The sequence below is a fragment of the Oncorhynchus keta genome, chromosome 4 (genome assembly GCF_023373465.1).
Source record: "Oncorhynchus keta strain PuntledgeMale-10-30-2019 chromosome 4, Oket_V2, whole genome shotgun sequence".
Lineage (NCBI taxonomy): Eukaryota > Metazoa > Chordata > Actinopteri > Salmoniformes > Salmonidae > Oncorhynchus > Oncorhynchus keta.
In genome coordinates this window covers 33,532,841-33,644,243 of record NC_068424.1, presented here as the reverse complement: position 1 = coordinate 33,644,243, position 111,403 = coordinate 33,532,841, and the positions used below count along the sequence as shown (strand labels likewise).

The 111,403-nt window shown below is 43.0% G+C and overlaps 3 protein-coding genes across 8 annotated transcripts; 1 reads left to right on the top strand and 2 right to left on the bottom strand.

The window, feature by feature from the left end:
• Positions 1 to 2,083: 2,083 nt before the first annotated feature.
• nom1 (nucleolar protein with MIF4G domain 1) lies at positions 2,084 to 9,815 on the bottom strand. The gene is made up of 11 exons (XM_035760477.2): positions 8,543 to 9,815; positions 8,207 to 8,319; positions 7,402 to 7,597; positions 6,452 to 6,775; positions 6,170 to 6,280; positions 5,638 to 5,808; positions 5,215 to 5,336; positions 4,976 to 5,108; positions 3,945 to 4,076; positions 3,592 to 3,701; positions 2,084 to 3,281 (listed from the first exon to the last, which is right to left on the bottom strand). Exons 1-11 carry the CDS (start codon positions 9,485 to 9,487, stop codon positions 3,104 to 3,106), a joined length of 2,535 nt encoding a protein of 844 aa, XP_035616370.1. The 5' UTR covers positions 9,488 to 9,815; the 3' UTR covers positions 2,084 to 3,103.
• Positions 9,816 to 9,916: 101 nt separating this feature from the next.
• On the top strand, positions 9,917 to 65,268 carry lmbr1 (limb development membrane protein 1). 5 transcript variants are annotated; one of them, XM_052506392.1, is made up of 17 exons: positions 9,920 to 10,127; positions 19,568 to 19,640; positions 20,715 to 20,754; positions 22,134 to 22,273; positions 23,295 to 23,398; positions 35,056 to 35,182; positions 35,377 to 35,445; positions 35,726 to 35,790; positions 36,181 to 36,253; positions 40,354 to 40,443; positions 44,017 to 44,093; positions 44,672 to 44,749; positions 48,645 to 48,718; positions 49,111 to 49,201; positions 49,838 to 49,904; positions 59,069 to 59,230; positions 60,562 to 61,896. In XM_052506392.1, exons 1-17 carry the CDS (start codon positions 10,065 to 10,067, stop codon positions 60,681 to 60,683), a joined length of 1,515 nt encoding a protein of 504 aa, XP_052362352.1. In that variant the 5' UTR covers positions 9,920 to 10,064; the 3' UTR covers positions 60,684 to 61,896. The 5 variants fall into 5 exon arrangements, with proteins under 5 accessions (XP_052362364.1, XP_052362352.1, XP_052362372.1 ...); XM_035760487.2 differs by lacking the exon at positions 60,562 to 61,896 and adding an exon at positions 62,362 to 65,268 and having other exon boundaries at positions 9,921 to 10,127; XM_052506412.1 differs by lacking the exons at positions 59,069 to 59,230; positions 60,562 to 61,896 and adding an exon at positions 52,329 to 52,775.
• A 2,085-nt stretch (positions 65,269 to 67,353) lies between these two features.
• On the bottom strand, positions 67,354 to 77,971 carry rnf32 (ring finger protein 32). Of its 2 annotated transcripts, XM_035760458.2 has the most exons (7): positions 77,722 to 77,971; positions 76,933 to 77,185; positions 76,623 to 76,765; positions 73,776 to 73,933; positions 73,423 to 73,531; positions 69,284 to 69,451; positions 67,354 to 68,153 (listed from the first exon to the last, which is right to left on the bottom strand). In XM_035760458.2, exons 1-7 carry the CDS (start codon positions 77,728 to 77,730, stop codon positions 67,917 to 67,919), a joined length of 1,077 nt encoding a protein of 358 aa, XP_035616351.1. In that variant the 5' UTR covers positions 77,731 to 77,971; the 3' UTR covers positions 67,354 to 67,916. The 2 variants fall into 2 exon arrangements, with proteins under 2 accessions (XP_035616351.1, XP_035616359.1); XM_035760466.2 differs by lacking the exon at positions 69,284 to 69,451 and having other exon boundaries at positions 77,722 to 77,956.
• Between the last annotated feature and the right edge of the window lie 33,432 nt (positions 77,972 to 111,403).

The window sequence follows — 111,403 nt, the reverse complement described above, 5'->3', positions numbered from 1 at the left end:
AAAAGAGAAGAATGTATCGGTTTAGCAATGTTACTGGGTCGTCAATAGTTAATAAAGCAAGAGAGGAATTTGTCGGTCAAGCATGTCACTGGGTCATCACTAGTTAATAAAGCAAAAGAGGAATTTGTCTGTCAAGCGATGTTTCTGAGTCGTCACTAGTTACTACAGCCACAAAGTCATAAACTCCACCTATTTCTACAATGTCTCTAATTAAAGTCTGTTTCTAAACCTAACCACACTGCTAACTTCTATCCACAAGAAGGTTATCATTAGTAACGCTAGCTGGTTACATACGGAGTAATAGACAAAAGTGTGAAACAGACAGACAGGTAATTTTGCTGGAAATTAATTGGCATATAATAACTTCACAGATATTTCCCATGCTTGTTCAATGAACCATAAACAATTAATGAACATACACCTATGGAACGGTCGTTAAGACACTAACAGCTTACAGACGGTAGGCAATTCATGAAAACTTAGGACACTAAAGAGGCATTTCTACTGACTCTGAAAAACACCAAAAGAAAGATGCCCAGGGTCCCTGCTCATCTCCGTGAACGTGCCTTAGGCATGCTGCAAGGAGGAATGAGGACTCCAGGGCAATAAATTGCAATGTCCGTACTGCGAGACGTCTAAGACAGCGCTACAGGGAGACAGGAAGGACAGCTGATTGTCCTCTCAGTAGCAGACCACGTGGAAAAACACCTGCACAGGATCAGTACATCCGAACATCACACCTGTGGGACAGGTAAAGGATGGCAACAACTGCGCCAGTTACACCAGGAACGCACAATCCCTCCATCAGTGCTCAGACTGGCTCAGACAGGCTGAGAGAGGCTCGAGTGAGGGCTTGTAGGCCTGTTGTAAGGCAGGTCCTCACCAGACATCACCGGCAACAACGTCGCCCATGGGCACAAACCCACTGTCGCTGGACCAGACAGGACTGGCAAAAAGTACTCTTCACTGACGAGTCGCAGTTTTGTCTCACTATGGGTGATGGTCGGATTCACATTTATAGTCGAGGGAATGAGTGTTACAGAGGCCTGTACTCTGGAGCGGGATCGATTTGGAGGTGGAGGTTCCGTCATGGTCTGGGGAGGTGTGTCACAGCATCATTGGACTGAGCTTGTTGTCATTGCAGGCAATCTCAACACTGTGCATTACAGGGAAGACATCCTCTTCCCTCGTGTGGTACCCTTCCTGCAGGCTCATCCTGACATGACCCTCCAGCATGACAATTCCACCAGCCACACTGCTCGTTTTGTGCGTGATTTCCTGCAAGACAGGAAAGTCAGTGTTCTGCCATGGCCAGCGAAGAGCCCGGATCTCAATCCCATTAAGCACGTCTGGGACCTGTTGGATCGGAGGGTGAGGGCTAGGGCCATTCCCCCAGAAATGTCCGGGAACTTGCAGGTGCCTTGGTGGAAGAGTGGGGTAACCTCTCACAGCAAGAACTGGCAAACCTGGTGCAGTCCATAAGGAGATGCACTGCAGTACTTAATGCAGCTGGTGCCCTACCAGATACCGACTGTTACTTTTGACCCTCCCTTTGTTCAGGGACACATTATTCCATTTCTGTTAGTCACATGTCTGAGGAACTTGTTCAGTTTATGTCTCAGTTGTTGAATCGTGTTATGTTCATACAAATATTTACACATGATAAGTTTGATGAAAATAAACGCAGTTGACAGTGAGAGGACGTTTCTTTTTTTGCTGAGTTTATATTACATTGGGCTTTTTAACCCCAATAGTTGCTAACTAGGAGTGGGATAATGTCAGGCTTTGATTGGATAGTAGACGGGAACTTTATGTTTCTCAAAGTTTGAGATGGGACACGTGGGGATAAAATGCATTTACTTTCAGAAATGCTTGGTAGCTCGCTATCCACCTGTTGGAGAGCTCTTCACTAGACACTAAATTGAAGAATACACACCGTAACTGGGAAGAACTGCCTGAAGTTGTCAAATAAGAAACCCTCGTTTTCATTTTCCATAGCAAAATATTTTACGGCAAATAAAGTTAATTAATGTACTGCCATGAAAAAAACTAATGCATTGAGACCCAGTTAACCAGATTAATCAACATGAAAAAAAAGGCTTATTATTGCCTCATGCACCGACATCAAATGTTTATAAACAGTTTGGAAACATTTTACTGGGTTAATCCTGTATTAATCTGTAAAATACATTTTAGTACACTACATACCATTGATGTATCTTAAAAACTGAAAACCATGAAATTTGTACAAAGGGGGCAGCAGGTAACTTAGCGGTTAGAGGCGAGCCAGCAACTGTTGGGTTGCCAGTTAGAATCCTGGGTCAGACTGGAAAAATCGGTTGGGAACTGCTCACAACTGGAGGGTTGTTGGTATCAAATCCTCAATGCCGTTACCTGCCTTTGTGCCCTTGAGCAAGGCACTTAAACAGCCCCCCCCCCCAAAAAAAAACGCTCTGTATGTGTAGGGATTGGGTTAAGAGCAGAAGGCAACTTTCGATTGGGCCTTGAGTGCAACTGACCAATAAAGTGATCCTAATCTTAAAATATACAGACAAAGGAAATATCCACCGTGAGTGACAGTGACTTCAATACATTAGAGTAACTGCACTCTGGAAATATTTTCCACTGACATGTTCATTAGCAGTGCCACTTGATGAAGCCCCTACTTCATTTGGATATTCAATGTCATCAGAAGTCATCTCTGTTGTTTACGAAACGGAGATCATTCAAATGAGGTCTGTCCTTATTTGGGGCAATCCTCACACAAACACAAAATGGTGAAATCTTTAAAGGAATAGTGCTACTTAGCCAGAGTCAGATGAACTCGTGGGTTACCATTTTTGTGTCTCCGTGCACAGTATGAAGGATGTTAGAGGTAGTTTCTCGAACCAATGCTAACGAGCGTTAGCGTAATGACTGGAAGTCTACAGGTACGCTAGCATGCCACATTGGCTCGCAAAACTACCTCTTAACCACCTTCATACTGCACGCAGAGACAAACATCTCTTGGGTGTGTTATCTGTAAAAAAAACAAGCATGTTCCCCCAACAGGGCTCTTTTGTTCTCCTGGTGTTCTCCCAGGGTATCAGTGTGTGTTTGTGTTTTACAGTTTGAGTTTAGTCTCTTTGGCCTCCATGGCCTTGGTGGCAACCTCGGCTCGCTCTAACAGAAGGTCTGCTTGCTCAGCTGGTCCCTGCGACTGGGCATTCTTCAGTAGGAAGTGACTGATGAACAGCTTCAAGCCCTCCCGCAGCATTCCTAGCTTGGGAATTCCCGAAATCCTGAGGAGACCGAACACAATGAAAGACATTGATACCAGACGTTTCACATAGTCAAACGTCAGCGGTGCGGTTTTACAGGATGTAAAAGTACAAGGAGGAGAGGTTTTCATGACTGGGAGAGAAGAGCAATCTGGCCCTGATAGAATTTCTTCTCAACAAATTATAGAATGATTCAGAAAATGTATATGTGATGAAAACACATGTTTATCATTGATATACCCTGGCCCGTATGCAAAATGTCATTAACGGAAACTGAGAAACTCAGTCTAAACTCAGTTTGGACTGGAATGTGATGTATTACGTCACTCACCTTCCAAATATGTTTGTAAGATCCTCCATCTCTGTGTCTTTTAACAGCTTAGTCAATACCTGACGCAGGAACTTGACTTTAGGCTTGTCCAACTCACCAAACTCTATCACCTACAAAGAGACAGAGCGAAAGTGGCACCAAAAGTTAATTCGAAGGTAAGTTAGCGAGCTGACATTTGTAGTGGCAGTTCAAAGAAACCAGAACCACGGATTTGTTTCTCCTGGCCCATAGACTACTTTCAAGGTCAGAAGAAAACCTAACATTAGGTTGTAAAATACTGAACTTCCCCTTTAACATTCATCAAATCACTTCCCTATGACCAGATTTCATCTCTATAACATGGTGTGTCAGACCTTGAGTATGGAGAGGGAGAGGCACTTTCTCCGGAGGAAGCGTGTGACCAGCTGGACCAGGTTGCTGAAGGTGCTGGTGGATAGGCTGGACAGGTCCTTGAATTTGTCCCACAGACTGAACTGAAATGTCATCTGGGGAAACATACAACAAGAGGATCTGTGGGACTACTGGGGGTTTGGAGGATATGGAAGAACTCCAGCAGCCCATCCTATTTCCCCTAATCAATTCAAAAGCCTGGGGCCGTCTCAGAGTACCAGTGCATGTGTAATCATGTTCATTAAAATGCAAGAGAGAAAAAAAAGGAACAGATCCCAGTTCAGCATACCTACTCTGAGACGCTTTATGAATACGGGCCCAGTATTACAATCCATGACCCAATTCCAACCACAGGAGGTTTCTGAAGGGAGAGCTACTCATAATAATGGCCGGAACATAGTGACTGGAATGGCATAAAACACCTGGAAACCATGCGTTTGATATATTTGATACCATTCCATGAACTCCGTTCTGGTCCTTACCACGTTCTCCCCAGTTAAAGGTGCCACCAACCTCCTGTGATTCCAACCCATTAAATACAGCAAGCAAACGCATAATCCTGTTCTAATCCGCTTGTGAACACCAAACATTTGCACCGCTTCAGATGAAAGCTCTTTAATGGGACAATGGTTATCACTATCATAGATGGGGTAGTAACCTAAAGGGAAGCTTAAGGGGAAGTGAGGGGTTATGACCATTGTCTACTTTCACAGCATGAAACGAAACATCAGAAAGGTGCGAGAGGGAGTAGAGACACTCCCTTGTTTTCCCCACACCCTTGAGGTGAACTGAGGGTCATAGTTGGGTGGCTATAGAGTGAATGTCCCAATCACAACGCTATGGAGCAATTAAGAACCATCAGAATGCCTGAGCAATCATTAAGCTCAGAGTAGGAGCCTGTCCATGTTATCTTACTCAGTATGATCTAAAAGGCTAAACTGATTGTGGATCAGCACTCTGAGAGGCTTTCTAATTACGGGCACTGTTCTCTTACCTGGAACCGCCTGTCGTGCTCACAGAACTTCTCTCCCAGTACAGCATAGAAGGCATTGAAGCTCTTCTCCTGGAGGCAGCAGTCCATCAGCACATGGACGATCTCCCTCTCCTGCTGGTCCTTCAGCCCCAGCCTGCGCACAGAAAATAACGTAGTGCCACATATTAAAACATGTGGCAGTGGCTAGCTTGGTATGCAAGCATTTCAATGTTGCAAAAGGGTAGGGAAACAAAACACACCGTATCAGCTTCTCAAAGGCATCGAGGTAATCCTCGCTGGTCATGATCACGCAGAATATATTTCTCCTGATGTCCGTGTTCATTCGCTGTTTCCGGGCCAGGTCTAAGACCTTGGCGCTGAACTGAGGAGACGGATGAAGGGAAATTGCCATTATGATCAGTAAAACACATTGAAAATGCTGTCCAGTTCAGAATGGCCACTCAAATGTTAATATGAAAGAGCTGCAGTAACGATTTAGTGGAGCAACAGGGGCCATATGTATAAAACAGCTCAGAGTGGTCGTGCTGATGTAGGATCAGGTCTGCCCCTGTCAATATAATCTTACTCATTTTGATCTAAAAGACTAAAATGATCCTAAACCAGCACGCCTACTCTGAGACACTTGATGCATACGGCCCCAGATCTTTTAGTTTTTTTTGTACCTTTCCTTCTGCAGTAGTCTGTTTTGAGGTCTTGTTGCCCTGGTCACCCATCATGGGGTGTCCGGACCACGATGAGCCCACGATCCACCAGCGGCCCACCTGCTCTGCAGCCAGGAGGTTTTCCAGGGAGACTCTCAGCTTCACATCACTGCCCCCCGAACTCTGGTGGATCTGAACTCAACAGTTACAACTCATTCACGTAACGCTCTGGGGTGAAGTTTTCCCTAAATAGAGCTCTAGAATCAATTTATCCTTACCCAATCTTCAATGTTAGTGGGGGAAATGCAAAACTGACCCAAAAATTAGTGTCTAGTGGCAACCCCACCTTACTTCTTCATGCTCCCCTAATCTGGGTGCTCAAACCTATCACATAAACTGCTAAGTGAGATTATAGCGCCCCCTGGCGGTGTAGCTAAAATATACCAGGGGAAACGTCAACAATGGAAGAATATTTCATGGCTGAGCAAAGAATGGTTTTGAGGATATGGTATGACAGTTGTAAAGGTGTAGGTCAAACAGATACGTAACCCACCAGAGTTCTCTGCAGCTTTCTGAGTCTCTCAACAGGCTCTGGGTCGTAGCCAGGGATCTTCCTCATATCGTTGTTCTTCAGAGCCAACATGGTCTCCAGCATGAAGCGCACCTAAAGATTGAGAAGATATTCAGAAGAGAGTTGGCTTGCTAATACATTTGACTTGCAAGTTGCTCTGGACAGGAGTCTCTGTCAAATGACCAAAATCAAAATGTAAAATGACCCTGTGCTTATAGACAGAGCGGGTGATGTTGAGAGTGGTGTTGCTGTGACAAACCGTACCCTATTTTCATCCTGGAACTTGGTGCCCACACCACTGGCCTTGCTCTGGGCCTCAGAGATGAGTTCTTTCAGCGCAAGGGCATCATCCTTCCGCAAGGCGAATCCTACGTTCTTCAGCACGAACAGGACCAGCTCAATGTCCTTCTCGGCGAAGGCCCCCAACAGCATTTTCAGGATGTCAAAGATGAGGAGGGCGTGCACCACCTGGAAGTTGTAGAGATGTGCCACCATGGCCACCAGGTTGTCACACTCCTTGCCTTCGCCGGGGCTCTTGTACAACTCAGCGAACATCCGCACCACCGTCTCCAAGAAATTAGCCCCCACCTGCAAAATGGTACAACATGTCAAAGGTCAGAAAATAGAGCAAAGAAGTCAATGGAACCCAGAATGCTGGTGGGCATGTGAATATGTGGCTATTTACTGATGGGTGGGGAGTAAACAAGACTGAAAGAGATAATGCTAATAGGAAGGTGTGAATTGCTACTTCCACATTCATCAAAAGGGGAGGAATTAGGTTATAAAGGAACTGGAGACAAGTCACACTGAGGACGTAAATCAAACAAACCACAAGCTAACGATATTTCACAGGTTAAATGGTTACTCCTTTTCTCACACCGACTGTTACAAAATACTATTTTCTTCTTTCCGTGCTCTTATCAGAAGAGCACACAGGGGTGAACTAAAGGTGAACTAAAGGTCACCAAGAGAGAACAGAGGTCTAGACATTTTTACCTGCTACCAATCCATTAGGATTCAACTGTCATTTATAGCTGATTGTGACTAACCCCCTCACTTATAAATTATGCCTATGTCCCAAAGAGCAACATATTCCCTATAGAGTGCTACTTTTGACCAGAGGCCTGCACTATATAGGGAATAGGGTGCCATTTGGGACACAGCTGTGTGTGTGCTGAATGACAGGTAATTGTGTTGATGTGGTTCGGACCTACCTCAAGCCCCACTGTGTGATGCAGGATGCTGACAAGCAGGACGTGTTCCATGAGCAGTCTGTCAGGCATCAGGGCTGGGGTGACACAGGCTGCCAGGAGGATCTCTGTCAGGGTGTCGTTCATGTCCTTCCGGCTGGAGCTCATGTACAGCTCTTCCAGCTGGCCACTGATGGACGCCATGTTGGCCTCACTGAGCCTACGGAGGAGAATGCAGCACAGGACAACAATGTTTGAACCAAGATGGACACCAGAACACAAGACTCGGGGTTGTATGTTTACATTTGACATTTTAGTCATTTAGCGGACGCTCTTACTCAGAGCGACTTACAGTAGCAACTGCATACATTTTCGTACTGGTCCCCTGTGGGAACCGAACCCTGGCATTGCAAGCTCCATGCTCTACCAACTGAGCTACACAGGCATCTCAGAGTAGGAGTGCTGATTTAGGATGAGTTTAGCCTTTTTGGTCGATTACACGGACAGGGGGGACCTGGAACCGTATCCACAAAGCAGCCCAGAGAAAGTGTGCTGATATAGGATCTGTCCATATAATAGTATTCATTATGATCTAAAAGCTCAATCTGATCTTAGATCAGCATTCCTACTCTAAGATGCTTTGTGGATACAGGTCCAGATCCTAGATCAGCACTCCTACTCTGAGACGCTTGATACATATGGACCTTGAGCACCCCTTGCACCAAAATATGAATTGAGACAAATCCAGTGTGACATCAGATAAAACAGTGCCACGGTACATTGATTAAGATGAAAGAGCATATAGTAGTCAAGATCATCACACCATTACCTGTTCACAAGTCCTTTGACTTGTCTCTTCAGTCTCTCCAACTCAGCTCTGCGCTTATCATCCCCGGTGTCCCGTAGGTGAGGGGGCACGTATTTTCCTGCTGACGGGACAGCCTATACATACAGAGTAGTGTTTCATTCTCAGTCTATACATCTAGGTCCGGTTTCCCAGACACAGATTAAATCTAATGCTGGACTAAAAAGTGTTTTCAGCAGAGATTCTCCACTGAGCTTGATTATTTTTTTTGTCCAGGACAAGGCTTAATCAATGTCTTGGGAAACAGGTCCTTAAATTTAGCTGAAATTCATAAATTAGATTCGAAATTGGGCAACTTACAGTGTCAGCTTTCGGCCCTGCAAGCGTTGAGTCTCCACTCTCAACTCCCTCATCCTTTACATTCTCTTCTTCCGAAGCTATTCCACCACTCTCATCCATCTCACTTTCGCCATCCTCATCCATTCCATCTTCTTCCTCCTCATCTATCTCATCTTCCTCGATGGTATCCAGGTCTCCATCTCTGCCTAGTTCACTGCCCTCCTCTTCTGAGTCATCTCCTTGTTCTTCCTCCTCTTCGCCGGACATTTCAGATTCACTGTCTTCCAATTTCCTTAATTTCTCTTTGGCAATGTCCATGTCATCATCACTGTCATGCATTATCCCCGAAGCTGCCGATCCAGCATCCAGCACCCCCAAAATGTAATCCAGTCCATCATCAGCGAATGACTGGGGAAGTTTTTGTTTGTTTTTCCTTTTGTTATACCCAAGAGATCTCTCCAACCTCTTAATTTCTCTGTCCTCAGCAATATTTGCTTCCAAAAGGGCTTTTTTTCTTGATTCCTCAAGTTTGTTTCTTTTCTTTTCTTTCTTAGAAGGTTTCTTAGGTCCTTTTTTCTCAGCCTTCTCTCCTGCGGCAGTCTCAACAGGAGTTGACTTGGGTTGTTGAGATACTGGCTCGTCTTTCTTTACTTTTCCATTAACCTTATTTGTTTGTTGTTTATCAGATAGGGTTGCAACTTCCTCACTGTCACCAGTGGATGCTTTGAGAGCCTTGTAGCCTTCATAGTGATTCTTAATTTTTGCCTTTTTCATCTTTCTTTGCTCCTTACGCATTTCTTTTCTATTTTTCTTCTTAACAAATCTCAAGCCACTGCCATCTTCCGTTTCTTCAGTTTCATCACAGCCTACCTTACTTTTTACAAAGTCGTTAACTGTCATCATATACTTTTGCAATTTACCAGTGTCTTTCTTTCCTTTCCTCTTTGCTTTCCCCTTGCCTTTCATCTCTGCAACAGATATAACTAACTATCGATAACTACCTAGCTATGCTATTATTATTACTTGGCGAAAGACACTGACTTTTATAGTTAAATTCCTTTCTGTGTCTCACCGACTTTAAAGCGTGGCAAGAAGCAAACAAGCTCGTTTATGACTATGAAGCAAGAAAAGCTTATTAATGAAGCAAAGAGGTACCAAAAAGGTTCAAATAAATAAAAATATAAAAACTACCAGTCGTTAGCTTGGAACACATGAAATAGATAAACAAAACTATCTTAAAACGTCAAATTATAGACACGTGTATATTCATGACCGCAGCCATTGTTGTTGACAATCGACCCAGGAAACACACCTACCGGGGGAAAAACAGCTTCCGGGTCATTATTTTTCGTCGAGGAATGATGATGTATTTATTTTGGGGCGTTTTTTGGGCGGTGGAAAATGAGCGGACTTCGGAACGGCAACAGTGAGCTTTGGTTGTTACCTGAGCTGTTTTTCTTTTGACCATAGACAGGTTTTTATGGACGTTAGTTGTACGACTAGTGTGTAGTGAGGCAATTTACTTGCATTTGCAATATGAAGAATGGAAGAAGACGATGTTACTATCAGAGAACAGAATTTCCACAGCCAAGTTCGAGAATACATTGTAAGTTCGCCTCGCTAGCTTGCTAACGTTTGATATGTGGCGATGCTGCTTACAGCTGACCGGTCAAAACTAGCTAAGCTAACTTTGGCTTGTTAGATAGCAAGTTCCACGTAACTAGCTAGCAGTGCCAATAGTCTAAGGTTACCCACAATGTAAACGGTTGACTATGCGTTCAAAATGTATAGTAGTAGTTAACTAGTTAGCTGGTTAGCTCGCTTTTTATTTTAGCTCCGCAACGATGGTTAGCCACGTTAAATCTCCAAGTTTTTAATTTTTTTATTTCACCTTTATTTAGCAAGGTAGGCTAGTTGAGAACAAGTTCTCATTTATAACTGCGACTTGGCCAAGATAAAGCAAAGCAGTGCGACACAAACAACAACACAGAGTTACAAATGGAACAGACAATACATACAGTCAATAACACAATAGATAAAAAAAGCCTATAGACTGTGCAAATGAAGTAGGATAAGGGAGGTAAGGAAATAAAATAGGTCACAGTGGCAAAATAATTACAATTTAGCAGTTAAACACTGGCGTGATAGATGTGCAGAAGATGAATGTGCAAGTTGAGATACTGGGGTGCATAGGAGCAAAACAATAATAATAATAACAGTATGGAGATGAGGTAGTTGGATGGGCTATTTACAGATGGGCTATTTACAGGTGCAGTGAGCTGCTCTAACAACTGGTGCTTAAAGTTAGTGAGGGAGATATTAGTCTCCAGCTTCATTGATTTTTGCACTAAGTTCCAGTCATTGGCAGCAGAGAACTGGAAGGAAAGGCGGCCAAAGGAGGAGTTGGCTTTGGGGGAGACCAGTGAAATATACCTGTTGGAGCGTGTGCTACGGGTGGGTGCTGCTATGGTGACCAGTGAGCTGAGATAAGGCGGGGCTTTACCTAGCAAAGACTTATAGATGGCCTGGAGCCATCTATAAGTCTGGCGACGAATATGAAGCGAGGGCCAGCCAACGAGACCATGCAGGTCACAGTGGTGGGTAGTATATGGGGCTTTGGTGACAAAATGGATGGCACTGTGATAGACTGCATCCAATTTGCTGAGTAGAGTGTTGGAGGCTATTTTGTAAATTACATGGCCGAAGTCAAGGATCAGTAGGATAGTCAGTTTTACGAGGGTGTGTTTGGCAGCATGAGTGAAGGATGCTTTGCTGTGAAATAGGAAGCCAATTCTATATTACATTTTGGATTGGAGATACTTAATGTGAGTCTGGAAAGAGAGTTTATACTCTAACCAGACACTTAAGTATTTGTAGATGTCCACATATTCTAAGTCAGGGCAGGTGCTGGTAGTGATCGGTTGAAGAGCATGCATTTAGTTTGACTTGCAGTTGGAGGCCATGGAAGGAGAGTTGTATGGCATTGAAGCTCATCTGGAGGTTAGTTAACACAGTGTCTAAAGAAGGGCCAGAAGTATACAGAATGGTATCGTCTGCGTAGAGGTGGATCAGAGAATCACCAGCAGCAAGAGCGACATCATTGATGTATACAGAGAAAAGAGTCGGCCCGAAAATTGAACCCTGTGGCACCCCCATAGAGACTGCCAGAGGTCCGGACAACAAGCCTTCCGATTTGACACACTGAACTCTGTCTGAGAAGTAGTTGGTGAACCAGGCGAGGCAGTCATTTGAGAAACCAAGGCTGTTGAGTCTGCCGATAAGAATGTGGTGATTGACAGAGTCGAAAGCCAGGTCGATGAATGGCCAGGTCGATGAATAGAGCTGCACAGTATTGTCTCTTATCGATGGAGGTTAAGTAAGTTAGCTAGTTAATTAACTTGTCATTGTTCAATATGATGGTAGCGGCTACCCAATTAGCTTTCCACATTGCTTGCCGTAATCCATTAGGATTATTATCTTGCTAGCTAAGAGCAGTAACAGTTAAACACACTAAACTGGTTCTGATAGAGCTGCCTCTTACATGTTGCTCTCTTGGGCGTAACATTGTTGTTCAACTCAAGCTCTCATCTGTCTCATATTCTAACTACATCTAGGATGTGTTAATACTTGGTTACCCAAACTCGGCCCTGCGGACCCCAGGAGATGCTAAATATTTGTTGTTGCCCTAGCACTACGCTTCTGATGCAAGTAATCAACTAATCATCAAGCATTGGTTATGTGAATCAGCTGTGAGTGTTAGGGCAAAAACTAAACGGGAACCCATTGGGGTCCCCAGGACCGAGTTTCGTAACAGCTGTCCTAATTATAACTTGTTTAGCCTACTTATGTCACTGGCGTCACACGTTTGACTTTCACGTGTATATGACTATAAAGTGTATTTGCAGCTAAACCAGGGTGTATAGGGTTTCTTGCACCAGACAGGCCAGAGCGTGTTATTGATATGTGTGAAGTAATAATGACATGAACTGCAGGATGGCACTTCAATGCCCCCTTACCTTCAGAGTCATTCCATGTCATTTCAGCAAGCCATGACACCCACTGTCTCAGATGGTTCTGAAATCAATTCTGCAGTTAGAAACAGATTAGTATTCCTGCAAAATTATCTTGTTAAAATTGTATTTGATCTCTGTAGAAATTAAGCTAATTGATTGTACCCAAATAGTCCCTTTACATTTTTAGGATAAATTTAAATAAATATAGTTCCCAACATCTGATTTGAACCAAACTTCTTTTTACTGTTGAGTAAAACGTGAAGAATCCAATAAAATTGTCAAAGCCACTCACAGAACCCATATACCCCACGCCAATCCCACCCTAACAACCAGTATACAGTAAACTGTAAGTTCTCTGTCTGACAAGTACTATCAAATCAAATGTTATTAGTCACATATACATGGTTAGCAGATGTTAACAGGAATTTTGCTAAATGCTTGAGCTTCTAGTTCTGACAGTGCAGTAATATCTAACAAGTAATGTAACAGTTTCACAACAACAACCTTATACACACAATTGTATAAGGGATGAATAAGAATATGTACAAATTAATATATGGAGGCGTGATGGCCGTGCAGCATAGGCAAGATGCAGTAGATGTGTATATAGTGTACTCTATACCATGAGATGAGTAATGTAGGGTATGTAATCATTATATAAAGTGGAATTTTTTTAAGTGACTAGTGATACATTTATTACATCCAATTATTAAAGTGGCTAGAGATTTGAGTCAGTATGTTGGCAGCAGCCACTCAATGTTAGTGATGGCTGTTTAACAGTCTGATAGCCTTGAGACAGAAGCTGTTTTTCAGTCTCTCGGTCCCAGTTTTGATGCACCTGTACTGACCTCGCCTTCTGGAAGGTAGTAGGGTGAACAGGCAGTGGCTCGGGTGGTTGTTGTCCTTGATCTTTTTGGCCTCCCTGTGACATCGGGTGATGTAGGTGTCCTGGAGGGCAGCTAGTTAGTCCCCGGTGATGTGTTGTGCAGACCTCAATACCCTCTGGAGAGCCTTACGTTTGTTGGCGGAGCAGTTGCCGTACCAGTTGGTGATACAGCCCCACAGGAGGCTCTCGATTGTGTATCTGTAAAAGTTTGACTTTTTTCGGTGAAAGCCACATTTCTTTAGCCTCTTGAGGTTGAAGAGGTGCTATTGCGCCTTCTTCACCACGCTGTTTGTGTGGGTGGACCATTTCAGTTTGTCCGTGATGTGTACGCCAAGGAACTTAAAACTTTCCACCTTCTCCACTACTGTCCTATCGATGTGGATAGGGGGGTGCTCCGTCTGCTGTTTCCTGAAAGCCACGATTATCTCCTTTGTTTTGTTGACGTTGAGTGTGAGGTTATTTAAATTCTTGATGCCACCCATCCCTTTAGCTGAATAATTGTCATCAACAACCACTGAATTACAGAGCGCCACATTCAAATAATATTACAAAAAATATTTATATTCATGAAATCACAAATGCAATATAGCAAAACACAGTTTAGCCTTTTGTTAATCCACCTGTCGTGTCAGATTTTTAAAATACGCTTTGCAGCAAAAGCAATCCAAGCGTTTGTAAGTTTATCGATCACTAGACAAAACATTATGAACACCTAGCACCAAAGTAGCTTGGTCACAAATCAGAAAAGCAATGAAATGAATCGCTTATGGATGTTTTCACTCACGAGACTCCCAGTTACACAATAAATGTTCATTTTGTTCCATAAAGATTATTTTTATATCCAAAATACCTCTGTTTGTTTGGCGCGTTATGTTCAGAAATCCACAGGCTCGAGCGGTCACGACAACGCAGACAGAAATTCCAAATAGTATCCGTAATGTCCACAGAAACATGTCAAATGCTTTTTATAATCAATCCTCAGGTTGTTTTTAAAATATTTAATCGATAATATATCAACCGGCACTGTCTCTTTTTCAGTAGGAGAGGGAGAGACGATGGCTGCCCAAGCTCTGTTGCACAAGCAAAACTCATGCGAACACCTGACGCAATGTTATCTTTCTCGCTCATTTTTCAAAATAACAGCCTGAAACTATGTCTAAAGACTGTTGACACCTTGAGGAAGCGATAGGGAAATGAATCTGGTTGATATCCCTTTAAATTGAGCGAAGGCAGGCTATGGAACACGGACATTTCAAAATAGAAGCCACATCCTGGTTTGATTTTCCTCAGGTTTTCACCTGCAATATCAGTTCTGTTATACTCACAGACGATAATTTTACAGTTTTGGAAACTTTAGTGTGTTCTATCCTAATCTGTCAATTATATGCATATTCTAGCATATGGGCCTGAGAAATAGGCCGTTTAATTTGGGAACGTTATTTTTCCAAAAATAAAAATAGTGCCCCCTAGCTGAAAGAGGTTAACTGACACCACACTCTGAGGGCACTCACCTCCTCCCTGTAGGCCATCTCATCGTTGTTGGTAATCAAGCTTGGTGGAGATGTTGTTTCCTACCTTCACCATCTGGGGTCGGCCCGTCAGGCAGTCCAGGACCCAGTTGCACAGGGCGGGGTCGAGACCCAGGAGGGTACTATGGTGTTAAATGCCGAGCTGAAGTCGATGAACAGCATTCTTACATAGGTATTCCACTTGTCCAGATGGGTTAGGGCAGTGTCATTGCGATTGCGTCGTCTGTGGGCCTATTGGGGTGGTAGGCAAATTGGAGTGGGTCTAGGTTATCAGGTAGGGTGGAGGTGATATGATCCTTCACTAGTTTCTCAAAGCACTTCATTGTGACTGAAATGAGTGCAACGAGGCGATAGTCGTTTAGCTCAGTTACCTTTGCTTTCTTGGAACAGGAACAATGGTGGCCCTCTTGAAGCATGTGGGCACAGCAGACTGGATAGGGATTGATTGTATATGTCCGTAAACACACCAGCCAGCTGGTCTGCGCATGCTCTGAGGATGCAGCTAGGGATACCATCTGGGCCAGCAGCCCTGCGAGGGTTAACACGTTTAAATGTTTTACTCATGTTGGCCACGGTGAAGGAGAGCCCACGGGTAGCACGGACCGTGTCAGTGGCACTGTATTGTCCTCAAAGCGAGCAAAAAGTTGTTTAATTTGTCTGGAAGCAAGATGTCGGTGTCTGAGATGGCGCTGGGTTTCTTTTTGTAATCTGTGATTGACTGTAGACCCTGCCACATACGTCTCGTGTTTTGAGCCTTTGCCTTGCGACTCTACTTCGTCTCTATAGTGACTCTTAGCTTGCTTGATTGTCTTGCGAAGGGAGTAGCTACACTGTTTGTATTCGGTCTTGTTTCCAGTCACCTTGCCATGATTAAAAGCGGTGGTTCGCGCTTTGTTTTGTACGCATGCTGCCATCTATGGAGCTGCGGCTTGGACTATACCATCTTCATCCTATGTAATGCTGTGAATCTGATTTTTTTTTTTTTGTTGAAGTTGAAGTTTCTTGCGTTATTTATATATTAAAGGGCTGTGAATGGTCAGGGACAAGGATTGTTAACCGTTAATCTGTAAACCGCCAGTTTTTTGTTTGAAAATTTACAGTTGAAGTCGGAAGTTTACATACACTTAGGTTGGAGTCATTAAAAATGGTTTTTCAACCCCTCCACACATTTCTTGTGAAACAACTATAGTTCTGGCAAGTCGTTTAGGACATCTACTTTGTGCATGACACAAGTCATTTTTCCAACAATTGTTTACAGACAGATTATTTCACTTATAATTCACTGTATCACAATTCCAGTGGGTCAGAAGTTTACATACACTAAGTTGACTGTGTCTTTAAACAGAAAACGATGTCATGGCTTTAGAAGCTTCTGATAGGCTAATTGACATCATTTGAGTCATTTGGTGGAGTACCTGTGGATATATTTCAAGGCCTACCTTCAAACTCAGTGCCTCTTTGCTTGACATCATGGGAAAATCAAAAGAAATCAAAGAAAACAGTTGTAGACCTCCAAAAGTCTGATTCATCCTTGGGAACAATTTCCAAACGCCTGAAGGTACCACGTTCATCTGTACAAACAATAGTACGCAAGTATGAACACCATGGGACCACGCAGCCGTCCTACCGCTCAGGAATAAGACGCGTTCTGTCTCCTTGAGATGAACATACTTTGTTGAGAAAAGTGCAAATCGATCCCAGAACAACAGCAAAGAACCTTGTGAAGATGCTGGAGGAAACAGGTACAAACGTATCTATATCCACAATAAAACGAGTCATATCGACATAACCTGAAAGGAATGCAAGGAAGAAGCCAGTGCTCCAAAACTGCCATAAAAAAAGCAAGACTACGGTTTGCAACTACACATGGGGACAAAGATTGTACTTTTTGGAGAAATGTCCTCTGGTCTGATGAAACAAAAAATAGAACTGTTTGGCCATAATGACCATCGTTATGTTTGGAGGAAAAGGGGGAGGCTTGCAAGCCGAAGAACACCATCCCAACCGTGAAGCACAGGGATGGCAGCATCGTTTTGTCGGAGTGCTTTGCTGCAGGAGGGACTAGTGCAATTCACAAAATAGATGGCATCATGAGGGAGGAAAAGTTTGGATGTATTGAAGCAACATCTCAAGTAGAGGTCGACCGATTATGATTTTTCAACGCCGATACCGATTATTGGAGGACCAAAAAAGCCGATACCGATTAATCAGACGATTTCAAAATAATAATAAAAAATGTAATAATGACAATTACAACAATGCTGAATGAACACTTATTTTAACTTAATATAATACATCAATAAAATAAATTTAGCCTCAAGTAAATAATGAAACATGTTCAATTTGGTTTAAATAATGCAAAAACAAAGTGTTGGAGAAGAAAGTAAAAGTGCAATATGTGCTATGTAAGCAAGCTAACGTTTCAGTTCCTTGCTCAGAACATGAGAACATATGAAAGCTGGTGGTTCCTTATAACACGAGTCTTCAATATTCCCAGGTAAGAAGTTTTAGGTTGTAGGAATTATAGGACTATTTCCCTCTATACCATTTGTATTTCATGAACCTTTGACTATTGGATGTTCTTATAGGCACTTTAGTATTGCCAGTGTAACAGTATAGCTTCCGCCCCTCTAGTTAGCACGCGCTAACTAGCTAGCCAGTTCACTTCGGTTGCACCAGCCTCATCTCGGGAGTTGATAGGCTTGAAGTCATAAACAGCGCAATGCTTGACGCACAACAAAGAGCTGCTGGCAAAACGCACGAAAGTGCTGTTTGAATGAATGTTTATGCGCCTGCTTCTACCTACCACCACTCAGTCAGATACTTTTATGCTCAGCCAGATTATATGCAACGCAGGACACGCTAGATAATATCTAGTAATATCATCAACCATGTGTAGTTAACTAGTGATTATGATTGATTGTTTTTTATAAGATAAGTTTAATGCTAGCTAGCAACTTACCTTGGCTTACTGCATTTGCGTAATAGGCAGTGGAGTGCCACGAGAGAGGCAGGTCGTTATTGCCCTGGACTAGTTAACTGTAAGGCTGCAAGATTAGATTCCCTGAGCTGACAAGGTGAAAATCTGTCGTTCTGCCCACCGTTCCTAGGCTGTCATTGAAAATAAGAATGTGTTCATAACTGACTTGCCTAGTTAAATAAAGGTATAAAAAATATATATTAAAATGCAAATCAATTTCTAACATTTTTGACATGCGTTTTTCTGGATTTTTTTTGTTCTTTTTCTGTCTCTCACTGTTCAAATAAACCTACCATTAAAATTATAGACTGGTCATTTCTTTGTCAGTGGGGAAACGTACAAATCAGCAGGGGATCAAATACTTTATTCCCTCACTGTATATGTATGCATGCATGTATGTGTGTGTATTATTATTACTATATTCTTTTGAGCTATTCTTTGTTTATGCATACTTTAGCCAGGTTGAATGTGTCTTGTCTGCCTGCACTCTTGCTGACTCTTGTCGTGTCGTGTAATGTGGAGACGGGAGATGGTGCTGATAGTGCTGCTGCTGCTGCAGAGGAGGATGATTCTAACGTTAGGCCTAGTTGCTGTCTGTCCCACTGTCCGAAGGGGAATGTGGGATATTTCTGTCAATGCTGGGTCTCTGAGGACCAGGGTTTGGGAATGGCACTCTGAAAATTTCATTCAGTCGTTGTTAGAACGCCTAATTCCAGATCATGCTGCATGTCGACTAATTAATGAATTAGCCTAGTTTGTGGCGTTCGTTCAAATTGGAAATGTTGGCCTATCTCTTGTCAAACTATGATGACTTATGGTTTAACCCAGTCTTAGGGCCTTTTTACATGAACAGTATATGTGAAGTAAGATCTGCCTTTGACATCAAATGCAACTATTCTGTTTACACAATTTGCTTTGGATGTGGTGTGGCCTGTAACCTGATTCATAAAGACTCTCAGACTAGGAGCGCTGACCTAGGATCAGTTTCAACTTTTGGATCATCATGAATAAGATCACAAGGGACCTGATCCGACATCGGCGCTCCTACTCTGAGACGTAGACTGGGCATGTATTCATTAAACAAGACAAGGTGCTGTTGAATAATGGTCAGCATCAGTGTCTGCACCCTCCCATCCAGCCTATTCGTTCCCTGTATGAGTGAATTACCTAGACTTGAGAGAGGCCTTTCCGGGGGGGGTGTCTTTCTGTAACCTGATCAAGGCTACATGCATGACTGGTATTCATCCAGGGAACGATCCCAACTTCCATCAATCATAGCTGTCCTAAGGAACTCACTCCATGTATACGGTACATGATGCCAATGATGCATATCCTAGCACACTAGCTGTCATAGACCACGTGTCGCCTGTTTATTATTTCCGTATAGTAAATGTAGTAGTACCATATCAGGTTCCCGAAATGGAGCCCCATGGGCCCTGGTCAAAAGTAGTGCACTCAGTAGGGAATAGGGAGCCATTTGGGATGGCGCCCATGTTTGTAGGGGAGGCTAATAAAGTGTGTCAAGTTGTGCTACGCGTTCACGTCAGCGCCATGCCGGACATTGTAAACCTTGATCATGTATGTACACTAGGGCAGTTTTCTAAGTGTTCATAATTGTTTTTTTGCTTGTCTTTTCAGATTTGTTTCCTACTGTTTGCGGTACTCTACATTGTGTCGTATTGCATCATCACCAGGTACAAGAGGAAAACAGGTTAGTAGTCATGTTCTGTTTTTATGGTGAATATTGTACTTAAAATAGCAAAATATGCGGTGGTAGCAACTTCACATCTATCAATAAAAAAAAATCTATGTAGTACTCGCACACTTAATACTTGCACACAAAGTCCCATTTGTTTCCACAGCAAATATTGCAAAGCTCTGTCTTTTTGTTCATGCTGTGTTTGCACAGACCCTCACATGTGTAAAGACTGTATATGACTATGTAACGTACATTAGACACCCCCTCATGGTAAATGAGTGACGAGGAGCTGACCTGTGTCTGACTGACAGAAAGACATATCCCCAACCCAAGCATATATTATACTATGAGACTTGTACCTGGTGAAAATGCATGTACATCTGATGCATTTCCCAGTAGTGGACAGCAAATGCAATCACCCTTTTGATATTCATTCGGAGGGAAGCAATTCTCTCATGATGAACGTATATGGCTTTCCATATTATGTTCCATACGATGCAAATAATGACCCCACACCCACATTGAAGTGTGTTGATATTATAGACAGATGGTCCATAATCATGCGTAAAAAGGGTCCTATAGCCAGCCTAACTGCAAATTGGGCAATATGTAGAATCAAAGAAGAATCACTCTAACGAGGCGTCGTGAAGCCTGTTCTACACTCGTTGTTCTTGGACAAATGTGGGATGCCTAGGTCGCCCTGGTTTCTCGAAGCTCCTTTTAAAAGTAGACCACGTCAAAGATCCTCTGGGGATTGTTGTGCCCACAAAAGTGAGGTTGTTCTTTTCTCTGCACCCAGTACAGTAGCTAAACTATCCAAAATGGCACCCTATTCCCTTACAGGCCCTGTGGACACGGGTCAAAAGTAGTGTACTATATAGAGAATATTAAGCCGTTTGGTACTGGTCCGTAGACTAGGACTGTAGGAAAAAGGGACTCCCTAAGTTTCACTGATGCATTAATTGTCGTACCATCTGGGATTTGAACCAGGCAACATGGGGTTTGTAGTCCCAAGATGCCCATTGGCTGTCTCTGTAAGGTTCACTTGCTGTACCTGCTGTGACTAAGTGGTTTCCCCTCCCTCAGATGACCAGGAGGATGAAGATGCTGTCGTCAACAGAATATCGTGAGTGGAACTACTTTCAATAAAGCGGTTGAGCAATAGCTTTACTTTTAGTATCTCAGTGTTTCCTGAACCGATCCTCGTGACCCTCATCCATTCCACATATTTGATTTCCAAGTAGCGCCTGATTCAACGAGCCAACCAATCAGCAAGTCCTGTTTTGATGAATCCGGTGTGCTAATGTTGGAATAGATCAGATATGTGGAACGGCTGAGGGTCAGGCAGTCAGGTTTTGGAGAAACAACAGCGTAGCCTGTCTCGGTTTGAATGGCTGATGTGACTTGTCACTCACGTTGCATCACCACTGCACGCAGGGCCTGACACAACTCTGGTAATAAAGCAATAACAATGGCCTTTACTTGGCCATACGTTTGCGGCCCCCTTTGTCATTTGTCCCCTCTGGTCCAGCTGACGGTGATATTGCAAGGGGAAACGGCTGAGCCAAGTAAATGGTTCAACATTTTAAATGAATTAGGTTCTCAAGCCATATATCAAAGCGGCGACCTTGCCCGCTTCCCGCGGAGAACCAGAGCAGATGGTGTGGTGTCGTCCTCTGGGCAGCAGAATCTGGCAACCTCCACGTGTAGGCTGCAGCCCAGGTCCCTGCTCGGCTGGGATGCCAGGTTGTCGGGGTGGAGAGGGTCATATTGACATTTAGCTCATAGATACTGAAGTGGCCATCCGCACCACTAGTATTTAACCTAAGTTGTCGACTGTGATGCGTCCCAAATGGATCCCTATTCCCTATGTAGTGCTGTGCACTACTTTTGACCAGGGTTTATAGGGCTCTGGTCAAAAGTAGTGCACTATATAGGGTATAGGGGGCCATTTGGGAGGCTACCTGGGACACTCAACAACTTCATTCCCTTATTGTTAATCCCTGTCACACTGTATACACCGGCAGAGTCGCTATTAATGCAACGTGTAATCTAATACTAATCCTTAAATGACAGTTGGCCTGCCTACAGTTATACTTGAGTAATACAATTTTGTCAAATGATTCATAGCCCGCTGCATGAATGTCGCCATTGTATGTATTTAAATACTACGATACATGTCATTTAACAATTCCTTAAACCTAGAATTCTTAATTACAAACAATTTAGTTATAGTTATAGTTTTAACCATGTTTTGAGGCTGTACAGTGTTTGTTTACAAACATTGGCGTAAAATTAACAACTCATTAGTTATATTCTTCAAGAATCAATGGGCATATATGAAAATTGCTAAAGCAAGTAAGGATTCTATTTTTAACAAAACTGATACCACAGCAAACTAGACTTTCTTACTAATTCCTCTCATTCACTCTGTGTGTGTGTGTGTGTGTGTGTGTGTGTGTGTGTGTGTGTGTGTGTGTGTGTGTGTGTGGCTCCTCCCCACAGACTGTACATGTGCACCTTCACCCTGGCCATGTCGGGTGGGGCTGTTCTCCTCCTGCCTTTCTCAATCATCAGCAATGAGATCCTGCTCTCCTTCCCCAGAAACTACTACATTCAGTGGCTCAATGGCTCCCTCATCCATGGTCAGTACTGTCATTCACATAGCATTCTACTATTTGTCTGCGTCCCAAATGGCACCCAATATAGTACACTACTTTTGACCCGGACCCATAGGGTTCTGGTCACAAATATTCCACTGTAGGGAATAGGGTGACATTTAGGACAGAGGTTCAATGTGGATTGACTTCCTTGTTTTGAGTGCTTTTTGCTCACTTAACCACATGTAACATAACAGAATCGCTCCTTTTATACATTGTGTAACAAAGATCTGTTTCCCACAGAAACTGGTGGGTGTGTGTCCTAAATGACACCCTATTCCCTGTTAAGTGCACTACTTTTGACCAGAGCCCTAGGGGCCCTCATCAAAAGAAGTGCACTTCAAAGGGAATAGGGTGCCATTTTGGACAGAACCTGGTGGTCTATCAGAGAAAATTACATTTGTCAAGACTTGATTTATATTTGTGCATGACTGCAAAGCTTGCCTAAAACATGACCCCCAACGGCAATAGTCACCAACCACAGTCCCGGTGGCCTGCAGGGTGCCACATTCTACACACCTGACTCAAGTCATTAACATATCATTAGCTGAAACAGGTGTGATTAGTTCTTTCCTAGAACAAAGGTCTGCACACCCATACATTTACAAGATCAGGGTAGTAAAAAAATCTTGCTTTCCAGCCACAAGGGGTCATCAGAGTCCACGGTTTAGCAGATGACTGCAGGAATGGATTGTGTCCAGTGGAGACGCAGCAGTGCTTTCTATCTATCCAAAGCAACTCTTTCTCATGACTCAAGAGATGTGTCCCAAATGGCGCCCTATTCCCTGTGTATTGCACTCCATAGAGCACAACTTTTGACCAGAGCTTTATTGGCCCTGGTCAAAAGTATTGCACTGTGGAGAATAGGGTGGCATTTAGTATGCAGCTGAGGTCTGAGGAGGAGGTGTTTTATTGTAAGTTGTGATTTCTGTCATGTTGTATTTGGCTTGGTGACATTCTTGAAAGACTGATTGATTGTTAAGTAGATAAAATGTTGCCCATACAGGCCTGTGGAATCTGGTGTCGCTCTTCTCCAATCTCTGCCTCTTTGTCCTGATGCCCTTTGCCTATTTCTTTCTGGAGTCCGAGGGATTTGCTGGATCAAAAAAGGTACAAAATGCACGGTTGCTAACAACCTGCTAAAAACCTGTGTATTTTGGTTTTAACATGCTCTTGTAGTATTGATGAACTCGTGATCTTTTGTGATTTGATTTCTCCGTTGTCACACAACTGTTTGAATTTTTCCGCTGTGCCTTATCAAAACAGTACCGTTTTCATCGGTCAATAATCCGTTTGATTATGACCAATGGCTGTTGAGTTGACTGGCTTAAGCAGAGCACGTTTCAGAGTAGATCGTTCTGTTTGCCTGCCTTTCATTGTTTAAGAATCTCTATCTATTCCTGTTTACATTCTGTCTGTCTCTGTCTGATTTGAGAGGATGTCTAGTGGCAGCAGCAGGTGCCTGGTCATTACTCTTTCTCTGACTCTCATCAGTTGACCGTAAAACTGCGGCCGCAAAAACCTCATTAACCATGAAACGGCGACAATCTGGTCTTCGGCGGCCGCCACATCCTGACAAGCCGTTCCAATAAGCCAGACGCTGCAAACAGTTCAACACCACGACATCGGCCCCCGTGATTTAGGGCCTGATTCGGCCTCCCTCCTCCGCCCTAAAATAAAACTTCAAAAGGACAGCCTAATAATCGAGTTGTAAGGCTCCGCGAACTTCCTCGTTTGAATTAATTATCCCGAAGAAAAAAAGTCAGAGGCCCGTGTTCTGTGAGTCCATAAAGACGGAACAACATGACAGCACAATAGAGCCCAAATAGAGGGGGTGGGGGGGGTTTAAATGCACCTCTATTCTATGTCACAGTATGAAACCCCTCTGGTTTATGTCCCTCCTGGCAAACTTACATAAAAATTTGTCTCTTACTGTAGTTTACGGCCCCGTTTGTTTGGGGCCCGGCTGCTAATTTGTTTCGGTTGGATTTCTTGTAATAAAGTCCACGATGGCTAGGAAGTGGAACACACCAGCCTCTGCCACTTAATGGTTTTGTACTCTTTCATTTTGAACTTCTATGACTGTTTCTTGCTACTGATCGTCCATACGTTTTCTGAGAGGAAGCACTGCTTAATGTTGGCTACACATCCAGGTGTGTGTGTGTGTGTGTGTGTGTGTGTGTGTGTGTGTGTGTGTGTGTGTGTGTGTGTGTGTGTGTGTGTGTGTGTGTGTGTGTGTGTGTGTGTGTGTGTGTGTGTGTGTGTGTGTGTGTGTGTGTGTGTGTGTGTGAACAGAGAAAAGGGCTGGTACCCAACTGCTCTCATTTGGCCAAATAAAGCACCCCGCTGAGTCACTCAACAAACCGACCACAGGATGACATGAAAGGCGTATTTCCGTTTTTATAATGTGATATTAGCCCTCTCTCGATAAGAGTATTAGAGACTGAGTATTACATCTCAGGGGTTTATGTGGCCATAATGGGACGCCACTGAAAAAGTCCCTTTGACTGCGGAAATGAAGTGAACGATGAATTGAACTGGTAACGGTTTAATTCAGGCTTTTCAAGTGGCTTTGTTTTAGTTTTGATGAGGGCATTAAAGTTCTCCGAGTTGAATCGAGATTGAAATCTCTGCTTTTTTATTTATTTTTATTAGCTCACTCTTCAAAGGTTCTGCTGCTCGGGTGATTTACCAGTCTTTCAAATTGTCTAAATTGTGGATGAATCGGATTGACTTACCGTCAAAATGTGGGTATGAAAAAACTTTATTCACCAACATGAAATACCCAATACTAACCATATTACCTCTCGTACTCTCTCGGACTGACTCTCAAATTTTACCTGCAATTATTAATTACTAATGGTTGCAAAATGCTTTTTAAATTCATTGCAGAGAAGTGGCAGATTTTTAAATGTCATCTTATAGTTGAGCGTTTTGGCTCAAGAAACCCATTTACGCTGCAGCCCGTGTGCCAACCCGGTATCACCTCACGCTTATAAAGAGATATTAGACCAGCTCTATTTTGTGATGAAGGGCCAGATCATTTAGACTTTAAATCAAACCGTCCCCTTCACATTTTGGCTATGATTCCCGCATATTAAGTAATTTTTTTGTTGTTGTTGAAGATATTAACAACATTATCTTTTGGTCAATGATCCCTTTGGCATGGAGGGAAAAGGGACTGTTGTGTATGTGCACCAGGGGTTGGAACCGACTGTCTTTTCCCCAATCGTTTCATCCGCCGGTGATTGTCAAGCAAATAACTGTCTCACGACCGTTAATGAACATGAACACATTTAACATTTACATTTAAGTCATTTAGCAGACGCTCTTATCCAGAGCGACTTACAAATTGTTGCATTCACCTTATGACATCCAGTGGAACAGCCACTTTACAATAGTGCATCTAAATCTTTTAAGGGGGGTGAGAAGGATTACTTTATCCTATCCTAGGTATTCCTTAAAGTGGTGGGGTTTCAGGTGTCTCCGGAAGGTGGTGATTGACTCCGCTGTCCTGGCGTCGTGGGGAGTTTGTTCCACCATTGGGGGCCAGAGCAGCGAACAGTTTTGACTGGGCTGAGCGGGAACTGTACTTCCTCAGTGGTAGGAAGGCGAGCAGGCCAGAGGTGGATGAACGCAGTGTCCTTGTTTGGGTGTAGGGCCTGACCAGAGCCTGGAGGTACTGAGGTGCCGTTCCCCTCACAGCTCCGTAGGCAAGCACCATGGTCTTGTAGCGGATGCGAGCTTCAACTGGAAGCCAGTGGAGAGAGCGGAGGAGCGGGGTGACGTGAGAGAACTTGGGAAGGTTGAACACCAGACGGGCTGCGGCGTTCTGGATGAGTTGTAGGGGTTTAATGGCACAGGCAGGGAGCCCAGCCAACAGCGAGTTGCAGTAATCCAGACGGGAGATGACAAGTGCCTGGATTAGGACCTGCGCCGCTTCCTGTGTGAGGCAGGGTCGTACTCTGCGGATGTTGTAGAGCATGAACCTACAGGAACGGGCCATCTCCTTGCTCCTACACCTACAAGCCACTGATGCAGACCTTTTGGAACATCTACATTTATAATTTTTTTTAAAGTCAAATAAATCCATGTTAATATAGCCTACACCTTCACAATAAATCTGTTTTTATTTTAGACTGGTCTAAAGAAGCATGAGATGAAGAAAATGTAGTCTATTTCAGAAGAACAGAATAGCATACTCTTGAGTTGTCCTGATCTGGCTATGCCATATGACTGTGGGTTACACTAGTTAATTTAGCAGACAAGATTTGCTTGGAATTCCGTGGCATTATTTTATAGTATGAAGAATACAATTGAACACAGCTGAATAAAATGTAAATATTTTCTCCAAACGATTTGAGGGAGTGCGCACATGAGGCTATTCTGTGTTGAGCGTGCTCCTAAGCGCCTCTCACTCACACGGTTCTCCCATCACGTGAGCAGGTCTTTCTCACAGGCTGCAAGTGAAGACAGACACATCGGGGACGCGACTGGATGCGTCCTTATCCAATTTCGAGGTGCATATTGAAGATATTGGAAGAACTGTCCACATTTACTTTTTGTCAGAACAGAACATTTTGCTTATAATGTTGATGATAAACCTTTAGTCCATTTCTTCACATTATAAGCGCAGCAATGTACACACAGCAGTAGGCTATAAGCGTAAATGTTCCATTAGCGGGAAAACACCATTTATCAAAAGTGACCGCAAATGTGATTATGCATGTAAATGCTTTTATTATGAAGGTGCATTTTTATGGTGAACATTTTCTTCCCCAAACTTGAAACTCTCACACTGTTTATGTATGCCAGTGGCTTAATGTGCTTCATTTAAAAAATATATTTGGCCACTTTAGTTATCTAATCAAAACATATAGGCCTATGGGCTAGGCTACATGTGTGCGGCTATGATTAGAAAAAATGCTGAGCCCATAGGCCTATATGTTTTTGATAAGGTTTGCATCACTACTAAATATATCATTTACAAGTGATAGGCTAATATTGTCACCCGTCGGACTATTCTTGATTGAATCTGGTCTTCACATATACTAAATAATATGTGTGAAATTTGTTTTGATTTAGAATGGACCATTTTCATGCACCTGTCTTGAAGCAGGAGAAACTGGGAAAAATACATGTCATCTATCGGCTTAAATAGCGAATGGAGGACGCTTTTCCCGTGGTTCATTTTCATGCCAGTCAGGTTGGCTATACTCCTGTTGTAAAGATAAAAATGTGCTTAAAATTAGGAAAGTTGAGAAATAAATATAGTAGGCCTAGCCTATAGAAAGCTGATGGGATCCTCCTTGTTTTTAGTAGAGGCCATCACTCTGTTTTCTCACGCGATTGCATAGCCTATAAGAAATGTTGTGCAACATGAGCTCATGGGCTCTCATTAAGTGTTTGATTAGTTTGCATTGGTGTCAGAGTGCTTAGAAGGACAATAAAGTGCTGAGTACCAAGTTTGGTTGGCTACTAATTACCATCAGCAGCATCAAAGCTTGGAGAAGCCTACTTACCGTGACTAAACGGTCACCTGGAATTTGACTGCCTTCATGACTAGTGACCTCCGGTGTGGCGGTAATACGGTCACCGCAACAGTCCTAAACAGAACCATTTTAATTTTTAAAAAAATGTTTTGTTACACTATTCCGCAAAATAAAGTCCTGAACCGATTCATAACCCAACAAAGTACAGGTTTATCGTTACTTTGTTCCTTGGAGGAGGTTTAGCTAGTAGCGCAGCGTTATCTGAATTAGGACCACAGAATTTTTCCTACATAGGAGAGGCTTATATGGTCATGTATAGAAGAAATTCAGCCTTTGTCAAGTTTATTTTTTGTTAACTCTAACCCTTTTCCTAACCTTAACAAAATTGAACTTATCTGCCAAGTTAATTCTCCTAACCTGTTGCCAAAGTTCTTCTGAACCTGCTACAAAAAGTAAATTCATTCAAATCGGTGATCCCTTTTAGCAATGACCGGCTTTGAATGTCTGAACTTCCGAGAGTCTGCTTAACGTTGGACCAGAGCTAGCTAGCTAACATGCTTGAGTGTGCGCAGTGGCACCAGAATTAAAAACGTCTTACCTTTTTGTACTTAATTAACCCAATGTGAAACGTGAGAACTATAGCATCCGAAAAATCTCTCCCTAAAAATGTCTAAATAACGCTTGTAATATCGGTCGGTTGCACGCTCACAAACACTGGCAAATGTTTTCAGCTGGCAGGCAGACACTGGAATACGTTTTTGAGTGACAGTGTGAGGGCTTTGCATAGGCGTATTGTAAAATAACGTTATTAACTGCTTCCCATGCTTTTAAAATAACGGTTCTGTTCTGGAACAGTGTAGATCACTTTCGTACCCGGTTCGGCTTCTGTTTCTCGAAAAACGTAATTGTTCGGTTCTGTTCCCTGAACCGGTTACAAGCCCTAGTCTGCACCACCAGTAGATAGCGTTGTTATGATGGTCGGTCAATATTTGTATGATGGACCACGCCGACTTAGGTTACGTTCAAAATTAGTGCACTATATAGTAGGGCTGTGACGATGCTGGTATATTCCCGGCCCAACTATATAGGGCATAGGGTTCCATTTGGGACAGAGACTTAGTCTGACTGAGAAATTGTTCCAGCTATAGGCCAGCAGTTTTCATCTGTTGCTTAAAGAAGCTCCTCATCAATCTACAGGCCTAGGCTAAAGCCTGTGATTTTTTTTTTTAAAAGTGTGTTTTATTGCGGAGGCAAACCGCCTTGTGCTAGTTACTAAGATACTCTTCTTTGTTTGTGCTCCACAATGGAGCCTGGATATTTATTTCAAATCTCCCTGCACATGTAGACATTTTTCCCAGGCCTTCGCTCCGGCAAAGTGATGTTTACGTACCTTCCATTTAAGGTCAGAATGTCTTGCGAAAAGCCCCTCCTTTACAATGTCCGTCGCCATGGCAACACCTTGGCTTGAGCAGAGCATTTGAAAAGTGCACTGTTCAGGATTTTCTTCTTCTCCTCTCTATCTTTCAAACAGAATGATCAGCTCCCAGAGAGGGACTGCGTTTGAATTGTTCGATGAAATTGTCTGTTTATTTTCTAGCTAGCTGATGGTAGTGTTTTGGGGTATTACACATATTTCTGTCTAAAATTATAGTGCTTGACATACAAGCCTGAGATTCACATCAAATGTTATTTGTTTACTTGGATCACAAGAAAAAGTCTTCATTGGTTTGATCCCGGGTTTTGTCAAGGGGGAAAAAAAAGTTGTGTTCACGATTTAAGGATGATTTTCAGTTAAGTTATTGAGGTTGCTTGTTGGCAGGCCTTCTCTATTGAGCCACTCTGTGCTCGTCGATATAACCGTCCTCTTGTCTTGACAAAACCCAGGTGACAGTCATTTATTCTTTGGAGACTTATCAGCCTGACACCTCTTGGTAATGACAACAAGATGGAGTCACTGTAGGGGGAAAACGAACGATGGAGCTACAACGGGAAGCAAACGGTTTCCCCATGCGCCTACTGCCGTGTCTTTAGAAGTTTTAGTTTGCGACGGCTTTACAGGGGGAGGCTCTCCAGTCCAGCGGCTCCCTCTCTGTTTTCTGTCTCTGACACGGCCAGAGCTGAAGGCCGGGGCTGAAGGGTACACTAATAAGGGCCCTTGGCATCTGGCGCGGCAGAGGTAGAGAAGTGGACTGGCTGGGAGTGGTGGGATGGGTTTGGGCTCCCTCCCTCCATCCCACACGGTCCTGTCAGGAAGAGGAGTGATGGGTAGTGGGATGATCTCTGCCGCTGTGCTGACCCGCTGCAGATTAATGGGTGGGCTGGAAGCTCCTCTCTTATCAGTATCTCTCTGTGGCTCTCCGCGTTTCCTATGCATCCTCTTCTTTATTCTATCCTTGTGAGATTTACTGTAGTCCCTCTCCTCTTTCCTTATTCTCCTGTCCCCCTCTCTCTGTCTCTCTGCAGCGTGGCCCCGCCCTTTCTTTTCTGTTTTCTCCCTCACTCTCCGTTTTATCCCTCTCTCTGTACCATCTCCTATCCCCTCTCTCTTTTCTCTCTCTCTCTTTCTCTCTCTCTCTCGCTCTCTGTCTGTCTGTATTTCGCTCTCTCTTCTCTCTGCCTTTCTCTGCCCTGGGGAAGTGGAGGGAATAGCACACCATGGCACAATGACATTCAGCTCCCAGAGAACTGGCTCTCTATTTGATGAAACACCGTGTGTCTGCATCCCGAATGGCACCCTGTTCCCTATATAGTGGATTGCTTTTGACCTGACCCCCAAAGTAGTGCACTCAATAGGGAAATAGGCTGCCATTTGGGACACAGGCACTGCCTAGCTATGCTTCTCCAAGGACATGTTACAGGGATGCATGTAGCCATTGTGTTGTACGTTGCAGTACCCAGATATGTCATTTCTGATCCTACGGAGTAAAAGGATGTTCCGTTTTGGTATTAAGGCATCCAGTGATTCTCTGTAGATGTCTTCACGGGTCCAAAAAGTTGGATCCAACCAGGACTGGACCCCTCGATTTCCTTCACAAACCCGAACGGACCCGATAACAACTTGATTTATTTGTTGTCAGCTAAGTTATTCAGGTTCATGTGTAGTTGGCTAGGCTTAATATAAGTCAACAACTTCCCCTTGTTAACCTAAAAGCAATAGGCTTTATGCAGAGCTGTCTGGTCCACTCCGGTATATCAGCTGTAGTTGCATAGATCCGAGGCCCCGTTTGCACTCGGACCTATTTCGGAGTTCGGGCCGGGTCTCAGGTTTTTTGAGTTGCGGTGGACCCGTGAAGACCTCTGATTCAGTATCCCCTGGGTTGCTGGTGGTTTGGGATGGGTCTGGGTGAGCATACACACACACAGTGCAGTGTCTCACACGCATTTCTTCGAAGTCTTTGATTCCCTGGTATTCCAGTGGAGCTGCACTAGGCAGAGCAGGCAGCTATCCCCATGCTCGGCGGTGTGAGGATCGAGGGGGATGCTGAATATTTCAGAGCTGCTATATATAGAGGTGGTGTACACAGTTTAGAATGGCAAGAATAGAAACTCTCGGCTCTGGATGGTGCTGGGCTCTGGGTGGCTCTAGATGGCGCAGATCCTTTTCCATGTTTCTCCCTTTTTCTTTTTCCCATATGTTAAGTGATTAATTCAAGGGCTTACAATTTTGACCCTCTGTTTCCAAACACTTCCAAACACTTTTTTCTGACACTCCACTTGGCCCTCCAATACACCTGAAACCACGAATAACATTTGGGGAAGTGACAGGCATTGCCTTTGCCCTAAATGATCTGAATGGGTAATGATTTTAGGCTTATAAATGATTGAGAGGCCCGGACTAGAGGAGATACACCTTCAGCATGGCATGGGCTGCTGGTTAAGGTGGACCGAGGCACCTGAGTGGAGCCGCCTCCTGCAGCAGGCCCGTGCACGGTCCTATCCGTCCCAAGGCCTCCTTAAGAGAGCGCGTGTGGGACGTGACAGAAGTCTCTGAAAGCATTCCTCTCTCACCTCTGGGGACGAGATGCTCGCAGACGTTCTTCTCTCTCTCCTCCTCCTCCCCCATCTATCTATATCTCTCCCTCCCCTTCTTTCTCTCTCATCTCCTCTTCTCCGACGTTGAGATCTCCTCACTGACCAGTTCAGGTCTGATGTGAGCTGCTAGACTGCAGTCAGCATCACAGTAGTTATGTAGCCTATGTCCAGTAGGAAGAACTGAGCACATGGGAGGGTAGGGGTTTCACTAGGGGTTTCACTAGGGGTTTCACTAGGGGTTTCACTAGGGGTTTCAGTGAGCAGGTCAGATGAAGGGCCTGTCATTATACCATTTTAGACCTTTCCATATCTTGAACATGAGACGCTAGTCTCGATAGGTTTTAATAACGGCTACCGGGGGAATTAAAATGGCACCCTATTCACTATGTAGTGTACTACTTTTTTTTTTAAATATTTTTTTTTAACCAGGGCCCGGGTGGTTAAATGGAGAATAGGGTGTAATTTGGGACACACATTAGAGACTCGGGGCGGCCTGCTGTACCTGCGGAGTTACGGCTGTATCAGACGTAGCCACACTGGGGCACTCTAGACTCGACACCCACGGCCGTGCTAGAAAATTCTACACTTGTCCCTTCCATCGAGCCTTCATGATGCTGTGAGGTAGAGAGAATGAGAAGTCTAGGGTGTGTCCCAAACGGCACCCTATTCCCTATATGGTGCACTGCATTTGACCAGGGCTTCGAAAGTAGTGCACTATATAGGGAACAGGGTGCCATTTGGGACGCGGATGTAGATTTTACAGCTGTGTAGATGAGACCCGTTGCCGAACGTGATTTGATTATCAGAATGGTTGGGAAGACAGTGGTACTAGTGGCGATGGTCATAGGTAACCTTAGAGTTCAGACAGGGGATCAACAACTGTTATGAAAGGACGCCTTCAAACAGAGGATCACTGCACTATGTATAGTACCTGATCATAAATACGCCACACATCAGTTAGCACATCATCAGCTACCTAGTTACAAATTGATTAGATGCCCAATTTGAGGCTATCTGCAAGCCATGTGTAAGTCATTCTTTGCAGCCCATTCCTGTAAGTGCCAGACGGTATCTCCTCTACAGTGTTGTAGGCAGAGAATGTGTCCCAAATGGCACCCTACCCCTTTACAGTACACTCGTTTTGACCAGAGCCATATGGGCCTTGGTCAAAAGTAGTGCGAAATACAGGAAAAAGGGGGCCATTTGGGACACAGACAGAGCCTGTCCACCTCCACCGGCGGGTGGGGGGGGTGGTCTCTGTTTGAACAGGTAGAGAGGACTTTATTAACCACTCAGCGGTCTGTGACCCGGAAAACCCAAATTACCCCAACTCCTGTCTGCGTTGGGCCGCCGGGCAATGGGCGCGTTAAGAGCCCCCCTAATCACCCCCAGATGTAACGGGAGGCCTGCTCTTAATCTGCAGACAGTAGTGAGGCTTCACTTCAGCTCGTTTTTATGCTTTAACCTCCAGTCTGCTCCGAGCCCCGGCTGGGAGTCTGGTTAGACCCTTTTTATAGGCCCAATATACTGTTAGAAAAGGTGCTTTAACGTGGACTTCACCGGGATCAGTTAAGTAAGTGTGGGGCTGCAATCTGGAACTTGGCTGCGTTGCAAAACAGCACCCTATTCCCTAAACGGTGCACTACTTTTGACCAGGCCCCTATGAGGTCTGGTTAAAAGTAGCGTACTACATAGGAAATAGGCTGCCATTTGGGACGCAGGATGAATGTAAAACGATGCCGTTTTTAATATGAGAGCGCGAGATTATTACGGGTGATTTTATAGAGAAGGTATAAATGCTTCATAGTGTATGTGATGTAAACAGAGAGGTCTACTTTCTTGGGGATCTGAATAGTGACTGGTTTTCATCAATCTGTCCACTCAAGAGGAAGCTTCTCACTGTAACCAGTGCCTGTAATCTGGTTCAGGGTATTAATCAACCTACCAGGGTGTTAACAAACATTACAGGAAATAGATCATCCACATGTATCGATCACATTTTTAATAATACTGTAGAACTTTGTTCTGAAGCTGTATCCATACCCATTGGATGCAGTGATCACAATATAGTGGATATGTCCAGGAAAGCCACAATACATTTAAAAAAAAAACGTGCCTAAAATAGTGTATAGGGGATCATACTAAAGATTTTGCTGTGACTCTTATGTGGATGATGCTAAAAATATTTTTTGGTCTGATTGTGATTAATAAGGAGCATCCAGACGCTGCACTATATGAATTTATGAAATTGCTCCTTCCAGTTATTGATAAACATGCACCTGTTTAGAAACGGACTGTTAGAATTGTTGAGCCTCCATGGTTTGATGAGATGAAAGAGATGGGGGGTGAGCAGTGAGTCACCGTACTCGTGCATAAAAAATAATTTAAAAAATGAAAGAAAATGGGAGAGGTGTTTAAAAAAAAGATTTATCGATCAATAATTACAAACAAATGACAAATGGTGTTTGACCAAATACAATGCAATTTCTCTATAAACAAATGAACAACGGCCTTTCGGCCTGCTTATAGAGAAGGGCACTCGACATGCACTGCACGGACACAAATGACTGGTGATTGAAAGAAATTGATAATGAGACGATTGTGGGAGCTGTACTGTTCGATTTCAGTCCAGCCGTTGATATTATTGACCATAGCCTCTCCCCCTACGTGACCACCGGGTGTGTGTGCTGACATGGATGTGTAACGGATCAATGTACATGCACACTGCACGTTCATGTTTTTAAATGTACGTCAATTGTCATTTTGTCTGTAAGGTCTTTTCCGTCATGTGTCGGCCGCCAGTAAGACAATCCGTCGCTAATGGGGATCCTAATAAATCCGGTCAAAACCCTATAGTACTATATAGAGGTGGGGTTGAGTCGAGTCCTACAACAAAATAATCAAAAAATTGGACCTGATGCCTCTGCTCGGTGCTTAGTGTTCAGGAGAAGGGTTCAGGGTAAATCCCTGCAATAGACTAGCGTCCTGTCCAGAAACAGTAGATGGGCTACTGCCCTGTGGGCCGTTCCGGCTCGGACGACACTTACCATAGGGCTGTGGTCCAAAGTAGTGCACTACGTAGGGAATAGGGCACAATTTGTTTTTCCGTCCCTTCCTTGCAAGGCGAATGGCCTCGGGAGAACTGGGGGGGGAAAAAATCCCAGCTTGTTATGACTAAAAACGGTGACGTGGCTCTTTCTGTCCCTCACGTCTCCCCCCCCCCCTGTCTGTGTTTCTTCGCAGGGCATTAAGTCACGGGTTCTAGAGACCTTTGTGATGCTCTTCCTCCTCGGACTGCTCATCCTAGGAATCGTCTGGGTGGCGTCCGCGCTCATCGACAATGACGCAGCCAGTATGGAGTCGCTCTATGGTAAGGCTATGGGGATTCTGGCGTGTTGTCTCAGATGGCACCCTATTCCCTCCCCAGTGCACTACTTTGGACCAAGACCTCTATGGGCCCAGGGAAAAGGGTGCCATTTGTGAACGCGGCCGGTCTGTATTTGTCTAGCTGTGGTTGAATGTGTTGGTTCAGGTCTGGATAATGTTTCCTCTCCTGTCCTTCAGATCTCTGGGAGTTCTATTTACCGTACCTCTACTCCTGTATCTCTCTGATGGGGGGACTGCTTCTCCTGAGTGAGTGTTGGTGTTGGGTCGTAAGAGCACATTCAATGGGATATGTGCACATTTTAAATGGAATATTATCTCAGTTGACGATCAATGTGCGGCAAGTTCATGTAACACGTTTTGAAGAGGTCCCCAAAGTGTACCAAGTTTCATGCTTTTAGGGAAAATTGTGTGGTGGTTGGTTGGGGATCACACATCGCTTGGACTAAAATACCATTTCTGTAATCATCCCTAAGTTCTAGAAGTGTTTTGATTGTGTCTCACCACTTGTAACTTGCTTCGTACCCAGTGTGTACTCCTGTGGGCCTGTCCAGGATGTTCACAGTCATGGGCCAGTTACTAGTCAAACCAACCGTGAGTAGTAATTTCCATTCACTATCTCTTAGAAATGCCTTAATCAGTTTGTTTTATAAGTGTCAGATGGCAGCTAAATAGCTGGCATACTTAACCCTCATGACTGGCTACTTAATTGACTTCAACAAGCTGGGTGGTAGCAGATTCACCCCCCTCCCCCAACTGCTTCATGTATTAATGTGTACTGTAATACAACATGAGTGACCGCTTATAAGTTTGACAGACATATTGGATGTCTAGCTTTCCTCTGTCAGACTCTGGAAAACGGGTACTTTTTTGAGTTGTTAACGCACTCGACTTGAGGACACGATGACTACAAATATGTAACCAACCGATTCACCCATCTGTTTCTCCCCGTCCCCACTCTGGGCCATATCCTCCCCTCCTCAGATCCTGGAGGACCTGGATGAGCAGATTTACTGCGTCACTTTGCAAGAAGAAGCCCTTCAAAGGAGATTGAACGGTAGGTTGTTCGTACGTCCACGTCCCAAATAACACCCTACGCCCTGTTTGGTGAGCGAAATGGTCAACTGAATTGACCGGAGCCGTATGGGGCCCTTGTCAAAGGTAGTGCACTATGTAGGGAGTGGAGTGGCATTTTGGGACGTAGGCCAGGAAATGTGATGGCTCATTACAGGGAGATGACTACCCCATTAGGTGTGATGGAGCACTGCCGCACTGAAATCGATTAGCATTGACAAATCTGTCGCTTTCTCTCGCATCCTCTCGCTTTCTCTCGCATCCTCTCGCTTTCTCTCGCATCCTCTCGCTTTCTCTCGCCCTCTCTCGTTCTCGTTCTCGCCCTCTCTCGTTCTCGCCCTCTCTCGTTCTCGCCCTCTCTCTCTCTCTCGTTCTCTCTCTCTCGCGTTTTCTCTCTCAAGGACATACTGCAGCTGCCATGGTCGGAGACCATAAATTGCGTTGGTGGAGAGTTTGAGTCAATTTAAGAAGTCTGAGCACACGCCACACTGTCACTACCGGCCAGGTGATTTCCTCATTTGATCTCAAGCCCCCAGACGGGTAATTACCGGCCCCTCATTAGGAGGGAATGTAAATCATCCTGGACAATGGTTGTGTCTCAAATGGCACACTGTGTAGGGAATATGGCACAGCGCTGTGTAGGGAATAGGGTGCCATTTGTGATTCTGATGGTGGTGTATTAGATGTTGATAAACTATAGCCTAGTTAGTTGTAGTCTTAAGTACGGTGGACTCTGATTCAACCTGGAAAGGCTCTGGTTTAGGGAAGTAGCTCAGTAAAATACACAATTTGTAAACCTGCCTGCATTGCCTTTTTTATCTACCGCCACTGTTCCCAGATTCCTTCCTTTAGTGTTGAGGAATCCCTCAAAGCAGGAAGTATTTGAGAGTACCGCCAAACTTACTTTAACATCAAGTGAAGCACGCAACCAAGTGTACAGATGCAAGTAAATAAAGAGGATGAGTGTCTTTACAAACCAGGGAGGTACGGGAGATGGCTTGGGCTGATAACGCTGTTTTCAAACGCTTCGCCGCTCCTCCTCTCAATAGGCCTTCTCTTTAGCTGCTTGGTGTCCTAGGGCTTACGCCAAGCGCTGGTGCTTTGAACACCTGATTAAATAAGTATAATCTGTTCCTTTATCGTCGGGCCGAGCAGGATGGGAAAAGAGCTCTCGCTCAGGCGTTGAGTAGCGAGATCCGTGTCGCCTTATCGGGAATCCCAGGATTTTTCGGGAGGGGGGTCGCCACACACACACTCAGGTGAAACTCGGAGGGTACGAGTCGAGGCTAAGGTTCCCTCTGATCTTTCCCGAGAAGGGGAGAAGAAGGAAGAGGTTCAGGGATAGTTCACAGGACACCCTCCACAAGCGCCCAATGTCCTCTCCTCGCTTGGCCTGTGTCCTCCGCATCTCTCGCCCGACGTCCCGTAGATTAGACCTCTCTCGTTAAACTTTGTTTATGCTTGCTGTTTGGGATTATTGAGTGGAGTCAATGGATTGTGTTGATGTATATTTACTCTTCGTGGGGGGGGTTGCTGCATCTCTTTGTGCAATTACATCCCAAATTACATTTAGGATTTGTTTGTTTGCTGTAGATGCAAAAGAGCGGTGGGTTATTCCGGCTGTGTGTGTGTTTACTCTGTGAGAGGTTTGATAGGACCATACGAACCGCCAGTAGACACGCAGTGGCACGCTCATTAAAATATCAGATCTGGCTACCTGGCCAGTCATGGGAAAGCAAGCTTGTCCTTTAAAGAAAAAATGTCTTGCGTAAGTACAATGTTGAACTGCCTGTCATTCATGTCAGGATCGTTTACGTATGCATAGTTTACACTGGCCTGACAAAATGGTGCAATCTAATTTGGTACAACCCCTCCACCAGGTGTCCCTGTTTGCTATGCTATAGCCTATTTTTATTGAGAGTCTAGCTACTTCCCAATTTATCTCTGCTTCCAAAGTATGCACTTGTTCACTTCCCTTTTACTGATTCGAAATGAGTATAAGAAATAAGGCGGAAACTCCCTCTATGCAATGATTTTTGATTTGTGGGAAGTAGTGAACGAGTTTACACTTCAGGAGAATGGAGATAAAATTTGGACGTATCTTTCGTTAAGTTATTGCAGTTTGGGGCATTGGGATTAATGAAGTGTGTTTGGTCATTTTGAGGAAATTGATTATGCACGTTAGGCTACAAATGATATGGATTAAGATATAAAATTCTCCCTTTTTCATAGCTTTACTTCCCGTACTTTGCTGTCAATGCTTAGGTCTATGTAGTTTTACGGCGAAACAAGGATGGGTTTCATTTTGTACCTCATGCCACATCTTCTGACGCAGTTCCCAATTAGGCGAGAGGGTGACGTAACAATAGTAGGCAGGCAGCCTAGCGGTGAAGAAGGGTTGTCGGCGGTTAACTGAAAGGTCACTGGTTCGAATCCCCGAGCCGACGAGGTGGGAAAAATCTGTCTGTGCCCTTGAGCAAGGCACTTAACCCTAATTGCTCCTGTAAGTCGCTCTGGAAAAGAGTGTCTGCTAAATGACTACAATGTGAAGTATGTGTCTGAGGCTCGCTAGCCGCTCTGGTTCACGCGGTGTGTTGCGAGGCAGCAGCCGTGTACTCTGGTCCAGATGCTATGCGGCACGACGACCTTGCCGGCGCCTCCGTCCGGCACCTCAGTGAAATTATTTTTCGAAACATGGGGGGTTCGCTGTCTACTCTGCTTACTTTTGCTTGAGCGATGTCTCTTCTTAAAATGCTATTATGCACTTTTCCTTTATCTCCTGCGTTAGATTTTTTTATCATGTAATGATGTTGTTCTTGGTTGGTGCTCAGATGAATTGATGTTCCTAATAATAGTCACGTCTAGTTGGAGCCTGAAATGAATTTGGAGTCAGTGTAATAAAAGGATTACTGTGGTAAGGTGAGGGTGCAGAGTTTGTTTGGATCCGTTCTCCCAGATAGATGAGCGATTTTAGATAAAGTATGTTGTGGCTGAACAGCCACGGCGCCCCTCAGGGCTCAATGTTGTGTCCGACTCAAATCACGTCCTGTTGAACTACTACTGTAATTTCCTGTTGCACCGTGACTGCATTTGGGTTGAGGGTTCAATGTTTCCAAATTGTGTTCCTGGGACAGGTATTAGACAGGGCACAGACAGGATCCACACCTTTTTTTTTTGTCCTCCATTTACTCTGTTGTTTTTTTTCTCTCTTCGGATCCTAAAGCCCATCCAGACAGGGTGTGTCATAATAGTTGGGGGTGGAAAAAAGATTTGATAGAAGTGATTGGTTCGTCACCCCTGTAACAAAGATGAAGGATCATATTTTATTGCACGCTAGTAACAGTGTAACATTGAACTAATTGGTCTTGATCTGCCAATCACCCCAGGGGATGCAAAATGGTTACTCTTTCCACTTGGCTTGGAGGCCTCCAAACTGTATGTCATGGCTGGAAGTAAAACCAAATAAATTAGCCTTAAATGAGCTGCCCTTGCGGTTTTCATGGAGAATCCCTGGCTGTCTTATCCCGAGTCCCGGGACTAGTTGGAGCATGCACCCGTTCGCTCGCTAGACAGCACTGACACACAAGATTATATATATATTTTTTTTAAAACTTTGTTTGAGAGATCACGTTGTTATGTACTAAGCAGGATTACCCTTTCAGATAAAATAAGTGAAATGCCATAAAGGCTGAGGTAGGAAAATAGATATGTGACGTTGACACGCTCTTAATTGTGGCATTTAGTGCAAACCCACTTCAACCTTTTCTGGAGAAATATCTGTACTTACGTGAGCAGTGACAAATGATTCATCTAACCGTTAAAGGGACACCACTTGCTCTCCGACTATGAGCAAGTCTTTGTTCAACTAGCTACACGTGATCAATGTCAGTCTGTTTAGCCTTCCTATTGCTATCAAATGAACAAACTTTGCCCGATACTTGGCAGTTTAATCACAATGACTTAAGTGGCGCCTGGGTGAGTGACGTGTAAAAGAATAACGATGGATGACGACCAGTCAAAAGCTTTGACAAAACGACGTCCCCGGGACCCTCGTTTTGACGTGGTTGTTTCCTTGTTCCGCAGGGTCAACATCATCTCACTCTCATTCCCACGGAAACGTTCACCGACTCAACAAAGAACTGGACATCGTCCGAGATCAGAGGAATAAACTGGGTGAGTTCCTCTGCCGCGTTTTTACGCTTCACTCGAATGATAGTATGTGTGGACAGATGCTGTCTTTCGGGACTTCCTGTTAAATTTCCCATTGAAACACGTGTAAAAAAGTAGGTTTTTCGGATATTGCTAAGAGCCGGCGACCCCTTTCTTCTCCCTCCTCGGTCTTGTTTCTTAATTTGGACAAGTTCCAAAGCATTTCTGCTCAATAATGATTATTTCCTGTGCTTTTTAGGATATTATAAATGAGGTACAGTGGGTGCACGCCGAGGCTTTTGGGGGGTTAGGAGGGGGAGAGGAGGCCACAAAGGCACTTACGATATTAGACAAGATGCAAACTTTTATCTTGTGCCCAGCCTTTTAGTGATGTCATTAATTTAGCAGAATGGTGCATATAGAGTGCGCCTTGGCAAACTTCACAGGCCGCCCAGGCTGGCACAGAGGGAGAAGAGGGAGAGAGAGAGAGAAAATAAACCCCCAAAATACAAAAAAAAAAAATGATTTTCCAGAGAAGATGCAGATCTCAGGGAATTAGACCAAAGTTCTCAATTGGTACAAAATATATAGAGTACTGCACACACTACAATTACTTAGGTTTAAAAAATAAGCTCTACTGGACACCCTTAATGATGCAGCGTTCCTTAAGATTCTCCTACATGTCCAGAGGAAAACTACAAAAAATGCATGCAGTGCAGAATTAGGCCAAGATCTACTAATATATTAAAACTCAATAAGCAATTAAGTTTTGGAAACATCTATAATATAGTGAGCCCCCCTCATATCATTACCACGCCCTGCAATTCCAAGAGCTGAGCAAAGAATTGAGTCCCCTCATCCAGCTGGTCCTGGGGCTGAGTTCACAAACCTGTTCTACCAACACACTGAAGCCTCAGGACCAGAACATCCAATCACAGTCAAAATAAAACTACAGTGCTTATTGAGAAACAGGCACAAAGCAAAATGCAGTGCTGTCTGGCCTTAAATCGACAGTACACTGTGGCTAACTATTTGACCATGTTTACTGGTCAAAAGCTTAGAAAAACATTGACGAAGTACAGGCTCAGTGAGCACAGCCTTGCCATTGAGAAGGGTAGACACAGGAAAACCTGGGGGGGAGGTGATGGGGAGGTGTGGAGGGAGGGAGGTGGGGGCAGGTGTGGGGGAGAGAGGTAGAGGGAGGGAGAGATGTCGGGAGGGAGAGAGTGAATGTGGTGGAGGGAGGAGAGAAAGAGGTGAAGGGAGAGGTGGTGAAGGGAGAGGTGGTGAAGGGAGAGGTGGAGTCAGGGAGGGAGAGGTGGAGTCAGGGAGGGAGAGGTGGAGTCAGGGAGGGAGAGGTGGAGTCAGGGAGGGAGAGGTGGAGTCAGGGAGGGAGAGGTGGAGTCAGGGAGGGAGAGGTGGAGTCAGGGAGGGAGAGAGGTGGAGTCAGGGAGGGAGAGAGGTGGAGTCAGGGAGGGAGAGTCAGGGAGGGAGAGAGGTGGAGTCAGGGAGGGAGAGGTGGAGTCAGGGAGGGAGAGGTGGAGTCAGGGAGGGAGAGAGGTGGAGGGAGAGAGGTGGAGGGAGAGAGGTGGGAGGGAGAGAGGTGGAGGGAGGGAGGTGGAGTCAGGTGGAGGAGAGAGGTGGAGTCAGGGAGGTGGAGTCAGGGAGGGAGGGGGAGGTGGAGTCAGGGAGGGAGGGGAGGTGGAGTCAGGGGGAGGTGGAGTCAGGGGAGGGGAGTCAGGGGGAGAGAGGTGGAGTCAGGGGAGGTGGAGTCAGGGGGAGGGAGAGTCAGGGAGGGAGAGAGGTGGAGTCAGGGAGGGAGGGGGAGGTGGAGTCAGGGGAGGTGGAGTCAGGGAGAGAGGGGGAGGTGGAGTCAGGGAGAGAGGGGGAGGTGGAGTCAGGGGAGGTGGAGTCAGGAGAGAGGGGGAGGTGGAGTCGGGGAGAGAGAGGGGGAGGTGGAGTCGGGGGAGAGAGGGGGAGGTGGAGTCGGGGAGAGAGGGGGAGGTGGAGTCGGGGGGAGAGAGAGGGGGAGGTGGAGTCGGGGGAGAGAGGGGGAGGTGGAGTCGGGGGGAGAGAGGGGGAGGTGGAGTCGGGAGAGAGGGGAGGTGGAGTCGGGGAGGTGGAGTCAGAGGGAGGGGGAGAGAGGGAGGTGGAGTCAGGGGGAGAGAGGGAGGTGGCGTCAGGGGGAGGTGGAGTCAGGGGAGAGAGGGAGGTGGAGTCAGGGAGAGAGAGGGAGGTGGAGTCAGGGAGAGAGAGGGAGGTGGAGTCAGGGAGAGAGAGGGAGGTGGAGTCAGGGAGAGAGAGGGAGGTGGAGTCAGGGAGAGAGAGGGAGGTAGAGTCAGGGAGAGAGAGGGAGGTGGAGTCAGGGAGAGAGAGGGAGGTGGAGTCAGGGAGAGAGAGGGAGGTGGAGTCAGAGGGAGAGAGAGAGAGGGAGGTGGAGTCAGGGGGAGAGAGGGAGGTGGAGTCAGGGAGAGAGAGGGAGGTGGAGTCAGGGAGAGAGAGGGAGGTGGAGTCAGGGAGAGAGAGGGAGGTGGAGTCAGGGAGAGAGAGGGAGGTGGAGTCAGAGGGAGAGGAGAGAGAGGGAGGTGGAGTCAGGGGAGAGAGGGAGGTGGAGTCAGGGGGAGAGGGGGAGAGTAGAGAAGAGAGAGGGAGGTGGAGTCAGGGGGAGAGAGGGAGGTGGAGTCAGGGGGAGAGAGAGGACCTGGACCACAGTGTTATAAAGTGATTTTAAACGGGTCATTACATCACAAGTCCTTTACTGTCCATGGCCCATCAGTCCGTCTTCAGAAGCCATCAATGCTGACGTGTTACTATGGTCAGGCAGGTTCTCAATGTGTAGAGTGATTTAAAACGATTGTGACCTCATCTCTGCAACCATCTGTTTATATCCGAACAAGAAGGCATATCAGCAGCAGCAACACGACCTCTCAGCACGACCTCTTGATTTTTAACAGGTAGACTTAAAAATCAAGTTGTTCATCAGAATCTCAGCTTTTGTTTGATCTGTTTCTATAATGAAGATTTGTCTGACTAATTAACGAGGAAGACTGATTTTTCTGGTTTGTTGTGAAGGCCATATTACTTTCAGCCCCTCTGGGCCCTGAGAGAAGAGATGGTGTTGGTACGCGTTCACCAGATGTTGAACCAAACCAACTAACTCTAAATAAACCCTGAGGCCATGAGGTGCCACTACTCACCTTTTAATATCTTTGATATATTAATGAGACAATTTAGGAAAACAGTCTAATAATATCGGAAGTGATTCACTCTTGATTTAACCTAATGTACCAGGCGTAGAAGAAACTCCTGAGCGGGTTGGCAAAAGAACCCCCAGAAGTGTCTGTTTTTGCTTCCGCCTCTCCTCTCCTTTCCCCCTGAAAACTGGATGCTTCCGGTTTCTACCCGACCGGCGCGGAGGGGTGTTCTTGATTGATTTGAGGCGTTGCTCGTATTTGCATATACGGTAGAAATTCTGCAAATGTGGTGGTTTTTCAACACTGACCTCTCTCTCTCGGCACGCTGTCTCTTCCTCTCTGTCTCTCTCTACCCCTCCTCATCCTCTTTCTCTCCCCTGCCTTTCCTTCTTCCTTCCCCTAGAGAGGAGGAAGAAAGCCTCTGCATGGGAGAAGAACCTGCTGTACCCCATTGTGATGTTAATACTGCTCACAGGGACGGTGAGTCTTCACATTGATACTACCTCAGCCAGTCAGTCCCACTAACCCCCCCCCCTGTTTATCCATGGCGTATATAAAGTAGAAAACCTCGGTGGCGGCTGGGGGTGTATTCCTGGGTCAACTCAGTCTACGTCCCAAATGGCACCATATTCCCAATATGGTTCGCTGCTGTGGACCAAATAGTGCACTGTATTGGGAACAGGGAGCCACCCGACCCCCGTCTGTAGCACTGAGCATGAAGCCCCAGGGTGTGGTCTCTTTTGTCGACCGTGTTTAAGGAAAGGCTCGGCTAAATAGTCACCGCTGCGACAGCTGGGCTTTCAATTGAACCACACACACACACACACACACATACAGAGTAATCTGCCCCTCTTAGCATGCTCAGTGTTGTACAGCGACGGTGCGTTTGCTGAGCCCAAGTTCCCGAGATTCTTCTGTAAGCAGTTCCACACTTAGCTTGAACACACGCATTCCAGGGGACGGACAAAACTACCACTTATTGATTTAGTTCTGTGTTGTCTTTGACCTAATCATGTTAAAACCCCTCTTGTTTCTCGGCTCCTTCCCTTCCTCCGTAGACCATCTCAGTCCTGCTGGTGGCGCTGAATATCCTTTATCTGCTGGTGGATGAGACGGCCATGCCAAAGGGATCAACGGTAGGCCTGGCTAGAGTTACTTCCTGGTCCCCCCTTTTAAACAGATGCACACCGGAGCCTGTTTTAACACACACAAAACACAGATAAACTCAGAGCCAGGCCACTACTAAACTAGACCGTTGCGAAGCTGCTCGGCAGTCGCCAGGGACATAAATCAAATTCCGGATATGCTCAGGTGCATGTTGGGAAGAAAGGAGAGCGAGCTCTGGGCCAGATGTTTATCGTAGCAGATCCCCTTTTTGTTGTGCTGCTCCTCATTGAAAGTCATTTCACAGTGGTATACAGATGAAACGTGTGATGTGTGTGTGTCCACGGCAGGTGAAATAAGCTGCATTTACCCTCTCCTCAGTGTGTGTGTGTGTGTTCAGTCAGTAGCTCTGTGGTACTGTGTGCACCAGGCAGGCCAGGTGAACTCCTTTCATGAGTCGGTCTGTCTGACTGGAGTGCTTAATGGCCCTCCAGATTGCATCTCCTCTTGCATGCAATGTACTTTCTTAATCCTTTTATCTCGTTTCATCTGGTACGACCGAGGTGTGCGTGTGCGCTAGTGTCGTGCGTGTGTGTGTGTGTGTTTTTTCCTTTCGTCTGACAAAGGCAACAAAATGTATCTTATTTCTGCCTCATTTCTCGGCTCATCTTGCGGGCGAATGGCTGCCCTCCTCGACATTCCAATTATTTTATCGAGGAGATATTTTCTTTGGCATGACGCATCGCTGAAAATCCCCCAAATTACGCTTGTCATGCAGCTTGAGTCCTCCCTCCCTCCCCCTGACAGCCACAGCACTGCTAAATGGTTTACGAGTTTGATGAGCTGGATGGATGCCACGCCTCTGATCTCACATCGCCACGGCGACAGGGGGTGGGGGGGGTTGCGTCCCAATGCCCTCATACGCCGCCTATGCGCTCAGAGAGAAGAGGGCGAGAGGGGAAGGAGGAGGGGGAAAAGGGGAAAGCGGAAGGACTGGGCCAGGTGGGATAAAGAGGGGACAGGGAGAAAGGAAGATGGAAGGGGGAGAGGGCCCATGACCTCCAGACTGTGGGAAAGTCAAATGAGCCATAGGGCCAGGAGCAGAGTACAGCAGCACAATGGAACGGCACTGCGGATGTTTGTCCGTACCCCTCCCTCCCCTCTCTCGCTCCCTCACAACACCGCGTGGCACTCGGCATACTGAGTACCACAGGCTGCTCCGACCTCCAGCATCCTCCACCTCTCTGACTCAGACAGCCTGGGAGGAGAGGAGAGGAGGCCGATCCAGTCAGGACAGGGCCCTTTACAGCTTGGCGAACGGGTGTTAAGAGGACAAATCATTATTCTTTCTTTTCTTGTGTGTTATTGCCGGATCATCCCCTGTGGAATTAGGGCCGTCACAGCATCGCACGGTTTTAGTAAAAAGTTGAGGGATGGGCCTGAAGAAATGTAACCACTCTAAAATTCATTAGAGCTATTGATGAAATGACTGACCAATCCAATATAAACTATGAATGTGTTTTAAACTTCTTTTTGTCTCCAAACATTGGAGTAAAACAGGCTCATATTTTGGGTTCTGATTGGGGTCTGACAGTTGAACTAAGCTCACGAGGCATTCTTAGGTTTCTTAGGTTCGACTCATTGAGTGTATTTCATTCATTTCTAAATTCCAAAAATGGATGTAGCAACTGTGGATTGTCCCATTTAAAAAAAATATAAAAAAAGCTGAAGCTGATCCTAGATCTGTACCTAGGGAAACCTTCCTCCAGAGCCCCACCTTCCCACCACCGCATACCTCTGAACGTTTGACTGATGACTCGGGTTGCAAAATTCCTGGAACTTTCAAGAAATTCCCTGGTTTTCAAGAAATCCCGGTTTGGAGGATTCGGGATTCCCTGCTTATTCCCTCCCTGTTCTGCAAAATCCTCCAACTGGGATTTTGAGAAAACCAGGGAATGTATTGAATGTTCCCAGAGTTTTGTAACCCTACTGATGACAGTCAGTTCCTTGTCAGTCTGCAGCTTTGCAACAACAACGGAAAAAAACATCTTAATCCACAGAATATATTTATTTTTCTTTCTGTTATTATCCATCATTAAAACTATGTGAAGTACATCAAAGTGTGGAGGAGGAGGACGGGACACACCTGAAGGGCCCAGTGTGTGTACACGCTCTGCACTCGGGCTCACGACCTCACCTGCACACAGGTGCTGCTCACCGCTAATCCCAGAAGCAACAAACACACCAAGGCGTGTCTGAATGAGCCAGCCGCGGCAGGCTGCGACCGACACCGACCTTACCCTCTGCCCCAGCCCGCCCCAACCCACCACTAGAATGCAAAGGAGACCAGGTTGGAGAGAGGGCGGAATGAGAACGCTGCCACGCACACACACACACACACACACACACACACACACACACACACACACACACACACACACACACACACACACCTGCCACTTTGACATGTTAATATCTTTACAAAATGGCAGAACGGTAACACTGAGGAGTTTACCTTTCCCATAGCGTTGACACACACAAGCATAACACACTCCCTCTCCCACACACACACAACCCCTCCCGCTCCACTATTAATAGATGACACCAGATGCTGTGTGCTAATTCTCTGAGGGGGCCTCTGCGGCACATCTCCACAGTAAGCTCCTTTAGATGCCACTTGCATAAAAATGCGTGAAACGACCTGTCAGGTTTCCCTTTTTTTCTCTCTGTGTGTGTGTGTGTGTGGTGTGTGTGTATTGCGTGCACCAGAGATCGCTTGTGTTAGAGCAAGTGTGCAGAGTGTATGAACAAGTGTTTTATTTATTTTTTAAGGTTTGAATGCTGTCGCGGCTAGCTCCTAGTCGTGACGCCGGTGAAGTGTTCAACTTGATAGAAATGCAGCACTCTGAACAATGACGTGTCCCTGTGCTGCTGTGCGCCACAGCATAGATCTCTCCAACGGACAGGCCAGCATCCCAAATGCCACCCTCTTCTGTAAACCGTGCACTACTTTTGAGACTAGCCCCACGGGCCCTGGTCCAAAGTAGTGCACCACAGCAGACAAAGACATTGGTTGTGTCCCAAATGGCGCCCTACTCGGTATATGCACTGCTTTTGAAAATGAGCCCCTTGGGCCGTGGTGAAGTGCCCCGTAAAGGGAATAGGGTGCCATTTGGGACTCGGGCGTTGTCTTCCTCTGCTGTGTCGCTCCAACACAGAGAAAGCGGCTCATTGAGCCTTGGATTGAAGTAAAAAAGTGGTTAACGTAAACAGTTAAGGTGCCAAGTCTGACAAAAGCAAATATCCCACAGATGCCGAGGCTAGTGGCGTGTGTATATATAGATGTATCTCTTTCCCGGCACAAACTTCAAACGGGCAGGGCAGAAAAGATCCGACACGTTTGCCAAAGTATTTGTTTTGTTGTTTTTTTGTTTTTTTTGAATGTTCCATGTTTTTTACCGTCAGCACTTGAATGCCTTTTTCGCTTGTTTGAACACCTGTTCACATGCTGTGTGATCGACAGTGATTTAAAAAGGGAGTATTTTTCTCTCTTTCATCGCTTTCCATCCATTACTAAGCCGGTTTTGATTCCGTCTGTCTGTGTTGAAGAGAGAACTTTGATTTGTACCAAGTCGGAACTTCTCCTTCTGTAATCACATGCCCACAGATTATAGAACCTCACGAAGTACTTCACTTTAACTTTGTCACGTACAATTATTTTACTCATGATTTATTTGTGTTCTTCCGACTACGCAACGACATGAGAGATCCTAATTTTGAATGGTGATTTGATTTATGGTCTAGCCTTGGGGTCACTACCACCTGCAGCATGGGATTTGAATCCAGCCCATTTGCTATTTCAGCACACTCTCTCCTTTCCTCATCTCTATCCTATCTAAAACACACTCTCCCTCTCTGTCGTTCCAGGATCGGGGACTTGGGAACACCTCACTGTCCACGTTCGGAGTCGTCCAGGCAGTGGTGGAGATTGTCCTCATGTTGTATCCTTTTAATGACCCCAGATCTGTATAAAGTGTATCCAGGTAAGGAGTACTGATCCAGGATCAGGTCCTCTCTGTCCATGTAATCGTGTTCATTGTGATCGTAAAGGCAAAACTGATCCTAGATCAGCAGTCCTACTCTTAAGACACTTGATACATATGGGCCCCTGCTCCGTGGTGACCCCAGTGACATTCCTAGGACTGGTGGTGTTGACTTAAGACGTAGCTTAGCCGGACACTTCCCGGGACATTCTGTCGTGTTTCGTCACCTCTTTTCACCTTTACCCTTGGTGAAAAGGTGCCAACTTACCACTTGAAATGTCACTAAATGTCCATGTTACGGCGTTTTGTCTCGAAAGCGTAAGGATGTCTTGTCCTTGATTCAGCAACAGCTATTTGATGGTGTCCTCTGTTGTCGGCTTCTACAGCTTGCGAGTGTTTGAAGGCCTCACTCCCAGGAAAGACGACACGACCATGACAACGGTAAACACACACACATGAAGAAGGTGATATATTTAGGCCTCCTTTTGTTTCTTCCTCTTCAGCCCTTGCACTCTCTCTCTCTCTCTCTCTCTCTCTCTTCCTTGCTTTCATTCTTTCTCTCTCTCTTCTCCTCTGGCATCTTCCTCAACAGTCCTCAACCTGAATGGTTCAGTTGACCTCTCACCCCAATATTTGTTTGTGTGTTGCGTAAACACGGACGCCGTGCAAGCTCTTATTTTCAGTGAGAGAGAATCGGGGGGGACTGTGTGTGTGTGTGTGTGTACTCTGTTTGGCCCACGGTGGCAGACATTCACTTGGTAATGAGCAGGGGGAACGGTGAGGCTTTGTAACTAGCCAGGACGACTCGGTGAAAGGACTCGAAAGCCACAAAGGAGCAGAACCTGGTAATGAGCATCTTCAGAGGTACTAATTGCACAATATGTGGAATCCATTTACTCTGAAGAGGTGTGTGTGTGTGTGTGTGTCTGTGTGTGTACACTCGCACACTGACTTGCAAAGCTATTCTCGCCCTCCCAGTTCTCACACTCAAACGTTTCATCGCGGCCTATCTATTTGTTAACCCGAGTTCACGAGTTAAAGTTCTATACTCTAACCCTGTCTGTCTCCCTCATGTAGATCATTGGTTGCTGTGTGTCCATCCTGGTGCTGAGTTCAGCCCTGCCAGTCATGTCCAGAACACTTGGTGAGTCTCTCCTGCCATTCATTCAACCTTTTTTTTTATATTTTGGGGTGGGGGGTCCCAGATGGCACCTCGTAGCTCACTAAAGCATAGTTGATGGAACCGATAGGTGAGCACAGATGTACGTGTTTAGTGGACTGCTTTAGATCAATTTCACGACGAACGTAGGAGGGCAGTGGTGGAGGTGAGGTGACCATCCCATTCCCGGTCTTAAGTAAATGACCACGAGGGCCGGTCAGAGAACTTCAGCTATCCCCTGCCGTCCCAGCCGCCCCCCCCGCCCCTCAAACCGTTATGGTTAACAAGTTAAATTCCTTCACAGTTTGCCATGGCGATTTGAGAAGAGAATGGAGCAAGAGAGGGAGAAATGACAGGTTTAGCAGCGCATTCACAATGGTACTAATAGACACGCAGCGAGCAGGCCACAGCTGTTTAAATAGCGTGGTCTGTGTGCGTGTTGGCGTACAGTGAGTCGTAGGGAGCGTTGCAAAATACCAACAGGTTCTGCTCTGTGACGCTGAATAGATGAGATGGATTAAACGTATGAAGGCTACCCTCATCCAAAGCCCTCCGGAGGAAGACATGGGGAGATGGAGTTTTGGATATGTGTGTTATGGGAAATCGAAACTCTACATTGTTACCGTTCTGCCATTTTGTGAAGATATTAACGTGTTTGTGAGAGAGAGAACCGGAGGGCATGGTCGATTTTAAGCAAAGTAAATCCGATGACTTGGGTTTCAACTGCTTGGGAAAATCCTTTCCTGGCTTAACAAACCAATAGGAAAGTCTCCAAATTGTAAATACTACCCATCTGGCACTCCAAGCAGACTCAAGCAAACTCAATGTATTTGAAAGACATTTTTCATGTATTTGAACCCAGGACTGACATGAACACAAACATCACTAAGAATTGAGGTGATGTGGGAGGAAAATGGGTCTGATGTCTTTGTGACAACCGCTGCTTGTAGAGAATTCCTGTCGGACGGACGCCATGTTTTATTTAAGCTTCTCTTGAAAGGGAGCCTTGGGACCTGTGACGCTGCTGAAATGGGAGTGCTCTGTACTGTTGTTCCCCCACCCCCCCCCCCCGGTGGCAGGGTTAGTCAGGGTACAGACAAGGGTAAAAGTCCCATAAACACATTTTATTTCAGGGAGGGGAAACGGACGGCTAAAAATGACAAGTTATGTAAGTGTGTGTGTTTGAAAGCATCAGAGTGATATAGCCTGCGCCCGAAATGGCACCCTATTCCCAGGCTCGAGTGCAAATATTTTACTTGCATATGTGCCACATATTTGCGGCGCGACCAGGAATTGTAATTTAGGAGCACCAGTGCGCCTATGGAGAAAGAAGAAAAAGATCGCCCTGATGATAATTGTTGCAATGATTACTTCACTGTACCGCAGCCCCTGAGTGCCATGGAGAGGACAATGAGCGCAGATTCATGACCGTCATGATTGCACCATTACTACAAAGACAACATCTTGTTACCTCAAATATTTTTCATTGTGCTCCTCCATTTCTTTGTGTGCTCCTCCATTTGTCAACTTGTGAAAAGGTCAGCGTCGAGCCCTATTACTACCGACATAGTGCACTACTTGAACCATGGGGAGTTGGGTGCCATTAAGGATGAAGGCATGCACTAGAAACCCCGCCCCCATTGAGAATGTACTTTTCTTCCCATGTATGTTTGTGTAACTTTTATCTGCAGTGTCCCCAAAAGCACAGTGAGAGACTGCAGCAAAGAGGACTCTAGTCACTCCTGTCAGCCTGGCTGCTGTTCCTGGGATATTACACTGTGGCTGGGCAAAAGTAGCGCACTATATAAGGAACAGGGTGCCATTTGGTGCGCACACTATCAAACGGAGTACAACCATCTCAGAAAATCACCATTTATTACATAGATGCTATTCTAGTTGTCCTTTTATCGTTTTTAATCTTGTCGATTGAATACATAAGCCACCTTTCTCCGCCGATTTTAGTGGATGTGTTATTAAAAATGAATCCGTTAATGTAATCGCCACGGCGTCGTCCATCTTACTTGGAATGGATGGTGAGACGAGATGGATTCCACTTGGCCCACATACACACACACAATGCTAAATTCTGCATAATGGTGCTGATGTGAAACGAGTGATCAGAGGAAGACCGGTTCTTCTAAGAGGGGTTACATCATCTCTAGACATATGCCATAATAGCCCTATGGTTCGTGGTCAAAAGTAGTGCACTATATAAGGAACAGGGTGCCATTTGGGACGTAAGTGTTGTCTCCTCTAATGCCAAGAACCCCTTTACTTCCCATCAGCTTTTCTCCTAATACCAAACCCGAGATCTAAACCTTTAGCATTAGAAATTAATTTAGCTTGACCGTACTGGCATGGTGTATTGACTGCGGTCTCTCTCCACCCCCTCTTCCTGTCTCTTTACAGGCAATTTGGTTAAAGGCCCTCGATGCTCGCCAACATCTTGCAGAGGCTGTAAATACATCTTTACAGACACTCAATCAATCTCCTAATCTAATTGTTGTGCAGCGGTTTCACAGGCATTACCGAATAAAAAATAAATAAAAAATTCACAAATATTACCTCAGTGAGCTATGACAGTTTTGGAATAGCTAAATGTGATGAATTGAATGGTTGGTTGATGTATGCTTGTCGTGTTTTAATAAAAAAAATGTATGCACACACAACTTGGGTGCATGCACTGTGAGTTAGTTCACACTCAGAACATTGAAAGAAAGCACAGGAATGAATGATAAGAGTTTAGCATATTTACCGCTGAAGAATTGTAATCCACCTCAGGGTAAATTATCCTCCTGTTTAGTGTCACTATTTTATTTTTACTTTTTAAAGAGCAATAAAACACTTGCGATTCTCCACATGAAGTCATGTGGTTTTTCCGTATGATTTCACAAGTACTGGAAACGATAGAACACTGAAATATCGGGGAAACCAGGCCTAGTATTCATAGCTGACTTTGAAAAGGCTTTTGATAAAGTACAACTGGAATTTATATATGAATGACTGGAATATTAACATTTTAGAGAATCTCATATACAATGGGTTAAAGTCATGTACAGTAACCCTAGGTGTAAAATAGTAAATAATGGCAATTTCTCAAAGAATTAAACTGTCGGAGTAAAACAAGGTTGTCCACTATCAGTATATCTATATCAAATCAAATGTATTTATATAGCCCTTCGTACATCAGCTGATATCTCAAAGTGCTGTACAGAAACCCAGCCTAAAACGCCAAACAGCAAGCAATGCAGGTGTAGAAGCACGGTGGCTAGGAAAAACTCCCTAGGAAGGCCAAAACCTAGGAAGAAACCTAGAGAGGAACCAGGCTATGTGGGGTGGCCAGTCCTCTTCTGGCTGTGCCGGGTGGAGATTATAACAGAACATGGCCAAGATGTTCAAATGTTCATAAATGACCAGCATGGTCGAATAATAATAAGGCAGAACAGTTGAAACAGGAGCAGCAGCACGGTCAGGTGGACTGGGGACAGCAAGGAGTCATCATGTCAGGTAGTCCTGGGGCATGGTCCTAGGGCTCAGGTCCTCCGAGAGAGAGAAAGAAAGAGAGAAGGAGAGAATTAGAGAACGCACACTTAGATTCACACAGGACACCGAATAGGACAGGAGAAGTACTCCAGATATAACAAACTAACCCTAGCCCCCCGACACATAAACTACTGCAGCATAAATACTGGAGGCTGAGACAGGAAGGGTCAGGAGACACTGTGGCCCCATCCGAGGACACCCCCGGACAGGGCCAAACAGGAAGGATATTATTATGGCCTTCGAAATGTTAGCTATAAAATTCAGCTCCAACAATAATATCAAGGGGCTAGAAATCCAGGGCTTAAAAACAAAGGTGTCATTGTACGCTGATGATTCATGTTTTCTTTTAAATCCACAATTTGGATCCCTCCACAGCCTCATAGAGGGGCGGCAGGTAGCCTAGTGGTTAGAGCGTTGTGCCAGTAAATGAAAGGTTGCTCGATTGAATCCCAGACTGGACAATGTAAAAAATCTGTTATTCTGCCCCTGAACAAGGCCTCTAGGTCTTGCCTAGTTAAATAAAGGTACAATTAAAAATAGAGGATCTTGATAATTTTTCTAACCTCTCTGGATTACAACCAAATTACTTATTGGATCACATAAAAATACAACTTTTACATTCACGTGTCGTTTACCAATAGAATTGTGTTTTTTTTTTTACCTTTATTTAACTAGGCAAGTCAGTTGAGAACAAATTCTTATTTACAATGACGGCCTACACCGGCCAAACCTGGACAACGTTGGGCCAATTGTGCGCCGCCCTATGGGACTCCCAATCACAGCCGGTTGTGATACAGCCTGAATTTGAACCAGGGTGTCTTTAGTGACGCCTCAAGCACTGAGATGCAGTGCCTTAGACTGCTGCGCCACTCGAGAGCAAAGGTGAAGTGGACATACTAGGTATTTATATTCCGAAAGAAAGAAATTATCAAAAGTAGATAAGATCTTGTTACCACGGAAAGGAAAATACCTGTCTATTTGTGGAAAAATCATCCTGATTTTAAATTTTTAGTCATATCCCAGTTGACCTATTTGTCTATGGCCCTGCCTACACCTAACGGCTTGTTTTTTTAAATTATATGAATAAAAAATATTGCATTTCATTTGGAATGGCAAGCCAGACAAAATTAAACAGGCCTATTTATTTAATGAATATGGATTTGGAGGTCAGAAACGATTAAATATTAAAGCATTAGATCTGTCACTAAAGGCTTCAGTCATACAAAACTATACTTAAATCAGAATTGGTTCGCTAGCAGATTAGTAAGAATGGCTCACCTGGTGTTCAAGAATGCACTTTTCCCCTTTATTCAGACTACGACATCTCACTTTTGGTTGTTTGAAAATGTTTCAGATTTATTTAATATATTTAATATTTCAGATTAATCCACCAGAAAAGACCGAACAAATATTACGGTTAAACTGAAATATACTAATTGATGAAAAAAAACCATTATTTTTAGGAGGGGAATTAAACTCGGTTTAATCTTTGTAAATATATCATAAATCGGACGGGTGGAGTTGTCTCACACATGCAGCTAACAAGAATACATGGAAATGTAGGCTCTATTCAAAATTACAACCAAATAATTGCATCATTACTGCAAAAATGGAAGAGACGAGGGGAGAAGGTAAGGAACTTGTTTGTCGTCCTTGCATTAAAGACAAATTGGTTATAGAAAAAAAGTTTTATACCAGTTTTATTTAAGGACCAAAAAAATGACAGCTGTGCTATACAAGTTGAAAAATAGCACATGGTTTATGAACTGATACACAAAATGAGCTTTCCAATTGAAATGATTTATATAAAATACTTCCAACCAACAGAATGTGCTATACGGGGGGGATAAATAAACAGACACTCGTTTTTTTCTCTGTCAGTGCTGAAGAGATAGATAAAGGAGAGAATCAACCTCACCATGCACTGGCACTGTCTGCAGCAGGTCTCACACATGAATTCCTCATCAGAATAACCCAGAGGTGTGCATAGCCACATAGAGGACAGGAGGAAGTGGCTACCTGGCCATATTATCTCAGGGATGAGCATTTTGGCCAGCAATAATATCATTGAAGTCTACAAGTCGTTTTTGTGAAGTTCTAATAAAGTTCAGGTGTTGTTCTGTTTATGATTCATACTAAGCATGCACTGAGACCAGTGGAGGCTGCTGAGGGGAGGACGGCTCATAATAATGTCTGGAATGGATTCAATGGAATGGTATCAAACACATCAAAGTTGTGGTTTCCATGTGGTTCATACCATTCCATTGACTCCATTCCAACCATTATTATTAGCCGTCCTCCCCTCAGCAGCCTCCACTGACTCAGATGAGCCATGGCGTGAATGTCTCTGAGTGGCCTGAATGGAGGATTCCCTCTCGGCAGGGGGTCAGACCCGCCCGCCATGAATTGCACAATCTGTCTTGGCTACAGCGGAAACCTACAAGATTCTGCTTGTTTACTGTTTGAATTAGATATGTGTACTTCAGAGCAGTTGACTCAGGTGTATGTGTGCAGGTGACGGTGGTCTCATTGATAACCATGATGCCTGGGGTGTTGCTCATTTCTTTCTTTTTTTCCCCCACTCGGTTTTTACACGCTAACAAATTGTCCAAGGTCCAACTAACAAAACCGTTTCCTGTGAAAGGAATAATATGTAATCCGTCACACAATGAAAATGACCTTTTCTCAGGAAGAGTGGCATTGGCTGCTAAATCCGTTACATAAAGGGTTTGTCTATCCTGGATCCGTCATAGCCTGAGTATCTTAATATGCAGTGTACATCAAATGGTTTTGGGGTATAAGCCCTTCTTTCAATTTGGCCTTTCTTGCCTGTTGAAAGAGTTGGCTTATTGAAGAGAGACACTTTCCAAAGTGCCTCAACTGCCGAAAGAACAGGCATTCTTAAATAGTTAATTCACTGAAACCCCATGCAGTTGTGGAAAGGGAAGGGTTTGTGCTTATAAACACAGTGATCGTCTTGCCAAAGGTGTTTGGGAAAAAAGAACATGTACAGTGGGGCAAGAAAGTATTTAGTCAGCCACCAATTGTGCAAGTTCTCCCACTTAAAAAGATGAGGCCTGTAATTTATCATAGGTACACTTCAACTATGATGGACAAAATGAGAAAAAAAATCCAGAAAATCACATTGTAGGATTTTTAATTAATTAATTTGCAAATTATGGTGGAAAATAACTATTTGGTCACCTACAAACAAGCAAGGTTTCTGGCTCTCACAGACCTGTAACTTCTTCTTTAGGAGGTTCCTCTGTCCTCCACTCGTTACCTGTATTAATGGCACCTGTTTGAACTTGTTATCAGTATAAAAGACACTCCAAACTCCACTATGGCCAAGACCAAAGAGCTGTCAAAGGACACCAGAAACAAATTGTAGACCTGCACCAGGCTGGGAAGACTGAATCTGCAATAGGTAAGCAGCTTGGTTTGAAGAAATCAACTGTGGGAGCAATTATTAGGAAATGGAAGGCTCCACGCAAGTTCTCACCCCGTGGGGTCAAAATGATCACAAGAACGGTGAGCAAAAATCCCAGAACCACACGGGGGGACCTAGTGAATGACCTGCAGAGAGCTGGGACCAAAGTAACAAAGCCTACCATCAGTAACACACTACGCCGCCAGGGACTCAAATCCTGCAGTGCCAGACGTGTCCCCCTGCTTAAGCCAGTACATGTCCAGGCCCGCCTGAAGTTTGCTAGAGAGCATTTGGATGATCCAGAAGAAGATTGGGAGAATGTCATATGGTCAAATGAAACCAAAATATAACTTTTTGGTAAAAACTAAACTCGTCGTGTTTGGCGGACAAAGAATGCTGAGTTGCATTCAAAGAACACCATACCTACTGTGAAGCATGGGGGTGGAAACATCATGCTTTGGGGCTGTTTTTCTGCAAAGGGACCAGGACGACTGATCTGTGTAAAGGAAAGAATGAATGGGGCCATGTATCGTGAGATTTTGAGTGAAAACCTCCTTCCATCAGCAAGGGCATTGAAGATTAAACGTGGCTGGGTCTTTCAGCATGACAATGATCCCAAACACACGAAGGAGTGGCTTCGTAAGAAGCATTGCAAGGTCCTGGAGTGGCCTAGCCAGTCTCCAGATCTCAACCCCATAGAAAATCTTTGGAGGGAGTTGAAGGTCTGTGTTGCCCAGCAACAGCCCCAAAACATCACTGCTCTAGAGGAGATCTGCATGGAGGAATGGGCCAAAATACCAGCAACAGTGTGTGAAAACCGTGTGAAGACTTACAGAAAATGTTTGACCTCTGTCATTGCCAACAAAGGGTATGTAACAAAGTATTGAGAAACTTTTGTTATTGACCAAATATTTATTTTCCACCATAATTTACAAATACATTCCTTAAAAATCCTACAATGTGATTTTCTGGGGGGGGTTTTTCTCATTTTGTCTGTCATAGTTGAAGTGTACCTATGATAAATTACAGGCCTCATCTTTTTAAGTGGGAGAACTTGCACAATTGGTGGCTGACTAAATACTTTTTTGCCCCACTGTATATTTAGTGCCGGTCTCTGGGAAAGAATCAAGCTATATTTTCCCCTCCAGATGTTTGCCCTGTGTTTGTATTGATTCCTCTTGGTTTTCAGTCCATCAATAAAGTCCAATCATGTAATGCTGCTCATCACTACATCTCAATGGGAATCCTAGAATATTGATAGGCCTACATTACACATTAGTTAGACAGATAACTCAACCAGGGGTAAGAGCTGGTGTCAGTAACCAGGTTTCCAAGGCTGGTGGAAATATTTTTGTCTGTAAAATGTATTATGCAAGAAATGGCAGTTGAAACACCTTTACGTGCAAATATTGATATAATAACCATCGTTACCTATAGGCCTACAACCACGATTATGGAAAAGCAGGACAAGTTTTTATAGGCAGATGAAACAAGTTATGATGCACTTCATATGGTTGTTAAGTGCACGGTGACCATGGACATTTCCAATAGGCTAAATATTGCGCTACGGCTGCTATTTGAATTCGGGTGACATGATGATCGGTGTTTGGCTTCCAATTATCAAATAAAATGATATTTCTCTTATGCGTATCTCATCGTATAATCTTATCTGTGTACTCTTGTCTAGAGAGCATGCGCCAACCAGATTGGTTAAGTTTGCTATTTGGTGTTTGATGAAACTGTCTGTAGAGATAAAATGAGATGGAAACCAATGTACAGAATTATAACTTTTGTATTTGTTATTCGGTACATTGGAATTGAATCGGGGGAGAAAAAAAATGTATGAGCACTACGTCATCATGCATGTAGTCTTTTATCCACAACAAGTCAGTTTGATGGAAACATCTCTGGTGGGAAAATGTGCATATTGTTTTATTTGTGCAGATTTGAGAATATTCACATGAAATATGTCGCTAATTTAGATGGAAACCTAGCAAATGATGTAGAATTATCAGTGTGCAAAATAATGTTACGTTTCATGAGAAACCCCTATGTTCCAGTATGTCAAAATCATCATGGTATAGTAGATTGTTTTGTGTTCATGAAATCCATCCACTCAAATGGAAGAACATTACATCTGGTGGTCTTTTATTTAATATCTTAACACTCTTCACAGGTATCACCAGGTTTGACCTTCTCGGAGACTTTGGGAGATTCAATTGGCTGGGAAACTTCTATATCGTCCTGTCATACAACTTGCTGTTTGCCGTGGTAACTACCCTCTGCCTAGTCCGGAAGTTCACCTCAGCGATCAGAGAGGAACTCTTGAAAGCATTAGGTAACATCTTTATATTCATATACTCATGTTCATGTCAAACAAAGCAGAAATTACAAAATGAGTGGTTCATTGAGTTACCGGTGTTCTTAAAGAATGCATTGCTTTTTACAATAATTAAGCCTAGTCAAAGATTAATACAGGCAATGAGAACAATCCGAGGACACTGTTTTCAACAATTGATTGCTTACAGGTTAATTTATGTGTTATTTAAGAACATATTGCTATCTATAATAAAGTTGTATGAAAAGAAAGGCAAGCCCATTTCTCAAAGATTATTACAGACATCTAGAAAAATCCAAGGATATTGTTTTCAGTTGTTAATTTCTTACTTTATCCAGCCACGGCGGCAGACTTGCTCAGCCAGGCTTCATCGTCTAAATGTGAGGAGTTTGCGTTATATTTCCTTGTAAAAATGGTTAACATAAGCTATGGCATTGCAGTGCAGTCCCTGTGCAATACTGAACCAGATTGTACCCTAACTCGGCCTCCCACCGTTGAGCTAGTTTTCCATAAATGAAAGAGCATTTGAAATCCTCCACCTGTACAGAGTCTTAGATTTAAATGCCATTTTTGATACTTTTGACCATAAGATATTGATAGAACTGGTAGTCTGGAGAAACGGTTTGGTCTTTCTGATACTGTGCTAAACTGGTTTGATCCCGATCTGCCTGGGGAAGTATGTATCAGGGAGAGCAGATATCACCTGTGGAGTCCCTCAAGGATCTATTCTTGGTCCTCTTTTGTTCTCACTATACATGTTACCCCTTCATAGCTATGCAGATGACATGCAGCTAGACATATGTGCAGCACCAGATGACCCTAATGCTATCAACTGATAGGTTAGTTGTTTTTGGGAGCCTTAATACATTTAATGTCCAACAACTTGGTACATTTGAAGGAAGACAAGAATGAGGATCTGGTGATTTGGCTTAAGAGTCCAGAGGGGACAGCGAACTTGGTCACCAGGCACTAGTAAAAAGGAGGTTAGGAACTTAGGGGTCATTCTCAACTCATGGTGTGTCTCATACTTAACCCTTAGCCTACAGTGGTCGCGCCCCGAGGAAATATAATTAACAACAAAAGAATCTCCATAACAATCTGTCTAAGCTGGAGACACGTTTTTTTGCGTGGGCTGTGTCTCAATCAACTCCATCCGCCGATACCTCCTACAGTGAAAGGTGGCAGAGCTACAGCGGTGTTTGTCAGACTATGAGACATCCCGAAAATCGGTTTTCTCACAAAATCGTATGTAGCGTCTGACCAGTTTGGCGTACAAACTCTATTGAAAGATGACTCTCACGAACACAGTGGTGTTCTCCGTTTTGCTCTAGGGTGCCAAAAAGCCTCACAAGACTCGTCTGAAGTCGGTACAGCCTCTTCTGTCAGGGTCTGTAGTATCCGAACGGATTGGTCTACACACCAATCGAGTCTCACAAATTATGAAAATGTCTAGGTCCGTCTGGCTGGCCGGCCAGCCGGACCTGGACTCATCTGAAGGTCCCCAGTACCAGTTTAAAATGTTTTTTTTATGGAAGTATATATGGAGATAGTTTAATAGCTAAAATAAGGGGATAAATACATGAAGAAAAAAATCCTGCTCTTCTATCAATGAGAGAACAAACTTCCTTTAGATTTTTGGGGGGACTTTTGTTTGGACTCTCTGTTCCATGTTGTGACTCTGTTACTCTGCGCATTTCTATTGGCTAATAGCAGTAACTCCAAATTCTATGTTTCATCCAATATATATTTGTTGATACCTTCAGGGGTCTTAAGTCAAAATCAAAGGGATAAATAATCCTTGGTATGACCTTTTTTTTTTTTTTTTTTTTTTACAATTCCATATGTTCGCTAAGAACCCTCCCCCGGCTTAGAATCCAGAGGTTGAAGGCCTGGTACAGATACAACAGCCGTCATAAGCAGAGATGAGAACCAGACAGTCGTATAATTTTTTTCTAAGCTTTCTAAAGATAAAAAAAATAAAAAGATGACCGGTTGACTGTTTCTACGGTAACGATGTCTCTGTACAATGACCTGATAAAACTTTTGAAACTAAGTTGTTTGGTCGTTTTGTATCAGTGTTTCAGCAGACAAGTATCATAGAATACATACGCCAGAAACAGGGCACACTTTGACCTGTCAGGAAAAATATCAGCAATTTAAGCTAGCTATTAACTACAGCAAATAGCTAGCTTGCTGTCTTCTTGGCTAAACACAGAGCGTCTTAGCATTTTTCTTTGATTGACTAAACTGACAAGTGTCGTTTCGCGTCTTTCGAAAAGATTTGACGGGTTTAATCTTGGAAACTTCAGCGGCCATCATGAGACGTTCTAAAACTAGACCGTTCAGATCAAGCGAACGTCGTTGTAAAGCCAAGTAACACCGTCATGTCTTGTCCTGGTAGTTGTATCTGTACCGGGCTTAAGACTCACCTTTTTTTTTAGCTTGCTTTGAATTAGTCTGGATATTTTAGATTTAGTTGACTTTTTTGTCTTATTTTAATATCCTATTAATATTCTCGTGTCCTATCCTGTTTGTACTTTTGTATTTGTATTTTTTGCAACTTTACTGGTTTGTCATTTCTTTCTCTATTTTGTATTATTTTATTATTTTACATTGAGTTGCTGCCTCTGTATGAATTGTGCCAAATGAATAAAGTTTTATTATTATACGGTTTGTGCTCGGATTGTCTGAACCAAATTAGTGCTGTATGATTGCATGCTCTGTCATTTTTACCATAGTTATTTGCACTGACGAGACGTTTAACCTTTTGGTTTTTGGTCATTTCAGTAATAATCAATCCAAATGACATCATATGTCATACATAACTCCTAACCTGTTCCAAGGCTGCCTGGGTCTGCATTCCCTGCAACCTAGGCAGCAATATGACTACTGTGGCTGTAGCCAGGTAGATAGATATCAAAATCCACTGTGCCTTTGGACTGATGTGAAGATGACGAGGCAAAGGGGCAAAGTCTCTAAAGCTTGTTGTGACAGGGCCAGGATGTCTGGGGTCGAAAATGTCAAATGACGGAGGCAGTGTTTAAAAATATATATATATATATATATACACATATTCATCGTCTGTGTGTGTCTTGTAATGACATTTCTGCCCCTTATCTCCTCCTGGCCAGGTCTGGATAAATTACAACTGTCAAACAGCCCCACAGACCCTGAGTCTGGGAAGATCGCGGCCAACGGGCATCAGAAGACTCTGTGAAAGAGACAACCGACACACACACACACCTCATGGCAGCCAAAGGGAGATTTTGACAGTACTGGGATTGAGTCTGTGTAAGAGACTTAGTATACACCGACAGTGTCTGACGGCACTGCGAGCTGAGGGGAAGAGTAATTTAGCTTTGTGACATTCCATCTTCTTCCTCCTGGATCGATGGATGCAGGACTTGGACAGGGACACATTTGAGCCCCCTGACAGACTGGCATCACAACAGTTGATGTTGACCTCAACAGTGACTCTGACCATGGGCCACTCAGCCGATGTCTGGGGGACTTTCTCTCAGCACTAATGTCCTTCTCCCCCCCTCAATCTTTTCATACATTCGAATTCTACCCTCTACCCATCTCATTCTAACCTCTTGCGTTCCGTGCTTCGCTGATCACTTTTTATCTGTTATCCCCCCCCGTAATTGCACTATGCCCTATTGGCTCGGAGGTGCAATGTAACCTTTCGATGCAGAGGCTGAAGAGATGCTCGCTGACTAGTAGCCATTTTTACACTTATGTCCTATTTCAATGTCTGTCGGTTTCCAACCTGTTCTATTTCCACCACAGTTACTGAGCCCATGCAGTGCATTTCACCAATTTTAAAACTCATTTTGGTTATAAAATGCACCTCAGTGTTATTTGGAGAGAGAGAGAGAGAGAGAAAAAAAAAAACAGCACCTTCTCACAAGTATAATGAGAAGAGAATTTTTTTTTTTGAGAATCAGGAAGTAAATGTGACGTGTATCAGTGGCCCATGGGGCATTCACAATAGAATATCTGTATTATATGCAAAGACTTGGTGGTCTCCCATAGTCACCTTAATCAGTATCTCGTATGTATAGCAGGGCTCGCCAACCCTGGTCACGAAGAGCTAACCTCCTGTAGGTTTTCGCTCCAACCCCAGTTGTAACCAACCTGATTCGGGCTTATCAAGCAGGTAATTATTAGAGTTGGAGACAAACCTACAGGACAGTAACTCTCCAGGAAAAGGGTTGGCAAGCCCTGGTGTATAGTATTTGGTATGGACGGCTTCTGGTTTGATAAGTGGACATTTTATTTTAATTTTTTTTATTTTAATATCCACACATTTTGAAAAGACGAGGGCATTCTTTGATAGACTTACTTGCTGTTGAACTCTCCTGCATTAAAAAAAAAATGAGTACTGATTTACTCTTCATTTTGCATGCCGTTTTACATGTCCTCACAGGCGTCTGTGTATCACCACATCTTCCCTCTTTGCAGAGCTTGCTGGTACATTTAGTACCTGTTCACCTAAGTGACCACACCAGAGATCAGTCAGTGTCTCCTCCATTGACACAGACTGAATGGGAAGGAACAAGCCCATCCTTCCATCTTTCTGGTCGTCTCAGGCCAGTTGTGAATGTGTCACAATGTGCTCATTTTATTTTGCGTCACCCACTCTGTACTGTGCGTTCATTATTTTGTCTCAATTTGAATGACTCTTGTTTAGTTGCTGTTGATTGCGATCACTCTCGAGATGGGAAAACTATAGTGTTCCACACGTCTTTTTTTTTGCTTTCAAAGTTTGGTCCTGTGGGTGGATGTTCTGAAAATGTTGTGTGTTGGTAAGCTTGATCTCCCCAAATGACTACTATGCTATTTTAACATCTTTTAAAAATGTATTTCACGGGGCACTAAGCTTTGTTGAACTTCTTTTTTATTGTACATTTTGTAAAGTTTTCATTATGAAGAATAATCTCAAAGTGCATAATATTTTTAAAAAAAATTGAAATACATATTTTAATGCAACTAGACCAGGTCACTGAGACAAAGATCCCAGCTGACACTACAAGCACAGCTGTCAACAGAAAGCCTTCCTAAAGAGAAAGGTCTTTAGGCCCGTTTTAAAGGAGCCCAGAGTCTGCGGTGCCTTCAGGTGGTCCGGGAGAGCGTTCCAGAGGCTGGGGGCAGTCGAACTGAATGTCACATTATAGTCAATAGCAAATTATCCCAAATGGTACCCTATCCCCAAAAGTAGTGCAATATGTAGGGAATAGAGTGCCATTTGGGACAAACATAACCAGATGGAATTATGCTGTCGCTGCATATTATTGGTCCAGGGAGCACACCATAAGCACAAGATTACAATCATACTTTTCCAATGAGTTTGAGGTGCACACGGTCTGGGCCTGTTCCAGCCCAAGGGGACAGTTTTGGTTGCCTTAGTTTTCCCTCACTTGCCGAGGGTTTGAAATGTTGAAGCGTGGCCTGTACTGTAGGTGGAGTAGCTAATCAGAAGTGTTATGCCCACAGGGGCATGTGCCCCCTCAGATTTGTCCTGTTTAGTTGTTTCTCTGTAATACTGCTAGACCTAGAAATGTCATGAAGTTTACTTTAGCTAGCCCAGGTAGGTTCCCAACCTCATAACTAGCCACCAAAAAGCCATTTTAAAGCTATCCGTCAAGTTCGAGTAGCTAGCTCGTCTATCTTTGCTGGTAAGCTGTAGAAAAGCAAGCAATAACTTAGTGTACTGAATGAGACTTGCATTCATTTAAAACTGAACCAGGAGGATACAGACCGCTCAACAGGTATGCTTAGATATAGAAATAAGCATGATTATGGCTCTAGAATGCAGTAAAAAACTGATTTGGATGTTTGAAAAATTCTAAATACTCCAACCTACACCCCCCCCAGCCATTCTCACGTACTTTGTGCCCCCTCACATTTTTGGATGTAGCTATAGTTTGTCTCTACATATAATTTCCTGCAAATTAACATGAATGTGTTTTTTTTACCATGTTCTTTGCTATTTGTGTTTGTTGGTTTGTTTGCAAATAAAACGATGAACTTTATTTATTTCACCTTTTATTTAACCAGGTAGGCAAGTTCTCATTTACAACTCATGTTTAAGTTGACTTTGCTTTTTCATCTGTAACTTCAACAGCATTTGTGGTGTACATCACAGGCTTCTTTCTGAGATATAAGAGCACCCTTGGCACAAGTTGGCTTGCTTTTACCATTGCAGTATGTCTATGAACTCCTGACAAGTCACTGTATTCTGGAGGACTGAGACTTGAGGAATAATTGCACTTTATTGGTATGGATGCCTGAAAGTGATAGTTTTGTGCATTTATCCTTCTGTTCATTAAAACACAGGAATAACTTACTGTTTTAATTCACCTTCTGTAATTTACAGCCTGCAAACCACATTACCTGCTGGTAATTGACAAATTGACAAATTTATATACGATTTCTAAAATGTTTAAATATAATTTGACTCGATACTCCGGCATTTTGGACCCGTTTTATGATACTACAGTACAGAATGTCACATTGAGGGTGTTTTCATACCTGTTTTACCGTTTAGAAATTGATGCACTATGTATCTAGTCCCTCCATTTTGAAGGTGTCATAAGTATTGACAAACTCAGTGTGTTAAATTGTCAAGTTTAGTATTTGGTCCCATATTCTAAATAAGAAGTGTGATTCTGAATACTTCTACATGTTACCATGATTACGGATAATCGTGAGTGAGAAAGGTAGATGCAGAAAGATCATGCCCCCAAAACATGCTAACGTTAAACCATTACAATAACGAGAGGTTAGCATTTTCTAGAGTATATCTACAGTGCCTTCCGAAAGAATTCAGATCCCTTGAAATTTTCCACATTTTGATACGTTACAGCCTTATTCTAAAATTGATATTGTTTTTCCCCCCATCAATCTACACAATGACAAAGCAAAAAGTTAGTTTACATTTAAACTAATTTATTTTAAAAAATGATCACAAGTATTAAGACCCTTTACTCAGTACTTTGTTGAAGCACCTTTGGCAGCGATTACAGCAGAGTCTTCTCTGCAGATCCTCTCAAGCTCTGTCAGGTTGGATGTGCAGCAACGCTCCCCGTCTATTTTCAGGTCTCTCCAGGGATGTTAGATTGGGTTAATGTTCGGTCTCTGGCTGGGCCACTCAGTGACATTCAGGGACTTGTCCCAAAGCAACTACTGTGTTGTCTTGGCTGTGTGCTTAGGATCGTTGTCCTGTTGGAAGGTGAACCTTCACCCCAGTCTGAGGTCCTGAGCACTCGGAAGCAGGTTTTCATCAAGGATCTCTTTGTACTTTGCCTCGTTCTTGACTAGTCTCCCAGTCCCTGATGCTGAAAAACATCCCCCACAGCATGATACTGCCACCACCATGCTTAACCCTAGGGATGGTGCCAGGTTCTCTATACGTGGCGCTTGGCATTCAGGCAAAAGAGTTCAGTCTTGGTTTCATCAGACCAGAGAATCTTGTTTCTCATGGTCTGAGTGTCTTTAGGTGCATTTGGCAAACTTCAAGGGGGCTGTCATGTGCCTTTTACTGAGGAGTGGCTTCCATCTGGCCACTCTACCATAAAGGCCTGATTGGTGGAGTGCTGCAGAGATGATTGTCCTTCTGGAAGGTTCTCCCATCCCCACAGAGGAGCTCTGTCAGAGTGACCATCGGGTCCTTGGTCACCTCCCTGACCAAGGCCCTTCTCCCTCGATTGCTCAGTTTGGCTGGGCGGCCAGCTCTAGGAAGAGTCTTGGTGGTTCCAAACTTCTTCCATTTAAAAATGGAGGCCACTGTGTTCTTGGGAACCATCAATGCTGCAGAAATGTTTTGCTACCCTTCCACAGAGCTGTCCCAATCGACACAATCCTGTCTCGGAGCCCTACGGACTATTCCTTTGACCTCATGGCTTGGTTTTTGCGGGACCTTAGACAGGTGTGTGTGTCTTTCCAAATAATGTCCAGTCAATTGATTTTTACCACAGGTGGACTCCAATAATGTTATAGAAACACTTCGAGGATGAACAATGGAAACCAAGATGCACCTGAGCTCAATTTATTCGCAAAGGGTCTGAATACTTATTTACATATGGTATTTGTTAATTTGCAGACTTTTTTTTTTACTTTTGTGTAGATTGCTGAGGATTATTTATTTAATCCATTTTAGAACAAGGCTGTAACCTAACAAAATGTTGAAAGTCAAGGAATCTGAATACTTTGAAGCCACTATATGCATCCAACTTCATTATTTACGATTAATTCGTAATCATGGTAGCATCCACATTAATGTAGAAGTGTTTAGAAACATTCTATTCTTATTTAAAAAGTGACTCAACATTACATAATCTAAAACAAGTTGGTAGAGTCACAAGCTTGATGTCATTGAGTTCTAGAAATGTGCAACCAAATACTAAAGGCTTGACATTTTAATGCACTAAGTGAATTTGTCCAAATAGTTGACACCTTCAAATGGGGGGGACTAGACACAAAGTACTTCAATTTCTAAACAGTGAAACATGTATATAATACACAAAAATAAGATATTTGATCTTATTCAAAATACTGGCTTATAGAGCCAAATTAAACGTTTTTGCTTCATTGTCCAAATACATACGTAGGGGAGTGTATATGTTTTACTTACATCCAACTATCTTTCATATTGTGAAGTTCTATATCAACTATTCTGAGGTCAGACCAGTATTTTGTGGTAGGGAGACCTGCACAGAGGACATGTAGGTCGGCCCTCCACACAGAAGGCTTCGAAGGCTTCCAGGCAGGGCTGGTGGAAGAGGTGTGAGCAGGACAGGAGCACAGTGCGTCTGTTGCTGTGGTGTTGGGCGAGTGTCCTCCCTGCCTCCGTCTCTAGTCTGGCGCTGCACAGAGCGGTGAGACAGATGGGACAGTCCTGTGTATCTCTCTGGATGACCTGTGATAGTGGAGACAGACAGGGCTGTAGGGATGGACCAGTATTCCAAAAAATAAAAGCAGTCTTCAATAAAATACCGCCACACTACCACGTCGGGGTCAATACCATTTCAATTCTGGAAGGAAACTGAAAATCCAATTTTCCTCAATGCCTCTAGGAGAAAAATGTTGAATAGAAATCAATCTACTTCCTGAATTTACCCCAACCCTGCTACCAGACATTTATAATGGCTTTCTTCTCTCACAATAGCTTCCATACACACCCCTTTATCTTAAGTTCAATGGACATTATCTGGTTTAGCGTGTCACACAAGCTTGATTGTTTGGCTGTGTGTCTCTGAGATACTGTTGTGGGGCAGGTATCTACTGCAGCTCCACCAATAATTAACTTACTTCCTTTATTCAGAAAACGGTCAACGCGCTCAAGGCTTAAACGCTTGATAATGAGCTTTTTGCGACATTTATGGTGTTTACCTTCACCAGGAAGGTGCTCGGTGTGCGATAAACACGCTGTAAGTTCACCGTTTGATTCTCTCTGTACGAGTCGAGGTTGAGCAACACCTGTTGCCCTGCGCACAACCTTTTAACACTAGATATATATATATATTTAAACACCCTTTTCAACCTGTGGGATTGTGGGAAACTCCATTGGCTGGCATTGAAAGGCCCTATATACTGTGCAACAGAGCCTATGGAACAGCAAATCTAGATCTCTTTTCAATTTGAACCACAGTACAGATGGCTCAGACGGGACGATGAAAGGGTTGGCGTGCATTATTAGACTGGCTCTGTTTTCTTGTAAACACAGAGGATTATTTCTTTCATTCATTTGGAAAAAAAGTGAATGATCATTTCTAGGAGATTTGACTTTGTGTAGCAGCTGCAGCACAGCCTCTCCTGGACAAGCATTAGCATGTTGAATGAATGGCATGGCTACAGGGAGAATTAGACCAGGATTAGGACTTCATGAGAGTCTTTTTGATAGTGCACCGTGGTACATGTATGGTGAGTTTTTTTTCCCCACAGTAGGGTTGCACAATTCCCAAAATGTTCAGGTTGTCCAGAAATCCTACGTGGAGATTTCCGGAAAGCCTGAGAATGTTACAGGAATTTTGCAACCCTACTCCAAACCTTTTCCTGTATTTTCTGCCAGTCGTCTTCCTGCGGCTCCGAGACGTGCTCTCTCTCAAACTGATGGAACACTCTTCTGCTTGATGACACCGACTGGTCGATATCGTTCAGGAAAGCTTCTACGTCCATATGACAGTATTGGACAAAGCTGTCATTCAACTCCTGCAACTAATTGGAAACAATTTAGTTACACAAAGGGGAATCATTCAATAGGACACCAAATAGAGTTCTGTTTCTTTATCAGATGTAATTGGTGTTATATTGTAATGCTTGAAGTCTGCTGACAAAGTCAAGTTGTTTAACAGGCCAGATCGATACCGATACGTCTCAGACTTACAAGGAAAATGTATGGAAACCAGTGAAAAGATAGCTGGTGCTGGGAAACGTGCACACAAACAAAGGCCATCCCTCAGGCTGCCCCACCGAGCTCGCTCATGTCACAGTGACATCCCAAGTACTTTATTGCTGGGCTTTTATCACTAATTAAACAACTGTTAGCCATTCAGATGAAGTTTTATGGGCTGACTTTTCCACAGTGAAGGCAAACAACACGGGCCCTGGTGAACTTTGCCTTGTCTCACTGCAGAGGACAAGGAAAAGGGACAGAGCAAGGGGAACAAAGGAATGGGGGAGGGAATGGCGTTGTCTCACCGCAATCCATCTTGATGTCAGCAGTTATCCTCCTTAATGTGTTGACTTAGGGTCGGACCTCAAAAAGCTAAAAATGGAAAGCTGGTCATCGGAATCACCTGATAAGACTGAAAACTAGAATATCTTAAAGGCTCTTCTGCCTGGGGGCAACTGCGGCTTTACCGTGAGGATGACAGACATGTTGACATTCCCAAAGTAGTGCAATACTTTTGACCAGGCCCCACAGGGCTCTGATCAAAAGTAGTGTACTACATAGAGAATAGGATGCCATTGGGACTCAACTTGTCTCTGTGTGATGGAGGAAGTCCTACTCTGTCTCAGATTCCTCGGAGCTGACAATCCCCATCCTTGACTTGGCCGTCACCAGGATGGGGCTAATGTTTTCCAACAAGAGTTAATTAGACCAATAAAATTGCTGCTCGTGTTTACGTGACATGCTAAAGCAGTGTTTATAGATGGATGAGAGAAGGGGATTGCGGGTAGGACATTGACCTCTCCGAGCACATTACAAGTTGGGCGTAATCAAGGTGTCACTCGTAATATCGGTCTCTCTGAACCCACTGAAGCACTCTGATTACAAAGAGCTCTAGATAGAGCGACATGAGTGGCATCTCTTTAATTAGCTATCAGAAAGGCTAGTGATGGAATGGACCCCCAACCAAGGATGAGTCCCAAATGGAACCCTATTCCCATACAGTGCACTACTTTTTACCAGAGCCCAATGCAAAAGCAGTGCACTATATAGGGAACCGGCTGCATTTGTTAGACATCCCAAATATAGCTCACACAAATATACCAGTAAAATCAGTATATGTGCTTCTCAAGCGCGTTTACTATTCAGCTGTGTCTCTGCAAATCACCACTACAGTCCGAGGTAAGTCAGCACCGTGGAGGGGGAGATTTCAGTCTCACTAGGTGGCAATCTATCCTTTTCCAGGGAGCCACAGACTAGAGAAGGCAGAGGCCTTAGTGTCGATAGGCCCCCATCCAGTTGCTGGAACCCACCAACAGCCAGCCAAAGCTGAAAGGACTAACCCCTTTATAATGTGTATTCTGTCCTCAGATCAAAGTCAAATCCTGTGGAATATTTTAGTTCTTAAGTGGGACAGTGAAGAAAGCCAGTGCAAATGACAACCAGGGAACCTGCCAAATATGCACCCTCCCTCAACCCCCTCTTTCCGAGGGGGGGTGCAAGCACACAGACAAACACACAGTGGGCCCTTGCTTTTGTGTTGACCCTGGAATGTCCAGACTGTTTGACCAAAACACACACTCTTCGTAATTAGTTTACAAACAGTGTATGATTCACATGGCATCAAAGGCCCTCTGAAGCTGCTTAGAGTTGGGTTCCCCTACCCTGCACCTCCACCGATGCCCGTGTCCACTCCACACTGACCTGGGATCAGATCTGCTGTCGATCCGTCAATCACGGCAACCTAAAGTCCACCACTGCTAAATAGGTGAGGAATGTCTGGCAGGGTGAGTTTCAGGAAGAATGGAGACTTGCATCCCAAATGGCACCCTATTACCTCTGGTCAAAAGCAGTGCACTATGGGGAAAAGGGTGCCATTTGGGACAAAAGCTTATAGGAGTGGGGAAAGCCTCTGCAATGTGACCTGGTAGTCACCAGTGGACCGACTCACCAGATAAGGGCACATGTTTTGACCCTACATGGCATTGTTCAGTATATAGTAAGTAGAAGAACTACAGTTAAAGTCAGAAGTTTACATACACTTATGTTGAAGTCATTAACTCGTTTTTCAACCATTCCACAAATTTCTTGTTAAACTAGTTTTGGCAAGTCTTAGGACAAGTCATTTTTCCAACAATTGTTTAGACAGATTATTTCCCTTAACTCACTGTATCACAATTCCAGTGGGTCAGAAGTTTACATACATTAAGTTGACTGTGCCTTTATACAGCTTGTAAAATTCAGAAAAATGATGTCATAGCTTTAGAAGCTTCTGATAGGCTAATCGACATCATTTGAGTCAATTGGAGGTGTACCTGTGGTTGTATTTCAAGGTCTACCTTCAAACTCGGTGCCTCTTTGCTTGACATCATAGGAAAATCTAAAGAAATCAGCCAAGGCCTCAGAGAAAAGAATTGTAGACCTCCACAAGTCTGGATCATCCTTGGGAGCAATTTCCAAACGCCTGAAGGTACCACGTTCATCTGTACAAACAATAGTATGTAAGTATAAACTCCATGGGACCCTGCAGCCATCCAACCGCTCAGGAAGGAGATGCATTCTGTCTCCTAGAGATTAACGTACTTTAACGTACTGGTGCGAAAAGTGCAAATAAATTCCAGAACAGCAAAAGAACTTGTGAAGATGCTGGACGAAACCGGTACAAAAGTATCTATATCCACAGTAAAACGAGTCCTATATCGACATAACCTGAAAGGCTGCTCCGCAAGGAAGAAGCCACTGTTCCAAAACCGCCATAACAAAGCCAGACTACGGTTTGCAACTACACATGGGGACAAAGATCGTACTTTTTGGAGAAATGTCCCCTGGTCTGATGAAACAAAAATATAACTGTTTGGCCATAATGACCATCGTTATGTCTGGAGGAAAAAGGGGGAGGCTTGTAAGTCGAAGAACACCATCCCAACCGTGAAGCACGGCGGTGTCTCCATCATGTTGTGGGGGTGCTTTGCTGCAGGAGGGACTGGTGAACTTCACAAAATAGATGGCATCATGAGGGAGGACAATTATGTGGATATTTTGAAGCAACATCTAAAGACATCAGTCAGGAAGTTAAAGCTTGGTTCCAAATGGAGAATGACCCCAACCAGACTTCCAAAGTTGTGGCAAAATTGCTTAAGGACAACAGAGTCAAGGTACTGGAGTGGCCATCACAAAGCCCTGACCTCAATCCTATAGAACATTTGTGGGCAGAACTGAAAAGTTGTGTGTGAGCAAGGAGGCCTACAAACCTGACTCCGTTACAAAATTCACCCAACTTATTGTGGGAAGCTTGTGGAAGGCTACCTGAAACGTTTGGTGCAAGTTAAACAATTTAAAGGCAACTCTACCAAATAGTAATTCAGTGTATGTAAACTTCTGACCCACTGGGAATGTGATGAAAGAAATAAAAGCTGAAAGAAATCATTCCCTCTACAATTATTCTGACATTTCACATTCTTAAAATAAAGTGGTGATCCTAACTCACCTAAGACAGGGGAAAAACTGAGTTTAAATGTACTTGACTAAGGTGTATGTAAACTTCAGACTTCAACTGTACATGATGTGGAACCTTCTCAGGGGTTTGATGTTTATATCTTTCATAATCAGTGTACATAATACACATATCAGTCCCTCCTCATCAGGGTTGGGTTGAATTGCTTTTCCATTCAGGAAATCAACTGAAATTCCCCCCAAAAATGTATCTCTGAGAATTTCAGTTTACTTCCTGAATTGACTGAATCGAAAAGGAATTGACCTCAACCCTACTCCTAATTGACACAGTTGCTAAAATTACCTTTGTCTCAAAGAATTTTCGTCGTAGCTGTTTGTCTTTTGGGGGAACTGTTTTCTTCATATGTCCGTACCACTTCCGAACAACATAGCCACGCCAACACGCTTGAATTCTATCATTGACCATATGAAAAACATTTAAGTAGGTAAAACAGCAAGGATACAGGCCTAACACAGGGTGAACATGGTAACTTTATCAATAAGGTATGGTTTTCCTGGATCTAGATTAGGCCTAAAATTAGTCTAGGATTAAAAATCATTCTCAGTGAGGAATCTCCATTGAGTATGCTTTTTAGTCCATGCCGAGGTTTAATCGGATTCCAGGAAACATGCAGTCCAATCTCTGGAGATGTTTACCTGATGGCACACCTCTCTTTGAAGAGGCGAGCTCCATCGTGAATCACTCTGGTCTCATACTGCTCCTTCCTGCACATAGGACAGCACTTCCTGCCTGAAAACCTCTCAAAGGCCTGCAGACAGGCTCTGTGAAACACATGGGAGCAGGAGAGCAAAACCTAGACACAATATGAATATCATTATTAGTGTTGATTGTTGAATATTATACAGTATACTTATGCATTATAATCACTTATATAAATAGTTAGATTTTAATTAAATCACCTTTGGCCTTAACTAGATTTTTCATTTTTGTTTTTAAATCGGTCCCTCTTATACGTCTGAAATTCCCTTGGCATTTCACTGAATGACTTGTCATTTTGAAATGATTGTGGCATGCAGAGCCTCCTGGGTATGCTGGTGTGTATGTATTGGTTTTCAACATCTCTTAAGTGTTTTTGGTGAGTCCTGTGAGAGGTGTGTGTGTGTGTGGGGGGGTCTTCTATTCAAAAGTCCCCACATCCCTATGAGGACAAAGCCTATTTTAAGCTTAGGGTTACAATTAGGGTAAAGGGTTTAGGGTTGAGGTTATGGTTAGGGAAAATAGGATTTTGAATAGAAATAAATGTGAGGTCCCCATGAGGACAGAAGAACATAACGTGTGTGTGTGTGTGTGTGTGTGTGTGTGTGTGTGTGTGTGTGTGTGTGTGTGTGTGTGTGTACTATTTGCTCAGGAGCCAGTGGGAGTCAGCGAGCCCATGCTGGGAGGGCTGGGACCTGGGGCTGCAGTCTCCTCTCCTCCACCTCCCACAGACTCTTTTGTCGTCTGCACTCACAAGGAGAGAGGAGACAGCAGCCCCAGCTATGGTGATTGGCACACACAAACCAGTGTACTCAAAGCTCTGCAGGGCAGGGGGAGCCATATTGATTTCCCATTGTTTTTGGCCCAACCAACATACTCCATCACCAGTGAAAGGCCCCCCTGCAGTGCACAATCTATATCTAGGAGCTCGACAAGCCATTAGACTGGAGTGAATTTTAGCTCTTGCAAGCAAAGTCTGCTTTACCCCACAGGCTACAAGCTTCACAGAGAGAGGCTGAATATGGAGGACTGGGAAACCGAGAGACCGTTTTTGAGCCACTTCTGAATGTTTTTACATGGTACTGTTTTTATAGATTTATTATTTCACCTTTATTTAACCAGTTCAGCCAGTTGAACAAGTTCTCATTTACAACTGTGACCTGGCCAAGATAAAGCAAAGCAGTGCGACAAAACAACAGAGTTACGCAAACAAATGTACAGTCAATAACACAATAGAAAAATCTATGTACAATGTGTGCAAATGTAGAGTAGGGAGGTAAGGCAATAAATAGGCCATAGAGGCGAGATAATTACAATTTAGCATTAACACTAGAATGACAGACGATGATGTGCAAGTAGAGAATAGAGATACCGCGGTGCAAAAGAGCAATAAATAAATAAATACAGTATGGGGATGAGGTAGTTGGATGGGATATTTACAGATGGGCTATGTACAGGTGCAGTGATCTGTGAGCTGCTCTGACAGATGGTGCTTAAAGTTAGTGAGGGAGATATAAGACTCCAGCTTCAGTGATTTTTGCAATTCGTTTCTAGTCATTGGCAGCAGAGAACTGGAAGGAAAGGCAGCCAAAGGAAGTGTTGGCTTTGGGGATGAGCAGTGAAATATACCTGCTGGAGTGCGTGCTACGGGTGGGTGTTGCTATGGCTTTACCTAGCAAAGACTTATACATGGCCTGGAGCCAGTGGGTTTGGTGACGAATATGTAGTGAGGACCAGCCAACGAAAGCATACAGGTCGCAGTGGTGGGTAGTATATGGGGCTTTGATGACAAAGCGGATGGCATTGTGATAGACTACATCAAGTTTGCTGAGTAGAGTGTTGGAGGCTATTTCATAAATGACATAGCTGAAGTCAAGGATTGGTAGGATAGTCAGTTTTACGAGGGTATGTTTGGCAGCATGAGTAAAGGAGGCTTTGTTGCAAAATAATAGGAATCCAATTCTAGATTTAATTTTGGATTGGAGAGGCTTAATGTGAGTCTGGAAGGAGAGTTTACTCCGAACCAGACACCTAGGTATTTGTAGTTGTCCACATATTCTATGTCAGAACCGTCCAGAGTAGTGATGCTAGTTGGGCGGGAGGGTGCGGGCAGCAATCGGTTGAAGAGCATGCGATTAGTTTTACTGGCATTTTAAAAGCAGTTAGAGGCCACGGAAGGATGGTCTGTGGTTGGTGTTAGTAAAGTGTTAAATAGCTGAAATCATAATCAGCCATAATTGATGTTGAAATGATTTAGGCCTGCAAAAATGGCTAAACCTCTTAAAATACCATTTCAAATCATTGCAGTTTCACTAATAGCAAACCCATTTAACATGTTTTTGTCAAACAGATCAACAAATCCACAAAGAGTCACATTTGTCCCTTTCCCTTGTTAGCAGGCTATAATTAAAAATTTTCCCTCAAATTAATATTTACACGTGCATCTATGGAAACTGTGCTTTGTAAGGCTGTCTATTCTACCCCGCATTCTTCAGGAGATTGGCATCTTAAAAGGGGATCAGAAAGGTGTAAAAGACTGAACGACCCTCACAGGAACACACTGATTGCTACATCATCGTGTCACAGTTGAGTTCCGAGGCAGTATGGGTAAATTTGTACAGTTGTCTACACAGATTAGAACACACAGGGACCTAAGGGAGGGGGAGAGAGTGTGTTTGGGAAGGGGAGTGGGCTGCCCTAGAGGGGTGAAAACTTTTTTTTTTTTTTTTAAATAGTCCTCTGACTGACTTGAGAATAAACACCAGGTATTGTGAACAGAGGAATACCTGAGTCTGTAAGCGAAACTCCTCCCTGCAGATCACACAGGGCTGCTTGGAGTCCCCTTCATGAATAGACCTCGACTTGACCTGACTCCATTCATCTACTGTCAGTTTTCTGGCTGGGGACTGCACCAAACCCAGTTTCTGGGCTGGAGACAGACAACAACCCAATATAAACAACAAATGAAAAAAGTCATGCATAATAGCTCAGGTCTCACAATGAGACCTCCTCGTTCCCAAAGTGTTGTTGAACTAGTTCCCAACTGCTGATGTAACAAGGCTTTGTAAAAATACATTTGATTGATTGCTAGCTTACCTAATGTCAGTGGTGGAGCTGCTGGGTCAAGCACATACTCTTTCTCCTCTCCATCGTGTTGCTGGGGCCCTTTCTGTTTCACAGTTCCATGGTTTCGTTTGCAGTGTGTTTCAGTGGCGGCTCTTCGGCACCATCTTGTCTTCACAGGGTCACACAGTGACAAATTCTGAAGCTGCAAGTTTCGTGCGATATGGTCTTGAAGAGCAACTGAGGTGATTGCTAACTTTCCACTGGTTGCTTTTGAGTTCAAGCCCTGTAAAATGAGAGGAAACTTTGACTTAGTAAATCTGACCTTCGATTGTGGAAATGTACACGTTGAAAAGGGTATTTAGCCAAATGGGACATGCATCTGTTCGGTTGCTTTATGGCAGACAAATGGGCTACGTGTTGGCCCCTTCGAAGACTCATAACCATATCAATTTCTATGGTTGGACCCAAAAATCTAAATCCATGCATTATCTGTTTATGACAAATGCACTTTCGTATTTTCAAACATTGTTTCTCAGATCACAAGCATTATGCACAACTTTTCTGAAGACGTTACGATAATGTCACTCACTCTGAAAGATGCCCACGTAACTTGTTAGTTAGCCATCTAGCGAGCTAACATTACATTGTTACATTTTGCTAAGCAACTGCTAACGTTACAAGTAAATTAACATTAACGACTTGCTAAATATGCATGCGTCTGAAAGAGTGTCGGGAAAGGACACTTGCTACAATTGTTGCAAAAACTATTAAATGAGCGAAATGATTCGGGGGAAAAATACCAACGAGTAAAATTCAAACCTTCCGCATTGTGATCTGTTGGAAGTAGTGTTTGTATGGTTACGTTACTTAGTAACCAAGGAGGCAGTCCTCCATCACCTCCTCTCCATCCCAACAAATTCCTTAATCAATTGAATCAGTGGATAGGTTTCCATCCAATTAGCGACAGTTTTTCATGCGAATTTTCTAGAATCGGCATAAAGAAACTATGCGCATTTTCCCACCAGCGGAGTGTTTCCACTAAACGGATTTGTGGATAAAAATCAGTGCGTGATGACGTAGTTAACACTAAATGTAGGTTAATTTTTCAGTTACATTTTTTCTGTTTCTCTACTGAAGACACATCTAAAGTTCAATGTGTTTCCATCGCATTTTCAACTCTACTGATAGTTTGGTCACAAAAAACGTTGGGAAAATAGCAAATGTGCATACTATGGTTTTGCCACGAGCACTCTAGCCAATTGCTCGCGGATACTGTGCTGGTAGGCTAGTCTACGTGATGAGATTATTATTATGGATAAGAGCGATAATATTTGTATTTGTCAAACGGAAATCAAGCTTCGGCCGCCATGTCACTAGAATAAGACCCTCGGGATTTATTTGAAAGGAGCATCAAGTTCACCGTGCACTTTCACCACTCTGTGAAGTTCAACATCATTTATTTCATCTGTAGCCTTTAACAGTGGTTCCCAAACTGTGGGGCACGAAGGATCGTCAGGGGAGGCACGAAGGTCCCCCTTCTCCCCCATTATTTTTTTTAATGAACTAATTCCGGCTTTAAACGTACTCTTGAAAGTTGTAATAGAAGAATGCACAAGGTGCAATTTCGAAATTGGGTAGTGCATCATTAGTTCCTCTTGTCATGTCACTCATTGCATACTTTAGAGAGCTATTTATAATTTGTCAGGGATGTTCCCCAATGCCCTTTAGTGAAAAAGTGTGGGAACCCCTGGCCCCTTAGTGAAAAAGTTTGGGAACCCCTGGCCCTTTAGTGAACAAGTTTGGGAACCCCTGGCCTAATAGGCTAAACTGCATGGTTTCTCGAGTCATAAAGGGTGGACCACACACCATACCATCGCGTAATTCCCAAGTTTACTTCGATATGATGGTTATTATATCAATATTTGGTGTAATATTCAATCGACATTTCTTGCATAATTAATTTTACTGGCACAAAAAGATCCCACCATGTAAAACGAACAATTTATATTGTCGGCATTAAACAAATTGTACCGAAACTTGCTGTTTCCATCACAGCTGTCATACTTTTTTTTATATACAGTATAAAAACTCTTGATGAAAACTTGGTTTGTTTCCATTAACTTGTCCAGAGATATTGTGTCAACATTTACAAAGTTCACATAGAAAACATATGTGACAAGTGCCTGCTAGGTTGCGTTTTCATTTGAATAGTTTATCTTCTGTCGACAAAAAAAAACAGCTGGACGAAATGACGTCACACACACACACACATCTCATTTTCTCTAAAAACCTACTAGTGTCTAATAAAAATACTACCCTAAACAGCCCTACCCTAAACTTAACCCTTACCCCAATCATTCTAAATGTCAACTTCAATGGGGTAGTGCTGTCCCAAGGATCCCGGATAGCATGGAATAATATAAATATAGTCTAGTGGTTGAAGTGTTTCGATTACCCATTTAGGCAAATTGCGCTTTAATACATTGGCGACAACCTGTATGTCCTCCCACCTATCTGTTTAATGTCTCAGGTAGCCTGAGAAAGCCAGCATTGATAGAATGCAATCATTGACTAATAGGCTATTTGCCATATTCTAATCATTTACATGCGCCAATTTATCACCATGTTTCGTGCCATGGTGAAACATGCACTCCTGTTCTGAAATAAATGGATGGTGAAGTTTTCCAGCCAACCAGATTAGCAAGGCGACAAGATTCAGGGAATCTTGAAAGTCAGGACAATCCTAGTTCTGCAAAGTAACATCATTTTTATACTTAAAAAATAGATTTAGCAAGCAGTAGAGATATATAATTAATTGTAGAGTGGAACGTTATGGTTACGTGATCAAGTGCCCCGCGTCCCTTCATCATTTATTCGAAAAACCCCGTTTCCATTTGTCGCGAAAAATAACGTTCTGCCGCATTCACATACTAGTCAGAACTAGGAAATTCTGAAATGTTCGTCTTGCTGATTCGTTAAACGCAGCACGTGTATAACTACAACCAGTTAACAAATAGTATATTTCAGAGTTTCCTACTTCCGAGTAGCACATGAACGTCGCATAAACAAAATTAAAAAATCCATCACTGTCGAATTGGTAAAAAACACAAAATACTTCATAATGACTAAGCGAAAACATTTAGACATTTTAGCTAATTTATTCCAAATAAAAACAGAAATACCTTATTTACATAAGTATTCAGACCCTTTGCTCTGAGACTAAATTTAGCTCAGGTGCATCCTGTTTCCATTGGTCATCCTTGAGATGTTTTTACAAGTTGATTGGAGTCCACCTGGGGTAAATTCATTTCATTGGACATTATCTGGAAAGGCACACACCTGTCTATATAAGGTCCCACAGTTGACAAGTGCATTTCAGAGCAAAAACCAAGCCATAAGGTCGAAGGAATTGTCCGTAAAGCTCTGAGACAGGATTCTGTCGAGGCACAGATCTGGGGAAGGGTAACAAAACATTTCTGCAGAATTGAAAGTCCCCAAGACAAAAGTGGCCTCCATAATTCTTAAATCGAAGAAGTTTGGAGCCACCAAGACTCTTCCTAGAGCTGCCCGCCCGAACAAACTGAGCAATCGAGGGAGAAGGGCCTTGGTGAGGGATGTGACCAAGAACCCGATGGTCACTCTGACAGAGCTTCAATGTTCCTCTGTGGAGATGGGGAAACCTTCCAGAAGGACAACCATCTCTGCAGCACTCCACCAATCAGGCCTTTATGGTAGAGTTTCCTGACAGAAGCCACTCTGAAGTAAAAGGCACATGACAGTCCACTTAGAGTTAGCCAAAAGGCACCAAAAGACTCTCAGACCATGAGAAACAAGATTCTCTGGTCTGATGAAAACAAGATTGAACACTTTGGCCTGAATGCCTAGCGTCACGTCTGGATGAAACCTGGCACCATCCCTATTGTGAAGCATGGGGGTGGCAGCATCATGCTGTGGGGATGTTTTTCAGTGGCAGGGACTGGGAGACTAGTCATGTGGGAGACTAGTCATGATCGACGGAAAGATGAACGGAGCAAAGTACAGAGATCCTTCAAAACCTGCCCCAGATTGCTCAGGACCTCCGACTGGGGTGAAGGTTCCACCTTCCAACAGGACAACAGCCAAGCCAACGCTGGAGTGGCTTCGGGGACAAGTCTCTGAATGTCCTTGAGTAGCCTAGCCAGAGCCCCAACTCTTCAGGATTCTGGAGAGACCGGAAAATAGCTGTGCAGCAACACTCACCATCCAAACGGACAGAGCTTGAGAGGATCTGCAGAGAAGAATGGGACACACTCCCCAAATACAGGTGTGCCAAGCTTGTAGCGTCATACCCAAGAAGACTCAAGGCTGTAGTCAGTGCCAAAGGTGCTTCAACAAAGTACTGAGTGAAGGGTCTGAATACTTATGTAAATGTGACATTTCAGTTGATTTATTTTTATACATTTGCAAAAACCTGTTTTTGCTTTGTCATTATGGTGTATTGTGTAGATTGTTGACGAAAACAACTATTTAATCGATTTTAGAATAAGGCTCTAACGTAACAAAATGTGGAAAAAGTCAAGGGGTTACATTATTGAAATTGTGATTTGTTACCAAGTAAGCGTTTCATTTTTTTTTTAAGTGTCTTAATCAATAATATAGCCTACATAAAACCTGGATGACTGACTGTTGTGCTGTATTGAAGCCACCGCGCAGCCATCTTGGTACTCCTCCATTGTAAAACAACAACAAAAAAACACAACAAAAAGATTTTGGAAACTATAAAAATGCATTTATTCGTGTCTACATTCGTTTTTGACACAATTACAGACACCTTAATGCATACTTTAAAATGATGTTAGCTCAACATACAAATAAAGAATCAATTTTTAAAAAATATATATATAAATATAAAAAGAGAGTACTGTTACTGTCCCCACTAGATACAAAAATACTTAAATACACATCATTTTGTCCTTGAAACATTGAATTAAAATATTATGGAATTCCATTCTTTCCGGTGGAGGAGAGCCAATATGGCCGTCCGGCGGCTTCAAAACCTCTCAATGACAAATACATAGCATCAGCAATCCAGGGTTTAAACACATCATTGGTCTGAACCAGGCTACTCAGATTTTACTGCCTAAAAGTTTAATGAAAAGAGACTGCTTTTTATAGGGCTGCTTTTATAAAATATGTTTGTATTCAGGGATCTAATAGCATGATAATAATAATAATAATAATAATAATAATGTTTGGATTATATTGTTGTTGAGCCCTGACTGTCTAGCTACCTTCAGGGGTTGAACCTGAATAGACAGGCCTACCACACCTATTTTCCAATCATCACATTCACACATCCTAAAATGCTGTTTATTCCACGATTCAATATTAATTGATGAATTGTATCAACAGCATCTAATATTTCTGTTATGATATTTAACGGGTTCACACCAGAGACTGTAAAAAGCACGGTTTCACACTGTAAGCTATAGATGCAGTTGGAACAGATGTGGTTCGGTGAACAACTCTCGCATGAGTAACCTTGTCTGAAACTCAAAGTCTTTGTATTAGCTCCCTGTAATGATTCCTAGGCTTTTGCTCACTGGGCTGCGATTTCTGTATTCACTACAGGTGATTCCTTCGATGTCAAGAGATGGCACTAAAAGGCTTAGACCACATGACCAAAAAAGACTGACCTATGTTGGGGTGAAATTACTCACAGAGCTGTTCTCAGAGCTGGAGCAGAACATAGCTAAGCTGCTCATACCTGTGCTATGAGCTAAGGGATCCATCTCAGGTCACCCAACATGGAAAACCATACACACAAACACGGGAGTTCCTAACAATCTTTTTCTGTGGGGTCGATGAAAGTTAGCCTTATTTCTCACATGCTGTATGGTTGGGTGTGTGTCGTTTAAAATGCTTTGCGGCTTTGATTGACTTTGATGCGCTGGGACAGAATCAGTGCAAACAGATGGCTGAGGAGAGGGCCCAACGATGAGGCCTGTCAATCTGGGGAGCCGTCTAAGAAAACAAAATGAGGAGCCCACTCTCAGAGAGGAGGGAAGCCCTGTGCTTCTCAAGAGGCTGGCACATTCTTGAGATTAGAGAAAGAAAAACGCAGACCACTGCCGTTAATGCCTCAGACAAAGGCGTGGAACAATTTATTAGTTAAGAATTCAAGCCTTAGAGCCCCAATCAAAGGACTGCCATCCACAATGCCAGACTAGGGCCTTCGTTTGTGTTTTTAAGTAAATAATCGTGGTTAAAAGATACGGCAAAAATGGAGCTCAAGTCCTTCATAAAGCCATGCATTCTTCCAACTGTCATCAGAATGGATTTCAGTATGCTTTTATTTTCAACAGGGACACTGTTTGTCTTTTTCTTTATAAATACCATTTTAAAGAGCTTTTTATTTAACTTTCTTCCCCCCCGAAACCTCTTTACATGCTCTATGGTATTTTGAAAAGAAAAAACTCACCTTCTTGTGCAAAGAGCTGACGACTTAAAGGAAATTTAAAATAAAAAAAAGTGGTCTGTAGTGGTAAAGCTTTGAAAGAGAACCCTTTGCAGAACCCCTTTGCAAACTTTGTAAGCGAGCAACAACTTGAAAGGGAAAAATAACTCCACAATTTTTCTATATTCTAAAACACATGCAGGTTAGGTGATTAGTGTAGAGACGCCAGGAACACAAAAATGATATTCTAATGGTTAATATGATATCGCATGTTTATTAAACCACTGATGTATTTTTTTTTTTTAAATACAACTATTAACTACAAGAATGACACATTTTATACAGTTATTCTCTCAGATACCACTGTAAATGATTCAGTTTTATACTATTTTTTTCACATCGTTGTTGTTTAAAGTAAGGTGACCCATGATTTTTAAATCATCTTTTCATTTCAGTCTTGTCAATCCTTGTATTGTCTCTCTTAAGAAAGCTTCTCCTTTTCTCAATTTTTGACCCTCCCTTATAGAAAAACCCCCACATGATTTCAGATGTGAAATTTCCACGTTTTGCACATGTAACATTTTATTTCACATGTGAAACCATGTGGTTTTGGAACACTTTACATGTGATGATATTTCACATGAAGTTTCAAATGTTGATTTTTCACGTGACTTTCCACATGTGGATTCAAATTTGCACATGTCAATATTTTTCACATGAGATTTCATAGGTTATGCCTGGCAACAAAAAAAACTCAGTCATTAGGTGGCCCCAGAACGTCACGCAGTGTTTTCAGTTTACATATTTGACATACATTGGGGCAAAAAAAGTATTTAGTCAGCCACCAATTGTGCAAGTTCTCCCACTTAAAAAGACGAGAGAGGCCTGTAATTTTCATCATAGGTACACTTCACCTATGACAGTCAAAATGAGAGAAGAAAAAAATCCAGAAAATCACATTGTAGGATTTTTAATGAATTTATTTGCAAATTATGGTGGAAAATAAGTATTTGGTCAATAACAAAAGTTTATCTCAATACTTTGTTATATACCCTTTGTTGGCAATGACAGGTCAAATGTTTTCTGTAAGTCTTCACAAGGTTTTCACACACTGTTGCTGGTATTTTGGCCCATTCCTCCATGCAGATCTAAAAATTAAAAATCCTACAATGTGATTTTCTGGATTTTTTTTTATCATTTTGTCTGTCATAGTTGAAGTGATGATGAAAATTACAGGCCTCTCTCATCTTTTTAAGTGGGAGAACTTGCAATATTGGTGGCTGACTAAATACCTTTTTGCCCCACTGTACATGATTACATTGAGTATGTTTGTTTATTTACAGTAATTTACAGTAATTACTTCACAGCATTCTGATCTTCCTGCTACACCACCATTTCTGTGTCAATAACTGATTTCACCTCTATTCCTACACTTTGGACTTCCTATACACTCAAGAAAAACTGTTATATTTATCATAGTGATTCAGGATTAACATTAAAACAGAATAATATGCCTCACCAACATTAGACAACTATACAGAAAACCCTCAAATTGCTGAAATAAGTTAATTAAATCAATTATGAGAGAATAGACAGAATAAGTCAAATATCTGTTTTCACATGTTGAGCTGAAATTTTCACTTGAAAACAAAAGACACACAGGTGAGGTCGGTTGTTCACATGTGGAGCCATATGTTCACATGCATTAAATGCATAGTTTACATGTTAACACCACATTTTCACATGTGAGGAAAATGACACATTTTTGAAATGTGAAATGTGCCTTTTCACATTTGAAAATTGAATTTGCACTTTCACATGTAAGAAACATTCACATGTGAAAATCTAACTCTCACATGTGGAATTGGATTTTCACATGTGAAACACTTTCACGTGAAAATTGAATTTACAATTTCATGTAGATTTTTACGTGTTAAACATTTTCCTAATTCTCACATGTAGAATATAATTTTCACATGTGAAAAACATTCCATGTGCAAATCAAATTGACAGTTTTACACGTAAAGAATACTTTCACATGTTGAAAGAAATTGCACGGTCATATGTGATAACAAACACGTGAAAATGTAAATTGCAGTTCCACATGTAAAAAACATTCACATGTGAAAATCTCATTTGCATTTTTACATTTTTACAAACATTAAAATGTTGTCACATGTAGTTTCATAGTACCACATGCTGAAATGTTGCATCCCTAGTTATTTCATATACCATTTTTTCACATGAGCTCAATTTATTTCACGTGTAGTTTTATGTTATCACATGTTGCTTTTACATGTTGTCACATGTTATCGCATTAACTTCACAGTAGATCACGTGAAATTCATGTGGTTCTTCCATAAGGGTTGGACTTGACCCAATCCGAAATTAAATCTCGAATCGGATTCCTATTTCGCAACAAAGCATAATAATAATAATATATGCCATTTAGCAGACGCTTTTATCCAAAGCGACTTACAGTCATGTGTGCATACATTCTACGTATGGGTGGTCCCGGGAATCGAACCCACTACCCTGGCGTTACAAGCGCCATGCCATCCTTCACTCATGCTGCCAAACATACCCTCGTAAAACTGACCATACTACCAATCCTCGATTTCGGCGATGTAATTTACAAAATAGCCTCCAACACTCTACTCAACAAAATGGATGCAGTCTATCACAGTGCCATCCATTTTGTCACCAAAGCCCCATATACTACCCACCACTGCGACCTGTACACTCTCGTTGGCTGGCCCTCGATTCATACTTGTCGCCAAACCCACTGGCTCCAGGTCATCTACAAGTCTTTGCTAGGTAAAGCCCCGCCTTATCTCAGCTCACTGGTCACCATAGCAGCACCCACCCGTAGCAACGCACACCAGCAGGTATATTTCACTGGTCACCCCCAAAGCCAATTCCTACTTTGGCCGCCTTTCCTTACAGTTCTCTGCTGCCAATGACTGGAACGAACTGCAAAAATCACTGAAGCTGGAGACTCATATCTCCCTCACTAACTTTAAGCACCAGTTGTCAGAGCAGCTCACAGATCACTGCACCTGTACATAGCCCATCTGTAAATATCCCATCCAACTACCTAATCCCCATACTGTATTTATTTATTTATCTTGATCCTTTAGACCCCAATATCTCTACTTGCACATTCATCTTCTGCACATCTATCACTCCAGTGTTTAATTGCTATATTTTAAATACGTATCCACAAAGTCACACAGCCTGTTTCCAACATCCATTTTTCTCTCTATGAACTGGGTCTGCCTTATGTTTACTTGGATGGACAAGGCATTGAACAGTGCATCAAAGCTGGGACCTAGAGACTGAAAAACAGCTTCTGTCTCAAGGCCATCAGACTGTTAAACAGCCATCACTAACATTGAGTGGCTGCTGCCAACATACTGACTCAATCCACTTTTCCACAATCCACTTTCTCTATCCACTTTAATAATTAATAATTGGATGTAATAAATGTATCACTAGTCACTTTAAACAATGTCACTTTATATAATGTTTACATACCCTACATTACTCCTCTCATATGTATATACTGTACTCTATACCATCTACTGCATCTTGCCTATGCTGCACGGCCATCGATCCATATATTTCTATTTATATATTCTTATTCATTCCTTTACACTTGTGTGTATAAGGTAGTTGTTGTGAAATTGTTAGATTACTTGTTATATATTGCTGCACGGTCGAAACTAGAAGCACAAGCGTTTGGCTAACCTCGCATTAACATCTGCTAACCATGTGTATGTGACCAAATTTTTTTAAATTTAATTTGATATAGCACTATATCTGATGAGTAGGTTGACTGAACTATTTAATATGCAGTGAAATAAAAAAATCGACGCCTGAAATATATTTGTTTATCAAATACCTGACTTGCAATGTTTGTCATATTATGATAAAATGTTCATATTGAAATCAATATGTAACGTACTGTCTAGACTGGATTGTAAATATACAACCGTTTCAGGACACTGTGTCAGTCTGTGGTAATATCACACGTGATATATGGCATTGTTTTCAAATGAATAATTGGCCAGAGATGACATTTCTGGGGGAGAGAGGGCAAGCCATAATGGTTCATTAACAATTATGTCAGCCACTGCAGATGACCTAGTAGACCAATCACTTTGATAGGAGACAGTGGAGAGGACAGAAATCAAATCATTTTACGACTCCCCCACATAAAGGTTTCCTAATATGACTTTAATCACCTTATGGTGAATAGGACTCCCTCCCCTGGTTATCTGAGAAAGAACCAATCAAAGATGGAAGACAGAAAGGTTCTACTATTTGCTGTAATCTCCTGCGTCATAGGCTCATTGCTGACTAAAAAAAACATGGCCGTCATTACAGCATTTTCTATGAGTTTCAAAGAGATGGAACTCCTAATGATTAGACGTGTCCTTTGTAAATGAAATACAAATCACTGAGTGCTTTTGGTTTTACTTCATTTACTAAGTGCTACATTACCTCATACTTTGGACCTAACAATCAATTTCCCATAAATCTCTGCACAGTTGAAATAACGAACGGGCTCACATATTACCAAATGTGCCAGCGCTTATTAGCACTTGAGAAGTTATCGATCGACCATTTTGATTCATCTCTGGCAGGGGCCTTGGTGGCTCTCAGAGTCATTCTCAGGCCCTCCAATAGGACTGGCTTCCACATCTTCTTCTCAATTAGCTTCAGTTTGTGCAGACTGCTGTGGCTGAACCCTGGCAAGAGGACATCCACTGCAGTGCCCCAGTGCCAGGAGAAGAGTTATAGGAACTAACTCAACCTCTGTTGCCTGTTTCTGTTCTACTTGTCTTGATTATACAAGCACCACTGCAGGTTATGCAAATAGCATTATACTGTGCCTTCAAAAAGTATTCATACCCCTTGACTTTTTCCAAATGTTTCTGTGTTACAGCCTGAATTCAAAATGGATTACATTGAGATTTTGTGTCACTGGCCTACACACATTACCCTCAAAGTGGAAGGATGTTTTTTATAATGTTTTATAAATTAATTAAACATTAAAAGCTGAAATGAATCAATGTCTATTGATAAATCAGTTCAGGAGAAAAATGTTGCTTAAAAAGTCATGTAATAAGTTGGAAGGACTTTGAGTGACTACCTGGCAAAGAAGGGGACTTACTGTTAGGTGAGTAAAACGTTGAATATCTGTTTGAGCATGATTAAGTTATTAATTACACTTTGTATGGTGTATCAATACACCCAGTCACTACAAAGATACAGGCATCCTTCCTAACTCAGTTGCTGGAGAGGAAGGAAACCCTTCAGGGATTTCACCATGAGGCCAATGTTGACTTTAAAACAATTACAAAGTAGAATGGCTGTGATAGGAGACAATTGAGTATGGATCAACATCATTGCAGTTACACCACAATACTAACCTAAATGACAGAGTGAAAAGAAGGAAGCCTGTACAGAATACAAATATTCCAAAACATGCATCCTGTTTGCAATAAGGCTCTAAAGTAAAAATGCACAACATATGGCAAAGAAATTCACTTTAACTTTATTAACTTTATACAAAGTGTTATGTTTGTGGCAAATCCAAAACAACACATCATTGAGTACCACTCTTCATATGTTCAAGCATGGTGGTGGCTGCATTATGTTAAGGGTATGCTTGTCATTGCAAAGGAGTTTTTTTCTATTCCATTTAAAAATAAATTGAACATTTCTTAAACATAAGAATGAGTGTGAGTTGTTGTCACAACCCTGCTTGTGGGAAGTGACAAAGAGCTCTTATAGGACCAGGGTACAAATAATTATATAATATTAATCAATAATTTTGTTCTTTATTTAGCCTTCTTACGTATATAATCTTATTTGTTCATCAAAAAAATGGAATAACTCACCACAGGTTAATGGTTAGTTATTTAAAAATAAATGGAATAGAGCTAAGCACATCACCTCGAGTATATGTTGCTGTACCCCTTCAAACATTCAACATCCAGCTGCGTAGCCCCTCTAGCACCAGGGTCAGCGCACGCTCAAATGTTGTTTTTTGGCATCATTGTAAGCCTGCCACACACACACTATACGATACATTTATTAAACATAAGAATGAGTTGTCGTCACAACGCGGCTCATGGGAAGTGACAAAGAGCTCTTATAGGACCGGGGCACAAATAATTATATTATAATAATCAATCATTTTGCTGTTTATTTAGCCATCTTACATATATAATCTCATTTGTTCATCAACAAATTTGAATAACTCACCACAGGTTAATGAGAAGGGTGTGCTTGAAAGGATGCACATAACTCTGCAATGTCGGGTTGTATTGGAGAGAGTCTCAGTCTTAAATCATTTTCCACACACAGTCTGTGCCTGTATTTAGTTTACATGCTAGTGAGGCCCGAGAATCCACTCTCACATTGGTACGTGGTTGCAAAGGGCATCAGTGTCTTAACAGCTCGATTTGCCAAGGCAGGATACTCTGAGTGCAGCCCAATCCAGAAATCTGACAGTGGCTTCTGATTGAATTACATTTTCACAGAACCACTTGTTGCAATTTCGATGAGGCTCTCTTGTTCAGATATCGGTATGTGGACTGGAGGCAGGGCATGAAAGGGACAACGAATCCAGTTGTTTGTGTCATCCGTTTTGGGAAAGTACCTGCGTAATTGTGCACCCAGCTCACTCAGGTGCTTCACTATACCACATTTGACATTGTCCATAAGCTCATATGATGATGGAAAGACCTGTGTGTTGCAGACAGAGAAGATCTCCAACTTCTTAATCATAGCCTCAATTTTGTCCCACACATTGACTATAGTTGCGGAGAGTCCCAGATCATTCAGGAGAGAAGAAACATCACCCAGATAGGCCAGTCGTGTGAGAAACTCGTCATCATGCAAGCGGTCAGACAAGTGAAAGTTATGATCAGTAAAGAACACTTTAAGCCCGTCTCTCAATTAAAAAAAAAAACGTGTCAATACTTTGCCCCTTGATAACCAGCGCACGTCTGTCTGTATGTTGTAAAAAACGTACATGGTTGCTGCCCATATCGTTGCATAATGCAGAAAATACACAAGAGTTCAGGCGCCTTGCTTTAACACAGTTAACCATTTTCACCGTAGTGTCCAAAACATCTTTCAAGCTGTCAGGCATTCCCTTGGCAGCAAGAGCCTCTCGGTGGATGCTGCAGTGTACCCAAGTGGCGTCGGGAGCAACTGCTTGCACGTGCGTTTACCACTCCACTATGTCTCCCTGTCATGGCTTTTGTGCCACTAGTACAGATACCAACACATCTTATAACCACCGAAGTCTATTTGATGTCCCAAAGCTGTCCAGTACTTTAAACATATATTCTCCTGTTGTCCTGGTTTCCAGTGGTTTGCAGAAGAGGATGTCTTCCTTAAATGACCCCCCATAAACATATCGGACATATACTGTAACAATAGCTGTGCCAGGCCCGCCACGTCTGTTGACTCATCCAGCTGTAACGCATAGAATTCACTGGCTTGCGAAGCAGTAATTGTTTCAAAACATCTGCTGCCATGTCACCGATGCGTCGTGAAACACTGTTGTTTGATGAAGTAATTGTCTGTATAGTTTTGTTGGGCCTTTTCCCCCAGCATTGTCCCAGCCATATCCACATCAGCAGGAAGAATGAAGTCCTCCACAATAGTATGGGGCTTGCCTGTCCTAGCCACTCGGTAGCTCACCATATAAGACGCTTCTAGCCCCTTCTTATTAATGGTATCTGTTGCTTTTATACTTGTCTTGCTACTCGAAAGTCATCTTAATTCTTGCAACAAAAAAACCCCCTTGGCTTATTTTTCAAATGGTCATGTTTCGTTTCTAAATGTCTGCTCAAGAGTGAAGGTTTCCCGCGAGAGATTCATGTGATTGGATGTTAATTATTTGACAAGGCTACCTGTATTTGACATTGTGTTGTTATATCGCTGAACACTAGATGGTTAAATTTTATTTTTGCCAGTGAAACGAGGCTCCTCAGGTGAGAAAAAAAACATCACACTGCATCATCCACCGAGACGCTCTTGCTGCCTAGGGAATGCCTGACAGCTTGAAAGACGTTTTGGACACTACAGTGAAGTATAGCCTCGTTGGAAAATATTTGACTGTTTGAAAATGTGTTAAAATCACATTTTTATTTGGCGTACGCCCGACGGCATTGTGTACCCCTGGGGGTATGCGTACCCTAGTTTGGGAATAGCCGACCTAGAGGAAAACCTGGTTCAGTCTGCTTTTCAACAGACATTGGAAGACAAATTCACCTTTCAGCAGGACAATAACCTAAAACACAAGGCCAAATATACGGTGGAGTTCCTGAGTGGCCTAGTTACAGTTTTGACTTAAATTGGCCTGAAGATCTATGGCAAGACTTGTAAATGGCTGTCAAACCAATGGCCAACAACCAACTTGACAGAGCTTGAAGAATCTTAAAAAGACGTGTGCAAATATTGTACAATTCAAGTGTGCAAAGCTCTTACCCAGAAAGACACACAGCTGTAATCACTGCAGAAGGTGATTATAACATGTATTGACTTAGAGGGTTGAATACGTATCTAGTCAAGATATATTAGGGTTTTATTTCTCAAAGATCCATTTTAATCGCATTTTGTAGCACAACAAAATGTAGACAAAGGTCAAAGGGTGTGAATACGTTCTGAAGGCACTGCCTCAAACTGTACCAAGTGAACCACCTTGCAAGCTTTCATATTTGTACATGTCACCTGGACTATTAGGAGAGTTTGCATACGATTAGTGATGGGTACTTATTCATCATCAGCGCAATTATGTTGAGTATGTAGAGCATTTACCAATGAATTGATCAACTACAGACACCTATTATGAGAATGCAGGGAGAAAGCAGGATGCAGCCACCAGCCATTGCACAGTAGTGCATTAGAATTGCATACCTGTACCCGTTGCTGAGCTGAGCTACATGCGCAAAGTGGATTTCACAGTGGATGTCACAGCCGTAACCAATAATTATTATCACCAGTGTTAGGCCTTCTCTCTCCACAATGGACAATAATCGAGCAGAATCCATCGCGGTAGCTAAAAATAGACTCACATCATGGTCATACATTGGAGCCTTAGGATGGAATTATCTGAGGATATCTGACCAACCTCGCTGTGTCTCAAAAGCAGTGACATTTCCATAGAGGGGTTGGTATTTATCCTCGACTGCATGCAGATTACATACATGCCACATAGAAACGATTCAAATGATACTTCTTCAGTACATGGGCTCATGCCTAAAAAACATTGTGAGCACAGTGAACAGGATTTCCCCTGTTCGTAATTACATTGAGCCTGTTGAATAAACAGAATAACAATTGGAATCTACATGGAATCTCACCCTGATCAATATATTGGATGAAAATGGTATTTTGCAAAAGTCAACGACAATTTAGAGAGATCGTGTTATTGACAGCAACGTTTTCACCATGCTTCTATATTTAATGCTATGGTTTCACACCCTACCTAAGGAGGTCATATTGAAGGGTTGGGGTGTGAGGTGAAAATACTGCAGGTTGTTTGTTGTAGTATGGATTTATTAGCATAGTCGTTAATTTTGCCAACCCCTCCCCAAAGAAAAGGTAATTAACTGATTTCATTTAAAAAAGTGAATTGAAAAACTAAGCCTGGAGACTTCCTTCGAAATACACCATAAATCAGTAGCTATTTCATCTGATTTATTAATGAATGAGTGAGTGAGTAAGGCAGCCTCAAGTTTGCCGTTGCTGTGCTTGGTGGAACGTGTGTTGTGGTGAGTCTCATAAATTCCAAGTTCTTCGGGCAATAAGAATAAATATTACAACCACTCTCTAGAATTACCACATAATTGGGGACTTTCAGCGTCTGCGGCACAGGACCCCACTGTTTCCTCCCCTCTGCTTGTATGAATCCATGTTCAGGTGATGAGAGCTGGCAACATGGCCGAGATGTTCTTGTGCCAGTCACAAAGAGTTAAACAACAAAACACAGGATTTCGGAACTACCCCAAAAACAACTACAACGGTACTTGAGGTTTGTGGTTAAATGTACATTTCCAAGTAAACTGACTGATCTCTGCACATTCCTTGATTCTTTTGACTGGTCTTCTGTGTTTACTGTGCTTACTTGAAAATGCAAATCATGTTGAAAGTTAAAAGGTGTTTTTGCGGCAGGTGTACGTACCTTTGTTGCCAGTGCCACCACAAGTGAACTCAATACTACCACATTTGCCATTATACATGACCATATATTTTAGCATTGGTTACACTTTCGTGCCAGTATAGCACACGGGATTAACCTCTCTCAAACATTTCCTTAACTACATTTTTAAAATTTTAAAAAATGGTTGAATTGTCAAAAGCCTCGAAAAATACAAATTAATAAAAATACAAATGAATCCAACAGTCTAAATGGCCGTTCAGAAGGCAAGTCATTGATCACAGCTTTGATTCTTCAAAGTATGTTGAGGTTGTGCAAATTGCAAGTCGTCTTTTGGCCTCTTGTTGTAATTCCAGACGGCGATGAAAGGTAAAGTAGCATCACATATTTACTTGTTTTTCAATGTGCCAAAGGTACAGCGAGTTGTGTTTGTGTTTCCATTCTCTATCTGATCAAACCCTTTCCCCCCCACTCCTCTATCACGTGACTAATGTTAATGTATGAACCTCAACCTCGGGTTTGTGGTGAAATGAGGCCTTGATCTAATAACTCATCTAGGGATCGAGAATGTTCTAAAAACATTTTTTTTTTAACAATTCACCTCATTACACAAGTCAAAGTTCATGACATCTGTGAGACACAAAACGCAGATCCATTTTCTAACTGGCAATTCTTTTCTGGCTTTTATCTGTGGCAAGGAACCGTGGTATAAGTGGAATGAACCCCTCCAGGCTGCGTAGAACACCGGAGAAACCAAAGAAACCAGTTTGTGAAGAACAGTCCAGTCTCTGGGGCCATACTACACAGCCAAGTGAAGGTTTATTTTCATACCCCAGTAGTTTATTTATTTTTCTCTGGTTCGGGACATGTTATGAATGTGCAACAAGTGCACTGTGTTTCTATGAATATGAGGTCAGTGCAAATCACTCTCTGGCTAAGGGCTTCTTCTGTGGTGCAGGGTGGTTTAGTAAGGCTTGATGTTGTGACACCTTGATTGTCACCTCATAATTGGTGCGTTCATCAGCTGCGTGGCGAACGACTTTGAAACGTCGGCTTGATGACTAGGAGGAGGCAGGATAGTTTGATTTGCTCTGTTGCCGGCTGTTAACGTTGCAGAGACAAAGCTCTCGGCTTGAATGAGTAATACACACATACAGACATGGGACGTATCGTCCCGTGTCAGAGACAAATGGAGGCCTTACATGCACCGTTAAATGTAATATGCAATGTATAACTTTGGAGTCAGCTTGCGAATAGGACATGAGTTGACAATGTAATGCTTATATTGCTTTGTGCTAGCAAACCTGGTGGAAACCTCTTTGGTCACATTTGTGTGATGTTTAGGGGGTCAAAGGAGCTTGAAGTTCATTGGTCAGTTATGGTCACACGGATGAGTAACTTTTGCATATGACACCTTAGAACTTGGGCTAGCTCCCTATAAGCTAATGCCTAGGCTTTAGCTCAGCAAGCTAACATAGTCATTAGTCACATCAAAGATCTGAGTTCGGTCTCCAATCAGTTGCACATACGGTATGTGATTATGTTCACGTCTGTCTTTGAGCTACAATGTATACTGCAATATGTTCCACCTGTATGGTGTCCATATTAGGACAGCCTCCGTCTCTGCAGGACTCGTTTCAATCTGTGATTATGTTTCACTTTTGTGAGTAGCCATGTAACTGTCCAGCTACAGTATTAAATAAGTATTCCTAAAAACTCAATAGACTTCTTAATGTCGTTCTGATTACTGTTCAGGTGTTAGGATGTGCCTCTTGCATCAACAAAGCCTCCTCCCTAAAACCTCCCTGCCTGCCTAGGGGAATTAGAGAAGATGTTACTCTTAATATGCCACTATCGAACTAACGTCATGTTCATTAATGGAGGATATGTTTACGTTTGAGAACACGGCTGGAGTCCATTCCAGGCTTATGACATGTTCAATTTGATTAGCCTGTCGCCTTATTGACATGGATACACTGACATCCTCGAACTCTACTGTTCCTGAAATGTTCAGACTGTGACTACGGATGCCCCACTATAGTGTTATTATGTGCCGTGTCAGATAGCCTTTTCTGTAAGAGTCGCGAAGGGACATTACTGTGTGATCAAATTGGAGAGATGACATCTCATTGGCTGTCTGCCTGCTCCATCTTCCTTGCCAAAGTAAACAGGTGAACTCCCCATCTCTTCACACCTCCCCAGCTCCAGCTCTACGACAGTACATGGAATACAACCAAAAGGAAGCCGATTTACTTTGTTTTGTTTGTTTTTTTACTATTGAAAGTTTGCCTCCTCACCTGCTTCCACACATGTAACACCTATTTTATTCAATGTGCCATAGTACATTTTAGCATTAGCATTAGTTTGCGTAGCTAGACACCCTTGGTTCTCCCATTGGTTCTAGCGTCTTGAAATGCTAGCTACGGCAGCAAGGCACATCACCAGATTGGACATCTTTCAGGTGTCCCCCTAAAAAAGATCATAACTTCTGTTTGAAGCATATTCCCCCAAAAATGTAAATTAATCATGCTGGGAGCAGGTCCTGCAGTAGTGGTGTTGCTCCTAAACTCCACTTGCCCCTGGAGGCAGGGGTTTGATCCCCCATTCACTTTCTCTGCTGGCTCTCTATCTATCTATTGTAGATAGAGAGCCAGCAGAGAAAGTGATATATATATATATATAAAGGGAGATGTCACTTCAGTCCAAGGGGGCTGTGATTGGCTGCTTGATTGGTCTCACGTTGCGGTGAGGCAGAGGACCTGTCCCCGGGCTGGAGAGGTGACATTGAATCCCAAGGCCACGGCGTGCAGTGCCTTTACATTCTCCTCTGATGTCCCACTCAACATCTCCCACTTGACACCGTAAATCAATATCAGACCAGATTAAGTGGCGAGGAACTCAGGGAATCCGAACCTCTTCTGCGACCTGTCTTTCCTTTCGATGGGGTGAACAAGGGCTTTGCCAGTCAAGTCGCACGGTTCCGGTGATGCTGTTGAGTTTGTCAGACGCTTGGACCGGGAACAAAAAGTGTCACAGCTGGCTGATGGGTATCAAGGACGCCACGGGGACAGTTGTTCATCGTTCAGTTCATCGAGGAACTGACGTTTTTTGAGCTGTCAATCTCAATTCATTCATTTAGGCTGAATATGATATGCGAGGCTAAACAAGTTGTCATGTAAGCAGGTGGCCGCAAGACATTTTAAAGAAGATGGCAACCCCAGCTGAGTATTCCTGACACCCCCTCCCCCCACACACACACACGCGCACAAGCTGCACCACGGACTTCAAAAGAGACGTGGAGATAAAACAAAAATGAATCTCAGACACATCAAGCCTCCCATGCCCTTTAAAGCTTAATTATACGTGTTGGAGTGATGAGAGACACATCACAGAACCCAATGATTAATAAACAAATGCCGCATCCCATAAAGCGTCCAACAAGTCCCTGCTCATCGCCCTGCACCGCACACAGTCTGGGCTGCTCATGTGGCGTGTACATATCAAAGGGTATCAAACCCAACAAATTTAGTTTAGACCAACACCGGCCTGGGTTTAACCCCCACTTCACTCCCCACCACAAGTCTCTCTCTCGGACCTCTCTACAGCAGACTCTTCCACCTGTCTAATTGAAGGCCGATGAGAGCATCAACCCGACACGTGCGCGGAGCTCTAGCCTCAGTCTGGCTTTCATCTTTCACTCCCTGTGCCGAGATCACTCGACTCACTCGACTGGGGCTTTGTACCCGCCGACTGGGTAAGTGTCGCGTTTGCGGGGTTTTGTAAACAGACACACCTTTTGTGAAAGAATATGTCCAGAGATGAAGTTACTAACTGCTTTAGCTCGGTCTGTGTTGCTGAAATAACACGAGGAAAAAGTGGATGACCCGAGGCGGAGGTCATATTAGATTGCCCTTTGAAAGGCTTATGTGTGGAGTGAATTTAGAAGGTTCAGCTGGCATAGCTGTACACACACATGGATACACACTTGCATGTGGGCACGTATGTACCACATGCGCACACGTACACACACATGTATATATACACACACACACAAACACACACACACACACTTCCCTAATTGTTCTCTCCAGGGTAGTAATGACAATGTGTCACTTGATAAGAACTTCTTTGTCCGCGTTGAAGGTGTCTTTTCTCATGTCTGTTTACATGTCCATAGAGGGGCCAACTCTGTACCTGACGTTTGAGAATGGGCTTTGTTATTGATCACTTTGTTATTGATTACTGAAACCGCTCGCACCTGACCTGGAGTAAATTATCAACCTCAAAAACAACGAAGAAATAGTCGGCCATCACCATGGTACTGCAAAATACCTAAGCAAACCTGGACACCTAAACATTGAGTTCACCATGAGAGATTTGCATTCTCAACGTGAAGATTATTGCCATTAATTGAAAAGAAATGTTCTAGTAAGCTATTTCAACATCCTAATGCTAATGTCTAAACGTGATAGAACTCAACTCTGGTGGTGCCATGCCGTGGCACACAAACAATGTGGACATTTGACCGTTGTTTGGGTTGTTGCAGTATTTTGGCATGGTTTAAGCCCCTCTCCAGTCAGCGTGTTATTACCCTATTGGTGATGAATGTTCCTTGCCTAAATCTGCTTTAGCCAACCAAGTGTGATCCAGGTTAATCATTTCACTCAAACAATTTACTCTTGTTTTTTTGGGTTTTTTTTGTTCCTCAAGACGCTTGATTTGCTTTAATGGAAAGATAGGACACATGTCCATTCAATCAGGATTAATACAGGAAATACAGTTTCTATGGAGATAGGTGGACTTTCTGTCAATCTTGGAGAGTTTGTGCAAGGTTTGAACCCTAGAAATAGAATCACTAGAAAGGATGACGTTTTTATGGTTTAACGCTGGTGAGCACTGTGTGAGTGAGGAGGTGAGTGAGTGAGGAAGAGAGGGTGGTAAGGGAGGTGGGGGAGTGAGGGAGGTAATCACTGCAATCTCATAGAATTGCTACCTTGCAAAGCTTGGGTCCAGATTCTCCAATGGTCAAAGCCTCTCTCTGCAGCTGCATGTTCAGAGAAGTGTATCTGAAGGTTGCTTAGCTGCTTCTTGTTTTAGTGTGTAGAACAGGTGGCCTATGAGTATTTGAATGTTTTGCGACCTGAAATGCTGTTTTATGTCGGCTGTTGTTGTAGTTGTCATTGGCGATTCGTGTGCCAGGCCAAACCTTCCCTTAACCCTTTTAGCTAACCCTTCCCCTAACCTTAACCCTTTTAGCTAACCCTTCCCCTAACCCTAACCTTAACCCTTTTAGCTAACCCTCCCCCTAACCTTAACCCTTTTAGCTAACCCTTCCCCTAACCCTAACCTTAACCCTTTTAGCTAACCCTTCCCCTAACCTTAACCCTTTTAGCTAACCCTTCCCCTAACCTCAACCCTTTTAGCTAACCCTTCCCCTAACCCTAACCTTAACCCTTTTAGCTAACCCTTCCCCTAACCTCAACCCTTTTAGCTAACCCTAACCCTAACCTTAACCCTAGCTAAAAGGGTTAAGGTTAGGGTTAGGGGAAGGGTTAGCTAAAAGGGTTAAGGTTAGGAGAAGGGTTAGCGAAAAGGATTCAGGTTAGGGTTAGGGGAAGGGTTAGCTAAAAGGGTTCAGGTTAGGGTTAGGGGAAGGGTTAGCTAAAAGGGTTAAGGTTAGGGTTAGGGGAAGGGTTAGCTAAAAGGGTTGAGGTTAGGGGAAGGGTTAGCTAAAAGGGTTAAGGTTAGGAGAAGGGTTAGCTTAAAGGGTTAAGGTTAGGGGAAGGGTTAGCTAAAAGGGTTAAGGTTAGGGGAAGGGTTAGCTAAAAGGGTTAAGGTTAGGAGAAGGGTTAGCTTAAAGGGTTAAGGTTAGGGGAAGGGTTAGCTAAAAGGGTTAAGGTTAGGGTTAGGGGAAGGGTTAGCTAAAAGGGTTAAGGTTAGGGGTAGGGGAAGGTTTAGCTAAAAGGGTTAAGGTTAGGGTTAGGGGAAGGTTTAGCTAAAATGGTTAAGGTTAGGGGAAGGGTTAGCTAAAAGGCTTACGGTTAGGGGAAAGGTTAGCTAAAAGGGTTAAGGTTTGGGTTAGTGGAAGGGTTAGCTAAAAGGGTTAAGGTTAGGGTTAGGGGAAGGGTTAGCTAAAATGGTTAAGGTTAGGGTTAGGGGAAGGGTTAGCTAAAAGGGTTACGGTTAGGGTTAGGGGAAGGGTTAGCTAAAAGGGTTCAGGTTAGGGTTAGGGGAAGGGTTAGCTAAAAGGGTTAAGGTTAGGGTTAGGGGAAGGGTTAGCTAAAAGGGTTCAGGTTAGGGGAAGGGTTAGCTAAAAGGGTTAAGGTTAGTGGAAGGGTTAAGGTTAGGGGAAGGGTTAGCTAAAAGGGTTAAGGTTAGGGGAAGGGTTAGCTAAAAGGGTTAAGGTTAGGGGAAGGGTTAGCTAAAAGGGTTAAGGTTAGGGTTAAGGGGGGTTAGCTGAAAGGGTTAAGGTTAGGGTTAGGGGAGGGTTAGCTAAAAGGGTTAGGGTTAGGGGAAGGTTTAGCTAAAAGGGTTAAGGTTAGGGTTAGGGGAAGGGTTAGCTAAAAGGGTTAAGGTTAGGGTTAGGGTTAGCTAAAAGGGTTAAGGTTAGGGTTAGGTTAAAGGGTTACGGTTAGGGTTAGGAAAAGGGTTAGCTAAAAGGGTTAAGGTTAGGGTTAGCTTAAAGGGTTACGGTTAGGGTTAGGAAAAGGGTTAGCTAAAAGGGTTAAGGTTAGGGTTAGGAGAAGGGTTCGCTAAAAGGGTTAAGGTTAGGGTTAGCTTAAAGGGTTACGGTTAGGGTTAGTGGAAGGGTTAGCTAAAAGGGTTAAGGTTAGGGTTAGGGTTAGGGGAAGGGTTAGCTAAAAGGGTTAAGGTTAGGGTTAGGGGCAGGGTTAGCTAAAAGGGTTAAGGTTAGGGTTAGGAGAAGGGTTAGCTAAAAGGGTTAAGGTTAGGGTTAGCTAAAAGGGTTAATGTTAGGGTTAGGGGCAGGGTTAGCTAAAAGGGTTAAGGTTAGGGTTAGGGGAAGGGTTAGCTAAAAGGGTTAAGGTTAGGGGAAGGGTTAGTTAAAAGGGTTAAGGTTAGGGTAAGCTAAAAGGGTTAAGGTTAGGGTTAGGGGAAGGTTTAGCTAAAAGGGTTAAGGTTAGGGTTTAGGGGAAGGGTTAGCTAAAAGGGTTAAGGTTAGTGTTAGGGGAAGGGTTAGCTAAAACGGTTAAGGTTAGGGGAAGGGTTAGCTAAAAGGGTTAAGGTTAGTGTTAGGGGAAGGTTTAGCTAAAAGGGTTAAGGTTAGGGTTAGGGGAAGGTTTAGCTAAAAGGGTTAAGGTTAGGGTTAGGGGAAGGGTTAGCTAAAAGGGTTAAGGTTAGTGTTAGGGGAAGGGTTAGCTAAAAGGGTTAAGGTTAGGGTAAGCTAAAGGGTTAAGGTTAGGGTTAGGGGAAGGGTTAGCTAAAAGGGTTAAGGTTAGGGTTAGGGGAAGGGTTAGCTAAAAGGGTTAAGGTTAGTGTTAGGGGAAGGGTTAGCTAAAAGGGTTAAGGTTAGGGTAAGCTAAAAGGGTTAAGGTTAGGGTTAGGGGAAGGGTTAGCTAACCCTTCCCCTAACCATAACCTTAACCCTTTTAGCTAACCCTTCCCCTAACCCTAACCTTAACCCTTTTAGCTAACCCTTCCCCTAACCCTAACCTTAACCCTTTTAGCTAACCCTTCCCCTAACCCTAACCTTAACCCTTTTAGCTAACCCTTCCCCTAACCCTAACCTTAACCCTTTTAGCTAACCCTTCCCCTAACCCTAACCTTAACCCTTTTAGCTAACCCTTCCCCTAACCCTAACCTTAACCCTTTTAGCTAACCCTTCCCCTAACCCTAACCTTAACCCTTTTAGCTAACCCTTCCCCTAACCCTAACCTTAACCCTTTTAGCTAACCCTAACCTTAACCCTTTTAGCTAACCCTTCCCCTAACCCTAACCTTAACCCTTTTAGCTAACCCTTCCCCTAACCCTAACCTTAACCCTTTTAGCTAACCCTTCCCCTAACCCTAACCTTAACCCTTTTAGCTAACCCTTCCCCTAACCCTAACCTTAACCCTTTTAGCTAACCCTTCCCCTAACCCTAACCTTAACCCTAACCCCTAGACACCTAGCTAACGTTAACAACAACAAATTGGCATTCATAACATATCATAAATCTTGCAAATTCATGACATATTGTACATATTGTATTCATTACATATCATATGAAATGGATGGTGGACATCCACAAATCTATACAAACCATATGAACCGTAACATATCATACTAAATGGAGTGTCTTGGTTTTACGTACAGATTAATACAAAATGTTCTGAGACCAGGTTGGGAGTAGACCTATGCTGCCATGGGACAAGATGGACAGCCAACACAGGTGAGCTTTTAGGAAACGTGATTGATAAAAATCACTTTGGCAAAATATAATATTTTCAATGCTTCTTCTTTATGATTGTGCAGGTCCCAAACCAGTTGGTTTGGGACCTGCATATGTCCGCTACTGCACATTGCGGAGATACAAGCTACTTATTGTGTGTCATACTCATGTTTTTGTCATATTTGGGGCAATTATGAGTGCCTGCATGTTGCAATGCAGTGGCATGGTGATAGAGTGAGACCAAATCAAAAGGAAGAAACAGGCACAATATACGTGTGGTAAAAGTATAAAGGATCATACCTTCTCATAGATTTAACTAATGATGAGTGCTCAAAGAGCAACAATAGTCATTTTGCCATGAAACTGTCAGCAGTTAATCAGTCGTGTTAAGGGTTCGCCTGCTTCAATGTAAGCTTTGTTAAACTGTTCATAAGCACAAGCGTGGACTTGCTTCGTTCGTCTGCCCTGTAAACAAAGCGAGTCCAGATGTTTCGGAAGATGTTTCAGGTCCTTGCTTTTATGACGTTAACTTTAGTCTGACAGTCTGTCATTTTCTTCTGAATAGCATGATAGGAGCAGAGGTCGACAGTATTTAACAGTTTTACACCACTATGCCCCTTTTGCAGCCGGATGGAATGACAGTTTCTATTTTCACTTTGCATCCAAGTTTTTATTTGATTTCGATTTTTGTTATTGTACAGTATATTCTGTCTGAGCTCCCCAGGCTGTGTAGTGTCTTGTGCAGCCAAGACTTGCACGTTAAGTGCCTAAGGACGTATGAGGCCTGCTGGTACATCTGCCAACAATAGGAATTTCCCTGGTATACACAGTTCAGCCAGAGAGGTTATCTCGGAAGATTCAACCTCATTGTTTTCTGTTAAAAAGAGGGATATGCCACTGTGGCTGTAGAGTGTGAATGCAGCTCTGTCCATTATCAATTCACTTGGGCAACCTTATCTTGACGGATTTGAAAGGAGTTAAGATAAGTCCCCAAGTTATCTTTTGATTACTTCCTCTCCGAGTGTCTTGTGCAAAAGGATAATGGCTTATTGTCAATTCTGTGATGTGAACCTCAACAATCATATAAAAACTGTACAAAACAAACGTTCCTTGTATTTAGTGTTACCAAGTTCGATAAACCCCAACATTATTCAGAACCGGGTAGGCTAGCTACTCCAAGTAACCACGTACCGGTAAATATGTTAAGTGTACAGGTGAAAAGTGAGTCATTTCTTCAAATCTAGCCCCTCAAGATCTCTCTCTTAACTGACGCCTTAATTATCCTATAACCTCTCATTACACCGATTAAACATAATAAAATCCTGCTTTAAAGATGATGACAGAAGTGACAATTTGACCTAATATTTATAATGATGTATTAAATGATTGTTTTTGCTGTCTGTTCTTCCTCCTGGTGCTCTGGCGTTGTCCCTTTGAAGTCAGTCAATATTAAAGTGCTGTTTTATGTGGTCATGGGGTATTCTCATATTGCTCTCTTACTGTATCCAGCTTGACTTAAATACATAGTGAGCACTGTCATTTTTTTCCCCCCACAGGTGCAGGCACAATTTGCTTTAAACACAGTATCAGCATTTCAAATCGTTGGGAAAAACTCTCTCAATTAAAATATTACCTATTAATATTCAGTTTAAAAATAAGTACACCAGCTCTCGTTTCTCTCGTGGCCTGGAATCATATCATTAAAATCTGTAATCATAGACTTTGTGAATGAAACTACACACTGTTGAGTTAAAATATAATTTAGGAAATGCTTATTGAAGGCCTGCAGATTAGAACGTGTGTACTAGAGTAATGATGCCTCGTCTTCAGCTCGCCTTCAAAATATGATTTCACCAATAAGATACACTCCGTTCTCGAATCAAGAGACGTATGATCGATTGTATTGAAGTTTCTTCTATCTTTTACCTAGCCTTAGTCGGGAGGCCCTGTTAGATGTTGAATGAGTGTGGACCTGGTTGGGAGGCTGCTGGGTTCAGAGTGTGAGGACTCTCTCTCTCTCCTCCTCCATTATGAAGCGGTGTAGTGTTATGAGAACAGGACAGCTCTTGAGGCTCTTGCCTTTCACTCCAGAGATGGTGCGTAAACAGAACAGGCCGACAGCTGGTCCTCAGCAAACTGGTCCCGTTGACCTCTCAACCCCACTGTCCGACGCCTCTCGCCTTAAAAACAAGAAAAGGTCTTTCGGGAATTCCAGGAAGATTATCTTTTTTGTCTCTCTGTCGGTCCGTCTGGTAATTTTAATTACGTATGTGCATGTATTTCACTGAAGCTTTCAACATCAATAAGTTATAAAAGACTTATCACACAAATTCAAGTAGGCATTTGCTATATTGTTCTATTATTGTTATAAAGTACTTTTTAATTTAAATAAAACCTGTGATAATGAAATATAACTTGTGAAAGATTCCCGTCACTTCAGATTTCATTGAATACCCTCCCCTAGAATGACAGTGTCACTGAGCATCTCACAATAGTGATGTACAATCACTGAACCACTAGTGTGGCTTGATTAAGTCACTTCCACTTGGAAAATAGCATTCTAGCACTCAACTTACATTTAGTAAGTTGTAATAAGAGACCTGTCTGGGTGAGAGATTTGAACTTCTATGGTGAGACAGGAAAAGAAAAGACTAGCAATTTGGGAAATTATTGCTTTAGATTGCCCAAGGCTATAGTTTTATACTTTCTTGTTCATATCTTCAACCTGTTTCCTACAGTAACTTTATGACTATGAGGTGAAAGTGTATTTTGATTAGTTCTGCACTACTTTGTGTGTTGTTTTTATGTGCCTTCCGTGACAAATGAAATGAGAAATGATATGTGAAACAATGTGAACAATGATCATTTCCAGTTAAAGACTTGTTGTAGTAGCTTACACCTTACTTGCAGTATATTCAGTGATATTCTGAGTTTGGGTAGGGATGCAAGACGACTTGTTGATGAGGTGATAATGTCCTGCATTGATGACATGTTTATGACCCTGGAGAATTAGATCTGTGTTGTCATCGAGTCTGCACTTACTTATCCAGTGATTAATAGTTATAAATAGTTAGTTTAGTTAGTAGTTAGTTAGTAATAGTTTCTCCCTAATTATTTTAATATAATGAGTGATTTTGTATAGACAGACCTGTATTCTCTGTTGAATCTCTGTCGAATCTCCCCTGTTGAATAATGGACATTTATCAAGGTGCAATGAGTTACTGCCTGACAATCGTCTTTTACTAATTCTATCTTAGGTTACCTTTCCTCCACGCCTCTGGAACTGTGGTAAGAGCAATGTCACTGTGGAATTCACTCTGACCTCAAAACCAGAAAGCAGAAACGCAGAAGGTATAATGATTTATTTTTTATTTGTTTAACTTGAGAACAAACACTTCTACATGAGATGATGATTAAATTTGTGAATCTTAGAGTTGTGTCTTGGTACAGTATAATATTTATGTCAAAAACTCAACCTGTGTGTAGAGCTTCAGATAAGTGCAGGTAACTGCCAAAATAAAGGAAACACCAACATAAAGTGTTGGGCCACCACAAGCCAGAACAGCATCAATGCACCTTGGCAAAGATTCTACAAGTGTCTTGAACTCTTCCACGAGAAATTCCATCATTTGGTGTTTTGTTGATGGTGGTGGAAAACACTGTCTCAGACGCCACTCCAGAATCTCCCATAAGTGTTCATTTGGGTTGAGATCTGGTGACGGAGACGGCCATGACATATGGTTTACATTGTTTTCATGCTTATCTAACCATTCGGTGACCACTTGTGCCCTGTGGTTGGGGTCATTGTCATACTATGGGGCATTGCCAAGGTAGCCAAAATAATGGCCTTTCCAGATTACATTTTTTTTTAAGATATTTTTTTATTTGACCCCTTTTTCTCCCCAATTTTCGTAGTGTCCAATTGTTTTTTTAGTAGCTACTATCTTGTCTCATCGCTACAACTCCCGTACGGGCTCGGGAGAGACGAATGGGATAAATTCATGCGTCCTCCGATACACAACCCAACCAAGCCACACTGCTTCTTGACACAGCGCGCATCCAACCCGGAAGCCAGCCGCACCAATGTGTCGGAGGAAACACCGTGCACCTGGCAACCTTGGTTAGTGCGCACTGTGCCCGGCCCGCCACAGGAGTCGCTGGTGCGCGATGAGACAAGGACATCCCTACCAGCCAAGCCCTCCCAAACCCGGACGACGCTAGGCCAATTGTGCGTCGCCCCACGGACCTCCCGGTCGCAGCCGGTTACGAAAGAGCCCGGGCGCAAAAGTCTCTGATGGCACAACTGGCGCTGCAGTACAGCGCCCTTAACCACTGCGCCATCCGGGAGGCCCCTTTCCAGAATTTCTTACATGACCCTAAGCATGATGGGATGTTAACTGCCTAGTTAACTGTGTGGAAGGCACCTACTTCCACTATACTTTGTTTCCCAAATTTACCCAAGTGTTTCCATTATTTTGTCAGTTACCTGTATGTCGATTAGTTATCGATGCTTATACTTGACTGACTTTTTTGTCCCCATGGAGACATGTTGTTGCAGTGTCATGTACACATTTAAGAGGTGGTGGTTAAATACAAAACAAAACAAATTAAAAATACAACTTTCATAACAGTTACACACCAATAAAAAGAGACTAGCCTGCTGGCCTTACTGGGTCGATAGGAACATTAGCCCTAGCTATTTAGGAGGGATATCGGACCTGGCACAAATGATTGTCTAGTTCTGTTTTTCATGCCAAGGGGTGCCCTATGCCTGCACCCAGAGGGGAGTAGTTCAAAGTCCGGATACAAGGGGTGGCTTGGGTCTAAAATGATTTTGTGAGCCTTACAGAGTGGCCTGACCATCCAGACAGTTACTTCCTATTTCCGATGTTTTCCTGAGTCGAATATCTTAACACACATTTCCTGTCTCCTGATTCAAATGAAGACTCAACATAGTGTCGGTGAGACACAATTTCTGATTTTAAAAAAATGTCACGTTGTTGGCAAGTTATGCCGCTTTTATGATAGCTTTGCCAGCTGCAGTATTTCTCTCTGTTTCAGGGGCCATTTTATGACTACATAGCTCTGGAAGGAAATGCACATTTGTCACTCTTTTTCTGGTGTTCATTAATATCACAATCATGTACTCTGATGCTCAGTGAATAATCATTACGTTTAACTGAATGCACCGTAAGAAATGACTCTATGGATCAAACAAAACAAAGACCTCAACTGGATACAAGTAAATAAGTTTTCGCAATGAAAAAACAAAATTTGTTGAAACCAAATACACAATTCAATGCCAAATGTTATATTTGAATATTACCAAATCTATATTTCAAGTTGCAACCTATTTCTTTCAACCCTCCACTTAGATTAAACCTAGTAAATAACCTATATAAATCCAAAACTAATATTTCATACAACCAATTTTTTCATCTTGTTCCAAGTTGATTTTTCAATCCAAATGTCTTAAATTGGGTTAAAAGCAATTGTATCAATTCCCTGCAAATCAAGAAATGACGACGGTTCAATGAGATGAAATAATGACTTCAAGCTGATCTGTGTATAAGACCTTCCCATTTATTAGCTATTAAGTGCCTGGTTAAGACGTCTATTGTTAAGAAGGTCAACAATTGGTTATACAATTAAGTATCACATGCACATATGCAAGTTTCACCACTGTTTTAGTGCTGGTAGTGTTGAAATTAAACTCTCTATGTTGAGTATAACAAAACAAATTCGCTGGAATGACATTCACTCTCAGGGGTGGCCAAAAATAACAAACTAAAAGCAATGCACCCAATAAGCCACGCCCCAACTCTTCCGATAGGCTGCAATGCACTTGAGCATGAGATATTGAAGGCAATTTAGAATCTTTCATTCAATAAAAAAAAAATCTACATTTGTCATTTGATTTCAGACAAATTAAATAGAATAAATAGAATTTTCTATCATCCCAATCAGTAGAAGTACTTCAGATGAGCAACATCGCTGTCCCATTTCTTGCAGCATGGAAGCTCCCCATGGTTCATTCTTAACCAGAGAGAGACATGGACAGAAATAGTTTTCCTTTAAATGGCAACATTTAAATAATGCATTTTCAGAGCAGAAAATTGATTTTCTAAAACACAGACAAAAAGTCACTTGAGGTAAAAGTACTTTTCTGGAAGAAGCTTTAGTACAATATTACGGAAGCGTATTAGGGCCACGCAGGAAAAAAAATAGACATGGACAGAAATAGGTTTCCTTTAAATGGCATAATTTAAATAATACATTTTAAACACAGACAAAAAGTCACTTTGAGGCCTTGCAGAAAAAATACAAACATTTAAGCATTATTATAATGATTAGAATTCAGAACATGAAAAGTCAAAATCATGTTTCTAAAATAAAGTGTAGATATTTTGAGAATATATTTTGAGAATTAAATCCAAATAGTTTTTTGTAGAAAGTTAAAGTATTCAACATTTTTGGTGGAAATGAAATGTTGGAAATAAAATTGAAATACAAAGGCTAAATATTTTTGGGGGATTAAAAGTTAAATTAATGATGAAATAGTTTGACAATAAAATCTAAATAGACAGTATCGCAAAAAATCTGTGTGCCACATAGCCTTAGGACCATACTTTAAAGTTGCCCATCTGTAAGTAGCATGGCCATTCTGAGACCTTTTTCACAGTCCAGACGAGCTTCATTTGCTTCCTGTTCTCTTGCTGTATGCTGTAATAACAGTCTGACCAATACATTAGGATTCTTGGAGTTAGCCAGAATCTTCTTCTAGCCAGGGCCTTCAGTGCTCTGAGACACTGTTACCTCACACACACGGCTCCAACACACCACTATTTTTTTGAAACATATTTTCATTCGAAAAATACAGTAAAATGCACTCAGCTTGACATGTCTGTCAATTTAGCCCATCTGTATGCGTTTTTAACGTTGCCGTCGGTGCCAGGGACCTTCCTTCATTTTACATTTATATATGAAACCTTTAAATAAATATAAACTTTTAAATAAAGCGGTGAGCACTGTTTGAGCAAATTTGTTTTCTAGATGTTTTTTTCATGCTCAGATTGGCACAGAAATGTATACAAGACATATGTTTTACCTGATTGTAGTATTAGCCTCCTGAATACTCCTAAATACAGTGTTTTTCTGATTGTGAATCAGTCTCTTATCTTGCTTCCGGATACATAAAGTTATTTGAAATGGTAATTGTTTGTTTGATTTGTATGTGACTATGCGTTCTTTTCAAAAACAATCATTCTCTGGCTTACAGCATGATTTTACAGTGATTCTGGGAGTCCCTTCCCTTCTCTCTCTCTCTCTCTCTCTCTCTCTCTCTCTCTCTCTCTCTCTCTCTCTCTCTCTCTCTCTCTCTCTCTCTCTCTTTCAGTCTCTCTCTCTCTCTCTTTCAGTCTCTCTCTTTCTCTTTCTTTCAGTCTCTCTCTCTCTCTCTTTCAGTCTCTCTCTCTCTCTCTCTCTCTCTCTCTCTCTCTCTCTCTTTCAGTCTCTCTCTCTCTCTTTCAGTCTCTCTCTCTTTCAGTCTCTCTCTCTCTCTCTTTCAGTCTCTCTCTCTCCCTCTCTCTTTCAGTCTCTCTCTCTCTCTCTCTCTCTCTCTCTCTCTCTCTCTCTCTCTCTTTCAGTCTCTCTCTCTCTCTCTCTCTTTCTCTCTCTCTCTCTCTCTCTCTCTCTCTCTCTCTCTCTCTCTCTCTCTCTCTCTCTCTCTCTCTCTCTCTCTCTCTTTCTTTCTCTCGAATCGCAGATTCACATGCAGTATAACATTCACCTCGGCAATATGGCCAATGTCGTGAGATAAACAAGAGTCTAGCAATTGCATCCTTTTGGACTGTGGTTTATCCGAGCAGTGTGGCATATTTTACATTCCTTATTCAATTTTAATCTGCTTTGCGATTTTCATTTACGTGGAGGGAAACAATGTGGCATAAGCTGTTCAGGTCAGCTCTGCGGTTTGTTTTCCATGCCAGTTCTTGGGATTTAAAGCAGAGTATGAACTGACCAACATGTTGTACACGCTGTACAGAAAGGAACACTTCTCAGACTCGCTCACCTTCTCTGTGCTCTCTGTCTCGCACACACAAGTGCATGCCCACACACACATTCACACACGATTACGCACACACACACACACACACACACACACACACACACACACACACACACACACACACACACACACACACACACACACACACACACACACACACACACTCACACGCACACACACACTTCCAGTGAGAGATGCTTGCGACAGTTTTATCCTTAAACCATTAATTAGGCTATTCGGAGCTCATTCATGACTGAAACTCGTGTCTCCGTCTTCTGTTTTATTGTTCTCCACCAGTGTCCCGGGTGAATCTCTCTGTTATGAATCAATTTGTCTGGAAAAGCAAGAGGCAGCTCATAGGTAGAACAATGTTGATTAAAAGAACACATTTCCCCCTCCATTGTGTAGCCGGCCACATAGAGAAGCCCTCTGCGTCTTTATGGCTGAGTCACTACAGAGGATTGGGCCCCATTCATGTATTTCCCATGTTGCAATTTACTCAGTGAATTAGGCTGAAACCGAAAAAGTGTTTCAATACCAATTATCATCTGGCAATGAGGGGGGGGCTACTTAAGCCTTTTCACTAGCGTTGCCTTGTTTCCCCCGTTCCTCTCCTTGAGAGAGTAATGTGTTCCTACACACAAAGGGAGGATCTTCAGAGATATGCCAAGCGTCTGGAGAGGGTGTTTGCCGGACCTGTGAAGAGAGCTCTTTAAGGAGGCTTTGTGGACAATGGTATATGGGCACCGGCAGTGGTTTACTTTGTCCACACCAAGCATTTCACACGCACCCTGGGCAACAGCCGGTCGAGGCTAAGGCGACAACATTAGTCTGAGTTATTGAAAAGTTTTTTTTTTCTCTCCTCAAAGCCCCCTTTTTTAAAAATCTTTGTCATCCAATCAGGGCTGGACCAATGGTGTTGGAGCGAGCTCTGTTTGGCCAGCCTTCTTTTTTATTTATTTTAGGCTCCTATACTATGTTGCCTGTCCAAAATTACAGAATTCATTGTCACCTATAGGGTGTTTCTCATTGCCCCTCCCAACGACAACAAAAATGTTTTGATGAAATATTTTGAGAAGATGCACAGTTATCACCTATTTTGAACAGCATTGTTCTGTGCTAATACAGTTTTACTACAACTTTTTGATATTGTTGTTACTGCCATTTAACTTTTAAGGGTCTGTTGCTGAGCTCTGCATTGTGACATCTTTTGCCTTGTCATACAGACCTTCCATACAGTATTGTATCAGACTGACTGCTTTTTGTCGGTGGCAGAGTAGACATGCTGCCTCAGGGCATTCTGTGTCAGATTCAAAGTAAAAGTGAATCCTCTCTCTCTCTCTCTCTCTCTCTCTCTCTCTCTCTCTCTCTCTCTCTCTCTCTCTCTCTCCCTCTCTCTCTCCCCCCCCCCTCTCTCTCTCT

Excerpts from the sequence above, each read along its gene's own strand:
- nom1 (XM_035760477.2), bottom strand. The coding sequence starts at position 9,487 with ATGAAAGGCAAGGGGAAAGCAAAGAGGAAAGGAAAGAAAGACACTGGT. Across the intron at positions 6,281-6,451 it reads AGTTCCAGGATGAAAATAGG|GTGCGCTTCATGCTGGAGAC; the intron begins GTACGGTTTGTC and ends CTCAATCTTTAG. Across the intron at positions 5,109-5,214 it reads GCCTTTGAGAAGCTGATACG|GCTGGGGCTGAAGGACCAGC; the intron begins GTGTGTTTTGTT and ends TTCTGTGCGCAG.
- lmbr1 (XM_052506392.1), top strand. The coding sequence starts at position 10,065 with ATGGAAGAAGACGATGTTACTATCAGAGAACAGAATTTCCACAGCCAA. Across the intron at positions 35,183-35,376 it reads CAGTATGGAGTCGCTCTATG|ATCTCTGGGAGTTCTATTTA; the intron begins GTAAGGCTATGG and ends CCTGTCCTTCAG. Across the intron at positions 36,254-40,353 it reads CCTTCAAAGGAGATTGAACG|GGTCAACATCATCTCACTCT; the intron begins GTAGGTTGTTCG and ends CTTGTTCCGCAG.
- rnf32 (XM_035760458.2), bottom strand. Across the intron at positions 76,766-76,932 it reads AGCTCCACCACTGACATTAG|CCCAGAAACTGGGTTTGGTG; the intron begins GTAAGCTAGCAA and ends GTCTGTCTCCAG. Across the intron at positions 68,154-69,283 it reads GGCAGAAAATACAGGAAAAG|GTCATCCAGAGAGATACACA; the intron begins GTTTGGAGTAGG and ends CCACTATCACAG.